A 137,165-nucleotide genomic window follows, 5' to 3' on the forward strand; every position below is an offset into this window, starting at 1 on the left:
GTTGGGTGAGTCTCCTCTAAGTCCTTAGCTAGTGTTGGAGCGGGGTATGAGGTCGAGGGTTATTCCCTTAACCAAGTACTCGGGAAGGTGCGTGGATCCTTGCGGATAGTCGGTGGGCGAACTCCACAATTGACTTGGTTAATGCATGCCAAGGTCGTGGTAAGCTCGTACCCAGCTGTGCTATACCTGACGGTGGATCTGGACTTCCAAGTGTGTAAGTGACATCATCCGAGTAAACCCGAGGGAGGATTATATCCTGTTTAGTTATGACCGAGCGGGCACTTTGGGCGTGAAAGCGGTTGGGGTGGTTTCGGTAGGATGGAATGTCACTTACACAGCTCTATTGTTATGGAGATCTCCTAGGTGTATGCGTGACGACGCAGTAGATGTTTGTTATGCATTGATATCTGTCATGAGATGCATTTACTGCATGATTATTAACATGATGAAGTGTGGTGTTTGACTTCATGTTTGATAAATGAATGATTGATTGAGATGAAAAGGTCCTTAGGGACAGGATTTGGGATGCATGTGTAATATAGATTTTATTCTGTACTTGTACTATTGATTTTTTTGAATTCTAGCTTACCCTTTTGTTTTCATGTGGTGGAACTGCGATGATCATACTTGGTATGAGAGCAGGTCAGGGATAGCTTGGAGTAGATGTGATCGTTGTGAGACGGGGAGCTGAGTCTCGTGTTTTGAGTTACCATTTTGGGTAACATTTTTTTTGTATGTGCTTGACCGGCACTAAGGAATATTTGGGATGATTGTACATATTTGGTGCTATATTTTATATACAGAAACTTAATTATTTTGATCATTATATTTAAGCCTGTATGTATGTGTTATCCAGTTTAATATTCTCTTAGTTAACTAGTTAGTGTGATTCCACTAAGTGTAAAGACCGTGGTGGGTCGTTACATTATGTATGTACTCGAGGTCATCATAATCAACTATGGTGAGATCATAATCCATTATTAAGCATGTTATTTGTCTACAGGAGAGCACCATAACTAATTATGGTAAGATTCTAATTCATTATGTGTCATGTTATTTGGGTATAAGAGATCACCTTAACGTTATATTTATATAATTATTTTCTATTTTATTATTACTATTATGGATTAATATTAATTAATAAATTATATTTATATGTTAATATCAATTATATTGCACATTATTATTAATTTATGGGTAATGCATATTAGGCTTCTGATGAATGGTCCATGATAGATTGGACTGTTTAGTAGCCCGTTGAGAGGTCCCTGGTCTCTACTGATAAGGATATAGAACTGATACCCCATTAGTCAGTTTATATGATGAAATACATTTTGTTTTCTACATTTTCATCTCCTACCAGGAAGAGAGCAGTCTTCTCTCACATTGTTATATATTAAAAAAAATTAGGAATTTTTATTGAAGGATATTTGTCCTAATGTGTAAATATTGTACGAGTATTGCAAATGTCATTTATCAAGTTCGATTCTCATTTCAAATAACATAAACTATTTTCTTCTTCATTCGAAAATGGCAACTCAGATTATATTCATCAATTGAACAAATTGTCAAAGGAGTTTTCTTTCTACATGTATTTCAAACCTTATGCAATTTTTTTTGAGCTTGTTCTATTTAGTGAACAATTTAGATTCGTTTTTCCTCATTTTTTTGATGATTATTCATTGCAATTGATTGGGGACTTTTATCTACCTTTGGATGTTGAATAAATCTGCACATTTTGAGAAAGAATTGATTGAAAAATCTGACAAATTTTTTGCCTCTTTTCGTCGCGGATATCTTCAAAACCCCAATTTCTTAGATTTAAATTTGTTTTCTTTGAATCGATTAAACCTGAAACTGATAAGGGGTTTTGGATTGCCGTGAATGGGCAATCATTTGGTCAAAAAATCGTAGTCTGTCGTTGCCTGTAATGGTGGTTTTGCGCTGAGTTTTTGTTATGAGTCGAACGACCCGTTTTCTATTTTTTAAGTGAAGGAGAAGATGAATAGTAACGCACATGCGTACCCACTCGCCGGGCCAAACACCTGGGGGCACATGAGACCCCTATTTTGGCCAGAAAATTTTTATTTTTATTTAAAAAATTTAAAAAATTAATTTTATGATTATTTGATATATTTTTTTTGTAATTTTTTTTAGATACCTATAAGTATTTGATTTTAATTATTCCAAGAATAAAACTTAATTTTATCTTAATTTTAAATATTGTACTCTTGGGATTTGGGTCTGAAATTTTTATATATATATATTTCTTGTTATCTCAGTGACATGTTAGTATGTTGTACTCTCCCTGGTAGCATATATATATATACATACATACACACACTTGAGTTAAAAAAATGACCCTTATTTGTATTAATAGTTGTTTGTTTTGTACTTATTTCATATGTTGTTCATGCATAATATAATTTTATTATATTTTGTTAAGCATGATTAATATAATTTTATATGATTGTGAGCTCACCTATCGTGGGTACAATTATATGAAATTTGTGTGAATAAAATAATTTAATTATTTCTCTAATTAATTTTATATTACATTAATGATAATTATGCCCTATCAGTATTTTGTTGTTAATGTATTTTGGTATTATGATGCAATATTTTTTTTAATTTTATCTTATGTCAATTATTTGTCAAGTACCCTATCGGTATTAGTTTTTTTTTTCTGACATAAGTTATGCGTTGCATTTTGTATTTCTTATTTATTATGGTTCAAGACCTTTAGACAGGATCATAATGAATGAGAAATTTTTTATTATAGGCATGTTTGCTTGTGTATTTAGAAACATTTAATTTTTTATTCGATAAAAATTGTGCATATTAAATGTTTCTTTGTTGTTTGGATACCCGTTTTTTTTTTGCCTATGCAATTGACTTCGATCAAAATATTGAATGGGAAAAATTTTGAGGACCGAAAATAATCTCTGGATTTATATCTGGCAATTACTAATATGGACCTTTCTTTGAGAGAGGAAAATCCTCCAGCTCTTACTTTTGAGTCCACTATTGTCCAGAGAACTTCTCATGAGAAATGGGAACACTCAAACAGGGTGTGTTTGATGGTGATGAAATATACCATGGAGAAGTCTATTCGATAAAGCATTCTAGAAAATGATAAGGCTAAGGATTTTTTGAGGTTAGTTGGTGAGAAATTTAAGACTTTTGACAAAATTCAAAAGGGTTAGTATTTGTCTCTTCTTGAGAAGATGATGAGGTTTTTCGCAAACAAACCACTTGGCAAGTGAACCAAGTTTCGAAGTAGTATTCAAATATCGTCCTCAGGGATTTGAGTGTTTAGTAATTCTTGCTCTGATGATTTAAATGAGAATGATGTTAAAATTGCAAATGGGTAAAGATGGAGTAAAACAGCACAATAAACTAAGAGTAGTAGAGACAATGGTTAAGAGACAAGGATTGGTCCAGAAGCACTTGCTAACTCATAGATCTTTTTAAAATACATGCGATTCTAATTCCATTATTTCCACGTTCATTAAGTAATCCAACAAGATTCATCAAGATTGAATCCTAAAGTCATTAAGCTCAAAACATGATTCCTCTATGTTTTGAGTTTAACACTTCGCATTAAGAACAATGACTTGAACAATGTGACTAACCAAATCAAGTCTATTCCTAGAACAAGAAATGATTAGGTGCAAGATTCAGTTCGGGTTTTCAAAAATGTTTTCCAACTGGATTCAAAAACCAAAAATCATACAACGGGTGATCAAGCCGATATAAGCATTAAGAGAAGAATCAATGCACAAATAATGAGATCAAAATGCATATATTTAAGAAGAAGAAGAGTTAGTAGTTACATCCAACCAATCATTAAGAAGTTTAGCCACACATGGCCATTACAGGATCAAAGAGTGAAAAGAAGAAATTACAAAGTAAAGGATGAAGAAATGGAGTTGATCTTCGTTCCCAAAGGATTCAGCTCCCAAATCTTTGTTCTCCCTTCGTTCTCTCCTCTTCACGTGCTTCTCCCCTGTTTTTCTCTGTAAATTTTGTGATGCCTGGTTTCTCCTCTTTTCCCTTTTTATATGAGCATCAAAACAAGGCCAAAAAGTGACTTTTATTCCCACGGTTGCAGCTGTAGATCCACGGCTATAGCTGTGGAGAGTCCTTCAGGGTGAAGAAACCTTCAAGGCTGCAACTATAGTTTCACAGCTATAGCTGTGACAACTCCTTCAATCTTAAGGAACTTCCAACGCTCAAGCGGTGAAGCCACAACTATGGCTGTGAGTCTCTGGAGTTTTTGTTGGGTCCTGGGTGCTTCCACGGCTTTAGCTGTGAGTCCACAGCTTTAGCTTCAACTCTCTGGAACTTCAAAGTGCATTTCAGATTTCCACAGCTATAGCTGCAGATCCATAGCTATAGCTCCAACTTTCTGGACCTCTATATCCTTCCCAGACTTCCACAGCTCGAGCTCCAGATCCACAGCTATGGCTGTGGATCTCTGCCTAGCCAAAAATCCTGCAAAAAATGAGGAAATTCCTTAAGATTGCTACTACTCCTCTGCTCTTATAGTATAACTTAATTCTTTAAATTAAAGGGGTGAAATAACATATATATTATCTACAATTACCCAAAAAGAGTTCCAAAAGTTGAGTGCAAACCATACATAAAAGACACTCAACAACTACCCCAACTTAATCTCTTGTTGGTCCCCAACAAGATACCAATCAAAAACCAAAAAGGTCACTTCCTACCATGAGATTTCTTTTGTATCAACAATAGGTAAACACTCAATCAATTCACCATAACAAAACAATTTCTATTCACTGAGGTGCCCACAACAACAATCATGCCCAACCACAAAAATTGCAAGGCAAATCATAGCATGAACATTACAAACCAATATCTGAACATACTCTCTCAACAATGGCTCTCCAGGGTGAGTGTTTCTCTCAATTCCAATCATCATTTCTATAAACATAAGCATTGATATCATCTCTTCAGTACTACTCTTTGAGAGAAAATTAGGGATCACAAGGACTTTTTGAAGGTTGAGGGTTGACTGAAGCTTGGTTAACAAAGGAGTGTGGTTTTTCAGATTAACAGGGTTACCTAGGGTTTAAACTCAAGAGAGTAAAATGAAAATGAACCAAACACTCCATCTTGTTCACTCTAAATATTCAACTCCATCCAGATCTCTCAGCCCAAATTCTTCCTCTAATTACACACCCTCTTTCCTTAAGATTCTTTGCCTAGATTTCAAGAGGCCCCTCTCTCTTTTAAGACTCTTTGTACAGGTGCTTGCTTATTTTTTTTTTTTTATTTATTTATTTATTTTTTTTTTTGATTTTTTTTGATTTTTTTTTATTTTTTTTGATTTTTTTGATTTTTTTTTTTGAGTTTTGAATACATGATAATGGTAGAATGAAACTAACAAGCACACTTGATTTTAAGAAGAGAAAAATGATGAAGGGGTGACTCTTCCCTTCAACTTGCATTAACTTAATTGCACCACTTTCTCTCAACTTGGCAATTCTTACCAACTACCCCAACTTAATCCCCAATTCATTTTCATTTACTCTCAAGAGTTTGGTCAGGGTGATGAGTTGGTATTTGGGAAAGGTTTAAGGTGATTTGAAGGTTAAGGCTCAAACAGGTTTTAAAGGATGGATTCAATTATGGCTGGTTGTTTGGCTCTAGGCTTAAAAAGATTTCAGTTATTCACAAGGGAATGCCTTGATCCTGTCCAAAACTTTCTCACAAGAACAATCATTCAAGACTCAAACAATGCAAACACATATGCTATGATGATGGCTCTCAAAGTATAAGTGTATATGACAGATGCACTGTTTAGTCTCTCTCACTCACCAGCTTGGCTAAATGTTCAATTACTGATTTTTCATGCCATGCTAATCAAATAACTCACAACTTCATGATCAAGAAAATTGGATGAGTACAACCTCAAAGCAAGTCTAAAAAACAAACCATTTCAAGGTGAATCAAAAGATGTGTTTTCACTTTTTGTTGATCTAAAAGTCATCTCATTTACTACCTCCCAAGAATGATTTTCAATTTTTCCCAAAAAATATCTATATATATATATATAATTATATATATATCTATTTACATTTTTTATTATTTACACTACTGCTCTTAGAGTAACTAAGGTGCAGACTCAAAACAATTAGTATCCCAAATTCAAACATTAACAATTGCACCACCAAGTATGACATTCAACCAAAACACCAGAAGTTTAAGCATTTAATCCCAAAACAAGCAAATCACCAAACAGTTTAAACAATTAACAGAAATTTAAATGACTGAAATTTAAATTGACAGAAATTTAAAATTGCATGAATTTAAAGTAAAACTCTGCTTCCTCAGAAAATGGCTCAGAAAGTGGGTGACAGTGACCCTTCATCCTCAAATCATTCTTCATTGTCCTCTCCTCCATCCATTCCTTCTTCTTCAACTTCAGCATCAGACCTCTGTCCTTGTTCACCTACATGAGGCTGCTCAGGCTCACCACCTCCTCCTGAAAAGACAGGACTGTCCCCAGGCCAAAGAATAGCATCTTGAAATTGCTCCGGTGTAGGCCAAGGATATAAGCTTCCATCGGTATTGGCCTGATTTAAAGTGTAGTGGTAAAAATAGGAGTGCAAAGCCAATTGCCCTCTATGATTAGCGGCTTGTTGAAGTTGCACATGACGAAGATGAGCCATTTCTAATTGGTGCTGCTCCTCCATGTGCTGAAAGTGTTGCACCATACAAGCCTGCATGGTAGACAAATCGAAGGGACCAGTTGGCGGAACTGGAGGTGAGGTAACTGGTGGTGGAGATTGGGAATAGGTAGGTGGTGGGCGTGATCTGCGAGATGCCCGAGGAAACTCTCGTGGGTTATAGCAGCGAGCGTTGACAAACACATGATCTATCTTCCTCATAATTGGGACCAACGGTTGAGGAATCACCACTCCTTTAGCTTTGCATAAGCCTGTAATCAATCCAGGGAAAGCTAAGGGTCTGACAGCACCAGACTTAGAAGGTTTAGAAAGGACAATAGCATGAATTTCATTTGATATTAAGGTAGCTATGTCCACATCCTTCTGTAGCAATATACAAAAAATCAACTTTGCCCTGGAAATGGTAATGTCAGAAGTGTGTGTGAGTGGGATGACATTGCTGTAGAGGACGGCCTGCCATAAACGCACAAGTGATTTCAAATCGGCTCGAAGAATGTGGGTGGGTTGGTTCTTCGTGCCTGTTTGATATTGGCTACCTGGAAGGCTCAGAGTCTCAAGCACCAAAGTAGACATCTCCTCATTCATTGCGGTCTTCATGAGCTTCCTATAATCATCTTCTTCTGGGATGGTATACTCAGTTTGCAAGAAGGTGTTGATGGCCTCTGGATCATAAGCAATGGTTTTACCTCTCACCCACGAGATTCTCTCCTTGCAATCAGGTCGGACAGGGAAGGCATTAGCATAGAACTCTCGAATGATGCTTTCATTGTATTTGTCTTCTGGCTCGCCAATCTTGGTCCAATTCCTCCTTCTATATTCAGTCATGAAATCTATTAAAGGAAGCACTTCAATCACCGGACGCTCAGCTATAATTTGACGGTTTTCCAAATCCAAAAATCTCTGTTGCTTGTATTTGGAGCGAAATCGGCTTGGAAGGAAAGTGAAATTTCTTGGTGGCTGAGGTGAAGATGGTGCTTCTTCGTCCTCAGAGGATGATACTGATGGGTTTGGGGAGGAAGTAACCACTTTCTTTCTTTTTTTATCAGCTGGGATATCATGAGTGGCTCTAGAGCTTCTGCCTAACCTCCCCCTCTTGAACGAACCATCTGAAAAGTAATATTATCACCCCCAAATTGCCAATCAAGTTAGATACAAACACAATGCTTGGAAACACAAGCCCTTGGAAGCATTGAGATATGATAAGGAATTATAATCAACATTAAGAGCCCCAAGATTGTTGCACAAAAAAAGTTAATCCTAAAACAAAATCAGCCATGTGTTCCAAGGACAAATCTTACAAGTTCAGCAACAACCAACCCACCATTCATTCATAGCAAGAATTAACACTCCACTACAATGATTTTACACATGAAGCAAGAAATGCATATTCACTCAAACAATTGATCAAGCACGTGTGGACATGAGAAAGCAAAGCAAAATGCATGTGAATTCTTTCCATGCAAGATTTACATTTCTTCACAAAATAGAACATTTCAGTGACCATCTTTTCCAAAACTCTCAGTGTGTTCAAAAATCAAAAAATTTTCTCATTCAGGCATTTCTTCGAACACAAAACAGGCAGAAAATGTGAATGCTTATGCATGTTCACGTTGAGAACTTAAACACCCAAACTCATGCAATTCCACCTTGGTATACTTCTAAATCAATCAAGGAATTCAGAAATGATAAGAGATTATGAGGAAGGTTCAAAGAGATGAAGAACTCACAACCACCTTCCATGCAACGAAGACAAAGAAGGAAAAAGATGAAGACTTTACCTTATAAGTCTAGCAAAAGGTGAAAACTTTTGATGTTGGAGTATGGAAGGATTAAAGAAAGAGAGGAACTTGATGCCTAAAGGTAGAAGCTTTGTAGAGAAAATGAAAGGGGGAAGATGAAACGTGGGGGGGAAGCTTAATGAGTTTCATGAGTGAGGGAGGAAGAGAAATAAAGAGGTGGAGAGAGAAGGGTTCAGTTTTAAAACCTTTCATTTATCATGCATTTTGAGTATCAAGGTTTCAGAATTAGTGCCAGAGACTTGGCGCTATGGCCGTGGCTCATGGCGCTTGAGCTGTGGACTTTTTGAGCTCAAGAGAAAGAGCTCCAGGGACTTAGCGTTATGGCTGTGAGTCCAGCGCTGGAGCTGTGGCATTGGAACATATCACAAACTGGACCAGAGAGTTGGCGCTATGGCCGTGGTTCTGGGGCTTGAGCGTTGAGGATTTTTGAACTCAAAAGAGAGCTCCAGAGGGTTGGCGCCATGGCCGTGAAAGCCAGCGCTGGAGCGTTGAGTGTTTGCATATATTACAACATACATCAGAGAGTTGGCGCCATGGTTGTGTGGAGCCTGGCGCTTCAGCTGTGAACTTCCAAAATGCAATTGGGCTCAAACAGAGAATTGGCGCCATGGCTCTGGAGTCTGGCGCTGCAGCTATAGAATTTTTTAGCTCAAGAGAGAGCTCCAGAGACTTGGCGCTATGGCTGTAGAACTTGACGCTTGAGCGCTGAGTCTCATTTATGCAAAGTACATGGACAGAAACTTGGGGCTTTAGCGGTGGAGCTGGCGCTTCAGCGCTGCAAGTTGAAATACACTTAGAAGTCCAACAGAGAGTTGGCGCCATGGCTATGAGCCTGGCGCTCTAGCGTTGGGACTTGGGATTTCATTTCTACATGAAAATAACTCCTTCAAGCATTCAGTTGAGACCAGATTCATTCTTAGCTCTCCCTGAACTTTTAAACTATACCATCATCCCACATTGGTACCTCTATCAACACCTTAAAACTTCATGCCCAAGTCTAAAACTGATTTGTTCATGAAATCTCAAAACATCACAAAATTCCATACTTGATATCAAGTTCAACATGTACTTAACCATCAAGCAGCAGTAGTATAACTCAGCCAAAACTCATTATAACACCACAAACAACATGGAACCAAACCTCCCTATGAACCAAGATATTTCACTCCACACTCCAAATCATTAAACTACTCACAAACTCAACACCCAAAACAATGCAGCACCACTATCAAACAACAAAATGACATCCAAAATCTTAACACACAACACAAACAAAACTTAAACTAGATCAGAAATGTTAAACACATTCCACAGCATGCAAATCATCAAGCAACATTCATTCTAAAATTAAGCAACTCTATGAAAAAAAACTGTTAACTACTCACTATTAAAGCTAAACCTAGAATCTAAACCAGAAATTAAAACAAGAACGTGCTAATTTAATGTCTTTAGCTTGACAATCCTGTTTGTTCATGGCTCCTTCAAATGTGTGCTGGTAGTGAATCTCTCAATCTCACCACCCAAATAATGCTTGAGCCTCTGACCATTAACTAACCAAGTCCTTCCAGAAGCAGGATCTTCAAGTTCAATGGCTCCTTAGGATTTGACGGATTTAATTGAGAAAGGACCTGACCACTTAGATTTGAGCTTCCCAGGGAAGAGTTTCAACCGGGAATTGAACAACAAGACTTGCTGGCCAGGTTGGAAGTTCCTATTCAGAATCTTCTTGTCATGGTATATCTTGGCTTTGTGCTTGTAGTACTTAGAAGACTCATAGGCTTGCAACCTCATTTCTTCCAATTCATGCAACTGAAGCTTTCTTTTCTCCCCTGCTGCCTTCAAATCATAATTTAAGGCCTTCAAAGCCCAAAATGCTTTGTGTTCTAGCTCCACAGGGAGATGACAAGCCTTACCATAGACAAGCTGAAATGACGAGAACCCAATAGGAGACTTGAATGCAGTCCTATAGGCCCATAGTGTGTCATCTAATTTCAAAGCCCAACCCTTCCTAGAACTGGCCACTGTTTTCTCCAGAATCCTCTTCAACTCTCTGTTGGATACCTCAGCCTGCCCATTGGTTTGAGGATGATACGGTGTGGTGACCTTGTGCCTGACATTGTAGTGCTCCAGAACTTTTTGCAATTGAGCATTGCAAAAATGAGATCCACCATCACTAATTAGTACCCTTGGTGATCCAAACCTGCAAAAAATATTTTTCTTCAAAAAATTTATGACAGTTCTAGCATCAGCTTTTTGCACGGCACTAGCCTCCACCCATTTTGAAACATAGTCTACCGCCACAAGGATGTACTCATTCCCAAAAGATGATGGAAAAGGCCCAATGAAATCAATTCCCCAACAATCAAAAACTTCCACTTCTAAGATGTTTTGCAGGGGTAACTCATGTCTCTTGGAAACTGTCCCTGTTCTTTGACACTTATCACAGGTCTTGCAATATTCATATGCATCTTTGAACAAGGTTGGCCAATAAAATCCAAATTGGAGAACCTTTGCTCCTGTTCTCTCACCATTGTAATGTCCACCATAGGGCGAGTTATGACAATGCCAGAGAATATCTCTAATCTCAGCCCCAAAGACACATCTCCTTAGCAAGCCATCAGCACCTATCTTGAACAGATATGGATCATCCCAGACATAGTAGTGAGAATCTCTAAAGAACTTCTTCTTTTGTTGCCAGTTGTACTCTTCCGGAATAACCCCTGCTGCTTTATAATTTGCCATATCAGCAAACCAAGGTCTTTCACTTACTGCAAACAACTTTTCATCTGGAAATTCTTCTAAGATTTCCTCTTCTTGACTGGTCACCTCCTCATTGACAAGTCTGGATAGGTGATCAGCAACATGGTTCTCACACCCCTTCTTATCCTTGATTTCTAAATCAAACTCTTGTAACAGGAGAATCCACCTGATCAACCTTGGCTTTGAATCTGCCTTTGTCAACAAATACTTGATAGCATCATGGTCAGTATAAACAGTGATCTTTGAACCCACAAGGTAAGAACAAAATTTTTCTAATGCATACACTATAGCAAGTAACTCCTTTTCAGTTGTTGCATAGTTAATTTGATTTTCATTCAGCACTTTACTTGCATAGTGAATATGAAAAATTTTATCCTTGCTTTGGCCCAAAGCAGCTCCTATAGCATAATCACTTGCATCACACATTAGTTCAAAATCAAGTTTCCAATCAGGAGCAGTGATTATAGGAGCTGAAACAAGCTTGCTTTTTAACAATTCAAAAGCATGTAAACAATCATCATCAAAATCAAACTTGTTATTTTTAAGAAGAAGGTTACTGAGAGGCTTAGCTATCTTGGAGAAATCTTTGATAAATCTTCTGTAGAATCTTGCATGCCCCAAGAAGCTTCTAATCCCCTTCACATTGATTGGTGGTGGCAACTTTGAGATGATATCAATCTTGGTTGGATCTACCTCTATGCCATTTTGAGAGACTTTGTGGCAAGAACAATGCCCTCTCTGACCATGAAGTGACATTTCTCCCAGTTCAGCACCAAATTAGTCTCTACACACCGCTTGAGAACAGTGTTGAGATTATTAAGGCAAACTTCAAAAGACGAGCCAAACACGGAGAAATCATCCATGAAAATTTCTATGCATTGCTCCACAAGATCAGAAAAAATTGCAAACATACAACGCTGAAAGGTAGCCGGTGCATTACACAATCCAAATGGCATCTTCCTATATGCAAATACACCAAAGGGACACGTAAACGCTGTCTTCTCTTGGTCTTCTGGATCCACAACAATCTGATTGTAACCTGAGTAACCATCCAGAAAACAATGGTAAGCTTGCCCTGCTAACCTTTCAAGCATTTGATCCATGAAAGGCAATGGGTAGTGGTCTTTTCTTGTGGCTTGGTTCAGCTTCCTGTAGTCTATACACATCCTCCACCCAGTCATAGTACGAGTGGGAATCAATTCATTCTTCTCATTATAAACCACATTCATACCTCATTTCTTAGGCACAACTTGCACAGGACTAACCCAAGCACTGTCAGAAATAGGATAAATCATACCAGCCTCAAGCAACTTGGTCACTTCTTTTCTCACCACCTCTTTCATTGTTGGATTCAAGCGTCTTTGAGGTTGGGCTACTGGTTTATAATCCTGCTCCATATGAATCTTATGCATACAATAGGAAGGACTAATCCCTTTCAAATCAGATAGGGTCCAACCAATAGCACCTTCATTGGCTTTTATAACTTGAATCAATTTATCCTCCTGTTCTTTTGAAAGCTGGCTGCTGATTATGATTGGTTTCCCACCATTTTCTTCTAAAAAGACATACTTTAACTGTGGTGGCAATTGTTTCAACTCCAGCTTCACTGTTTGATCTTTCTCCTCCTTCTTCAATTCTTCCTTTGGTTGAACATTGATTGATGAGCTTTCACCTTTGTTCAATGCATCAATCACATCCTGGACTTCCTTATCTGTAACTTTATCCAACTCTTCATCAAACATGGACAAAGCCTTCTCCAATGGTGATGAATTCTTAAAATTGCTTTGAGTTTCCAGATACACATCATCTAATACATCAATTCTGAAACAGTCTTTATTGCCCTTGGGAAACTTCATTGCTTCAAAAACATTGAAATTCACCTCTTCATCTTGAACTCTCACCTTCAGTTTTCCATCATCCATGTCTATGATAACTCTAGCTGTCTTCATGAAAGGTCTACCCAGAATCAATGGAACTTCCAAATCTTCTTCCATGTCCATGACCACAAAATGAACTGGAAACATGAACTTGTCAACCTTCATTATCATATCTTCCACTATGCCATGTGGAAGCTTAATGGATCTGTCTGCCAACTGTAAGGTCATTCTTGTAGGTCTCACTTCCACTTCTCCTATCTTCTTCAACATGGATAAAGACATCAAGTTAATACTGGCTCCAAGGTCTAAGAGTGCCTTACCCACTGATAGATTACCAACTACCTTCCCACTTCTTGTTGTTATGGCTTTACAATGCTCCTTGGGATTGGTCTATTGGTATTGGCTGAAAATGGGCCTCCAGACATGTCAGCTAATTGTTTAGCTAGCTGACCCACCTGCACCTCTAAATTCTTGATGGATGCCTCTGTATTCTTCTGGTTGTTCATAGATACCTGCATGAATTGGTTCAGAGTATCCTCTAATTTGCTGGTTCTTTCATGCAAGGATAAGCAGGCTGATGTTGTTGTTGTTGTTGTGGTGGTGGCCTATTGGATGGCACAGCTTCATTCCTCCATCCATAACCTTGGTTGTTATTGTTGTTTCTCCAACCTTGATTTCCCTGCATATAATTGTTAGTATTATAATTACTTGAGCGATCCAGGTTTGGGTCATTGGAAAGTTGTTAAAAAGGTCTTTAGATATTTGCAGGGAACCAAGGATCATATGTTGACCTATAAGAAATCTGATCAACTTTAGGTCATTAGTTATTCTGATTCTGATTTTGTTGGTTGCCTTGACGACCGAAAATCTACTTTCGATTTTGTTTTTATGATGGCAGGAGGAGCTATTTCTTGGAAGAGTATTAAACAAACTCTTACAGCTTCTTCTACCATTGAGACAGAGTATGTCGCTTGTTATAATGCTACTTTAAAAATTTGATTTCTAGCTTTTATATTGTTGAAAGTATTTCTAGGCCACTTGTGATATATTGCGACAATACTAATGCTATGCATTTCTCTCAAAACAACAAAAGTTCTACTCGCTCAAAATATTTTGATATAAAATTTCTGTTTGTTAGAGAAAAAGTTTTGGATTTTCAGACTCAAATTGAGGATACTGCTACAGAAAATATGTTAGCAGATCCACTGACTAAAGGCTTAGTTATTGGAGTTTTTCAAAATCATGTAACTCATGGGCGTGGTTAAGTTTTTTGATGTATTGGGTTAGTGGGAGTCTGAAAATTACATTTTATTATTATTATTATTATGGCTTTCATGAGATGTAAATTTATCAATGACGTCATTTTCATTACATCTCTTTTAGCATATAAAATTGCTTGGACCATTTTTGGGATCACATATTTTATTATTTTTTCATTATCCATTATTTATGAAATATAAGCATAAGGTATGCATCCCTATCGGAAACTATCTTTGTGGTTCATGTTTATATTTCTTATATTGTTAATTGATATATGTACTTGTGTTATAATTGATATATTTAATTTATTGATTAATGTTATCCAAGTGGGAGAATGTTATATTTATATATTTATTTATATAATTATTCTCTATTTTATTATTATTATGGATTAACGTTAATTAATAAATTATATTTATATGATAATATCAATTATATTGCACATTATGATTAATTTATGGGTAATGCATATTGGGCTTCTGATGAATGGTCCATGATGGGTTGGACTGTTTAGTAGCCCGTTGAGAGGTCCCTGGTCTCTACTGGTAAGGATATAGAACTGATATCCCATTAGTCAGTTTATATGATGAAATACATTTTGTCTTCTACCTTTTCATCTCTTACTAGGAAGAAAGCAGTCTTCTCTCACATTGTTCAAGATCAATAAAAATGGATCCCTAATTGATTCTGGGTATGCAATTCTTTCTAAACCTTGCTCGAACATACTATAATATTGTATCTTATATTATTCATTATTTGAGTAATCACTATGAATTTATTTCAATTAATCGATTATGATTGACGAAAAATATATTATGTGGTATGTTAAAAGTGAAGCAAAGTCACATAATAAACCCATTATGGAATTGATGTAGTCAATTATATGACAACAATAAGAATATGCCTTGAATACAAAATAACAATTGGTTGTGTCGACTAGCATAATCAATAAATTATATTAAAAAATAAAATCAAATACTATATGTCAAAATAGAGAAAGGTAAAATAGTAATTGTTTAAATTATTTATTTTTACATAAATTTTTAACTATATAAAATATAATTTAAAAAATACTAATTTCTTATCAAATCATTTTTCACTTCTCTCTCTTTTCCTTCAACATGTGAGGATGCCATGTTAGCTAAAATTAACATTGATAGTGAAAAATAATGACAAAATGACTAATTTGATTAATAAAAACACTTTAAGAGACTAAATAAAAATGAGTAAATGGTAAAATTAGTCTTTGAAATTATATGTCACTCTTAATTTAGTCTTTGATTATAATGAAATAGAAGGAAAAAAGATTCTCAAAAAACATAATTTATCACTCATTTGAGTTCCTTCGTTAAATAAACTTTGTTTTGTTAAACGAAAGTGCATACGTGACACAATATGCAAGATACAGTCAATTGTGTGTTGCAATCAATTGTGAATTTTATTTTTTCAAAAACAAGCTAATATTATGATTCGTCTGATGATACTTAAACTTACTTATAATGTGATCAAATATAATGGGTCTTGGACACCTAATTTTGATATGTGTGAAAAATAGTGTAGGCTTAACCCCAAAACTCGAGATGGTAGGTACTTAGGGTTAATTAAATAGTGTGGTTAGGTACCATTTATCATGAAAGACTAGAATATTAAAGCATGTGATTAGACAAAGGAAGACTTAACTTCTCAATTTCAAAGGTTCGTGCAACATATAAAGAATGTATTGAAGGTACATCAAGTTATGTTTTCAACAAGTATATAATTTAAATTGGTATTCTAAATTTTGACATGTTTTTGTTACATTGGATATTAGAGTCTATTTTATATATTTTAGGGCTTGATTTTTAATTACTATAAGTTTGTTAATTCTTAACAAGTTCTTATGATGTTGTTGGATTAATGTGAATGGGTGTTGGATTTATTTATCAATTGTTAATTGCATTCATGTTGTCGATAATTCATGTTGAGTGATTAATTGATTAATTTAATCATATCTCCAATTTGTTATGTGTAGAGATATATGTTTTTGTTAATTAAACATATTATGAATTAATTAATGAGTATTTACTACATTAATTTTAATTATATTTGAACTTCAATTATTATCTACTATTTTCCAATCCATTTCAATTTTATTGAGAATATTGTTATTCATGATGTTAGTAATGAATTTCAATGACTGTGCTTGTTGAATTATAATAAAAAAATTGGAGGTGAGCTTTTAGCAATTGAGTTGTTTGGCTAGCATGATACTAGTGGACTTAAAATGTAAATTTCAATTACAATTATATCTTATTAATTATATTGCTAGTGTTAAATTTACAATTAAAAAAAAGTGTTAACTTTACAGGGAAGCAAATTGCAATGCTATAAGGTTGAACTTGGGTGCACTATTATTATACCAGGTATTTAGATATAATTCCTGCAATAATTATTAAGATTTGAATTGATGACACTAATTATTATTAGTTTAATTGTTAATTACTATGTGCTTAAGTAATTGCTAATTTCATTTGAATAAATATATTGACCTTTTAGAATTAATTTATGCTTGTGAGGTAAAGCATATTCATTAAACTATTATGGAATATTTTTGAGAAAATAAAAGACTAAAATAAGGATTGGATTGAGGTGAGATGTATCTGCTTGGACATACACTTGTATAATTATATATAATCTTGTTGAATTTGTTACATCTCACTCATGAATTTAATTAGCTAATTTTGATAATGAGGAGAATATTCTAAAATTGTTATGTATCAACTACTCTAATTATATAATTGCAATTTAATTCTCAATTAATTTGATATAACAATTGCATCATGCATGCACATACACACTGAATTATAAAATTTGAATTGACACTTACATTATTGTTGCATGTTGTGGTTTAATTATTATTTTTATGTGCAAGTTTTAATTGATGTTAATTGTTCAAATTACTCAAATTAGCGTCATATATTTTTTATTTGATTTTGTATCTATTTTCTGTGAATTTCAATTGGTTTTGAGAGATAATAATCTGATTGCAAAGTGTCAATTAAATTAAATTGATGCTCAAAAGGTTTTCCTGGTGTTATTGATACTATTAAATTAATTGATGTTAATTACAATTTTAATTTATAAGTTAATTGAAATTACACAATTCTCTAAATTAAAATTGTTATTTGTGTTGCAATTCACTTCACAACACTGGAACAAGAATGGAAAACTTGTTAGTTGTTCCTTGAATTGAGTTCATATGATTCTTAATATTTGTTGCTTGAATATAGTTGCTTTTCATAAGAGCAAGTGCTTTATTTAGTTTTTATAATTATTTTTTTGAATCATTGGGCTTAAGTTGCGATTGATTTTTTTTTAATTGAATTAATATGTAATTATTATGCATCATATGACAATGAAAATAATATTGACGTGTTGAATTTTTTCCTTTGCATGTAAACTTCGATTGTGAATGACTTGAAATTAAGTTTGTCTTTGATTAAGTGCTCTCATTGGGTATGCACTCACACTCTGTTGTGTGATTTAAGTATTATTTTGGTACGTGCATAGTGCAAAGACTGGTTTTTGAAATTCTACTTGTTGCCCTTTTACCTATCACCTGAATCTATTTGGAAAACTAATTCACATAATGAAGCACCAAATGAGTAGTTAAAACATTTTGTAGAACCTAAGTTCTTATGAATGAATTCCTATTCACTTGAGCAATTTATGTTTGAAATATGTACTTAACATTTTAAGGTTGTTGAATTTTATCTTTTTTCATTGTGATAAATTTTAACATATTTATATACTTAAGATTTTAATAGTTTTGAAATTGTGTAAGTATAAAATATGTTATGAATGTTGTTAATGGTTGATGTATGGCTAGTAGGGATGCTCTTTAATGATGCATTTGCCTGTAGTCTAGGTCATGATTTTGGACAAGAGAAAATTGATTCTTATGCAATAATTGTCATGGGTTGCTACAAGTTGTTACAGTCAAAGTGGAATCGCTTGTATGAGAAATTTTTGTAATTTTGAGGAATGCTTTTAATCTTTTCATGTGATTGCCTATCTAAAGGAGATGATTGTATGTTTGGGTTAAAAGTTAAAAATGGATAGTTATTGGGAAAAACACTAGGTTAAAGGATTTCTTTGTCCAAAGGAGACAATTTTCTAAACTCGTTGTGTGCCCATGGATTAAACCATATTGACTAAGGTTGCAACCTTAGTTTGTGAATTTTGTCTAAAGGTTAATGTACTATTATATTAGCCTCAACGATAGCTTGTTTTTGTCTTATGATACATTCCAATGGATTTGTGTTTTTACTTAACTATCTATTTGTGAGATGATGTTATTAGAGAACACATTGAGTCAAGGTTTGTCTAACCAAATGGGATAGTTTTTTGAACTCATTGTGTGTTCATGGATTCACCCATCTGAGGTTTTGGCTGAGGTTGTGAGCTTAGTTTGTGCATTCTGTCCATAGGTAAATGTACTATTATATTGGCCTTATAATGTTAACTTATTTCTCTTGAAGTTATATCTTATCTTATGATATATTTGGATGCATTAATCTTTTGACTTAACTACATATTTATGGGATGAGGTTATTGGAGAACATATTATGTAAGGGATTTATTTGCCCAAAAGGGATAATTTTCTAAAGTCATTGTGTGTTCGTAGATTAACCCATATGAGATTTTGCCTGAGGTTGTGACCTTTGTGCATTCTGGCCCAAGGTGAATGTGCCATTATTGGTCATTGATACCTTATTAGCTTTTAGCAGGAGGATAATGGTTCTACAACATATACTTTGTACCTCTAAAGGAATCATATTTTGTGAAGAACAATTCTAAGGGAATATTCATGATAAAAAACATTTCTTGAAGTATCTGTGAAACTATTTGGAGATCTTTGCTTGCTCTTAAAATCAAGACTTTAGTTATTTTTGAAAGATATTTGTTTTTTACCTAGAAAAATTTTATGGTAAATGTAGTATCACGTGACTACTTTTGGGACATGCTACTTACTTCGTTTGGTTGGTGAATGACATGATGAGAACATGAGAAATATGAATTATTATGATGTGTTTGGTTAGTTGGAGTATGGGTTATGTGTGTATTTTCTTGTATTGATAAATCTTTTGATTTTGGATATCTCGTGAGATTTTTATGTAATATGTTTTCTCATTATATACTTGTCATATATGTACATGAAACATGATAATTTTTTTGAAGCTCAATATCATTAGAACCATTATGTTGGTGGTCAACACCATCTTGGAGCTAAAACATAACTTTTTTTAAGCATAGTGTCATTGGAATTTCTATGTCGATGGTCAACTTCATGTTGGAGTTAAGACATAATTCTTTTTAAGCTCGATGTCATTAGGACTGTTATGTAGGTGGTTGACACCATGTTGGAATTGAGGCATGATTATTTTTAAGTTTGGTGTCATTAAAATTGCTATGTTGGTGATCAACACTGTATTGAAGCTAAGGCATAATTATTTTCAAGTTTAGTGTCAATGGGACCATTATGTCGATGGTTGACACCATATTGAAATTAAGACATATTATTTGGAGCTCAATGTTATTAAGACCTCTATGTTGGTGGTCAACCCCATGTTGGAGCTGATACATGTTTATTTTTTAAGGCTTGGTGTCATAAGGACTATTATGCTCATAGTCAATGACACTTTGGAGTTAAGGCATGATAGTAAATAGTGTAATTTTTCTAACTTTTGGGCATTGAAGATGAATTGGGGGTTGACGGAGAAAATGATAGTGTGACTATTTGATCACATTGGCATGTCATTTTCTTGCTACACTTCACATTGATTACTAGTTGATAGAGTGAATAATATTTGTAATCATGAAAGGTGTTGCATCAATAAGGAATGTAGTTGCTACTATAGTCTGATATTTCATGGCTTTTGTTGGATGGAGTCTTAATTAGGTGTTGTATCTTGAGATCGTATATTTTGTGGCCATAGTGAGTTAGTAGTTTGAAAGTCATTTTCAAAATTATGAACTATACAATTGATTTTTCCCAAATGGGAGAATATTGGAATTTCTATAAATTATTTTGGGCTACAATCAATTGTGAATTTTATTTTGCCAAAAAATGGGCTAATATTGTGACCCATCTGATGATACTTTGACCCACTAATAAAGTGATCAAATATAATGGTCCTTGGACACCTAATTTTGATTTGCGTGAAAAATAGTGTTGGCCTAACCCCAAGACTCGTGATGGAAGGTGCCTAGGGTCAATTAAATATTGTGTCTAGGTTCCTTTTGCTATCATAATAACAAACAATTGTTTTTTTAGGTTAGTCCCATTGAAAATCTATAATATTGAAATGTGTGATCAAACAAAAAAAAAAACTTGACTTCTCATATTCAAAGGTTCATGTAATGCATAAAGAATGCATTGAAAGTACATCCAATTATGTCTTCAACAAGTAAGTGTATAATTTAAATTAGTGATCTATATGCATATAAAGTGTGATCTTCTTGGCATGTTTTTCTAACAACACATGTCACGTAAGTGTGTCACGTGGTGTATATGTACCAAGTGACATATGACTATAACAGATCATTTTAATCCTATAAATCATAACATAATATCACTTTTGTCCTTAAAATTGTAACTCAGTGTCACTTTAGTCCCTAAAATTTTAACTTGTTAGTTTATTCCCCAAATGTTATTATAATTTTATTTTAATCAAGTAATTATGACTTGAATATTTTAAAAATAAAGTGGATCATTAAATTAATATTGTAAATAAGATGATAAATATATTTAAATCATATTAAAAATATGGTATCAACCCCCAATATATAAAACACAAATGACTATATTGTGCATAGGGGTGTTCACGATTCAGGTTGGATTTGAGAAAAAATCCAATTTGAACCAATTAAGTTTAATTGGTTTGAATTGGTTGGGATTTCATAATTTTTTTTTTGCTTAACCCAAACTGAACTAATCTGATGTTGATTGGGTTGACTCGATTCAGGTCATTAGATATCTAATGAATTTTCTCAAAAAATTAAATTATTTTTTCTCTCAAAGTAAAAAGATTTTCCAACATTAATTAAATTAATATATTGTCAAAAATTAACTAAATTGATAGATTTGCAATATAGTTTCTCTTGGTTTCTTTTCTTATTTTAGTTAAAGATTTTAAATGCACTACAATAAGTGAAAATGATACTCAATATATTGTAATATAAATTTTCTTGATTTCTTAAGTATTTGAAAAAAAAATGGAAAAATCTACATGTTGTAACACAAAACGTCTTCAAAATAATCCAAAATGATACATATCAATTATTAACCAAATAAAAAATATAAATTAATTGATTTGGTTCAGCTTGGTTTGGATTTTGAATGTGTAAATTTGATACCCAAATCAATCAACATTGGGTTTAATTAGTTTGATTTGGGTTGGTATTGAACAAAAACAAATCCAAATCAATTTAATTGGTTCAGTTCAGATTGACAAGTTCATCAAATTGATCCGATCCGATGAACATCCCTAATTGTGCAATAATGTTTTTTGAAGACTTTTCTTCGGTGAGAAGATTTTTAGAGGTTCTTTTAGTTTCATATTTAATTCAATTTTTAGGAGACTATATTGAGTTACATTTTCATAGACTAAATTGACATCATATTAAAATTTCAAGGATTAAAATGATATTATGTTATAGTCATATGCCACGTGATACACTCACATGACACGTGTCACTCCATATATGTACCAAATGTCATATATTTGACCATTTACTCAAAATAAAACTTGTTAAACTTAAGGAATCAAATGAAAACCTAAAATAAAAATGAGGAGTAAACACGCAAAGATGGTAAAGGTGATTGATAAGTCCTTGAAACATTTTTTGTGCCATCTGGATCCCTAAATTTTAACTTTAATATGCAAGTTAGTCCTTCTATTATATTCAATTACTAACTTTGTTAATTTCATGAACAATCAACAATTAATTGTCTAGTTGGCACCTATTCTCTCTTCTCATCACCTAATATGGAACATAATACAAGGTTTTGGTACTTTCCAATCAGCAACAAACACTTTGTCATCTTTAAATATCTTGGTGATGTGTGCTTTAGTTAAAATAAAAGGTTATTGTTGAGTTTCGTAAGATTTTTTATAGTTAGATTTTTATGTCCTAGCCATCCTTAATTTTTTGCTTGTTTTGGCTATATGTTTATGATTATAAACCCTAAAATATTGAATTTGGAGTTTAGCAAAATGAGTCGTTGTTGAAAGATCTTAAGTAAGAATGCGTCAATGGATATTTCGGCTATGTTTAATGAATTGCCAAACTTTTATAGTAAAAGTGAGGAAGAGCTTAGTGGTAATATTGGTCCTCCCTATTATTGTGAAAATAGAGCTTTATGTAATTTGTTGCATTCTAACTCAGGGAGAGAATATGTGTCAATGTGACAATTAATTTAATAATAGAGGATACCGGAAGAACTAACTTATATAATAGAGTTAAAATAAATTTAGAGATCCAAATACCACAAAAAATCTTTCAAGAATCTATCGGCTACTGCTATCATCTTTTAGAGACCAAATTAAATGTTTACTCTTAGGGGGTATTTGGTACGCAGAATGTTTTTACATTCCTGGGACTCTTAGTTTCCCATATTTGGTAGCTATTTAAAAAAAAAGAGAGATTCCCATGAATATAGTTTCTCGAAATCATTCTTATCCCACTTTTCCATAAAAACATTCCCAAAGGGGTTAGGAATCTAACTTTCTCAAGTTAGGGGGAAAGTTTTATGTATATAAAAAGATTACTGTATTTCTTTTTTAAAACAAAAAATATATCTATCCTTTTATTTCTGTTTCTCCCTCTCACTCTCACTCCCCCTCTCTTTTCCTCTCTCCTTCTCCCTCCTCTCTTTCTATTTCTCTTTCTCGCTCTCTGTCTCTCACACTCTTACTCCCCCTCTCTTCCTCTCTCCCTCTATCTCTCCCCCCGCCCCCTCACTCTCCCCCTCCCATATCTCTATATCTCTCTTGTATCTCATTATTTTTTAATCTTGTTAATTTTAATAATATCATTAAAATTTATTTTGTTTCTGCATTTTAATGATATATGTTAACACTTTTTTGATTTTTTTATATGAATGAAATAAAATAATGTATTTTTATTATTCTCAATTATAATGTGACATTTTTTTTACTTCTGTATTTAAATAATTTTAATAAGTTTTCAACTTTTAAAAATAATTTAATATCATATTTATAATAAGATTTAAGTAAATGAATATGTATAATAAGTTTATTTTGATAAAGAATATTTTTCTAAAAAATATTTATAAACCCAAGAATATATTATTATAACTAAATATGAAAATATTTAATTCCTAAAAATCATATATAAATATTTCCAAGAACTTCTATAAATAACTAAACATATTTTAGTTATTCTTGAGAATCATAATTTTTAAGAATTGTAATTTTCAAGAATCATGATTTTTGGATATGAAAAAACTTCACTCCTACTAAACATTCTCTAAAAAGAAAAAATACCTAAAGAGTTATAATAAATTAAAAAGAGCGAAATAGAAAATAGTTCACAAACATAAAACTTCTCCACAAATCTACTCCAAAGTTTTAACCCTTAAAAATTAGGATCCACACAAATTAAACACACTTGTACACTAAAATTTTAACCCTTAGAAATTACTATCCATATTAGACACACTTGTACACTACTTTTAATCAACCAAACACCACAAAATAGTCCACTTTCTCATGATTTCTTTCTTTTCTTTCCTCTACACTACACTTATACCAAACCAAACAGAAATATAATACTTCCCCTTATTTTTCAAAATTAAAGTTATCTTGTTATTATCATATATAACAAATTTATTAATTTTAATAATAATTTCTTGAAAAGCTATGCAAATAATTTTAAAACTTTTACATTAAAATTAATCTCAATTTAATAAACGTCTATAATTTTTTTTTCTCTTCTATCATTTATTTATTTATTATTATTTCGTCTCTCTTTGATTTCCGTAATAAAGCGTACGTTTACGATAGCTGTTTTGGAAAATGGTACGAATGAAGTGTTGGTCCTTGCTAGTAAAAACAAAACCTTGGTGTTATACTAATATTCATTATATATTATTAATTCTAAAGTGGTGACATTAAAATTGTTGAAGAAATAAGAGAAATTTTTGTATTGTAATTTTCTTTACTTTATTGAAAGGGACGAAAGCAAAATGAAGGCAATGATGACGAATATCACACGCTGATATTACTGTGTGTGTTTGGCCCCAACTGGTGCTATCTTCATTCTCCAGTTTAGTCAGAAAAACAGAATAAACCAAAATAAGAAGGCTGCCTTTACATCATTCCTCTCGTTTTTTTATAAAATTAAAGCTGTTTCCAATTTCTCTATTTTTGGCGACTAAATAATTATTAACTTTTTTTTTTTTTAAGTTATCACATGAACACAAAGGTGAACAGAGTTAAGAATTTTAAGGTACTATGTAAAAAGCTTATAAATTTAAGCTTTGATACTGGTATTGTAATTTTTTCTTCTAATAAAAATATATAATAATTTCATCAAGAAGTTAAAAAAAAAGTTATTAAAAGGAATATTTATTATGTAAAAATATAACTAGTTTAATATTTACATTTTAAGTACTACCTTCATTTTTCTTATCTAGTTGTTTAGAATGCGGGGTGATTACGATTCTGGTCAATCCCATAATCAAACTTTAGGAAAAAAAATTAAATTGTCACTTAATTAAAATTTATTTATAAATAATTATTACAAAATTTAATAATTTCATCATATAATAGATGAAAATATTAAAAACTTCAAAATATTCTAATTAAATTCTAAATTGAAATTATGTAATTTTAATATTTTAAATTTAATATAATGAATTAAACATTTCAAATATCATTATAGATAGTATGGATTTAGTCTCTATTTAAAATTTAACATTTTTTTTTATTAACATGATCCTTATCGAGGGTGAATGGTGACATATAAATGGTGTGCCGTTCATAGATAGCATGACACTTGATGTGTTGAATGCATAAACATTGATATATCGTTAATGACGTGATCTATAAATTAAAAGAAATTAAAATATTAAATTTGCAGTCAAGTTATAACATATGATTCACACTTAGCTCAATATCATCATCTACCACATCATTATATTATGTCATAATTGAGGGTTAAATACAATTTTGGGTGGGAGGGGTAATGAAAACCAAAAAAATAGTATATAGTCTCAAATTTTTGAAATTACTATATGTTCGTAATCTGGTATGATTTGTATAGGACGTTATTCAACTTTTAAATTTATAAAAATAATCAATTACACCTAATTACGTATTAGTAAAAATTAATGATAAGCGTGATGATATGAGAGCACACAATAATTTAAGCTGTCTCTCACCGAACCTAACCAAAAGTAAATCAGATTTTGTTGTAAGGAAGCCATTTACTGCGAACTGTTGAAACTAAACAACAAAACACGTTTTATCTTCTTTTCTTAGGTGACCAAATGAAAGTGATTTGAACAGGAACAGGAAGTGACTGCTATACTGTCCTGCAGTTTTGATGAAATTTCAAAGCCACCAGGATGGCCAGTGATCCAAAGCATGAAAAGATGAACAACCTATGCACACAGCTAGCAGTTGCAGTGAGAAGCATTCAATGGAGCTATGGGATTTTCTGGGCACCTTCAACCACTCAAGAAAGGTACAAACACACCCATCTAAGTGTTTTCTTTGCTACCTCTTTTCCCCAACCTTCACATCTTGGCTACCTCTTGAATCCTCACACTTGGAAAAAAACTCTCTTGTCTATAGTCTATAGTAGTTTTATTTGATTTGGACAAATTTTTCTCTTGTAAAATATATATATGACGCTGAAAGTAATTTTGTCTGATTTTAACAAGATTGTCTCTGATAAAAAAAGTATATATATGATGTCATACTAAATGCATAAATAAATAAAAACCTTGAGTCCCAAATTTAGATAAGTGAAAAACTAGAGTGGAACAAAGCAATAAAGAGAAAGATGTGGTGAAGTGAAACTAAGATAATGGTTTTGTTGTGTGTGATTAATTATGTGGATGAGGAATGGATAATAGATAGGTCATGCCACATAATCTTGATACTTAACCTACCCTATTATGTTGTGGTTTTGTGTGACAGGGTGCTGGAGTGGAGGGATGGCTACTATAATGGGGACATTAAGACAAGAAAAACAGTCCAAAGCATGGAATTGGAAATGAAGGCAGATAAAATAGGGGTTCAGAGGAGTGAGCAACTGAAGGAACTGTACAAGTTTCTTCTTGCAGGTGAATCTGACCCTCAAGCCAAAAGGCCTTCTGCTGCATTAGCTCCAGAGGACCTCTCAGATTTGGAGTGGTATTACTTGGTTTGCATGTCCTTTCTTTTCACTCACAACCAAAGGTATCATACCATGTTCTCACCTTGTTGATTAAACACAAATTCTTCCAAGACAGTTCATTCATTCTCTACAAGTTAAATGTGTTCTTCAGAATTTATTTACTAAAACTCTTGATTTTCGGTATAAAAACTTGAGAAAACTCTTCTAAACTTGGATCTAGAAAGTATTTTAGAATGGTCTTGTTTACATTTTTGTGGCATTTTTGTCTTCTTTGGATTTGGTCTCTCATGATGGAAGATGCTTTTTTGTTTGGTATTCATGTAGTTTGCCTGGAAGAGCAGTGGAAATTGGTGAGACAGTGTGGCTGTGCAATGCTCAACATGCGGAAAGCAAAGTCTTCTCTCGTTCTTTGCTAGCAAAGGTTGGATTTTAGTCATGAATTTGTTTAACGTTTTTTAATTAAATGGTAGTACAAGTACAGTATATTCTATGCTTATGATCCACATGTTTAAAATCTAATGATGTATTCTACCTGTAATGGATAATGGTGAATGGTCCCATAACAGCTGTAATCAATTAGCTCCCTCAAAACTTCTAATACTACCTTCGTTTCTTTGTATAAGATAATTAAAAATAATTTATATTTAAAAAATAATAATTATTTTAATTTAAGACATTGAATTCAGTTATAATTTTATTTTAAAATTATCTTTAATACTTTTCAAACTAATTATTATTTTTTACTTAATTAACTAATGTTGGAAAACTTGCTACTCTTCTTTTTCCAATCCTAGTTAGAGAGAAAGATAGTTTATTTCATCAATCTTTAGCATTGGTTATTTTTCTTCTTAAATATTTTAATTAATTAAAAGTATTTCTTAAAATATATTACGAAAGACAATTAAAAAGTAATCTTATAAAAATGACAAAATAAAATTCTTTAACATATGAATAAAGATAATATTATTTTTTGAATAATCATATGCAAATTTGATATTATAAATTTAATTTTAATTAAAATTGAATTAAAATTAAAGTTATTTATATTTTAAAAAATGGATGAAAATAAGTTTAGATAAAATTAAGTATTATTATTATTATTTTGTGCTAAATTACATTTTTAGTGTTCTATTTTTATCAATATGCAATTTTAGTTTAAAATACAACATAGTGTCATATTTTTAAGATTAAATTGTAATTTTGATTATTTTATAATATTAAATTCATAATTTTGGTCTCTCATTTTTTAATTTCATAATTTTAATCCCTCAATTTTATAAATTCGCTTAAGTTAAATTATATTTTTAGTTTTCATTTTCATCCCATTTTAAATTTATTTTATCACTTCTGAAATAAAAATTAGAATTAAAAGTGAATTTTAATCTAAATATTATTAAATATTAATTATCATGTCATTGTTAAATTATTCTAATATTATAATTTTAATAATTAATGGACGAGTATTAAATTAGGAGACTAAAATTATGAATTTGATAAAATTAGGGGGTTAAAATTGTAAAATTAAAAATAAAAAAATCAAAATTGTGGATTTGATGCTATAGGAAGACCAGAAGTACAATTTAATTTATTTTAAAAATATAAAAATTTGATCATATCATTATAAAAATTACGTCACTCAAGTAATGATAATTCTGGATAAATATTAAAATTTAACAATTAGTAAATGTCAAATTAGTATAATCAAATTTTTATATTTTTAAAATTAAGAAGATTAAATATTTCTATTTTAAAATAAGAAATCAATATTATATATCAATAAAAATAAAAAATAAGAGTGTAATCTAATGTAAATTTTTAACTCTATTTAAAAGTTACATTTTTCTCTTCACATTTAGTTAAAAGAAAACTAATTTTAATTTGTTAAAATAATATTTTTTCTATCTTTTGTAAAATCACATTTTTTGACTTTTAGATGTGGATTTGATCTCACTCTTCAAAATCATAAAACAGTGAACTCGATCACATTCACATCCTCATTGGGCATGCAATGCAAGTGAGGGAAAGGAAACACACTCGACTCGAACTTCTGTAATAAAAAATGGATGAATTCAATAGTACTATATGTATGATGTAAACATATAAATGTTTTATTTAACATATATTACAATATTATGTATGCATGGTATCATAACAATGCTCAGCCTTTATCGCTTACCCGTGCATCATATATATATATATAGGGAGTATATCAAGTGAGAAGGAATTTATTATGAGAGATGAGAGGGTTAAAATATAACTTTTTGATTAATTTTCTGTTACTTGATTAATCAAAAAGTTATATTTTAACCCTCTCATCTCTCATAATAAATTCCTTCTCACTTGATATGCACCCTATATATATCATGATGTAGTTGCATAGTTGATGTTTTTCTTAAGTGTTATGTAAGGAAAACTGATTTTCTTTCACAACTTTTTTGATCTGGACATGGACGTTAATTGCTGTACCCAGAGTGCGTCTATTCAGGTATGACATTCTCCGTAGAGATTACAATTTTTTTTACAACCGTTTTGTATTTCTTTTTTTTCATTTTTTTTTTCATAAGAGGTATAAATAGTTACTGCATGTCTAAAATGATACTTCCAATCACAATTTTATGTCCTAGGAAGCAAAACTTTTCTATAAAACTTGGAACCGTGGTTTCGGATTTTCTATGTACATAAATGTTACAGTTCTATATAAATTTCAGAGATCATCTTGAAGATCACCTATGATTGATTAAATAATTCTAGGCTAAGGAGTGGTTACTTGCATTGTGGAGGTGGTAAGCAAGGTCATAGGTCCGACTCGTGTATGGAAAAACACGTAGTTGGAGGAAAAAGTGAACAATCAAATTCTGTAATAAAAATTAGTCATCAATGAAATTAAGTTATAAAAAAAATACACATAATTAGAAATTGAACACTTAACCATATACTTACCTAATTATCTATCAAATGTGTTAGACTTTGTTAATCTTTTCAAAAAGATGACAAGCATTAAATCGATGCACATCGTAAACTAGTAAATGAAATTAAAATAAAGTAACATTCTTATAGTTTATTAATTGTTTGTAAAGAAAAAAGATTTCTTCTTCTTTAAACTAATGCAAGGATAAACTAATTTCAAAACCAAATTGAAATGTTACTTTGTTAGAATCTTGTTGGTTCTAAAATAAGAAAGAACACAAACAAGAACACACCCTGTGCAAGAGCAAATGAAAAAAATAGAAAAAAGAAAATTCAACAAGAACGTAAAACACAAATGCATGAAAAACGCAATAGCAAATTGAAAGAGGTTGAGAGAATAAAACACAATAAATTTATGTGGTTCAACCAATTTGGCTTATATTCATGGGAGAGAACAAATTCCACTCTCTGAAAATCAGGATCAAGTCTTTACAACAGAGCAATCTCTGGCTCTTCTTAGAAACTCCTTCATCTCTCTAACCTTTCCTTCTCTTCGTATCTACTTCAAGCTCATACTTAGCACTTTACTCTTCACGCTTTGTCTCTCTGTTTTAGAACCAACAAGTGGCGTCGTCTATGGAAAGGAAGAAAGAAAAAGAAATGCTGAATCATGGGAACAACCAAGTACAATATCAAGAATTTTTCGAGGAATAATGACTTTAGGTTATGGAAGATAAAGATGGAAGCTATCTTGGTGCAACAGGGAGTTGCAGGGAGTTCTAGAAGTTTTGAAGGGTGAAGCAAAAATGTTTAGATCATTATCACAGAAAGAGAAGAACGAGATGATTGATAAGGCAAGAAGTGTTATCATCTTGTGTCTTGGTGATAAATCCCTAAGGGAAGTTACAAGAGAAAAGACGACTGTTGCCATGTGGGTCAAATTGAAATATTTATACATGATAAAGTCTTTGGCAAACCGGTTATGTTTGAGGCAACAACTTTACTCTTTCAAGATGACAAAAACAAGAGTGGTTCGAGAACAACTTGGAGATTTTAACATGATTCTTGATGACTTGGTAAACATTGAGGTGAAGCTTCAAGATAAAGATAAAGATAAAGCTTTACTCCTACTCAACTCTATAGAAATCCTTGGAACATTTCAGGGATTCTATTTTCTATGGCAAAGATCAAGCCATTACCTTGGATGAGATTCAAACCTCAATTCAAACTAAGGAGCTTCAAAATAAGAAAGAATTGGAGATAGAGGATAATGGTGAAAGCTTGAACATATCAAAGGAGAAGAGTGAGAAGAAATGACCAAAGGGAAAAAAGTCTACATCAAAATGGAAGAGTAACACAAAGTTTAAGTCTAGATGCTATATTTGTTGTAGGATTGGTCATTAAAAGAGACTATCTTGCAAAAAGGAGGCAAGGAATCCAAAAGCTCTATGGATTCTTTGGATGTCTCTATTGTTTTAGATGGTTATGAGAATGCATAAAGCGTTAGTGGCATCAACATTAGAAACACAAAGAAATTGGGTTATGGATTTTGGATGCACCTATCACATGTGTCCTGTGAAGGATTTTTTTGAGACTTTGGAACTCAAAGAAAGTGGAGTGGTGCTTCTTGGGAACAAAAAATCTTGCAAGGTGCAACGTATGGGTACTGTTCGTTTGAAAATGTTTGATAACTACGAAATTCTATTGCAAGATGTGAGGTATGTCCCTGAACTTAAGAGGAATCTTCTGTCAATAAACATGTTTGATAGTTTGGGTTATTCTACCAATATTGAACATGGTATGATGAAGATCTTTAATGATGCCTTATTAGTTGCTAAGGGAATTAAAAGGAAGGGTCTATACATTCTTGATGGTTATACTGTTATTGCTCATGCATTTATAGCAAATCAAACTCTACATGATAAAACAAAATTATGGTATTTAAAGTTTGGACATGTTAGTGAAAAAGATTTAGTGGAACTAGAAAAACAAAATCTATTGAATGGTGAAAACTGAATTAACTAGATTTTGTGATTATTTCATATTAGAAAAATCTCATAAGATTAAGTTTGAGATTGGTATGCATGATTCTAGTAGACCCTTTGAGTATGTTCGCTCAAATTTGTGGGATCCTTCAAATATGAAGACTCATGGATGGGGTTCCTATTTTCTCACCACAATTGATGATTTTTCAATAAGAGTATGAATTTATGTTTTGAAAAATAAATTTGAAAGTTGTCAATAATTTAAAGAATTACACATCATGTAGAAAATAAAATAGAAATCAAACTAAAGATTTTAAAGGTTGACAATGACCTAGAGTTTGTTTTAGAGCAATTTAATAAGTTTTGCAGGAAACATAGAATTAAAAGACATAAGACTATAACTCATAATCCTCTATAAAATGGCCTAACTAAAAGAATGAACATGACCATTTTGGAATGCATGAAGTGTATGTTGTTGGGTGCAAGTCTACCTAAGAGTTTTTGAGGTGAAGCTACAAATACTAAAATGTATTTGATAAACAAATATCTATCTTCAACTTTACATTTCAAATCACCTATTGAAAAGTGAAGTGATAAGCCAACAAACTATTCAAATTTGAAGGTTTTTGATGTTCTAGCTTTTGCTCATATCAAGAAAGGAAAACTTGAGGCTTGAATTCTGAAGTGTATCTATATTGGTTATTCAAAGGGTGTGAAGGGTTACAAGTTGTGGAAGGTGGATCCTGGTGATTCAAGATGTTTTATAAGTAGGGATGTCACATTTGATGAAATTAGAATGGGGATGATGTGCGAAAGTATGAAAAAGCAACTTAGAAACAACTAAGGAGAAAACTTAGTTTAAGGTGGAGTCTCCTATTAGTGACTCTAGAAACAGTATTACACCAACAAATGGTGTACAAGTTGGCATTGTATCATTTATTGGTTCAGACTATCAATTGACAAGAGATAGGATTAGGAGGAATATTGTACCTCCTAAGAGATTTGGGTATGCTAACTTTATTTGCTATGTTCTTATTGTGGCTAAAGAGATACAAGACTCAGAACCAAGGAATTTTAAAGAGGCTATGGAGTGTAAGAAAAAACAATATTGATTGCAAGTTGTAAATGAAGAAAAAGAGTCCTTGGATAAATATCAGACTTGGAAGCTTATGGATCTGCTTAAGAATCAAAAGGTAGTTGGATGTAAGTAGATCTTCAAGAAAAAGGAAGGTATTCCAAGTGTGGAGAAGGCAAGGCTTGTGCCAAAGGGGTTTACCCAGGTGGAAGGGATTGACTATAATGAAATATTTTCCCTGTGATAAAATACTGTTCTATAAGAATTTTGATGGAAATTGTAAATAAATATGATATAGAGTTAGAACAATTGAATGTCAAAACAACTTTTCTTCATAAGGACCTTGAGGAGGCTATCTACATGTAGCGACCAGAGGGGTTTGTAGATGATAAGTTTAAGGTCTGTCTCTTGAAAAATCACTTTATGGCTTAAAACAAAGTTTGCATTTGCAGTATAAAAAATTTAATGATTTTCTGTTAAGTTTGGGTTTTTTGAAGAGCAACTATAACAACTGTGTTTACATATTAAAAAGAGGAGAAAAAAGTTTTTTTTGTTATATATGGATGACATTCTGGTAGCAAGCTCTAGCAAGGAAGAGATTGGTATGCTCAAAGGGAAACTAAATTCTGAATTTAAGATGAAAGATCTCAATGTTGCTAAGAGGATACAAGGGATGGATATTGTAAGAAACAAGTTAGAAATGGAATTACTTTTATCTCAACATGGGTATATACAAAAGGTAATGAAGAGGTTTAGAATGCATCAATCTAAACCTGTTAACACTCCTTTGGGTCATCATACAAAGCTCTTTATCACACAAGCTCCTAGCATTGAAGAGGAAAGGAGGGAGATGTGTTCTATTCCATATGCAAGTGGAGTAGGGAGTATCATGTATGGCATGGTTTGTAATAGACCTAATTTAGCTTATGCTATTAGCATTGTTAGTCGATTTATGGCAAGTTTGGGTCAAGCTCATTAGAATGCTTTGAAGTGAGTACTAAGGTATTTGAATGGTTCTCAAAAAATTTGATTTGAGGTATAAGAAGACAGCTCAAGATGGAGAAGCTATTATGGGATATGTTGATGCAGACTTTGCAGGAAATGTGGATACTAGGAAATCTTTATCTCTGTGCGTGTTCACTTTATTTGAAATTGTTGTTAGTTAGAAAAAAAATTTACAACCTGTGGTTGCTTTGTCTACAACACAAGTAGAATACATTGTTCTTATTAAATGAGTGAAGGAAACTTTATGGTTAAAAGGGATGATTGGTGGATTGGGGATATCACAAAATTGTGTGACAGTTCATTGTGATAATCAAAGTGCTATACACCTTGCAAATCATGAAGTTTATCATGAGATGACGAAGTACATTAATACGAGGCTTCACTTTATTAGAGATGTGATTGAATATGGAGAAATTCAGATTGAGAAGATTGTATTTGAAGACAATCATGCTAATGTGTTTAAGAAACCTCTTTCGACATCCAAGTTCAAGTGCTACTTGGATCAACTTTGTTTAATGTTCCTTTTGAAGTGGGAAAGCAATACTGTTGTGGTTCTTTTTTGTAGATTTAGAGCCAAGGTAGAAAGTTGTTGATTATGACTTAAAATCTAATGTATCATTTGTATGCTTTGTAAAGTCTTTCGTCTATACAGTCTTATAGGTTTAGTTTATTTCCATTCATCTAATTAGTTCGACTATACATTCAGTCTGTCTCCATTAGTATGATGGATTTAATCTATCTCCATTAGTATGATAGATTTAGTCATTTTTTTTTATAAGATTTAGTCTTAGTGTCTTGGATCCCTATATATATCTGTTTGGGGATCATTCCTAAGTGCAACATAGAGAGAGAAGGCGTGAAGAGCAAAATGCTAAGTGTGAATATGGAGAGCTTGAAAAAGATACGAAGAGAGGAAAGGAGAACTAGTTAAAAAAATCAGGAGGTTTCTGAGAAGAGAAGAGGTTACTCTGTCATAAAAACTTGATCTTGATTTTCTGATATTGGAATCTACTCTCTTCCATAGATGTAGGCCAAATTGGTTGAACCACATAAATTTGTTGTGTTCTCTTTTCTCAATATTCTTGTTTTGTTATTGTGAATTTTTTGCATTTGCATTTTACGTTCTAGTTGAGTTTTCTTGTTTCTACGTTTTTTGTTTGTTCTAGCATAAGGTTATTCTTGTTTGCTTTCTTTCTTGTTTTAGAAACAAATCTCGTGATTGAAACACAGATATTAACATTCATAGTGTGTTAAACCTGTTTTCCAGACCGTGGTGTGTTTTCCCTATCGAGGAGGCGTTATTGAGCTAGGCACAACTGAATTGGTATCATTTGTGTTCTTCCAAAAGCTAGTTCCATTATCTTTTCAATGTTAAACCTATATGAAATTATGCAGCATTATGATATTAGTTAACACTTGTGCTATTTGTTATTATTTATAGGTTACTGAGGATCCTAATCTCATTCAACATGTCAAGGCATGCTTCCTAGAAATCTCAAAGCCAACATGCTCTGACAAATCTTCCTCTGTCCTTGATAAACCAAATGATGACAAATATCCAATATGCACCAAGGGTGATCACAGGATGTTAGACACAATGCCCTTGGAGAACCCATGTTCCCTTGAAGAAAAAATCAAATTTGATCATGACCCCATCAATGAATTACAAGATGAACACAATGAAGATTCCAACATGGATTCTCCCGATGGTTGTGAGCATCCTTACCCTATGGATGAATCCTTGGTTGAGGGCATCAATGGTGTGCCATCTCAAGTTCATTTTGTGAATGATGCCTTAGTCATTGGTGCTCCAGATTCCCTGAGTTCTTGTGATTGCATGTCTGAAGCTTCTGAGAACCAAGGCAAGGCTTCCAAGAGTGTAGGCCAAACTCAAGTGGTGCAACTTCAAGAAGATTGTTATCATCCCAAAAGAAGATCCTTGGATGCTGGAGTTGGTGAAGACTTGTGCTACATAAAAACACTTTGTGCTATTTTGGGGAATTCAGCAACATTTAAACCAAATTCATATGCTGGAAACTCAAATTACAAGTCTAGTTTTGCCAAATGGAAGAAGGGTAGAGTCACTGAAAGGAAGAGGCCAAAGTTGCACCAAAGCATGTTAAAGAAGACTTTGTTTAAGGTCCCTTTTATGCACAGAAGTTGTTCATCTCTCAAGTCACAAAAAGAGAAGGACAGATTGGAATGGACTAGTAAATTGGAAAATGGTGATGGTTTCTTGGGGAATGTTGTCACCGATAAGAAAAGAGAAAATAAAAACTTTCTGGATGTCAAATCTTTGGCTCCATCGTCTATAAGTGAGGTATTTACTTTTCATATGCCAAAATGAATGTTAACATTGGGTAAGAAAAATTACGATTTAATATGATTTTAGTCCTGAAAAATTATGATTTTACTCCTGATAAATAAGGTCATCTTTGCTTTTAGCCTCTTAAAACAATCGTTTTTTATTTAATTTTTCGTCGATGAAAATGTATATGTGGTACTTATTTCCACAAATGAGGGGCCAAAAGTATGAAGGATAAGAATCACATTTCATATTTTTTCATAAACAAGGAACTAAAAGATCATTTATTTTGGAGAGAAAAAAACGTATTTAACCTTTGAAAATTATTTCAATGAGGACAGTTTGTAAATATTCAAATATCTTGCTTAATGTGACTTGCTAAATTTGCAGATGGAGAAGATTTCAATTCTTGGGGACACAATTAAGTACTTGAAAAAGCTTGAAACAAGAGTGGAAGAGCTAGAATCTTACATGGAAGTTGCAGATCCTGAAGCAAGGACCAAAAGAAAATGCCCTGATGTTCTAGAGCAGATGTCAGATAACTATGGTGCCAGAAAGATTTGCATGGGAATGAAACCTTGGATAAACAAGAGGAAGGGTTGTGGTATTGATGAGATAGACACAGAGTTAGAGAGAATTGTTTCTGAAGATGCAAAGGCATTGGATGTGAAAGTCAATGTGAAGGAGCAGGAGGTTCTGATTGAGATGAAATGTCCCTACAGGGAATACATACTGTATGATATCATGGATACCATCAACAACCTACATTTAGATGCTCACACAGTTGAATCATCAACAAGTGATGGTGTTCTCTCATTGACACTTAAATCTAAGGTTTGTCATGCTATTTTTTTTTTCCAGCGTAATGTTTATGAATTATGACCAGTGGTGATTACATAATCCTAGCTTGAAAGGAAGAGAGGAGAAAAGTAATTTAACTTTGTGCTAGGACATCATCAAAATATTCTATTCCGTAGCAGTCATCTAGTTTGAGTAAGGTTTTACATTTTTGGTCTTCTTACTATCATCATTTCACAAATTTAGTCTCCTCATTTTCTTTTTTCGTGAATTTTATTCCTTGCTGTTTTAATCGTGTAATTTTTGCTTGTATGTAACTTAACATCTAATATTTAATAGAAATGTTGACTTGACACTTTACTACATTACCACGATTTAGTTAAATATTAGATGTTAAGTTAATAGATGAATATTCATTGTGAGTTGGCACAAATAGTTAAGGATCTAGTTCAACACTCCCTTTGCTAATTAAAATCCTTTCCACTAAATTTCTTTGGTGGAATTCTGCTAACCTTTAGTTTAGCAAGTTAAGTCCTTAGTTAAATTGGATACTAATGAGTTTTGGTTAATCATTAAGTGAACTATGGTATTTGTCATGAGAATCTCCGGCATGTCATTTCTAATTTACTATTTTATGCATAAAACAGGCTAATAGATTCGAAAGAAATAGTGAGGGATCAAATTCGAAAGAAAAAAAAAATAGAGGCTGAATTCACAAAATGACAATAGTTGGAATCCAAAAGTGCACTTTTGAGTATAAAAAAATCTTAGCTGGAAGAGATGTCTTTTTTGGTACTTATTCATTCCTTTTAGTTATTAGAGAAGTTTGAACTCTTTTAGAACCTTGCTTTCAGTTTCGAGGAGCAGCAACAGCACCAATGAGGATGATCAAAGAAGCACTCTGCAAAGTATCTGGAAATATGTGACATGCCTATTTGAATTTCACATGGTAATAGTAGTAATAGTAAATAATTTTGATTAAACAACTTTGTAACTGTAGAACATTAATTTGCTTCCTAACAAGTATGTTTGTCTTGTTGTGTGAACCTCGATTTTGGCTATTGTACGGATAAGCTGACTTGTTAGAGATACTAGAACGCCATTCTGTACTTTAATTTCCTGTAATTTTTAAATCATTTCAGCCAATCTGTTAGTATGCATCTGCATCATTTTGTTTGCTGTTACTGCCAGCAGTATAGAACTGTTTCCTTGCATTTAGAAAGTGAATGTAAAGTTTCAATGTGGTCAACATGGTACTTGAAAGTCTTTCTATAGATTTTAATTTTTTTATACAGTTTTTATAGATTTTAATTACATCCTTGTGATGTGGAACAAATGTAAAGTTTAGATTTCCAACTTGGAACTGATTCCTGGTTTGCCACTAGAATGTGTCTGCCATTTAAATATTTGTTTATAATAATAGTAAATTCATAATAATAATAATAATAGACTATTCAAACATTTCTTCACATCAACTAATTAATTCAAATGAAATGCAATTTAGATTTAAATCTTATAAATGAAAAAATGTGATTTGAAAGAAAGACTTTATTAAAAATGAAAGTTAAATTTTTATAAAAAAAAATTACTTATATTGGTTGAATATTTTGCAAATATAATTTTAAAATAGACTATGCAAACATTTGTCTCTTTGATCCATTAGGTGTGGATTTGCTTTCATATTGTGAATTACACCCTTATAATTCTTTATAGTGGCATCAATTTGTTTATTTATAATATCTGCTTACTGTATTCCTGGGGTGCAATCCTTAATTGCTATCTATAATATTATTTAACGTGTAAATCATGATTATCTTTTTTCTTTTCAAATTTCTAAATCATTGAAGATAGAAACCCTACTCAATTAATTTGCGTGCCACCTCTACTTTGAATGCCATAGTGTATATTTTAAAAGATGTTCATATCTGAATCATATGCTATATACTTATACTTTGGTCTCATCCTTTAGATACTTTCTGGATCCTTTCCATAAACCATATGATCTTATTCTATTTTCTCAACCACAAAAAAAATATAGGTAACGGCGGCATATCTCAACCTTTGGCAAGTAAGATTGGTTAATCATAAATTCACAACTACGATCTCTGTGTATGATGAAAATATTTATTATTAATTGTGTATTTTATTTGCACAGTTGGCCATCACATAAATAAACAAGTACTTTTTCCCCCTAAAAAACTGAACTTATTTATTTAGAATAGCGTATACGACCAAATGCCAAAATAACGAATTAATCATTGTGATCACACTTCCCATGAAGACACAAAACTAATGGAGGAAGAAAAAAAACACAAGTATAGTTGAAAAGAAGCAAATAAATTAAATACTTTAGGTTCCATATCATATTAATTAGTGTGATGGCCAAGGAAGAGAATTAAATAATTATAACTAATGTATGATTAATCGGTGTGGTGAAGCATGTGATATGACTAGCTACAAATCAAAATGCAATCCTGTACTTGTAAGCATTCCATCAAGAGAAAAGTTTATTAGGAAAAGGAAAAGTTACCCAAGTATGTTCATTAAAGATGCTGCATATAAACATGGTAATGATTATGAAGAGTTTATCTTGAGATCATGTAGGTGTCATTTGGAAATTGAAAAGAGAGAAAATTAATAGGGAACTTTTTATTATTATTCTTTTTACAAAGGAAACAAAAATGAAAAAAAAAACATGTAGTTATAATAAACTACGAGTTTTTTAATTAACAATTTCATCTTTTACTTTTTTTTTCTTTGGATCATTTGTCTGCATCAACTTTATCAGAAGGATAGAGCCCGTATGCAAGCTCATACAATAGAAGTCACAGTTCATTTTGGTCCTTAGGTTTATCTGTTTAGTTTTTTTTTTACTCCACAAAATGTAACTCAGTACTTCTTGGTCATGGTAAAACCCACGAAAATTTTTAAATATGCATGCTAAGGAAGGTTATCTCGTTCATTTTTGTTTATTACTTGAGTAGCATAAAAGAAGCATTTTGTGTCTATATATAAAAAAATTAGTCATTAATATAATAAGTTTTTTTGAGTAACTGTAATTGTAAGGATAATTTTTTAAGAATAGTAGAGAGAGAAAAAGTAGTTTGAGAGATGGTCCTAAAGACAAATGGTCAAAAATTGCATACAGCAAAAAGGATAATTTTTTTATATTAATAGTATAGATTAATCTAATAATTAAAATTATATGAATTAAATTGGTTTAGACTATTTTAATTAATGAGTTTGTTTTACTGTAAATCTAAACAAAATTAATTATAATGGATCAAAGTTCTCAAATATATGTTTATTTCATCTTGAACTAACCTGATAACTTGATCAATTGTTTTATAACTTTAGATAATTATATTTTAAACTTTGGTTCTGAATTTTTTTTTTTACCATGGGAATCGAACATAGTATAAAATGAGCTTTACAACATTTACACACCTTATTTAACTAATTGATTTTTTTTTTATAAAGATAGGAAAGATTACAAGGATAGTCACAATAAGAATTGAACCTAGGTCCTCATACTTCTAACTACCTCAATCTCTTCCCACCCAATCACCGGGCTAAATTTAACCAATTGATTCTTCTATTATTTTTGTTTTTTTTTTTCTTTATTCACTTTTATCTAGTTTTATTGTATGTCTTAACTTAATCATAGTAATTATATAAATTTTTTTCTATCATATTTTGAGTAGAAATTAAAAAATATATATAATATTTATGGTTTTATTGTAATCTAACAATCTGAACTAACCTAATCTTAATAGAATTGATTCAGATTAGCCAAAATAATTTCCAAAATTCTAACTAAACCGACCGAAATAAATTTGATTAATTTAGATTGATTGTATTTATCCTAAACTCAGACCATATTCCAACCGATCAATACTGCTATTAAAAGCTAACAGATAGTCCACGTAGTTGCTGGTGGGAACAAACTTACAACTAAAATCTAGCAAAATAGTTAGTGTGTGTTTCGGAAAGATCCGATAATTATATTATTTTAATAATTAATTATATAAATAATCCACCATTGTTATAATTGATTATAATTAAAATAAAATTTATTGATAATCGATTTTAAGATGTTTAGCTTCTTTCATATACAACCAAACAAACAATTAGTTTTTATGTAATAAATCAGATTAAAAAGAGAAATGAATGTGGAAAAATAATCACAAATTTCAAATTTTTAAATTTTCATTTTTCAGGAAAAAAAAAAAACTGTTCGCAAATTTAAGCTGTTGTTACAAACATACAATTTAGTTTACCATTTTTTTTTTCTCAAAAGAAAAAAAAAATTACTAAAATGTTGCATTATAAGTTTTCCAAACATGCTCTAAATACTAAATAGGGTCCTTTATTTCTACTTACTGTAGGTTTTCGATAAAATGGAGGCGATTTTAAAATGTTACCACAATATTGTCTTAGATGTATATGTATGTATATATGTTTTTAACATTACTATTATTGTTTGCTCAATAAATGCTATGCACATCCAACTAAAGAACAGAACACGTTATTTCCAGTTGGAGATTCCAACTATAAAGTTTCATACAATCAACACCCGATCAAATTTTTCTAACTCGTCTAAACCTTACACTATTTTGTTCTATATCACTAAAAAAAAAAGGGAAAATTTTCAAACATGCACATTTGAAGAGCAACAAAGTATTTCTGTCTATTTATTTTATATACCAGTTTCAAAAATAAGAGCACCATAAATGCAACTCACAGCAGCCTGATTAGATACAAGTTTTAAAGAACTTTCAATTATTTTTTAATAAAAAAAATTTTGAAAATTTTTCTAAACTTGGATCTAATCAGACTCAGATTATTATTATTTATGATGAATTGATTTTCACTTTTGTAACCATTTACAGTTGAGACTTGATCCCTGCAAAATCCTTAACTGTGTACCCCACCTTTTCAAACCTTCCTTTCTGATTGTTCTCTCTGAATTTCAGGTAATTTGAGCACACAAATGGATTGTACGTCCTCTTGTTTCCTTCTCCAACAACTTCATTTGGTGCCAGCACCACCTTCTCATCCTCAAAGCACCAAAAGAAAGCCAAGGAAAATCTATTCACAGGCTGCTTCAGAACAACTCTATGCTCAGAAGACCTTAACTTATCATTGCTCCAAGCTTGCATCATGTCCCCTATGTTCACCACTAGGGTCCCCTCAGAAGGGCTTATGTCTATCCACTTTCCTTCATGTGATCTCACTTGAAGCCCTCCTATTTCATCTTGATACAAGATTGTGATACAACTCATATCAGTGTGCATTCCAAGCCCCTCAACTTCATCCTCCAAACTTTCTGGAGCAGAATAGTTGTTTATCCTCAAGTAGCCATGACACTTGCTAAATTCAGAATCATAAAACAGCTTCTCAAAGCCATCCTCTAAGCTCATCAACACAAGCTTTAGAATTTTCTCAGATAAGTATGCCATCTTACTACAATATTCCTGGAGTGTCTCACTGTTCAAAACATAAAAAGATAAACAAGTTATGATTTGGTTAAATAAAAGTAGAAGGATAAATTAGGGTCTGTTTGGATAAATTTCTCAAAAAGTACTTCTACAAGAAAAAATAGAAAGAAAAAAAAATTAAAATAAGTTTATGCATAAGTTAAAACTAGCTTATGCACAAGATAAACATAGGATTTTGGAGAAGCTAATAGAAGAGAATTTCTACAAATTAACTTATACATAAGCTAATTTTACATTATAGAAAAGCTTATTTTATTTTTCCTTCAAATTTTTCTCTTCTATAAGTGTTTCTGAAGAATTTTATCCAAACAAATCCTTAGGCTTCCTTCATGGAATAGCAATGTGCTTATACATTACCTGAATTTGTAATTCTGTTGGTCAAAGAGGATGTCTTCAGAACTCTTGGCTGAAACATAGAAGTCTGGTCCATTAATTCTGAGGCTCTCAAAGAATGGAGAAGCAATGAAGTGAGGGGTGTAGGACTTTATAGAGGAGAAAGGACCAAGTTTAAGTTTAGCCTCAGAAGGGAGGCTGAAGAGGATTTTGGATAAATAATGCATCTGGCTGCAAAGATCTTTGGAGATTCCATGATTGATTATGTGGAAAAATCCCCAATCTTTGCAAGCTTTAGAGAGAGAGGCTAGAGAAGATGGCTGTAATGGCTGAGAAATGTCTAAAATAGGAAGCTCAACATATTCAGGCTTAGACATTATGTCTTAATTCTTAAGATGTGAAGAAGAGATATGGTATGCTGCCACCAAGGTTTTGGGATATTTAATATATATGTAGAAGTTTGGTCAGAAGCTTTAAATCAGAAGACAGGTATAAGACAGAGTATAGATAAGACAAGTCTATTATTTTTATCAATCAAGTGGAGAAGTGCCAACAAAGATATAGAGCATAAAGCTAAAGCAGAACTAACTTGTTGGTGCTTTGCGTAGAGTCATTAGGATATAAAAATAGAGTAAATAGTTCATGCTCAGATAATATAACAAGTTTTTATAATATCTTTCAATCACAAATTATAAATATGCTAAGTGTGTTGACTTTTACACTAACTATCTTAAAAGTTATATTTATCCTAATTTTCGATTAATTTACTGTATAAATTAAATCGATCTTGCATAGAAATTAAATTCTATAAAAGAGTGATTCTTGGAAATTAATGATTGGCTTAAACTGAATGATAATCTGCTAACATATGTGTCTATGACCATGACCTATTGAAAAGGCTATAAATAAAAGGCGATCTACAAAGATACCAATTCTGTCGCTAAAAGTGGATACACTTTTTCTCACCCTCTTGTGAAAGATATTACTTCACGTAGTTAGCACAAATAAAAAGATGGGTATAATTCGGATATAAAAGGGAGGGAAAAATTGCTCAAAAGAAAACAAGAATTGTGTGGCAGAAAGACTAACGCAAGATGAAGATGTTGAAGATACTTTTTTCATTATTTTTTCCCACTTCCTAATTATAATATGCCTTCAGAGTCAGCAAGACAGGCTGGTAAGGAAGCATCTCAACCACAATGAGTTTGTACATTCCGTTATGAATGGAACTCTCTTTCTTCTGTGAAAAGATTTGACTAAATACTTGGTCAAAATATGCATCTAGAATAAATGCTTAAGCAAAGAAAGCATATTTGTCAAAGTACAAACCATATAGACGCTTTTAGCGGCTCTACAATATGTCAAATTCAGATATGAATACATTAGTGTGTTCACAAGAGCTGCATGCATATGCCATGGCCTTAGGAACTATTAACAATTATGCATGGAAACATAATTCTGTACACATGATGGATGCACAGACACTAATAAAATGATGCATAAAGTTTGATGTTTTTATAGTTTTCCTAAAGAATCATCTTATAGTTTAAGTGTCTACAGATGATTTTTTTTATAATATTTGTTAAGCATGGACACTAAACAAAAAGATGCACTGTATCTACAGTTACAAACATGTCCTGGCATGTGACTCATGATAAATGTTTAACTATTATTATAAAATACACTTTATATCTAAAGGTATGGAACTAATTATGTTCATTTTCATACATTCCTACACTCATAAGTTGTGCGTCAGAGTGCTTGTGCTGATGTTTGCAGGTTCTACATTTCACTTAGGGTCGTTTTTGCTTACCAGAACCTTGTCGATTGCTAGAAACATCAAGCACATTTTGAGATACCAAATTTCTCTGCTCAAAATATACATATTTTGAGTTTTGACATGATAAAATGTAAAGCATTCATATATTTTTCTGAAGAATAATATTATAGTTTGTCTGAAATGTCAAAAGATGGATATTTTCTCAATATTTGTGCTTCCAAACCAGGCTTTTGGTTACTCAAGATTGGTGCAGAAAGACATTCTATGATTTCCAAAACCAGAAAACAATGAGACAAAGTGATTTGTAGGACTTGATATAGTATTGACTTAGGAAGAAAGATGGGTCGTTGAATGATGATGGTATTCAAACATGGTAAGATATAGAGAATCTTGGCATTAGATTGCAGTGGATTTATTATGATTACACTGTATCATTCATATCCAAAAGGGTGCTTTTGATTTGCTCTTACTATTAACGTGTTTCCTATGGATTGGATTAGACACTTTTGGATCCAATTAAATGCTTCCAGCAACCCCTCGTGGCTAAAAGTGATCCCTTGGGACAAACCCATTTAGAATTGTCTCCATTATAACAACAAAGTGGGAAATCTTTCTTGTGGAGAAAAGTATTTAATTTTAATTTGTTTAAAATTAATGTTAACTGTTAAGAATCATACACCATCAATAAAATCCTCTCTTTTTACTCTTAAAAAAATATTTTTTTGATAAAATAAACAGTTTTTTTTAATGTTTGTATATTACTTGTTTAAAAAAAAAACTATTTTTTAAGTATATCCTTCTGCTTCTTAGAGAATTGTTTATTCAAAAACACTTTTTTCAGAGTTTTTTTTTTCATTTTAAACAAACTAGCCTATTATAAGATGCTATTGCTTTTCTCAAAATGGCAAATAAAAATATTTAGTTAGTACGTTTAATGAAAAAAAAAGTTGGTAATAAGTTAACAGTATTTAGTTGCAATAATGGACTAACTTAATCTTATCGTTATCATTCGTAACACTTTTGAAGTGTGCTTTATTTAACAATTACGATGAGGTTAATCTTAGACCAACACATGTAAAAATACCCAATTGAAAAACAAAAATTAAACTCTACCATCTACAATGTTTTTTCATAGATTCAACTTTTCTAATCATACCAGAACTACAAATTCACTATCGAAGTGCTACATAAAAAAAAATGCAATTATGTTATGATGAAAAATGTAAGATAAAGTAGTAAGAATGTGTGATGTATGTCTATAAGGACTCTTTTTATTACATATAGTTACTGTTACGTCTACTAGTTGGTAAATGGTAATGAAGTATAAGATGACAAGTTCAAAAAGAAAAAAACAAATAGTAAGAACTCATGCTGGAACCCGGGTGAAAAATTTGTTCATGCATCAGGTTGACATATTGAATTAACTAATTTAACATTAGTACTAAGAGGAGTTATTACTGTTCATGTTAGTAATGGTACATTCCACAATTTATCAATACAAAAGTAAACATGATAGGTTACCACATGTAGCAGCAAGCACTACTTATTACTGGTCACCACGTACACCTGTATCAAGTAAAGCTCGACTTATATGCAGAAATTGTTCACTTTCGTTCAACTAGCATCTGATTTAAAATAGATGGAACTTTTGTGTCAGAAAAACTCGTGTAAAGAGACTGGTTCACAAAGCAAGGTAGTCAGTGTTTTAAAATCCGGACCGACCCGGCCGGTCGGACCGGTTGGACCGGGAACCGGTGGTCCAGCCGGTCCGAATCTGAAGTTGGATCGGTTATGCAGTCGACCCGTTTCAAACCGGATTGAACCGGTCAATTTTCCGGTTCAACCGGTGAACCGGTGAGTCAAACCGGTTCAACCACTTTTTTTTCTTTTTTTTTATAAATTTTTTTTAAGGGACCATAAATCACAAAAATAATAATGAAAATTGAATCTCTTAATGAAAAAGCAAGGAGTCTTATTAAATATAACAATGACTACTTGTTCTAATATATTTGTTTGCAATATATACAACTTAAATAACTTTTATAGTATATTATTAATTTTAAATTATATATTTAATAATGCAATATCTATGTAAATATTACATATATTATTTTGTGATATTAATTGCAAATATATTACATATGTACATATTATTTATATTTTTAATTTGTATTAATATACCGTTTAACATGTAATTTTTTTATGTATTTTTTTACAAAATAAAAATAAAAATAATTTTAAATAAGATAGAAAAATTGAAATTTAAAATAAGATATGAATTTATTAAAATTTATAAGTATAAAATATATTTAATATGAATATTTTTTTAATATAAATAAATAAAAATCGAGTCATGCGGTTCAACTAGTGATCCACCGGTTCAACTTTTGACCCACTGACCCAGTACCTTAACCGGTTCGATGACCGGTCCGGTTTTTAAAACTATGAAGGTAGTTTGTTCAGATGAGGTCATAAAGTTGTCTCTATTGAAGATCGAAGCCTATCTACTCATTTGTCTATCCCGTAGAAGGAGGGAAGAAAAGTTTCTAAAGGTTATACAATCTACCAAAATCATTAAATGGTGGTCCAGTAGAGCCTACTCACTACAGAGAGGTTAAATTAGAAGGTTCAAATGGTGGCTAAGCAGAACCTGCATTACATTTATGTTAGTATCACAAGTAAACATCATACCAAGTTCTTTTTTTTTTTTTTTTTTCAGAAATACTAACAACACATTCTTTAATACACTTCTTTTAACACCTTTTTTGTTATTCCTTGAAATTTATTGAAAATCATTAAAAAAAAAATTGTAAGCCACATCTCTTAATGAGTCTCACTCCTTATTTTATAGTTTCTAATAAATTTTAACCAATAGTAAAAAGTGCATTAAAAAAAGTATGAAAGAGAGTGTTTTACTAGTACTTATCTTTGCTTTTTTTTTTTGGGGGATATGGGCATCATCATCCTGAAATGAACTAAAACAGGGAATTACTATAAGATCAAAAAATTCTTACTTTTGGCCCAAAACATAGAACAATAAAAAGAAGAGAGTAAGAAAAAAGCAATTAATAAGGACCGAAGAAGAAGCAAATAGTGCTTTATTAAGCTTTGATCGAAAGAAATATTTTATGGAGAAGTCTTTTTGATCACCATATGACCTGAGTCATCTACATCAAACAGGCGTCCAACAAATTCATTCCAACTTTGTGTTCGTTTCTTTTTATGAGACAAGGAGGAACCTTGGCCACTTGATCTTCCAGAATCCTCCCCAACATCTATTTCATGAAATGTTCCATATGATGAAGGTGAATATGCTTGTGGAATATCCAAAGCAACTGCCCTCTGAAGGGCTGCATGGTACTCTTCACTGTGTTCTCGAGCTATAGATTCATGCCTCTCCATCTTCTGCTCTGCTGGAAATTCCATATGCTCATCTTTGTCTCGCATTAACTGATGCAACCAAATATAATGGTTTAAAATTTAAATGACAGACATTACTGTGTCAACCTAGATACATGAGTATGCACAGGAGTACACATAAAATACCATACATCAAGGCTTAGCCCATGTTTGGTAGGGATTAATTCTGGGCAAATATTCGATTGTTTTTCAAAAATTCTATCCGAAAGCTGACAAAAATAAGCAATTATTTCTCTAAAATAAGAGTGAACTAAATATACACTTGGTGTACAAAGAATTCAATTTACAAAAAGAATTTAATGAACTGCAGAATGCAGTCACCAGTATCTATAGAAACACACCCCATACTAACAAAAGAGATGGTGCTTACTTAAAGGTTGGGGAAGAACAAGATGGGATACTTCAAGAATGACATCACTGAAACATATACGATGTGATTTTCTAAAATTTCTTAATCAACGGATACATGTCATAATATTAGAATGCATATGGTATCATAAAAATCTAAATAGTAAATGTGACTCAGTCCTAAGCAGCATCAAAATATCTCTATAAATTAAGGTAAAAAACTTCAAATATAACTAGCAAATTTTCTTCCATTGTATGGATACTTTTCAATTTAAGCAAAAATTATAAATAAAATCACATTAAAGAGATAGAATTAAATATTTTCATTATTAATAACTAGAACTCAATTTTATTAAATAGGATTAAATTAAAAAGATAAAACTTTTAAAATTGAGGAATAAATTACAGAAATAAAGTATTTGAATAAAGATATTGCATCTTTGTTGATACAACATATCAAAAATTAAAATTTAAAAATCAAATTAAAACTAAAATTTACTAAGATAATAATAATAATATAAAATTTAATTTATATAAAACATGAAAGATATCTTCAATTTGATATAGAATATCAAGAATCAAAATTTAAAATTTAAATTGGAAATCAAACTCAAGCTCAAATTAAGCAATATTGTTTGCAAGGAATAAAAAATAAAAGGCTAAGTTGCACTGTTGATCTCCTATAATATCAAATACGCAATTTTGGTCTTCTAATTTTTAATTCCACAATTTTAGCCCATCAATTTTATAAAATCCACAATTTTGGTTCCCTTCCAAAAGTTCATCCATTGATCATTAAAATTGTAACATTGGTTATGTCTAACATTTGGTAGATGACAATAATTAATATTTAATAATATTTAGATTAAATTGAATTTTTAGTTCTTATTTTATTTTATTTTCAACTCATTTTATCACTTTTATGAGATTAAAATGAGAACTAATAATGAAATTTAGCCTAAATATTATTTGTCATGTTAGATCATGGCTAATGTTACAATTTTAATGATCAACAGATAAATATTCAACGAAGAAACCAAAATGGCAGATTTTATAAAGTTAAGGGACTAAAATTGCAAATTTGATATTATAAGAGTATCAAAAGTGTAATTTAGTCAAAAAATAAAAATAAAAAAAATAGGACTTTTAACTTTGCCTATGGCCTCACAATTGACCCCATGTAAAGGAGGAAGGTGCGCTAGGTCCTCGAAAGCTTATGTGAAACTTATTGAAACCCCAACAATGAATCACTCATGATAGATTGTGTGTTGACGTTAGGTCACTACCTAAAAGTAACATGCTACATGGCTTGAATATAATGTTAAATGAGGTAAAGTTGTTGCATCGGAGCAAATGTAGTATTAAATGAGGAAGCATTCTCACATTTATGGACAAATGTGGGCAAATAAGCAAGTCTAGGAATGTTGGTACATTGACAAGTCTTTGGAGGTGGTGGACACCATGATTCGGTGAAGGATTAACATCATGTTTCTTCAAGAAACTAAATGGATTGGAGAAAAAACTAAGGAGCTAAACATTACAGAATTTAAACTTTGGTATGTAGGGAAAGTTCGAGAAAAGAACAAAGCGAATATTATTGTGTAGAGAATGGAAGCAGGGTGAATGTAAAAGGGATTGGGGATAGCATTTTATCTTTAAAATTAATTGTTGCACGGAAGACTGTCAGTATCATCAATGTTTATGCACCACAATAAGGATCAGAAGCACTTATGGAAGAAAAGTCCCACATCTATGATCAATCACTGCATACAAAGCCAGGGTTCGGAATTGAATTAAAGTACTAGTTGCTAAGAACCATATATTTTATATATACTGCTTTGGTAGACAGCCCTGCTAATACTGAAAAAAATGCTTATTGCTTACATTGAGAGCCCATTCGGATTCTCTCTCTATCCAAATGATGGCATGGTCAGAAGTTGCATTGCAAGAAAGAACTAAATGCTCAAACCTCCCATCAACAGGTACTGCTGTCCGAACAACAGGTGGAAATCTTCCTATCCTGCAACCAGAAGAGACTATAATCCAAGTTATAGCTGCATAAAGATAATATTATGCTCATCTAATTTGATAACTCGATAATTTTAAGCATACATAAATGTGAAAAAAGGGAAAAAAAAGTTCAACATAAATACACGATTCAAACCATAAGTTGTAGTTAGGATGACTTAAATGTAGTTCTCAATAATTCATATTCCAGAAATGTGTGAGACATTAAAGGTGTCGAGGGGTACACATTGTATTGTCAGGGCATTTAGAACATTCTATTGAAAAATCATCTCTTACAAGCATTTACTGCAAAACAACAAAAAATTGTATTTCTGCAGAATGCTGTAAATACCATGTAAATATACATTTATATTATGTATTATTATCTGGGAATGAGAAAAAATTCTGGGAAAATGTATGGTCAAAGATGGTTTAATCCATAAAGTCCAGCTCCACACAATCAGAGGAAAACACCAGCACACATGTATTACTTCCCATCGAATTAACTAGCTTCTTCACATATGAGCTGGCCTTGTGTTGGAGCAGGTCCTTACAAACTGTTCCAGCTTGGCACTTGCAGGTAGTTGAAATCATAAATTCATAATATTATAATACCAAGTTGCACAAAATGACAAAAATACAGGGTTTATAGGTGACCAAAATAAAAACAAGGTAAATTTGCCTGTAGCTTTGTTACTGTGTAAACCTTCCAGGTAAAATCATATGTTGAGTGCTTACTGAATGCCTCCTGAATAGAATTCAAAGGTTATAATCAACTCCATATGACCACTTTCTTTATTGTCCTCATAATTAGTTCACTGTTTATTATGTTGGATCATGATCGAAATGAAGAGTATGTGATACATGTTTGTTAAATGCATAATTTTGCTTTACATAGTGACTACAATAAGGACTGCCCGAAATCTACTTTTAATTAGAGGGAGTTTAATAAGACGTCATAACTATGAGCTAAATATATATTCAGTGAAATTTTATTGAGAGAGCATCATACTTTACCTAAAGGGCTTTCGCTCCACAATGTGATAGAGACGACCAGGTGCATACAGACGCCTTGGATCTCTAAGCTTCTTCTCCTCCAGTGTGCAAGTATCCTTTAAGCACATTAGACACAATAGACAGGGCCAACTGCCAAGAAAGGACAGCAACCACTGTAGCTCATTTTAATGGCAAGTACTGAATTGCACTAATCCAATTCATGTGCATGAAAATTTGAAAAACTTATATTGCTTTAGCCAGTATTATGAATTCATATATTGTGCTTTACACAACAAGTCTCAAAAGCTCTTAATAAATACATTACAGGAGCAGAGAATTCACTGAGAAAATAAATATCCTAACTGGTTGCAATCATGAACAAACAAACTGATTTTTCTGCAAGAGAAGTGTTCAGCTGATGATCAATAGGTAACTAAAAAATACTCAACAAGTAAAAATGTTGAAAAAGCAGTTAGTTACTGGTAGAGGTTGAGACATGTTAAGGACTAACTTCTAAAGAGCTTAAAGCTGCTAGATTTAAGCACAAGAATGATCTCTATCTCTAAGACTCTAACATGCCCCCTTATACGCACAAGCCCTTTCAACTTGAAGCACAGGCACAGACAAAGCATAGGCCCATTATATCTTCTGAAATTCAATTTGATTATGCATTGTTCACTTTGACACCATCTCAACTTTTCTCATGAGTTTAAGCTGTTAGGTGTAGCAGGCCTGGTTTTGCATCTGTGATTTGAATGAATAGGTTTAACTTTTAATTATTCTACAACAATGGAAGAACATGTGAATCTCTTCACACTGTTAGCCCTACTGGCTTTGTAAAATTAGTCTTTGATGTTAAACATCAGGACAGTCAAAATACCCTGATGTGAAGGGAGGCAAATTTCGTTACCATAAAAGTGACTTGAAGACATCTTCTAGTGCGGCAGTTGTTCGAGGCAAAAAATCATCCTGGTTTGCCAGAGTAAAGTATATAGAGGATTAAATTAGTACAAAACTAACAAAATTGATAAATAAAAAATAATAATAGAACAAGTATCCAAGTTTTAAGAATAATTTTTATATTAATTCCCTGGAGCACACATTCATCTTGTTGAAATTTCTCAGTATTTCTTTCATCAAACATTCATCACATTCTGGTATTTTCTGGATGCACATTTTCTTTTTCTTTTCTCGTAAACAAATACGGTGTAACACATTGTATCAGTCTTCCTTCTCAAACCTTTCAACAGTCTCAATTTTATTGCATTGATCATTCAGAATCAGCATATCACATTGACAGAGTATATTCATCCTAACAATTGATACAAGTTCATCAATTGCCCAGGATGTATTTATGGAAATACACCTTCTAAATGTGAAATGAATTCTCAACACCAATTCAAGACATGACATTTGCTAGACATAGAAATATGGATGTAATGTAAAATACATCAAAACTTAAAACCAGCAATATGAGTAGACCTTCATGTTTTTACATCACCAAAAGAAGCATTTTCGCCTCACTCTATTACAGTTGTCAAATCACTTTTTTTTTCTTCTAGCGGATCCTCCCTTTTATATTACAGACAAATAAGAATCCAGAGGTTTCAGAATTCAGAACCTAAATGAAATCATTGATCAACCGAAGATTTTTTGCATATCTTGATAAACTGTGACGAACAATTTTATCCTTTTAAACATGACTATGACAAGTAAACCAGTCAAATTAAAGCATAGTACAAAGTCCATGGAAAAAGAAGATTATCCAACCTGGAGTACAACAGCATTGATCACATCTGCATATCTTACAGCCAAGTTGAGAGACATGCACCGGGGAGAAGCTATTGCAAAGCATCTTATCTTGTTTCTCTGTATCCCTAATTTGTCTCGATTATGAACCGCTAACATTGTCAACAATGCAACCACCCCAGCCCCTAGAGAATGCCCAGCAAATATTAGCATATAAGTTGGATTTTCAGCTACTAGCTCCCTGAGAATCTCATATTCTGCATCAAAAACCCAGCCTGCCGCCTTCAATAACCCGTTATGAACATATCCACCATGAAATTCTGCCTGTCCCAGCTTGTTATCAAGCAAAACTATATAATCACTTTCCTTTGCTAAATTGAGTCCACTAACAGCCAGTATGATCTCTGCATGATCATGATCAAGGTATATCATGTAGGGAGTAACACGACCTTGGTTATCGCCATAGTCCTTACGCAAGATAACCCAGTCAGGATTAATGCCATAACCTCCTTGGGGAGCCCATTGAGGGTTACGAATATCCTCCTCGTAGACGGCTAAGATTAGCCGACAAATTCGAGGCACAGGCTCAAATTCTTGAGCAGTAGCCAGGCCCCAATTTTCACTCTCATAGCCTGCAGTGTACAGACATTTTTTCCAAACCCAACGAGCACAGGCCAGACAATAAACACACTCAAGTATAGGAAGCCCGCAGATAAATGACATCAATGCCTATGTTCTAAGCATCTTCACAGATCTTACATATCAAAATTATAGTTCATAAAAAATTCGAAAAAACAAAAAAGCTAAAACCTATGCCACTAGGGTTTGATCAAGTAGTAATCAATAGACACAACTCTATGTATCATTCTTAAAATTTACACTGAAGGTATAAGAGAGACTATTACTAATTTACTACAACTCCATACATGAACAAAGATGGAATTTACATACAAATCTAAGGAAGTGAAGCCACGTGTAAATAAACTCAAAATGAAAACTTTGTGTTGAATTAGAGACTCTGAATTGTGTTCGAATATGCCCAGTTTGTGAGAGTTAGGAAAATCCGAAAAATTCAGCTTACCCCAATTGTAAACTGAAATTTATTTCCTTGAAAGGAAAATAAAGCATTGGATGGATTTGGTTGTGAAGGGAATTGAATGACTGAGATGAGATTGGAGAAAGGGAAGAAAGAAAAATGAGCGAAAGGAAAAGGAAAGAAAGAAAGAATTTAGGTGAGACTGAGAGTGAGACAAACATACCTGCCAGTCAAACAAACACACAGGTTCCTTAAGGCTGATGGGTTGGTTTTAAGAATCTACTCACCGCAATAATTTTATTCCTCCGAATTTTTTACGTAAATATTATTTTTTTTTAAAAAAATTACAACATTAACAACTGTGCAGGATTATTTACCAAGATAAAATTATTTACTGTTCAAGCTCAGAATTCGATTCCCGGAGAACCGAATTCTGAGCATTAAAATGTAATTTTTTTTGTTTTTTCAACTCAGAATTCAGTTCCCCGGGAACCGAATTCTGAGTTGGTTTTATATTTATTTTTTTTCGTGTTTGTGGGGAAATGTGGGCAGATCATGGAAGCGAACGGCCCGTTCCGAAAGCGGAACGGGCCGTTCTGCGTAAAGCAACAGAGTGACATTTCTGAAAGTGAAACGGGCCAAGAACGGGCCGTTCCAGCGTTAACAATTAACGTTGAAATAGACCCATGAAACGGCCCTTTTTAACGAAATTTTTTAGTCATTTTTTTTAATCTGGAACGGGCCGTTCTTGTTTTAGAACAGCCCGTTCCAAAATACAAATTTACACATTTTTTTACTCCGGGAACGGCCCGTTCCAGGAGCTGTTTTAACTAATGGGTTTGTGCTTTGGAACGGGCCGTTCTGGTTTTGGAACGGCCCGTTCTGGGTAAACAGTAAAAACGCAAGTTTTTCTATAAATAGGCCCTCTCCCCTTCATTTTTTTTATGCGATTTCAGCTGAGTTTGTCTCCTTTACTCCTTTCCTGTACTGCTTCTGATTCACCTTGATAGTAAGAAATTTTTTTTTTTGGTTCAATTTTCATTAACCAAATATCAAAAATATTGTTGTGGAAGCAAAATGAGCATAGGTCTGCTTTCATTGGTAGAACGGTAAGTTTAGCACTTTCGTTATTTACTTTAAATTTCAATGAACTTGTAACAAATTAATACTGATTTTGGTAATTATTGCAGGAGACTGAGAATATTATTTGTTCTTACTGTCATTCAATGTCAGAACCTCACCCTCTAATTGTTCCTATACTAGAGGAAGTTGGTTTTTCTGGGGTTGCAAAGCTCAGACATCTGAAAGTGGATCACGCATTAATCACAGCTTTGGTTGAAAGATGGAGACCTGAGACTCATACATTCCATTTTCCAACTGGAGAGTGCACCATAACACTGGAGGATGTTGCACTTCAACTTGGCTTAAGAGTTGATGGTTTACCAGTCATTGGCCCAACATTATATGACTGGGAGGAAATGTGCTCCACCTATCTCGGAATCATGCCAGTTAAAGGTGAGTTACTAATTGGCTTTATGATTAAATTAAAATGGTTAAGAGAAAATATGTTAGAATTATCAGAGGAGCCATCTCAAGAACAACTTGATGCACATTGTAGATCATATATATTAGATTTAATAGGAGGTGTTTTGATGCCTGACAAAACAGGCAATAAGGTACATCTTATGTATTTATCTTTATTAATAAATTTTAGAAGAACAAGACGATATAGTTGGGGGTCGGCTTGTTTAGCTATGTTATATAGGGAAATGTGTAGAGCTACAAATGTTAGTAGCAAAACAATGGGTGGTTGTGCATGTTTGTTACAGTCTTGGGCATGGCATCGCATGGCATATATTGCGCCTATTTCCAGGTTACCAGCAACATTCCCTCTAGTCTGTAAATGGAGCGGGGGCAGAATTTTAAACTTTCAAAATGTACCTCATAATGATGTTGTTGGATATAGATCAAGGTTTGAACAGTGAATGGTTCTAACTTGGTAAATAAACCTGCACAGTTGTTAATTGGGTAATTTTTTTTTAAAAAAAATAATATATAGGTAAAAAATTCTTATTCCTCCCATGTACCAATCCATATATTAAACACGAAATTTGATAATGTTTTTAGAATTTTTTCTAATTTTTTTGGCATAATTATTTTAAAATATATTATTAATAATTAAAAACAAATTTTTTATTACAATAAAAATTATTTATCATAAATTTAAAATATAATTTATATTTTAAAAATATTTATATATACTAATTTTAAATATATATATATATAATATTTAATATTTATTTTTATATAATTTATTATAAATTTTAATTATATTATATATAATAAACATGTTTGTAGACTACACAAGTTAAAATAATAGTATTATATGTTAAACAAGAGTGATTTTAAAACAAAATCTTTAATAATAAAAAGTTATAATTTTTTAAAAAAATTAATTTAATTTTTATTTATTACAATTAAATACTAATATATTAAAATAAATTATTAATAAATAAAAATAATGTTTTATTGTAATATAAATATTTAAAATTAGTTATTTATATAAATTTTAAATATGATTTATCATTTAAATTTAACAGTTATTTATATATGATTTATTATAAATTTTAATTATATAATAAACATTTTTATGCTGAACTAAAATACTAATAATAAATAAATAATTTAATACATTATTTGTTAATTGAATTTTTTAAGAATTTTAAATAGATTTTAAATTACGAAAAATTGTAGATAGATCCTATATGTTTTTCATATATTTGTAATTTAGTGTTTAGGTTTAGAGATTAATTTATAATTTTTGAAATTTCACATAATATTATTTATATTTCATTTTTAAGATAATTTTAGAGTATTATAATTATTATTTTATTTGTATCATATTTTAATCTTTCCTTGTTAAAATATTTTATTATTCCAAAACTCTTATGAAATGGTGCCCGGAGGATACACTTGCCTCCAAGTGGGGGTGAAAAAAATTAATTGATATTCCAAAATGGTTTTTACTTTGTAAAATATCAGGAATATATAATATTAAATTTTACTATTTTCATAATATTATTCTTAAATTATCCTTGTCATAAATGTTTAAAATATTATGAATTAAATTAAAGATGTTTTAAAGATGATATTATTAAATTAAATAGAAATAGAAATAGTTAAATTTTATTTATATTTAAGAAAAAAATATTTTTTATTGTTTATAATATAAGATAGAGGGAGTATGTCGATATCTAGTGAATGGTTAAATAGTCGTAACAGAATAAAATTATTTGTGATTTAAATTTTTATTCTTTGATGAGTCTTTGATGGTAGTTCTATTCAGGAATTATGATCTCTCCCATTTTTTTTAATGTATCAAATTTACTATAAAAATATTATTTTTTGGTCTCTTAAAATTTATTAAAAATATTATAAATTAATAGATAAGAATTATCATATTAGTTTATAATTAAAAAAATAAAGTATATATAATTAATATATAAGGTAATAAAAAATATAAATATTAATAAATAATTTATGGTGTTGAATTAGTTACATTTAAGTGTTAAAAAATATTAATCTCCTTTTAAGTCAAATTTATAGTTTTTCTTGCATATCATTAGACTCATAATCTTGTATATGGGAGGTATATATATATATATATATATATATATATATATATATATATATATATATATATATATATATATATATATATATATATATATATATATATATATATAGAGAGAGAGAGAGAGAGAGAGAGAGAGAGAGAGAAAAAGGGTTCAAACGACATCTTTGTAATTTTTACTAAGTGTTACACCGCTCAATAATTTTATATTAAATGTAAATTTTGAAAATTCAACTGTTAGATTAAAAGTTTATATCTCTTAAATCATATATATCAAATTTTATATTAATCTAAGATAATTTGATACTTCATTCTCATAAAACAAAATTGACATAATATATACATTTCAAAATATATTAAAATATGAACACTTTGATTACTCTCAAGTTATTGTTCAATTTTAACAAAATTTGATATACACATATAAAGTGATATGAGCTTTTAATCTAACGGTTGGATTTACAAAATTCACATTTAATATAAAGTTATTGAATGATATAACACTTAGTAAAAGTTACACCGATGTCGTTTGAACCTCCTTTTATATATATATATATATATATAAAGAGAGAGAGAATTACTGAGTAATGTAATACTTAATAAAATTACACTAATATAATTATATCCCTCATATATATATATATAGTGATGAAAAATAAAATTTCACATTAAAGTGTCAAGAACATTGCTACAGCCTCCAAAACATAAGACCAAACTTTCGTACGAAATATTAAAAATTTATTACTTTTTAATAAATTTATTATAAAATAATAATAATTATTTTATAATAAATTTATTAAAAAAATAATATTTTTTTAATATTTTGGACAAAATTTCAACCTCCTTTTTAGAGGATACAGCATTTTCCAACTGTCAAATATGAGTTCGTGTTCTATTACAATTTAATAATAATCGGATTATCAAGTCCGGTCTTTTTTTTCTTCTTACAACGGAGAGAATAAGATCAAAATTTAGAATTTGTACAAACTATGTTAACAGCATATTAGATAGATTTAAGTTAGGTCAAATTATATTCATTAAAAAAAAGTAAGGTCAAATTTAAGAATGACAAACTTGATATCCAACTTAAAAGTAAACTAATCAGATTTAATATTTTAATTAAAAAAATACAAAAAAAAAAAAAACAAATTGCCTGAACCAAACCCATTTATTTTGTATTAAATATTGAACCGACCTACAACTCCTAATACTTTAGAACCTCAATAAAATTCATCTATGAAACCATGGATAAAGGAAAGGCAAGCCACGTGAAGGAACTAATATCTCATCCAAATCTTTTTTCATTATTAATTTTTTGACGGACTATACTCGAAACATATGGTTGAAAAAAAATTATTCTGATTGACATGAAAAAGATTGGAAAAGATATTGGATTTCTCGCACAAGAACAGATTATGCTGTACGGCTTCGGCGCTTAACACATTTTTTTTAACATGTGATTCAATTTCATTTTTCCCTTTGGTGCACTTTTTGAAATAAATACATTGGTTTTTCCAGAGCTAAATTATTATTTTTGTCTCCTATTTTATTTTTTTGTTTTTAAATATTTATTTTGTTCCTTTGGTTTTAAAATTTAAATCAATTTCATTTTTATGAAATAATAATTTTTTTTAATCTATTTTGAGATGTAATTTAAAAAACTTATTTGATTTAAAACATAAATTTTGTCTGGTCTAGTTCTGTACCTTCTAAAGAATTAGGTTTTGCTTGGAAAGCCTTGCTGAATAGGATACCAAGTAAATGTAACTTAATTAAGCGGAAGGTTCTTAATATTTCTGCTAGTGGATGTGCTTGGTGTGGTGAAGATTTGGAGAATACCTCTCACCTATTATTCGGATGTTATTATGTCTATTCTGTATGGTTATCTATTTTTGTTTGGTTTGGTGTTTCAACAGTTTTACACAACTTCTGTCATGAAAATTTTGCTCATTTTATTGAATTTCCTAGATGCAGTGATAGAGATAGGATGAGGTGGTCTGTGATTTGGTTAGCCACAATTTGGTCTTTGTGGCTTGCTAGAAATGATGTCATTTTTAAAGACAAGGTGGTGGCAATTAAGGATTTAGTGGAATTAATCAAACTACGTAGCTGGAACTGGATTAAGACCAAAGATAAAGTCATTTTTTTACTCATTTTCAGCGTGATTTTCTTCTCCTGGTGTTTGCCTTAACTTCTGGAATAATGATTCTTTCTGATTCTGTACACATCAAGGTGTTAGTTTTGTATCTGGTTTTCTGATTACTGAATTTGTTTGATTATTAGATGACATTTTATGGTCCTAGTTTTGTAATGGTGGTAGACATTACATTCAGGTGATTACCTTTTGTATGGATTAGGTTGGATTTTGTTTAGGTGACTTTGTATTTTGTAATGGGTTGGGATACTCCTTATACTCCCATTAATTTATTTTGCTTATAAAATTTTTTTTGTCTTATTAAAGATATATTGTGAGACAGAAGTCATAAATAAAACGAAAATCTCGTAAAAATGAGTCTAATAAATAATTAAAAATAAAAATAAATCAAATATCTATTTCCTTGTTTGTGAAATTTCTTTTTCATATAATTTTCATTATATTTATGATTGTTTATTATTTGAATATTAATTGAGTTATATAGTTTTAATATATGTGAATTTAATGAGACATAATCCATGTCTCAAATAAAAAAAAAAGAATCAAAATTAAAAATAATGACTATTTTAAAAGTATTAAATTGAAATAAAATTAAAATAAATCTTAAAAATAAAAAGTCAAAAGTATAATTTAATTTTATTTATTATCTAAAAAATTTCAATTGTATGCATGTACTGTTCTTCGTAGGAAAAAAAACATTTAACCCTACTCAATTCACTCTATTTAAAAGATTGTTTTTTTTAAGTTAAGAGGTAGATACTGAAAATCAAATCAAATATAATGTCTATTTCCTAATTTCCAATAATATAGGAACATCTATATATGTCATTTGATATTATACCGGTCATTCATATAAAAATAATTAATTTATCACGCAGCAATAAAAGTAATTAGTTTTAATTAATAATGTTATAAATTTAAATCTTATTTTAAAAATATTTTTTTGAATTAAATGGTTTAAGTAAAAATTACATTTAATGAAGTTACACATAAATAAAAAAATTCCACCGATGATGATTAATTGTGTGGCGATACGTTCTTTTGATGTACACATTGTATTAGTTGTTTTGTCATTAACTTTCAAACACTTTCTCTCCTATATTTTTCTTATTCATTTTTTATTTTTTTCTCTACTTCTTTGTAAATTTATTTTTCAAACACCTTTTTTGTTATGAGTAAAATGATAGATAGAGATGACAATTTCATTATTAGTGAACAAAAAATCATGACATGTTGAAGATCGTCAAAATAAACACTATTATTCACTTAATGGTTAACTGAAGCTTAACAGTGTCTAGTTTGTAACACTATACATTTTATTAATTATAGTTACTTCTTTTGATGTTTATTTGTTGTGGTGATTTTGTTGTTTATTGTTAAAAAACTCTGAGAATTAAGGAATTCTCGTGAGTTTTAAGCATTTAGGAAACTTTTATGGACAGAAGTTTAGTTTGACCCAGAAGAAAAAATATATAAGATTTTTTAAAAGCTGAACTTATGAAGTTTAATCTTAAAAAAATCTTAAAGAAATAGTCTAAAGAGAAGAGCTCTAGAACCAAAAGTGACCTTACTTCCTTATGATTCCACGACAGATCTTTGGTTCCTTCCCCAAAACTCTTATGAGTTGTAGAGAGGTGATCTAGATCAATTGAGCTGAGGATGAGACTGTAAAAATGTTAGTGCAAAGTTGCTTAAAGCTCATTCCTTTTCTTTTTCTTCTTCTTTCTCGTTTCACTTTGACTTTGAGGTATGGAAAGTTAGAATTGAATCTTTGTTAATTGTTGATATTGTGTGTTGTTGGATTGCATTTAAATTTATGGCTATGTTGATGAATTTGGAGTATAATTCATATTTTGATGAGTTTTGGGTGTGTGAAGCATGTTGAGGTGATTTGGATGATTAGAGTCATTTGGTAGTTGCAAGTTGTTATTATGATGAGAAATGAACTGTACATGATCCATACTTATGAATTTTTGTGTCGTATGCTTGGATTTTTTGGGTTTCAGGTGGTTTTGTACAAATTCGTGAATTTGCCAAGTGTAGAATTCACCATTGCGTTGAGTGCGCCTATGTGGCATCAAGTGTGACTCAAATTAGGAGTCCTTTGTCTCACTCTCACTGGGTGTAGGATTAGTGACATCAAGCGTGAGGAGAGAGAAAAGTCTCTAACTCAGCCATGCGAGGTGTAGGTTGAATGGCATGGACATGAAGAGAGAAAAGTGTCTCTGCCTGAAATGGGGTTGGACGTGGGTTTAGCCATGCTAGTGTCTTAGGGTTTTTTTGACATCATCCCACATCGAACATGGATTGAATAGCATCACATGTGGGCGAGACAAAAAAAAATTGTCTGTCTTAATGACGTCAAGCACATGGTGAATGGTGTTGAGCGTGAGTTACTTTATGAAAACTTGTTGTTCGATTGAAAAGATGGTGAACATGTACAGGTTAGTTAAATCTATTACATGTTGTATGTTAACATATGTTGTTAGTTATTTATACATTGACATGAGATAATGTATATAGATAATTAATGATTGAAATGTTGAGGTGATGATGTTGAGAATACTTAGACTTTAGGGCATTAGGAAGTGTTGTGTTGCGTGACTTAGACTATAAGAGAGAGTATTTTTGAAAGTTGGATATTGTATTGTGGGGATATTGGTGTGGTGTTTTATGAGCCTAGTTGTTAAAAATCCTTCTTGAGTAGTTGACTCTTAAAGTGGATAGTTGAGTATCTTGTAGAACCTTAATTGATGTGGTATGTGGGTCGGATTGAAATATCCATATTGACTATAAGTGATTACAATATAGGGATTAGGTCAAATTATATTTATTACAATTTACAAGTGACCATTGATTCGTATGTGGGCAAGGTTTAGGCATGCTTGTATTAATTGACCAACAAGTAAGATACAAGATTGAGGGATTAGTTCCTAGCTAAGTACGGGAAGGATGTAATATTTGAAAGGTAGTCGGTGGGCTAATCCAATAGGAGAGTTAATGTTGTGATAGACTCATACACAAGTTGTTCTGTCTTGCCAAGAATACTACACTTCCTAATTTAAGTGATTAAATTCGAGAAATCATGTTGTTGTGGATTTTTATCCAGATTGATTATTGATCTAGCAAGTGTAAACAGATCGTATTGATTCGGTAAGGTCAAATCATTTAGACTGTTTACCTTTTATTGTAAGTGATTTCCATAAGTAAATGTGTAATGATTCATTGATTGAGGTGTTATACATATGATGTGTTATTTTTTATGTTATTCATATGTTATGTAAAATTGTATGTTGAATGGTGTGGTTGTGGTGTAAGTTGAAATGATTAAACTACTTATTTTCAAAGTTGTTTGATGCCATGTTGAGTTATTGTTGATATATTATTACGTCGTAAGTCATGGTTTGATTTACATGTTGATGTTAGTAGTATAGTTATCTTTACTTCTATATTTGTTATATTTTTATTCTTTTCAATACTATATTTATTAATAGTATAAATACATAATTTAAATCTATAATTTATAATTTTTATAATATAAGAAGATTACATCACGTTTTTAAGTCTGAACTTTCCAAGTATGATTTTACTTTCAAGTCTTATAAATATAAAAAGATATGATTGAAAAGAGAATCCTCCGAAGATGGTAAAACTATAAAATAGAGGATTAGTTAGCCGAGAAAGGTCCACGTGATTAAATTAATAATTGTAGGCTAATGCATTATACATATTGGATTTTGGTTTCGTCGAGAAAAGGACAAATAAACTTTACATTTTGGTTGGGGTAAGATCTGGTGTGGGCCACCACGTCGTAAAGTCATGCAACTGCCGACCACTTTATCCACGTTGACGCCGAATAGTCACGCACACTATGTCATCGGTGCATCACTATTGGTCCAACCCCCACGCGTCCACCTTTAGCCCCACACCGCCGCACACCGGATCTCGCACCGTCCTCCACACTCTATAACTATATATACCACAAATAGCTATATCCATTCAATAATCAAAACCGAAGAAGAAACAGAATCAATACAAAAAAAAAAAAAAAGAATCGTGTTGCTCTGTGAAAATGGAGAAGGAGGAAGGTGAGTTTCGACGAGCGAAAACGAGAAATTATCTGTTTGGATGCTGAGAGAATGAAATAACATTAGTCTGTGTTTTTTTTTTCTTCTCATTTTATTTTCTTATTCTCAGCAATTCAAACGTAATAATGAGGATTTTAGAAGCTAAGCATTTTTCTGTTTTGCGTTCTTCGTTTCATTTTTCGTTTAATGCGTTTGGATTTATGCATTTTGTTTGTTTGGTATTTGCAGCGTTCGAGTTTCTCGGTTGCGTTCCGCTTCTGCAGAGGCTTCCAAGCTCGGCTCTGAGGAAAATATCTCAGTATGTGGTTGTCAAACACTGTGGTAATTATTCCGTCTTTTCAATTTTGAATTTTAGTTGCATTTGTAGTCACATTACGATAATACGCATTGCGCGGCATTACATGAAAATGTAGTAAACTGGTTAGGTAATTGGTAGCGTTTGAACTGCAATGCTACATGATTGCAATTGTGGACAGTGTTTAGAACCATGAAATTGGAATTTATGCGATGAATTATCTGAAAATATGTTTGGAGAGTCGTTCTTATGTTTTTCATCGAGATGTTGTTCCATTCATCCTATGTATGCTAGTTAGTGGAGTCTTTGCTTAATATTTAGGATTGCAAAAATTAATTGGAAGATGCATGGATTAATGTTTTTAATTCATGATTGGTGGATTCTGGTGTAGAGCCAGGAGAGTATGTTGTTCGTGAGGGTGAACCTGGGGATGGCGTGTACTTCATATTGGATGGAGAGGTATGCTTATATATTCATGTTACAGACCTTAGAGAAACAAAAACAGACAGTCAGGTTTCATTGGACTGCTTGTGGATTTGTTTAGGGCAGTTTTGATAATACCCTGAAGGCTTGCACTGATCTTGAGGCAGATTTAATGGCATAAAATTGGAGAGAATGTCTGTTGCCACTCTTATTTGTCTATTGTAGTCATCTCAAACTGTTTTTTTTAAATGTTATCAAAGATTTTTAAGTTAAATCTGTTATTTCCCCCAAACCCCGTATTTGTCTATTGCACTGCTCGTATGCTTATATTTTCATTTTATGTTTTCACTTTTTTAGTTACAAAATTGTCACCTTGTTTTTAATCCGATTCCTATTTTCAAATGTTTTTAAGGAAAAGAGAAAACAAATGTTTTAAATGTTCCCTGTATTAATATTCGAAAACCGGGAAACAAATTGAAAATAAGGGGACAATTTTTTAATTGAAAAGTGAAAGCAGAAAATGTAAAGAGGAAATGGAAGGGGCCTTATATTGTTTTCGATTTCCACTATTTCTAATGCAAATCTTCAAAAAGAGGTGACAAAATAAATAAATAAAAAAAGGTGGAATTTTTTTTAATTATTATAAGTGAAAACAGTAAATGAAAACAGTTTTGCTAAATAAAATAGGCCTTCAACTTTTATTAAGAGAATAATCAACAAAGATAAATAAAACTCTTGACCACTTGGTCATAGAGGGTTAGATACCTTGTCATTATCGCAATAGCTTAAACTTATGGATGTGAAACCGCATGAATGGTTTTATATTTACCAGTGGCATTTCATTTGACAAATTTATGCTGAATATACAGTTTCATTGCTTGTAGGCCGAGGTTGTTGGATTTGTTAGTGCCAATGATGAAGATCGTCCAGAGTTCCAATTGAAAAGATACGACTACTTTGGTTATGGTAGTAAACTTCATTCTTATGTCTCAAATTGAACTTTATTGTTCAAGTATTTTCCTTTCCTCCCATAGGTTACTACATACTTCTCGGGTAGTTTTATGTCAATCATTATTTGGTTAATCTTAATTATTTTCTTCTGCTGCGCTGTAAGCCTGTAAGTATATCAATTAGTTAAACTTTTTCTAGCTACACTCGTTATCTTTTACTGCTCTGGAAAGCTGTGGTCTTTCTTGGACATGGTTGCTTAAAGTTAGGGAAAGGGTTAACTAGTTTTTGGTTGCTATAGTTTCTCCAGGACTTAATTTTCTGTTATATTATTTATTGACACAGAAATACGTAGGACTTTGCATCTGTAACTTCCATGTTTCTTCTCTGTTAACCTTTTTCTCTGGGTTAATTGGATATTTATTTGCCAGTTACACTTATGGTCTTGTTCAACATTCTGGTGCATAAGCTTTTGTTTTTGTCTCGAGTTATTTTCTCTCGTTGGAGTCATGAGAATGATGTCAATTTGAAAAAATTGTAGGTTTGTCAGACACAGTTCACCAGGCAGATGTTGTTGCTTTGTCTAAGGTGCCCCTTTAATTTCTTGTCTCACAGCTTTCCAATGTCAAAAGGTGCTGTGAAATGAAATGAATTATTCATTCCTGTAGTAACATTTATTGTTTGATGTGACAGCTGACATGCTTAGTGCTGCCCAACGAGCACTCAACACTGCTGCAGCCTAAGTCTATCTGGAGTGCAGAAAATTCTCTTGAAACATGCTCATCTGTGGAGAATATATTGCATTTGGAATCCATAGAGGTTCTCTCAATATATCATTTATTTGATTATTTATTTCTTCTTGTTGATGTGTTTACATATTAAGGCTTTTATGGAGTGATTGTTTGTGCAAGAAAATTAAGTTTGTTTATCTGCTTGCCTACATCTCTACTAATTTTTGACCTTCATAGATCTTTTCCTAACTTGCTTGTGCACGACTCTTGGAAAAGACATGCTAACATGCATAAAGTGAAAGTTAAGAAATTAAAAAGCAAGGAAAAGGAAAAATGATACAGCAATTTAAATATCTTTAAATAAGACTGATGTGGTTGTCCTGGTTTATTGGAGTATAGTTTTACTCTAATATGGTTCTCTTTGATGGCAGAATTTTGGTTTATTAATTGGTAATGTGGTGCATCTTTGATGGTGTGCAATAATACCTGGAATTCAGCCTTATAGAATTTTGTTATTCTCTTTTGAAGGTAGATATCTTCCAAGGAATTACCCTTCCAGATGCTCCAAGATTTGGAAAGGTGTTTGGGGGGCAGATGATTGGACAGGTATGATCATACTACTTTATCTTCCATATTAAAGCATGCTACACATGTCAGTGATACCTTATATACATATATTAATTACTAAAATGTGTAATGTGCAGGCACTGGCTGCGGCATCAAAATCTGTTGATTCTCTTAAGGTTGTTCATAGTTTGCATGCCTATTTTATTCTTGCAGGGGATTTACACAGTAAGCATACACACATAACTTTTTTAGAAATGCTCTGGATGCGACTTCCCTTTTTATTTCTTTTTACTCTTTTTCCTGATATGAGATGTTTGTCCCATTATACCTTCATAAACTATGAAACTTGAATGGTTCATTTTCTTTTTCTGATTCTGTCCATTAAACTATGTTGTAATTCGTGTGAGAAAGATTTCTCCTACTTATATATGATTTGTAGTTGGGAAAGTTAGGTCCAACACATACTTTTTGGTTGGTAGTTTAAGAAATAAGAATTATCTTCTTGGTAAATTCTACACCAGGCCCAGTTGTCATATTGCCTGTAATAGTTGTGAATAGAACAGGTAATAGTATAATCTATCAAGCCATCTGATATAATAAAAGACAAAAATTGCACAGTATTCAGAATCACTAGTAGGACAGTATCATCAATCAAGTAAGCTGAAGCAAACACAGCAGGCTATGTACAGGAGAATGCTCAACTACTGGATCACAAGAAAGGAAAAGACACAAAAGAAACAAACTGAGCAGCAGCTCCTCACAAAGGGAGAATACTCCCAAATCCCAATCATGATAACAGAAAATGCCCTCATACATACCCCCTAATAACCAGAACATGCCTCTCACGTAAAACCCCTTCTCAGTAATTGTCTTGCTTATGCAACCCCAAGACTCCAATTAACTCTTTTTGTTGAATATTTTGCTCCTCTTCACATCACATTTCAACTTCTTAAGCACACTGTCATAGTTAAGCCCAAGATCCTTAGATTTGGCTTGCGTATCAATACTCTCTATTAGAGTATTGTATACACCTGTACAGAAATGTGTGTAAGAAAGCCTAACTTCTAACTGTTGTTGGTTAGCCTTAGTGCCAGTTGCCTGTTGTTAGAGTTGCATATTTTGATTGATATTTCAAAATGTTAATGTCTTTGATTAATCAATTTAGAAAAATATTTTAAATTAATTTAGCGACTTAACAAAATTGATATTGACTGGTTTGGTCTTGCTAACTTGGTCTTTTAATATTGGGTTTCACCTTATCCTTTTAACCTAGTCTTAGAAGCTGTATTTTTTTTATTAGAAATATAATATTTTCAGAAGGTTTCTAGAGAGTTTCTCACAACTTTATCTTCCACCTCTTCTTCTGAGTTCCTGGATTTACAGTAAACTAAAATCTTGCTAGTTTTGTTGCCCCAACCATTGTTAGAAAGGGTGTTGTGATGGAATTAAATGCCCATATTTGGACAATCTATATTGACAACGACCATATAGCATCAAAGCTTTTAGAATGAGGAAGTCCAGTAATAAAGTCCATGCTAAAGTCATCCCAAATATTCTTGAGAATAGCCTATGGTAGTAATAAACTCACAGGAGCTAAGGATTGATTTATTTTTCTGGTTTTTGGGACATTCTGCTACTTATTTGGTAACTGTTGTCATCATGCCTGGCCAGTACAGCTTTGCTGCCAGTCTTCTTTAAGTGCGGTAAGCCCCCTGAATGGCCACTAAAAGATGTGGCATGGAATTTCTGACATACACCTGGAATTAATGTAGAAGTGGCTGATATCACAAGCTGACCCTTGAAAAATAACTTTTCCTGTCCCAGAGTACATCAGCCTTTTAAGCAGAAATAATTTTCTGTAGAAATGGATCTGCAATCACTTCTTGAGTTCTTGTCGAATTTTTTCTGCATCCAACCAGATTGGTCTAGTAAGAATCATCAGTTCCGCTTCTTTCATTCATGACAAAGCATCATCCCCATTATTATTCTTTCCCACCGTATACACGTCAAAATCATATCCCAATAGTTTAGTTAACCAGTCCTTCTGGTTTTGGGTTGTGATTCATTGATCCAACAGTTGGGAAGACATGATTAAAGCCATGAGCTCCTTCTCGTAAATTGATTTCAGCAAAGTATTTTTTTTTAAAGAGCCTTGCTATAATAAGTTATAGGTCTGGTCTCTGGCATAAGATTTACAATATCCCTCGTTCCTTTTCCTAAAGCATCACATTCAAAGATGAATGGTTTTTGAAAAATTAGGTGTCGCTAAAACAGGAACCATGAACAATCTTTGCTGCAATGTCTCCAAGGCTCACTGTGCATCTAACATCCAGAGAAATTCCCCTTTCTTTTAAAATATCAGCGAGTATTTTCCAGCTCTTTATGGGTTATTAGTTAAACTCCATGCGTTCATGTAAGCTATATCTTGTTATCATGAATTACAGATCCTAGGGCTCTGGTGGAGAATCTTTTGTAAGTTAGTTTTCATGTTGACTTTCCATAGTTTCTGCTAGAAAGTAGATCCTATAGTTTCTGTCCAAAGATAATTGACTTTTAAGTAAATCATGACATATACTCTTGTGGTTGATCCGATAATATCTCGTGTGAACTCCACTCCATTATATCATATCATGTTATTTATACTGCAACTTTAGTCGTATGCTTTAGCTTATAATAAACAAATTATACATAGGATAAACTTTTCTTTTCCAGTGCCAATTATATATCAAGTTCACCGTTTCCGTGATGGAAAGAGCTTTGCTACAAGGAAAGTGGATGGAATTCAAAAGGGAAAAGTCATATTCACTTTGCTGGCTTCATTTCAAGTAATCTATATTATTCTTAACTTGAAAGTACTTTTTTTAGTAATTATTTTATTTATTTAGTTGTGAATCTAGCCTTATGTTGTGCTCTCCCTCCCTCTATATTTACAATTGCTTATTTTTCTTTTCAATTGAATATAGTCTATAACAACAAATTTTAGTACTAAGTAGTTATCAGAACTTAAAATCTTAGACTTGTACCACTAGGAGTTAAAAAGATGTTCAGGAGAATGTCTGATTTGCTGCAAATAGCCCCCATATTGTTAATTACAGCAAGACAAAGGGCTTTTTGTTTAAACTTTTTTCTTAAAAAGAAGCGTTTTTTTGTAATAAATAAGCAGTTTTCTATTTTTTATTTGTTTGTTTAAACCGTTTTTTAAGAAGCAATTCCTATATACTAGTTTAAAAAAAAAATATTTTTGACAATCACTTTGTTTAGAATTTTTTTTTTTAAATTTTAAACAAACTGACCCAGAACCCAGGGCTGCAGAAGAGGGCTCCCTTCTAGAATTCTGGAATTGAAAGTGGTTATAATTATTTGGATTATGGAACAATAGATTTTTATTTATTTAACACGGTGAAAAAGAATTACCTGTATTAAAGCCACTTTATCTATTGCTTGTTGGGTAGTGTTTGCTTGTTTGGTATTTATTTTTAAAGTACAGAACTAGCTTTCTCACTTATGTGAGCTAGAACAAAAATGAATTTTGGACATCTCATGGCCTTGGAACTCCGTAGGTCTACTCATGCCTTTTCATTGTTTCCGGTCTACACAAAAGATAATACTGAGATCAAAGGAATATGATATCTCTAATATATAGCTGAGCAGTTTCTAGACTTATTTATATTACATGCACAGTGTGAATCAATTCTTGAGGTTTCGGAATTATGATCAAGCTATCTAAGGAAAATTCAGGGTATAAAATAAGGAACTGATATTCTGAGGAAACTAACATAAAATAAGGAAACATGGAAATAAAATCAGGGTAAATTCAGGATAGTATCTCAAGTTCTCAACAGATATAAAATATCAGTTTCTTGGTCACTTATGGCTGGCTGGAAGTGAACAAGGCCAAGACCCTTTGTCATAAAACTAGAGAGTAAAATAATGATATTTAAATTGATTGTCTGTTTATCTATTTATTTAAAAAAAAAAACTGCACAAAATTGAGGATTTGTGGTTTCTGGATATAATTATGAGTAAACTGTTAAATTCATATGGTGAAAGAAATTAAAGAATGGACGGATTAAAAGAATCAGGTTGCAGGAATCATTTCCACAAAAGATGTAATAACATTCAGAACTGTTATTATGAGTGCTAATTAAGAACTTCTGCAAGTTTTCAAGCTTGTGTTGGGTTAAAAAGTATTTTTTAAGGTCAAGATAAGGGGAAATAAATTAGTTCCCTTACATAAAAATGTAGATTATCTTTTTCCATGATAAGTTTCTCTTTGTCTATTTTTAATTTTTTTCATAACTGCAAAATACAATATGGTTAATGCAACTTCATGTAGGCTGTTGTCTGCATGACTGTGACATGTTCTTTTAACATATATGCTCCCCTGTTCTAGTCAAGAATTTTCTTTCTGAATTGGGAATATATTAATCAGTTACTTTTCTTAATCAACAGAAAGAAGAATCAGGGATGGACCACCAGGAAGTAGCTTTGCCATCTGTTCCGGCTCCAGATAAGGCAAGATAAAAGCTAATGTTTGTTATATTTGTTTGTTACTGTGGGTTTCTGTTCATTAATATTTTTCAATCTGTTACTTATAGCTTCTGCCGATGGAAGAGATGCGGGAGAGACGTCTTACTGACCCTCGTTTACCAATGTAAGATTTATTGAAAAGAATAACTTGATTGATGCAATATTGTTCTATATGACTATATTTATTTTCATTTTTCTGTCGTTGTATGTTGTTGTGTTTGTTTATTGTGGAACAGTCATGGGATCTTCTCTATTTATCATAATGTAGCTGTCAAGATTCTATATATAGGCTACAAATGAAAGTAATTTATGTATTTTGTCTATTGGGATCTGGGTTATACAAGAGGGGAAACCCTTGTCCTTCCCATTAATCCATCCTTGCTTCAAATTCGAACCTGGGACCTCCAAGTTGGGGTGCCTGGTCCATAATAATTGGAGTGTCTCCTTGGGGATGAAACCAAAAGAACTTTTAACCGATGGAAACTTCTTTTCTAAGTATTACTTGTCTAAGTATTTTGCTAGCTCCATTATTTGTGTACAAATAACCTCTTACATATTATATTAAGCTTCAAAATATGATTACTTATAAAGCAAAACATCATAATGGAAGGAAAAGACTACCCCTCCTTTGTACTTACTGACTGAATCATAAGTGTATGAACTATCTTGGTAAGTCTGCCTGATGATTTTCTGTACCATAATGACAAAATTCTTTGCCTCAGAACCTACCGGAACAAAGTAGCTACAACTCAATTCATCCCTTGGCCCATAGAGATACGGTTCTGTGAATATGAAATTTCAACAAATCAGACAAAATCTCCTCCCAGGTTAGCCTGATGCTCTGTCTGCAATTTTTTTTTCGCTTACTTTTATACTGACCATTTATGCAATGTACTGGTCAGTAAGATTTGGAAGGGAACATCGCCCTCCTTTCTCACCAAATCATTTTTCCAAATGTAACCTTAATGTCTGTTTTTCTAAATGCTTGATATTATCTGAACTTGTTTAAATACCATATGCAGTTTGAGATACTGGTTTAGAGCAAAGGGAAAACTTTCAGATGATCAAGCCTTGCATAGGTACATACATATCTTCTATTTACTTTAGATGTGTCTGGTTCCGAGTGTTCTAGTAGAATTAGTAATTTAATAAGAACTTTTATTGATGTGCCAAAGCCAAAGCTTGCACCCGATGGAGCCCATTGAGACTGCCTGAATGCATGTAATTCTGGAGCTACTTAAAACAATATTTTAGTCATGTTAAAACCTATGTTTTGTCCCAGAAAAACTTTTCTCCTGAGAAAGGATTAGTTGGGAGAGTTTGAAGAAATGGAGATCGGCAAAAATCTGATTGTACCATATGATATATTTTGAACCATCATTTGTGGATATAGATTGTCTTCGAGTAGCAATGTGATACTCACGTTGGCATACTTAAAACAATATGTAAATAAAATTTTCCGGAGATTGAAGAATTCAACTGGTGTTTGATTTCTCGCATTTCATTAGTTTTTCATACTTCGTGTATTGCAGGTGTGTGGTGGCATATGCCTCGGATCTTGTATTTCTTCAAGTAAGTTTGAATCCGCACCGTGAGAAGGGTTTCAGGACACGTTCTGTTAGTCTCGACCACTCGTAAGTATCTGACTTTTACTGGTTTCTTGATTAATAATTTATTTGTTAACATTAGAAAATGTAGGGAATGTGTAACAAGTTTTCAAGGAATGAATTTGCTTTCTTTCTTTTTGATAAATACTTTTTTGAATTTTTTATTATAATTTCAGTATGTGGTTTCACCGATCCTTGAGAGCAGATGACTGGGTGCTATTTGTGGTGAGTTTCATTCTTGTTTCTCATGTTTAATTTTTTGGAAATTACAGCAAAAGAATTTTTAATAAAAATATTTTCAGTTATAATCAATGAGCCAAATCAATATTCAATAATTGTTGCTCATTCATTAGATGAGGTCCTGTCTGGTTTACTATCAAAATCAATTTCGCAAGTGGTGACACATATCAATGTAAAATTTATGGTTGAGCTTAATTTAGGCACACATCTTGATCACATTCAATAATTTAAACTCAATTCTATTAAAATCTAAATAAATCAAAGAGGCATATCATTGTTTACTGTGAACGTCTTTTGTATTTATTTATTTTTGTTTTGTTATTTTGATTGGAAATTCATTTCTCTGTACAGATCTTTACTCCAAGCGCCTATAATGCACGTGCCTTTGTCACCGGCCAAATGTTCAATCAGAAGGGAGAGGTAAGCATGACCAAATTATACCAATTCGTTCTCTCTTTCCCTGCTTAGCTTTGTCTTATATTGTGCTACTCGGTTAAATATTGCAGCTTCTTGTATCATTGGTTCAAGAAGGGCTAGCTAGGAAAATTAGTCCACCAAATTCAACCATTAGATCCAAGTTGTGACATGCTGAAGAATGCACAGATTAGCACGTATCCATTTTAAAAATCCTATGTAATAACTTAATATCCAAATTATAAATGTAAATTTCAATATTTTTCTATAAAATGTATTTTTCGTTGTTATACAATGACAATAACAATATTAGAATTTTGTTAAGAAACTCATCCCACCTCTTCAAAATTTGAGGTGCATTAAATTAATTTTAATTTATAAGAAAAAAACCCAATTGATTTTTTATCTTTTTTGTCCATAATTACGTATGGAGAAGTTAAAATCCAAAACAAAATCTTATTTTCCAATCGATCTTGACTCAATTTAGCATGCATTTCTGTTTTTTTTTTTAACCCAAAATATGCTCAAAACTAAAGTTAACTAATCTCTAGTGATACTGTAATCAATTTAAAAACCTTGCATCTCCCAACAAATATCCTTTCTTACATACAAAACCTGAAAATCAAACATTTGACCAGATATCTAATGTACACTTTGTATACAACTACTTCGTAACTATCCATTTAAACGCTTAGGTCATTAGCTGATTTTACCATGCGCCTTCACAGCCTGTTAAATGGTTCTATCAAGAGTTTGATGTGTGTCATAGGTGCAGATAAAGTTAGCATATTAAAAATTTGAAAGTAGAGATAAAAATATGTGAAATCAGATCAAGACGATAAATATATAGATTAGATCTATTTTATAAAATTAAAACCTAAATTTGATCAATATTTTAGATTTTTTTTATAGAGATAACTCAATCTTTTTAAAATATGATTTAATCTATTAGCTTATTTAAAAATTTATTTTTAAATACATCACTACAATTTATTTTTTAATCTACATGATAAAATATAATTTATTTAATATAATTAAATTTTAAATTTTTAAATATATACAATGTCACAAAGAAGAAAAAAGTAAGTTATTTTTTATTAGAGGAACAATTTATGTGTTATGTACACTATATAATGAAAAAGAATAATTATATAAAAAAATTATTATATATGAGGTGATCTCAAAAATACTGGACACATATACAATGTCACAAAGAAAAAATAAATAAAAATATTTTTTATTAAAGGAATAATTTATGTATATTCAAAATTATTTTCTGTTAAAGGAAGAACATGTATATCCATATACATTAACATAGACTTATGCATGAACTATTATGATAAGAGAGACTAATCTTATTCAAAAAAAATCTAATTATTTCAATTATCTCTCAATAACCAACTTCTACTTTAAAAAATTAAAATAATTATGATAATATCCTTTCAAATTATTGGTTTAATTATAACAAAATTTAGTAATTTAAGAAGATGACCTAATTATTCAATACAATTACTTTTAATACTAAGACAATTATTTATTTATTTATATTATATAAATAATATTTTTAAAAATCTAGACTTGATTTTTTTATTTATTAAAGAGGTTAGATCAAACTAGATTTTGAAAAAACTAAATCATAAACCCCTATTTAAGATTTAATCTATTTCCATCCTTAATTGGGAGGACATTGACAGGCATGTGATTTATTTAGTGCGTCATAAAAGAATTCTCCTAGATTGCAATGCCATGTGAGCAATATGAACATAAATTTTGGGCATAATAGAGAAGAACTACAGAAAACTGTTGCGGCACAATCTATGAAAGAATATTGTGAAGATTCATATTAAGGACTACAACAGATATCCTTCAAACATGCCTCCCAAGGTGACCTAAATGCTCAGACCAGGGCATCATCAACCATCCTTTATATCGTTATATACTGCCACTTTTCACATATCAGACACGGACCAAAGATAAGCTTCTCTATCTCTAGCTTGCCTCTCATTTGCTCTCTTGAACATATCCTTTTCGAACCCTACAAGCAGCATAAGATAAGTCAATCATTTAAGAGTTTTACATTTCCATAAGAAAAGTGAAGGTAAAATCCAAGAACAAAAAGTGTGGCAAATATGAACCAACCATTACTACGATCAACACCATCCCAGTGCCGTCCTGGCCTTATTCCATACCGATTTGGAGCAGCATCTAACCCTCTTTTTAACCAGCTGTGATTTGGAATATCCTGAGGGACAACAAAACCCGATTCCTTCATCTTCTCATTTTCCCCCAAATTTGGAAGAACAGGCTCCGGATATTTTTTCTGCAAATGACAATTGACACAAGCATGTCAGAAGTGGTCAAACTTCACAATCTTTCATGTCCAGCAGTAAGAGTTGTATTGCCTTACCTTCACCAAATGTGCCATAGGATCACCCCACCTTAATCTCTCCTTCAGCATTTTGTCAAGTTCAGGATCATCTCTGAAAGTAAACAGAAGTGTAAATGCAGTATAAGATAGGGAGAAGAAAAGCAAAAAGGAACTTTTCAATAACATCACTAACATGACTAAACAATAAACATCAACATTGCGTATCAATGATGACCCAGGACACGTTCACAAAGGGATTTTCAATAAGAACATAAATCATTTATATAGTAACTTTCATGCTAGCACACAGCAAACAAAGTAATTATAAAGCACTTATAATCCTCAAACAAAACAAATCTTTTGTATGTTCAAAACAAGTGTGAAAAAAGACTAACCCTGGCAATTAAAGACATGACAATCAACAGGAAAACACAAATATATTCAAAGTGATTAAAGCACCCCAGGATATCAGTATTGGGTACATGGATACTGGATAGGGGCATGCATGTAGTATTTGATACCCTATATCATGTTTGTGCATCATAGGTTGCTACAATACTTTGAAAACAAATTTATAACAATCTAGAACCCCGATTTCTATGTCCATTATGTATACCTGGTCCGTGCAAAAGGCTTTTCCTTCTCAAGTTCTAGTTCCTTCAGCCTAGCCTCCGCTTCACGCTTTTGAGCTAAGCCCTTGCCCCACTCTATTTCCTTATCCTGAAAATCACAAAGATAGCAAAGAATTCAGCTTACCAGTTTTCACGGGAAAACATTAATGACATGAATGTGAGATGGGTTCTTGTCCTCCAGATGTAATATTAGTAGTAATAATATGTTTACATAGCAATAATAACATTATATTTTAGTTAATATACATTTGCATGGAACAAATAACTTATTGCTCTATTTTATCAGGAAAAGTTTATTCACAACTTGCACATTCTAATACCATGAATACAATTTGAACCACATCATTTCGCTTGTTCTGGCAAGTCAACAAACCTCCTAATCTATACTTAATGAAACAAACTAGGCAATTATACTTAATGAAATTAACATATGCAATGTTGCATTGCTGCCTATTACCATGTCAATCTTCACATCATTCAATATGCAGACAGTCCTCCAGAAAATTCCGCGAGTGAACAAAAACAAACTAAACAAGTATCTGTTTGACCACTCATATTACATATAAAACGAGAATTGGATCCTCACAAAGAATCATACTTTCTTTTTTTCTACACCTATATGATTTGCAGCCAAATTACATATTGGACAGGACACACAGAAAGCTACATTCAGAAACAATGCACTAGTGCTACACAGAATGATGCAGTGCACAATATACCTTGGGTTTATCTTCTACTTTTTGTTTTGATTTTAAGTATTCCTCCTTTGAAATGCGTACTCCTGCAAAATCCAGCAAAATTCAATAATTCATGTAATCACAAACAATGACATCAAATCAAATAGATTGCAAAGAAACATCAACTAAAACTTGACTTGAATTCTGACCTTTAACTTTATCACGATATACAGGTTCAGCACCGCGCCCACTGATGGAAGGGTCCATCTGTTTAAATCTGCATAAAGCAGGGTTTTATTCTATATGCAAGCTAAATCAATTGATACATTTTATTGTGAAATTCTATACGCAAGTTAAATAGGATTGATGGGAATTGGAGAAAACTGTGGCACAACGGAATACATTTACTCAGAGCAAGCTTTTCCCAGGCATACAAGTGACAATACTATCCCTAGGCCTCTACATAATGGCTTAAGATTTTAGAAGAATTGATCCCAGACATGCAACATTTTATTAGTTCTACACATCTTGATAATTGAATTTTAATATTCATAGTTAAAAGCAAAAAATACAATAATACATGCTAAAATACACTAGTTATACACAAGAAACAGTTAAAGGAAACAATGAAACTGGCACTACACAAATTTTAGTCATCAAATAACGGAATATTGTTGGACATGTGATTTTTTTCCCTACCAATAACGAAAATTTTCTGAAAATTAAACATGTCAATCCATATGTAGCTGCTGGTATTCCTTGAAAATACTCGATAACATTAGGACAAATATTATATGATTGTTGTATTTAGTTTAAGTGTTTAACCAATCCCTAAAACTAGCAGATTTGAGATTTGATTGTGTATGCTGTAGTTATAAATTCATGAGGCTAAGAAGGATTTTTATCAAGTCATTCACATCATAAAAAGTCTTATTCAAGTGTAGCCATAGTCCATAAATAGATAACAGCCATTGTTTTCTGATATGCAGTATTCCATATTACCATAACAAACAAATAGATAACTTTTGTCTAAGGCAGGTAGAACTCTCAGTATTCCATGCCATGGAAAAAACATGCTTAGAACTACAACATCATGGCATTAAGCAAGGACAATAACAAATATTCATCTGGTATAAAAGAAACCGTGCTTGGAAAGTATTATATAATAACTGAACAATCACCTTAACAGATCATCACTCTTCTTTCTGTCAATCTCGTCTGTGATATCCTTACTAGAAATTAAACCTGTTTTAGGCACATGCACAGATTCTGGATTGGGTGCCTCCTTAGTATTTTTCCTTGGTGGAGAAAGGTCAGGATCCAAAAATGGACGTGAAACAACTTTCGTTGAAGGACTAGGAGATCGATGGCGAGAAAGATCGGACACACCCGATCTTGCAAAATTCTTCTGGCTTTTCCTTGGGGGTGAAAGGTCTGTCACTGCAGATCCATGTAAAGCATCTTGAGAAGGAGAATCATGACGAGGTCGTCGCGGTGGAGAGAGATCTTGTGGTGAATGGCGATGAGAAAAACCAGCCAAGCCTGATCTTGCAACATTCTTCTGGATTTTCCTTGGGGTTGAAAGGTCTGATGTTTCAAATCCATCTTGAGAGGGAGAATTATGACGACCTCGTCTAGGTGGAGACATATCTTGCATGTCAGAAGTATCATAATCACGACGACCTCGTCGAGGTGGAGAGAAATCTTGAGGTGAACGATGACGAGAAATATCAGGCAAACCCATTCTTGCAGCATTCTTTTGGATTTTCCTTGGGGGTGAAAGGTCCGATGCCACAGATCTATGTAACACATCTTGAGAGGGAGAATCATGACGACGTCGTGGTGGTGGAGAAATGTCTTGCAAATTAGAAGTCCCGTGATCTGGTGATGGAGTGTCATTCCGACTCATAAGTCGATTTGGAGATAAATCAGCACCCTTTCTTTTAGAAGTTGAAGGATTTAATTCAGGTTCAGGTGAAGGAGTGTCATTTCGAACCCTCTGTTTACGGGGTGGAGACATATCATCATTTGATTTAATAGGATTTGCAGATGTAGATGAAAGTGAAACCCAACCACTTCCATCTTCGGATATAGCATGATAAGGACGTCTGGCCTTCAGCTGTTCAAGCCTCTTCATACGCTTCACTTCAATGTCTTCATCCACTAGTGGCTTCTCCTCATCTACATAAACCAATAAAATATGGTTATACAAAATAATAGTATAGTACAGAAATGAACAATGTTAAATTGTCTAACATGAATCAATATTTATATTTGTATCGCATACCTGATGATTTATCATTTCCTTCTTCTGCAAGGTCTACGGGTTTCTGCCACGCAGGATCTTCATCCACGACCAATAAGCCAGTTGCTGGTGGCTGACTTTTCTTCTTCTGCTTCTTCTTCTTATTTTTTTTCTTCTCTTCTTCAGTGTTACTTTCATACCTTTTCAGATAATCCTTCAACGAATTGGACCCCATTGATCAAGTCAGCATATACAATGCCCACACTTCAGCCTCTATACTTACCTATCACAATGTTTAAGTTCAATCAGGTGAAAGAATCCCTAGTAGTAAAAATGAGACTGTATGGTATTATCTATGTAACATCCAACCGTGAGAAACCCATGAACGAGGTGAACCTAAGATTCGCAAATCACTTTCTACATCAGAAGAATATAAAAACATCTTATTTATAAGTTCACTTAAACCCTTAATAAAGTTCAACAGGTGAAGAGCAGAGTTTTGCAATAACAACATAGCACTATCTAAAAATTTCAAACAAACAAGACCAAACCATGAGAAAAGTGACATAAGGGAGCTTAACTACGGGAAGAAATAAATGGTTTGTGTACTAATACAGAGAGCAGTGAAATTGTAATCAGGAAAAAAATCAACAGAAACAGAAGCAGAAATTCAGACCCAAAATCGTAATCAGAAATTGGTACCTTTGCGTAGTGAAGGGTTGAGACGTGCTCGCAACCGCGCGCAACGAAGGAGAAGATGATGATTTAGACAAAAAAAAAAAAGAATTAAAAACCAGGGTTTGGTTTTCAAACTTGAATCGCGAGGAGAGTAGAAGGATCTTTTGGGAAAAGGAAAGCCAGAAAACTAGGGCTGTGAAAACGGGTCAACCCGGCCCATTTGACTCGAATCACCTCAATTCACTTCCTGAGTGAACTAGCCCGACCCGGCCCGGCTCACCTGCGTTATTGTCTGAATTTAGCTTGTCGCTCTCGGAGGCGCGGTGGCTGGGGAGGTGCCGGCGGAGAGGCGGCTTAGGGTTTGTTTTGGCAAATAGAGAGATAATGATTGATGACGATGGGTGTCGTTGTTGGGTCTCACGGGGGTCCGTAAGTGGTCCAGTTGACTTTTCAAAATGTTAGCCTATTGCTGTATGCACGGCAAATATACTCGTACTCGCGAGTAATATCCAAACTCGTCCTGACTTTGATAGAGAATACCCAGTTTGATCGGGTATAGATACGGATATGAGTAAAATTTGATATATTAAATTGGATACGAGTATGTACTTACCCGCCCCGTACCCGTACCTGTACCCGTCCCCGTCCCCGTCTTCATTCCTATTTTTAATTTAATACTCACTTTCAATTTAATTATATTAAAAAAATTTAATATTTTTTATGTGTGATTATTTATTATAATATAATATAGAAAAATAATTTAATTATAATTATAATATAAAAAATAATAATTTAAAAATATCATATTTAAAATAAATAAAAAAAATTGACGGGTACAGGTACGAGTATACTCGATACCCGACGAGAACGGGGATAGGGATGAAAATCACATACTCGACGGGTACGGGTACGAAGACAGGAATGAATTTGACTTGCAAAAACGAGAATGGGTATCATAAAACTCATATCCGACCCGCCCTATTGTCATCCCTAAAGAGCTCACTTTCACAACAGGAAAGGGGAAGAATGTATTATATTAGGTTTAATTATTTTTGGATCTCTTTTATTTTTTATTACTAGTTAAATATTCAGGTGAGATTAGATTGTGTATAATGCATATCAAGTTTAAATTTTATTGTTGTTTTTGTGATTTTTAATTAAAAAAATATTCATACTAATATTGAAAATATAGTTTTAAAAACAGGATCGGTCATTGAACCGGTTAAGGTACTGGGTCAGTGGGTCAAAGGTTGAACCAGTGGGTCACTAGTTGAACCGCATGACTCGATTTTTATTTATTTTTATTAAAAAAATTCATATTAAATATATTTAATACTTATAAATTTTAATAAATTCATATCTTATTTTAAATTTCAATTTTTCTATCTTATTTAAAATTATTTTTATTTTTATTTTGTAAAAAAAATACATAAAAAATTACATGTTAAACGGTATATTAATACAAATTAAAAATATAAATAATATGTATATATATAATATGCTTGCAATTAAAATCACAAAATAATATATGTAATATTTACATAGATATTATATTATTAAATATATAATTTAAAATTAATAATATACTATAAAAATTATTTAAGTTGTATATATTGCAAACAAATATATTAGAACAAGTAGTCATTGTTATATTTAATAAGACTTCTTGCTTTTTATTAAGAGATTCAATTATTATTATTATTTTTGTGGTTTATGGTCCCTTAAAAAATTTATAAAAAAAAAAGTGGTTGAACCGGTTTGACCTACCGGTTCACTGGTTGAACCGGAAAATTGACCTGTTCAATCCGGTTTAAAACGGGTCGACTGCATAACCGGTCCAACTTAAGATTCGGACCGGATAGACCACCGGTTCCCGATCCAACCGGTCCGACCGGCTGGTTCGGTCCGGGTTTTAAATCACTTATTGAAAAGATATAATGTATATTTTTAATATTTATATATAAGATGGTGGTAGAACTTAATTTGAAAGACACCAATGTAACCGATATTTTGAACGATGAGAACAAGATACAGGGAGAAATTAATTTCTTACTGAGAAATTTATTTGATTTTACATTTGAATAGGAAGAATTTTTAGGAGAAAGAATATTTAAAAATGTCTAAATAGGCTACTTCTTCAGCTAGGGTTGTTGGGGTACCCTGTTTCAGTTTTCGTTGCTTCTATAACATATATAATCTATCTCTATAACATATTTATAAAGGTGATAATTTAATTTGATATACATATATTTTGTTTTAGATAATTTTATTTTTAAAATTTTAAATAATAAAAAATAATAATAATTAATTAATTTTACAAAGATAAAATTTGATTTTAAAATTTTGAAATTTGAAGATCAAATATAGTATTAATTAATCTAATAAGTATTAATAATTTTTAAATATTTTTATTAAATAAAATATAAAAACGTCTCTTCAATCTATTAATTATTATAAATCAATTAAAATTGCTGCTTTTCCACCATTTAACATTTTCAGTTATCAACACATGAATTTTCATTCTAATGGCTTCTTTATGAAATTTCATATTACGAGAAAATTGTTGAATTTTCAGTTGTCACGACTGCCGACACATGAATTTTCATTTTGTCCATAATCACCCATATAAGTACAAATACATAAACTCCAAATTATGCAAACACAACCAGGATTGTGCTAATTGTGCGGGATTCGAGTAATTTACATAAAAGTCACAAGTTCAAACTTTCATCCCATCATTTTACCAAGAAAAAATAAAAAAGAATTATGAAACATTCTTACATGTATCTTAAGAGAATAACAAAGAAAAACTAATCAATGTTTCATATCGACAAGCATTTACAACTTACTACATCGAAATCAGATAATAATCTGGGTATAGAAGAACCCAATATCACCTTATCCTCATTCCCCAAATCACCAACATCAACAATCACAGTGCTAAGCCCTTTCCCAACAATAAAAATGCTTTTGCCAACTGCAACAAGCCGGCAGGGTGGTCTTGTAAGCAATGGTGATAGCTTTCCCACAGAGGTCCACTCCCGTCTCTCCTTATGCCACATCATTAACCTAGTTCCCAAACTCTGGTCCAAAACAAAAAGCGTCCCATCAACAACAACTGCAGGACCTCTCCATCCTAAAACCATGTCAGTATCTGCGTGCTGCCACTTGCAGCTTGATGGTTCATATACAGCAGCATATATATGAGGAGTTACAGGATATCTGCAACATCGGATGTATATCTTCCCATCAACAACTACTGAATCTTCAATATCAGAAACAATATTAGGATCTCTATTAGATATCCAACAATTTGTCAAAGGGTCAAAAGTATCCCAAGAATGAAGATCACTTGCATTTGAAACTATTCCACCGATAGCATATAGTTTTTCATCCAATACTTCACAAGCAAAGTAGCACCTGAAAGTTTTTTGTAGAAGAAAACAGTGATTTCTAGGCAAAAAGTGAATTATAACACAGATAAAATTGTGTTTTAGGAAGAGAAACCTTATTTCTTAACAATGTCATAAATGTCAGGCATAAATCCCTAAGATTAGATTTGGGCGACATAATGGGTATTATAGCTCAAATTTTACTTTAAGCTCCAATTGTTTGCATGGTGCAAAGAATTATAACATATAATTAGCATTCTAAATTCAATTCCAGCTCTTATTAAAATCCAGATTTTTCTGATTTTCAATCCTTACAATACCGTTGAGCTTAACAAAGAGGTCTTTACAAATAAAAGATTATCAAAATATATAATTTTTTAAGCAACAACTTATTTTAAGTGTATTTTTATTTTAACACATTATTTTTTTCCAATTTATTTCCACAAATAAAAAAAATAATAAAAAAAAAGATAGATAGAAGGCACAAGTCATTACAACAAATTATTTGGATGTATATACATATAAAGCTCTTTCTTTCGAAGTATAATACCAAGTTTGTAGCTTTGTTTTAGTTTTCTGGTATAGAAAATCCTCAAAATTCTACCATCATCTCCTCCAACACTTACTGGCGTAGCTTGCCAAAAGAATGGACATAAGAATACTTACCTAGCAGTTGACAAGGAAGTAGCTTCAACCCAACGGTTTGAGGAAGCATCATATGAATAAACCTCATTAGTAGAATCTTGAAACCCATTACAACCACCTAATAGGAATAGCTTATTTCCCAAAGCTTCAAAACCTATGCCTTTTCTTTTTGAGATTTGAGGTGGAAGACCATCAATGAGCTTCCAATCTCTTCTTGAGCTTGGATCCAAAACATAACAGGAAATCTCATTTAATTTGTCCCTGCACAAAGCATAAATCCAGGTTTCATCAAGCTTTTGCTTTCTGCGATAAAGTTGCCACTCTTCAGTGCAAAGTAAGTCCCTCCATCTTTTTGAGACACACTTCAGGACTGAGTGGTATTTTCTAGGAACTCTTGCTAGGCACATAAGAGAAATATCATCGGGAAGGCCAGAAATAAGTGGGGAATTAGTGGCTTCTATTTCATTGACACTATTTGATGATTCTTTTCCATCATCTACAAGCTCCATTGGATGGTGCAGAGGACCTGAAAAGAAAAATGTTGGCAAAACTATTATCAGATCAAAATTTCACTTGCTCTTTCAACACATTTGTGTGTGCTTATGGTATAACAAACATCTTGTCATTATGGTCCTAAACTGAAAGAAATGTCATGGCAGACCCAACCCTCAAAAGATGAAAAGACAGACAATATCAAGTTTTGCGCGAACAACTCTGTACATTTTTAAGGGTTAACATTCATGTTAAGACGGTGCACAGATCATGTGATTTGATCTTTGATATTCACTTCAATCAGATTACAAGCCTTGCTAAAAAGACTGCAGACTGAAACAATGTGCAAGCTGACCAACGTTTAATTAACATATTAAACAATGAAACATCAGCCTCCGAAAATGCTTAATATTTCTAGCAACGAAAAACAAAAACTCCTCTTTGGAGCTACCATATGTCCATAATTTCTTCATGACAGCCCCTTAAAGAACATGAACATGTGTTGCCTTTCTTTACAAAACAGAATTTACAAAAATAAGTCCATTCCATTTTGCAGGCTTTAGTTTTTAAAACGGACAACCAGACAGTCCAAACAGGAAAAACAAACTTCTAGCAAATTATATCGAACACATTACTCTTTTAACTTCAAGCATAATGTTTTCATCCTGTTTAAGGGGCAAACGAGATCAATGCCCAGTTACATCTAAATCACGTAAGAAAAACATAAGCAGGGTTCCCAACTGCCCGCAAATCAAGCATAAGATGGAAAAACCATCAAACTACAATCATAAGCTTAGTAATCATTCTCGGCATTAAAGTCACAACTAACACAAAAAAGGATCAAAATTTACTCCTAAAATAAAACCTAGTACATTTCATTGTCTAAAACCTAACCTTGAACATTCTCCCCCAATTTTATTTCTTTTAAATAAAAAGAGCTAAACCAAATACAAACCAGAAGCAACACATTCAATTCCAGATCCAAAACCAAAAACGGGGAAGAAAAATTTCTTAACGATTGCAAACAAATTTCAAACTTGCAAGTAAATGATGAACAATTAGATCGACTATCGAAAGAGTAAAAGGGGAAAATCGATTTATTTAATTAGGTAGATGTTGCGGGAAATGGAAATGGTGAAATGAAACTGACCTGTGAACGAAATTAGGGATTCGTCTGAGAATTGCGGAAATGAAGAAAAGCTACTCCAACCAACCAGTCCACCAGATATTTATAGTATCTTCCCTAATTCCTTTTTTTTTTTTTTTTTTTTTTTTTTTCTTTCAAGAGATAATTTTTATATTTTGGCTTGGGGGTAACTGTAGGGTACGATGGATTTTGTACCATATAACCAAACCCATATAACTTATGGATACTGATAGTATTATTTAGATTAGGATATGATTAATGACTTACAGGTTTGGCAGATTGATTGAGTATCTATTTTATGGAATGATTTACTAAGATTAATAGTAAGCTATTAAACTTTAAATTATTTAAGTGTTTCAAATAAAAATTTTATCCAATTTATTATTTTTTAAATTTTATAATTTTTATATATATTTTTTACATATTTAGTCATTTAAATATTATTTAATTTATTTATATTTAAAATGAATAAAATTATTTAAATTTTAAATAATTTAAATATTATAATAATTTTTTATGTACATGATACAAAAAAAAGTTACAAATAACACTTTTAATTAAAAAAAATTATATATTAAAGATAAGTCAAAATAAACTTAGTTTTTAGGCATTAATGATAATTATTTTAGCCTTTATTTTGCTTGGACAATAGGATTTAAGTATTGATGAGTGGAAAAATTTGAATCAAACCTGATCAAAATCAACTATTTAAAAAAAAATTAATTTGTCATAACAAATTATCCGTTCAAACTCATCTATTTATCTTTTTTTCTTTCGATTTTTTTGATTTTGGATTGAGTCTCATGTTGATGCTCACCCCTATTTTGTTTTCTATTTCTATTCTTTTAAAATAATTTTCATTTTCAAATTTTTTGAAATTAAATAACATTGATTTTGATAATTTATTTTCTATTTAAAAAAGTGTTTAATTTAAGTATTGAAATATTTAAAATGTTTTTATTGTATATTTGTAAATAATTTTTAATAACAAAAAATATTTATATTAATATATTTTAATTATATAACGAGCGTATCAAGTAAAAGACGTGTCTTAATATGAAAGATGAGAACATTGAATAAATACTTTTGAGTTAAAAGTAATGGTTTCAATTATCTTTTAACTATAAACACCTATTATATGAGATAATTAATATTGTTGTTTTTATAACCATCACACAATCACTACCTAAAGCTACCGTTACCTCCACTGTCATCATTACCGTTATCAATGTCATCATTATTGTCACTGTGCTATAACTGCAATGGTATAAAAGTAATGGTGATGACAAAAGTAGTGACAATTGTCAATTACGGTAATGATGGCAACGATAACACTACCATCACCACCATCTATATCACTACTATTATTATCATTGTTGTTGACATTACCATTAGCATGTGGCACCACATGGTAGTGATAACCTATGTTGCACAGACACACAAAATGAGATTGTCGTGTCTTTGAGTTTGACACTTTTTTGGGATGAACACAACAAGGATGTTTTAGCAGACCATGTCCACACAAATTAGGATATGTCTCAATCGCGAATACGTGCAAATCAACGCGTCTCTATCTCGATGTGTGTGACTCAATCTGATATGCAAATTCGAGATAATTTTTTAAAAAAGAATAAAACTCAATAATAGCAAAAACAAAGAAGGGAGGATTTTAGATTTTTTTTAAAAGAATAAATCTTGATAAAAGCAAAAATAAAGAAGAGAGAATTTGAGATTATATATATATAAAAGAATAAATCTCAATAAAAATAGAAATAAAGAATGGAGGATTTGAGTTTCTTTTAAAGAAAAAAAATATTGATAAAAACAAAAACAATGAGGAGAATGGTTAATTTCTCCTTGCTTAACCTTCATGTAATAGAAAAAAAAAAATCTTAATAAAAATATAAACAAGGAAGGGAGGATTCAAGATTCAAAAAAAGAAAATTTTCTGTTGTGGACTATTATGTTTCTTAGTATTTTGTTTTTGAGACTTAATAAATTATTGTTATATATATTTATATATATATTTTTTTGTCATATTATTTATATTATATATTATATATATGTCTCATGTACCCTATATTTTTTTTATTTTATTGTATCTCTATGTCATATCCTTGTGTTATGTCCGAATCTGTGCTACATAGGTAACGACTATGGTGAGAATGGTGATGGCACTAGGGGTGTAAGCATGTCGAGTTGGTCTAAGTTTAGATGAATTTGTTATTCAAGTCGATCAAAATTTAATAGGTAGGGTTGGGTTAGCTGGGTGCAATTTTTTTTAAAACTCAATTCAATCTAACCTAATCACGAGCATGTTGATTATGATCAATCAGGTCAAAATCATTAAATTTATTTATTTATTAAAAAATTTAAACATTTTAAAATAGATGTAAATTATTTAATACATTGCTTTAAATATAATGTTATCAACCTATAAAATAAATAATGGTACAAACTAAATTGAAAAATAAATTTGTTTATTTGTTATATTATTATCGACTTAAAAAATTAATATTAATTAATACAAAATAAAATTTAAAATAAATATTATATTGTTATAATGCTATCAATCTTAAATCACAAAATTCATTGTTGAGTAAAAGTGACAATGAATATCATCTTAAACAAATAATCATTCAATAATAATAATAATAATGATGATGATAAATATTATTATTATTATTATTATTATTATTATTATTATTTTGACTTTTATAATGCTAGATATTTATATTATATGTAACTAAAATTTATAATAAATAATATATACAAGTAAATATTATGTTTGAATATATAAATCATAATTAAAATTTATATAAATAGATACTTTTAAATATATAAATTATATTTTAAATTTATGATAAATAATTTATATTGTAATATAATATTATTTTTATTAATTGATAATTTATTTAAAATATTTAAATTTGAGTCATAAATAATTATGATAAATAAAAATAGAATTAGTTAAGAAGTTGAAAATTTCCTTAATAACCCTCTTGTCAAAGAAAAGCCGATAAAAACATTCTTGTGCAAAATAAATATTCGTATGGTTGAGACACAATGTATCTCTATATTTATTTAAATGTGTTTAAAAATTATCAATGTTTATTGAATCAATTGATGTTATGTTTAGTGCTCAAACCTTAAAGTTTTATATTGAAGTTTTGGATTTGTAAAAATAGTTAATTTTTAATATTTTTCATTATTTAAAAGTTTAAGGATAAAATAATTCAAATATTATGTACACAAAAATGAATAATCATTTATATATATAAATGTAGATTATTATTATTTTTATTATATAACCAGATCTAGTCAAATTACGGGTTGAAATTACTAAACTTGTTATTGTATAATATTGAGTTTTGATCATGTTAGATTAAATTTAATTCGAATACTGAAAAATTCATCGATCCCAAATTCATTGGATAAATTTGTAGTTTGAATTCACAAGTTACTTACACCCTCTTACACTTCTAGGTTACACTTCTACGTTAGGTGGTATGATTGTGGTGATGGTGGTATAACTATTTTGTTTCCATTTATAAAGAGCATTAAGCCTATAAATTTTCATCTAAATGCCACCCTTTTCAAAAAGCACGCAGCAAAATAACATAGGAAAAAGGGAAATACCTTTGTATAGTATTGTTTTACATTTTTCAATTATCTTATTAGATATCAAACTCCGAAGTGCTGGTTACCAATTTAACAAAAAAGAAATCAGAGACGAAAAACAAGCTTAAAGACTATCGTGCTTCATAGACCTGACATTTGAATACCGTCTGATTAAAAAGTTATGGTGCAGTTACACAAGCAACAAAGATGACTTAATCCATAGAATATGGACCACATGCATTTTTTTAGCAGATTTCCAATATAAAACCCAATCCAAACAAAACATATAAAAAAATACAATGGAATTTATTGAATAAAAGTTAAAGCCATTACCTACACTTGAGTCTAACAATAAAACTAGCTGAATCAGAAAAGTGAGTGGAAAAGTAATAAGAACTTCTCAAACAACACCTAAAAATTTTGCTCTTAGAAAGCAATAACTAAGTCTCTATCAATTATCTCACAATAAGAGCTTATTAGGTCAAATAGGAACAATCGATAGGTCGTGCACCCTTGCTCCTCCAATGAAGTTATATCGACATCTCTCACGATCATCCAAGTTAGTAACTTCAAGAACTTGAAGGTTAGGACACTTCGCAGGAAGTTCCTTTATCAAAGAGTCATCCTTTTTAAGAAAAAGTCGTAGCTCAACTAAATTCTTAAACAATGGAAGATCAAGAGGAAAAGGGTTAATGTCATCCCTACAATATTTCAAAGAGAGAAACTCAACACTACATACTCTTTGGAGAATCTCAGAAACAGTCTCCTTCATATCATGATACATTGTTATATAAACCTTGGTTTTCTTGATATTTCGCCAACCACGAATCTTCATATAGTTTGAGATAAAATCATAATCACATTGCATGACAATGTCATATAAATGGTTGCGATCAATGCATCGAGTATATCGAGAGTTACGCACAATGGTGAACTCTTTGAGATAATACCTCAGGTAAAACCGTTCCAGTTTCAAGGTGGCAATTGTGGTGCAATGAAACAAGGGAGCCCAGTTGAGGAACCTATCATCGGACGTGCATAAGGAGATATGCACTTGTTCAACTTTTCTTGCTACCACTTTAGAGATCCATTCTTCCACATAATTTGAGCAACAATCATGATCGCTATTGCATTTGAGTTGAAAGCTTGTGATCTTTTCTGTTCTACGTAGAGCTAAAAACACGTTGACACTCTTGTAGTGTTTCATGATTGGTTTGGCGCACCCAATGTGAAGAGATGGAAGCATGGTCCACACAAATCTCCACCTTGTAGATAACAATGATGTAGCTATGGCTTCCTTGAGCGTAAGGAAAGAAAGGATGAGACACAGAACATCATCTGGTAATGCACTAATTTTATCCTCTTCTGATTTTCTCTCAATCATCATTGTTACTACCTTGATCAAATGTAGAGTTTGTGTGCAATTAATATTTGTCCATATACCCAGATGAAGAATCAATATGGAAGATAATGAGCATAGGAAGAGATTTATCTCCTCTAATGTGAAGGAATTTAAGATAAACTATCCTAATAATTCTGATTAAAATTAAATTTACGATTGATAATATGATAAAATCAAATATATATAATAAAATCTAAATTTAAATATAATATTTATCATCAATTTTTTAATCAACAACTATTATTACACTTTATCTTTAAAATAAAATCTCTCCAATTCTTATATCTATTTGAATTTATAATGATGATCAATTTTTAGTAATATTCATTGACATATTCTAAAAATTAAAAATTATAATTCTTTTTTATTTTGTTAATCTTAAAACCTAACCTTTAACATTCTCTCCCAATTTTATTTTATTTTTAAATAAAAAGAGCTAAACCAAATACAAACAGAAGCAACACATTCAATTCCAGATCCAAAACCGAAAAAGGGGAAGAAAAATTTCTTAACGATTGCAAACAAATTTCAAACTTGCAAGTAAATGATGAACAATTAGATCGACTATCGAAAGAGTAAAAGGGGAAAATGGAATTATTTAATTAGGTAGATGTTGCGGGAAATGGAAATGGTGAAAGGAAACTGACCTGTGACGAAATTAGGGATTCGTCTGAGAATTGCGGAAATGAAGAAAAGCTACTCCAACCAACCAGTGCACCAGATATTTATAGTATCTTCCCTAATTCCTCTTTTTTTTTTTTTTTTTTTTTTTTTTTTTTTTTTTCTTTCAAGAGATAATTTTTATATTTTGGCTTGGGGGTACTGTAGGGTACGTGGATTTTGTACCATATAACCAAACCCAGAAATTTTTACTTAAATAATATTTTTTTTAAAAAAAATTACAAAAATATCAACTGTGCAGGTTTATTTACCAATGTAGAACTGTTTACTGTTCATGTTCAGAATTCGGTTTCCGGGGAACCAAATTCTGAGCTTCAAAATCTTATTTTTTTTGTTTTTTCAACTCAGAATTCGATTCCCGGGAACCGAATTCTCAGTTACTTAAATTTTTTTTTTCTGTGTTTCTGGCCCATTTTGGGCAAATTTTGGAAGTGGAACGGCCCGTTCCGAAAGCAGAACGGGCCGTTCTGCTTAAAAACACAGGCCTTTTTTACGGCCATGCAACGGCCCATTCCGGAGGACGTTTTCAGGAAGTAGACCTTGGTTTGGAACGGGCCGTTCTGGTTTTGGAACGGCCCGTTCTGGGCAAACAGTAAAAAAAAGATTAAATTTTTTATTTTTTTTAAAAATAAAAATAATAAAATTAACATAAAAATTATAATAATATCAATTAATCAGGATTCATGAAATAATATTTAATATTAATGTTTAGAAGTTAAGAAACATTTAATATCAGCTATAAATATCTGGCGTTTAAAACGTACAATTATCCCTGAACTATAGGGAATATATTCTCTCCGACTATAATTATCGGATAAAATTTTAACTATTCAATCAATTTTATTAAAATAATATATTTAGACAATCACTTAAGATAATATCTTGCGTTTAAAACGTACAATTATCCCTGAACTATAGGGAATATATTCTCTCCGACTATAATTATCGGATAAAATTTTAATTATTCAATCAATTTTATTAAAATAATATATTTAGACAATCACATAAGATAATATCTTGCGTTTAAAACGTACAATTATCCCTGAACTATAAGGAATATATTCTCTCCGACTATAATTATCGGATAAAATTTTAACTATTCAATCAATTTTATTAAAATAATATATTTAGACAATCACTTAAGATAATATCTTGCGTTTAAAACGTATAATTATCCCTAAACTATAGGGAATATATTCTCTCCGACTATAATTATCGGATAAAATTTTAACTATTCAATCAATTTTATTAAAATAATATATTTAAACAATCACTTAAGATAATATCTTGCGTTTAAAACGTACAATTATCCCTGAACTATAGGGAATATATTTTTTCCGACAATATAATTATCGGATAAAATTTTAACTATTCAATCAATTTTATTAAATTAATATATTTAAACAATCACTTAAGATAATATCTTGCGCTTAAAACGTACAATTATCCCTGAACTATAGGGAATATATTCTCTCCAACAATATAATTATCGGATAAAATTTTAACTGTTCAATCAATTTTATTAAAATAATATATTTTGTTATAAATTAAATTTAAAAAATTAAGGGTCAAATTATCACATTTCACTATCAAATTGAATCCTGATTAATTGATATTATTATAATTTTTGTTAACTTTATTATTATTATTTTTAAATAAAAAATAAAAAATTTAATCTTTTTTTACTGTTTGCTCAGAACGGGCCGTTCCAAAACCAGAACGGCCCGTTTCAAACCAAGGTTTACTTCCTGAAAACGTCCTCCGGAACGGGCCGTTTCATGGCCGTTCCAGATTCAAAAACATGTTAAAATTTTGCCTCTGGAACAGGCCGTTCTGGGCCCGTTTTAAATTAAAAAAAAGGTCTCTGTGTCTTTAAGCAGAACGGCCCGTTCTGCTTTCGGAACGGGCCGTTCCACTTCCAAAATTTGCCCAAAATGGGTCAGAAACACGAAATTTTTTTTTTTAAAGTAACTCAGAATTCGGTTCCAAAAAAAATAAGATTTTGAAGCTCAGAATTCGGTTCCCCGGGAATCGAATTCTGAGCATGAACAGTAAACAGTTCTACATTGGTAAATAAACCTGCACAGTTGATACTTTTGTAATTTTAAAAAAAAATATTATTTAAGTAAAAATTTTACCAAACCCATATAACTTACGGATAGTATTATTTAGATTCGGATATGATTAAATGACTTACAGGTTTGGCAGATTGATTGAGTCTCTATTTTATGGAATGATTTTCTAGGATTAATAGTAAGCTATTAAACTTTAAATTATTTAAGTGTGTCAAATAAAAATTTTATTCAATTTATTATTTTTAAAATTTTTTAATTTTTATATCATTTTTTTTATACATATTTAGTCATTTAAATATTATTTAATTTATTTAGATTTAAAATGAATAAAATTATTTAAATTTTAAATAATTTAAATATTATAATAATTTTTTATGTACATGATACAAAAAAGTTACAAATAACACTTTTAATTAAAAAAAATTATATATTAAAGATAAGTCAAAATAAACTTAGTTTTTAGGCATTAATGATAATTATTTTAGCCTTTATTTTGCTTGGACAATAGGATTTTAGGTATTGATGAGTGGAAAAATTTGAATCAAACCTGATCAAAATCAACTATTTAAAAAAAATTAATTTGTCATAACAAATTATCCGTTCAAACTCATCCATTTATCTCTTTTTTCTTTCGATTTTTTTGATTTTGGATTGAGTCTCATGTTGATGTTTACCCCTATTTTGTTTTCTATTTCTATTCTTTTAAAATAATTTTCATTTTCAAATTTTTTGAAATTAAATAACATTCATTTTGATAATTTATTTTCTATTTAAAAAAGTGTTTAATTTAAGTATTGAAATATTTAAAATATTTTTATTGTATATTTGTAAATAATTTTTAATAACAAAAAATATTTATATTAATATATTTTAATTATATAACGAGCGTATCAAGTAAAAGACGCGTCTTAATATGGAAGATGAGAACATTGAATAAAAACTTTTGAGTTAAAAGTAATGGTTTCAATTATCTTTTAACTATAAACACCTATTATATGAGATAATTAATATTGTTGTTTTTATAACCATCACACAATCACTACCTAAAGCTATGTTACCTCCACTGTCATCATTACCGTTATCAATGTCATCATTATTGTCATTGTGCTATAACTGTAATGGTATAAAAGTAGTGATGATGACAAAAGTAGTGACAATTGTCAATGACGGTAATGATGGCAACGATAACACTACCATCACCACCATCTATATCACTACTATTATTATCATTATTGTCGACATTACCATTAGCATGTGGCACCACATGGTAGTGATGACCTATGTTGCACAGACACACAAAATGAGATTGTCGTGTCTATAAGTTTGACACTTTTTTGGGACGAACACAACAAGGATGTTTCAGCAGACCATGTCCACACAAATTAGGATATGTCTCAATCGCGAATATGTGCAAATCAACGCGTCTCTATCTCGATATGCGTGACTCAATTGTCTTATAGTATTGTTTTATATTTTTCAATTATCTTATTAGATATCAAACTCCGAAGTGCTGGTTACCAATTTAACAAAAAAGAAATCAGAGACGAAAAAAAGCTTAAAGGCTATCGTGTTGCATAGACCTGACATTTGAATACCTTCTGATTAAAAAGTTATGGTGCAGTTACACAAGCAACAAAGATGACTTAATCCATAGAATATGGACCACATGCATTTTTTTAGCAGATTTCCAATATAAAACCCAATCCAAACAAAACATTAAAAAAAATACAATGGAATTTATTGAATAAAAGTTAAAGCCATTACCTACACTGGAGTCTAACAATAAAACTAGCTGAATCAGAAAAGTGAATGGAAAAGTAATAAGAACTTCTCAAACAACACCTAAAGTTTTTGCTCTTAGAAAGCAATAACTTAGTCTCTACCAATTATCTCACAATAAGAGCTCTTTAGGTCAAATAGGAACAATCGTGCACCCTTGCTCCTCCAATGAAGTTATCGACATCTCTCACGATCATCCAAGTTAGTAACTTCAAGAACTTGAAGGTTAGGACACTTCGCAGGAAGTTCCTTTATCAAAGAGTCATCCTTTTTAAGAAAAAGTCGTAGCTCAACTAAATTCTTAAACAACGGAAGATCAAGAGGAAAAGGGTTAATGTCATTCCTACAATATTTCAAAGAGAGAAACTTAACACTACATACTCCTTGGAGAATCTCAGAAACAGTCTCCTTCATATCATGATACATTGTTATATAAACCTTGGTTTTCTTGATTTTTCGCCAACCACGAATCTTCATAGAGTTTGAGATAAAAGCATAATCATATTGCATGACATTGTCATATAAATGGTTGCGATCAATGAATCGAATATATCGAGAGTTATGCACAATGGTGAACTCTTTGAGATAAGACCTCAGGTAAAACTGTTCGAGTTTCAAGGTGGCAATTGTGGTGCAATGAAACAAGGGATCCCAGTTGAGGAACCTATCATCGGACGTGCATAAGGAGATATGCACTTGTTCAACTTTTCTTGCTACCACTTTAGAGATCCATTCTTCCACATAATTTGAGCAACAATCATGATCGCTATTGCATTTGAGTTGAAAGCTTGTGATCTTTTCTGTTCTAAGTAGAGCTAATTAAAAACACGTTGACACTCTTGTAGTGTTTCATGATTGGTTTGGCGCACCCAATGTGAAGAGATGGAAGCATGGTCCACACAAATCTCCACCTTGTACACAACAATGATGTTGCTATGGCTTCCTTGAGCGTAAGGAAAGAAAGGATGAGACACAGAACATCATCTGGTAATGCACTAATTTTATCCTCTTCCGATTTTCTCTCGATCATCATTGTTACTACCTTGATCAAATGTAGGATTTGTGTGCAATTAATATTTTTCCATACCCCGGATGAAGAGTCAATATGGAAGATAATGAGCATAGGAAGAGATTTATCTCCTCTAATGTGAAGGAATTTAAGATAAACTATCCTATTAATTTTGATTAAAAATTTACGATTGATAATCTGATAAAATCAAATATATATAATAAAATCTAAAATTAATTATAATATTTATAGTTAGTTTTTTAATCAACAACTATTATCACACTTTATCTTTTAAAATAAAATCTTTCCATTACGTGATGATTGAATTCTTATATCCATTTGAATTAATAATGATGATCAATTTTTAGTAATATTTATTGATTTATTGATATATTCTAAAAATTAAAAATTATAATTCTTTTTTATTTTATTAATCTTAAAATTTGATTTCATTCTAAAATAAAATATAATTGGTTTATATCGAAGAAAAATCCATACATAAAACAAAAATATTTTATTTTAACAATTCATTATTTACATAATTAATTTGTGAAACAACTAATTAAATCTCTTTGTTCTTAGTAAGATCCATGATCGAATTTGACTTCTTTCATATTTTATATCTTTTTATACGAATTTGCATTATGATAAACAATTCATAATTTTACTGAAAGTTTTTAAAGAGATTAATAATTAATTCTGACTTTACATAAAATCGTATCTTATCTTAAATTAAACTTTATCTTAATAATTTAAACCTTTGCATCTAAAAAAATATATATACCAGATTACGTCAAATATTTCTATTATTTATTACATAAATGTGAATTAAGTAATAGTAAACATAAAAATTTGACGGAATGAGCATCATTATAATATGTAATATATACACACACAAAAATGTAAAAGCATATATAATATAATATATAAGAACAAAAATAACAAGTGAATTAATTTAATATATATAGAGAGGAGAGATTTACTTACTTTAAAAGTAATTAGTCTTACTCTACTCAATAACTTATATATTTAATCGTTGAATTAAAATTTTTTAATTTATAAATTAAGTCTGCAAAATTTTTAAAAAATTTAAAATTATTTTATATTTTGTTTCATTAGATTAAGTCAATGTATAAAATATTTTCATCATGATAGTAAATTAGTAATTTAGCATTATTGAATTAATAAATGATATTATTTTATATCATAAATTAGTAATTAAAATTTATTATTATTATTATTATTATTATTATTTTATCTATTATTTAGTATTTAGTATATATTATATAAGAAATATTTTACGAGGGAGACGGGTGTTACCTATTTATTTATTCTAAATCCTATCAATATTCTAGCCTATATTTATTTATCTAAATATTTATTTTATATAATTAAATTTATAATAAATTATATATACAAATAAATATTATATACCAGGTAAATGAATTATATTTAATATATATATATATATATATATATATATATATATATATGTAAACATATAAAATTATATTTTACATTTATAATAAATGATTTATATTGTAAAATAAAAACAACCCCTATATATTAATGAGAATTTCTATCTTGTGTGATAGGGTTTTAAAAGTTTTTATTCAATGAGAAGATTTGTATGAATTTCTTTAAAATTATTATTTAATTTAGTTTTTATTCATCAACCCTTATATATATATTGAACACCATCTTTATTTTGCAAGATAGTACTTTTAGGAGCTTTTATTTGATGACATAATTTTTAGAATTTTTTTTAATTTCTTATCTAATTTAGTTTTCACATATCATAATTATTTATGAATTAAATTTTAATATCTAAAATAAATTATCAGAAAATAAAAAAATATTATATTATAATATAAATTATTTATCATAAATCTAAAATATAATTTATAAATTTTACTTAAAAATATAATTTATTAGTGTAAAAATATTTGTAGGAACTTATTTTTTGAACAAGAAGTTTTTTTTTTAAATTAACTTCTTATTTAATCTAATTTTTATTTATGAATTATTTTGACATTCTTAAAATAAATTATCAATCAATAAAAATAATCTCGTGTTACAATAGAAACTATTTATCAAAAAATTTATATGTTAAAGAATATCTTATGTAAATTTTAAATACAAGTTATATATTTAAACATAATATTTATTTGTATATATAATGTATTATAAATTTTAGTCATATATAATAAATATTTAATTTGTACATTTAGATTAAAATATTAATAGATAAGATGTTAATTTTTAAAAATTCTTTCGTTAAAAAAATTATTAAAAATACTATCGTATAAATAATTATTTGTATTTAATATATAAAAATAAATTATTTCATAAAAATATATTATACTATTTAATTATGGTAACAAATTTTTTTTATAACAAGTATATATTTTAATCAAATCAATCAGTCAAACTATATCTTAGTTTCTTTTAATGAGCAAAAATGATGGATAACAAATTGACACTATCAAACAAGATATAAGATCTGTTTTTGATTTTTTTTTTATACTTTTAATCTATTTTAATTTATATTTATCATATATATTTTTTAAAATTTAATTAATTTAATATTTAAAATACAGTATTTACAATTAAAAATAAATTTTAAATATTTTTGTATTTATTAAATGAGTAAATTTTTATTTTGATCTTTGTGAAATTTTTCCCTTTATTTTTCACTTCTATAAAATCCAGAATTATTTTTTTTTCATAAATAGAACTATTTTTAAGAACTAAAAATAGTGATTTTAAATTTAGAGTAATAAAAATAAAAAAAAATTACAAGATCATCAAAGTCAAAACTTAATCATTTTTCAAAGAAATAAAATATTTTATAAAAATATAAAAACTAAAATTAAATCCAATTCATCTCATAAAAACTAAATATGTATTTAAATTTTAAAAAATATCATATGATGATATAATATAAATTAGTATTTATAGTAATAGTATTTATAGTAATAGTATTTATAGTAATATAAACGTGTGTACTGGAAAATAGAAACACCCTGTATATTTTGTATAATATTGTTTGAAGAATATAAGTGCCTGATTACAATTAAAACAGCAAACAATTGCAATCAAGAAACAAGGTTTCAATACATAATTGAAAATGAGAAACTAATGATAACTGTCAATCACGACCCGATCACCGCTGTTGAAGCTCACACAACCTGAATCAATATCAGAAAGAAGTAAGAAGAATCGATACTGAAGAATCAGATTAGGAAGAATTATGCAGCAGAATTTTCAGAGAGAAACATACCACACACATGCCTTTTCCCTAGTGCACGTAGTCCTGAAGAAATACATTCTCTCTCTTACTCCTCATGCTTTTCCTACGTCCATTTCCTTGTTGATCATTTGCCACGTGGTCTTGTGGTGTAACTAACTTTTTCTCCTCACTCCGCTCAGCATTTCGTAAGCTCACATTTTTTTTGCACGTTACACTAACAATAGAAAATTGAGTACCTTAAAAAAAAATAGAAAACTCAGGGGAAACAGAAGCAAAAAGAGCATATATCAAGAATCATTGCTCTTACTAAACTATAACTTATAGCCTCTTGAAGTCCTAAAGCACTTTCTAAATGTGGTTATTTTATTACAAATAGGAACAGTTAATTGGTCGTGCTTCCTTCCTCCACCATTAGCATAATACCGACATCTCTTACAATCATCCATGATGTTAACTTCAATCATTCGAAGGTTAGGACACTTGGCGGGATTTTCAATTTGTAAGGACACATTGTCCTTAAGAAAAAGCTTTAACGTGATCAAATTCTTAAACAGTGGAAAATCAAGATTAGAAGGATCGTCCATCTCATTCCTAAAATAAGTGAAAGTTAAAAACTCAACGTTACGTAGACGTTGGAGAATCTTATGAACAACTCTCTGCTCATGAGCCCTATACACTGTCAGATAAACCTTGGCTTTCACTATGTTTACTTCACGACCTTCGAAATAGTCAGAGATAAAATCATAACGAGGCTCACTTTGTATAACAAGGGTGTAAAGGGTGTTGAGTTTGGAGAGTTGAATAACTTGAGAGTTGCGCATAATCTTATATTCATTGAAATGATGCTCAAAGAGAAACAGTTCAAGAGCTGGAGATCCAGAGATAAGGTTGTTAATTTGGCCCTTGGGAAAGTAACTCTTAACGTTTAGGCACAAAGTCTTGAGATTAGGGAGATGAATAACAGAAGGAATATGGAAATTAAAGATTCCCTTGAACTTCATCGTGACAATTGTGGTGCATGTGAAGAAGGGTGCGATCTGGAGCATCCTTGTATTGTAGGTGTACAAGCAGATATTCACATGTTCAACTTTTCTGGCTGCAGCTTCAGAAATCCATTCTTCCACGTTACGTGAGCAAGAGCAACTATTATAATATGGATGCTTCTTGCATTTGACACGAAGACTTGTGACTTTTTGTGTTCTGCGTAGAGCCAAGAACGCATTGAGTGTCTTGTAGTGATTCATGATTGGTAAGGGGCACTCAATGTGAAGAGATGGAACCATGGTCCACACAAATCTCCATCTTGTGGACAACAAAGAGGTGGCAATGGCTTCCTTGGTTGGAATGAAGGAAAGAATGTGACATAGAACATCATCTGATAGCTCGCTAATTCTATCCTCCACTTCTGGTTTTTTCTTAACTGTCATGGCCTCCATGAAGTTTAGGGTTTAGGGTTTTTGTGCAATCAATTGCTTCTATCGATGAGGAAGGCAATGATTATATATGGAAGGAGCTAGAAAGGGCGAGTTTGAAGAACGGTTATATTGGATAAAACTATTTAAAAATTGAATATTGAGATGTGATCACAATAATTGATTTAGAAATCAAGATATATTCATGGATATAATCTATTTTTTTTTTTTGACTATTCAAAATCAAAATTGAGATGCGATAACGATTTTACACTAAAGAATGCATTCACATATTATATTATAAATTTAATTAAATTATGCTTAAAATCATGTCAAAATATATTCATATCCAATTTTGTGTATAATATTCAAATTCTTGTTATTAGGTTGATTTTGGTGATTAAACCATGCCAAAATATAAAACTAGAAAAAAATAAAAGAATAACTAAAATTAAAATAGTTTGTAAATTATTTAAATTTTATGATAAATATTTTTTTAAAACCAAATAAATACATATACCAATGTGAATCAAGTCCTGTTTTTATATAAAACTAGTATTTTACTATTTTATCATATGCAATATATAAGATAATTATTAATTTTATATAATTAAAATTTATAATAAATAAATATTCTAATTATATATTTTGTGTTACTAAAATTTTAATTTGTGCAATGCGAAAAATAATCATTTATTTTATATAATTAAAAATTTATGATAATTACATATTTTATTACTATATGTTGTGTTATAATTATTGAAATTTATAACAAATAAATGGTTTTAAAATATAGATTATATTTACATTTATGATATAAAATTTGTATTGTGATAAAAAAAAATTATGTTTAACTATTGATAATCTTTTCTAAAAAAGATATATATTGAAATAATTATAAAGATGATATATTCAAAGGAAAAAGTGGTTAAAATCATTTTATATATAAATAAAATTTATAATAACTAAATATTTTATTTTATTTTTGGTAGAAATGGAAAGTTCAAAAAGAAAGGATAGTACGAAAAGCCAAGATAGGCCACGACAAGCCAACTACGTGATACCCATGCTGTCCAACGTGAGCTGTTCAATAACTTCATTAGGCGGTGACGGCCACGTGAAGTCTCCTCCGCTACATGTTTTCTTCGCAAGTATATCTGCTACCTTATTTGCTTCTCTGTTGATGCAGTTAATTTTAGTATTACAGGTCCTTCTCCGAAGATGGTTGATCTCATCAATAACCTCCAAATGAGAATGTCTAAGGTTATTTCCTTCGATTATACACTTCATGGCTTCACGGCAATCAGTTTCGCAAATTATGTTTCTCCAACCTTTATTCCAGTAGATCTCTAGCCAAGTTTAATGACATATAATTTAGCTAGAATATGGTCCCCTCTTCCCATGTTTTTAGAGAATCCAAAAAGCCATTTTCCATTGCGATCCTGAATAGATCCGCCAATCGTCATAACACTAGATGAAGGATTGAAGCTGCCATCCACATTAACCTTAACGAACTGGTCGGCTGGGGGTTGCCATTGATTATTTTCATCACTGTCCCATTGTGATTTCTTCATAAAACTTAGGTCTGCCATGGTTGTATAAACATGGCGGATCACTTTATTAATATCCCACTTTTCTTCATCAAATATGTGATTGTTCCTCCATCTCCAAGCCCACCACATAGTAGTGATGATTTTAACAGTATTTTTATGTTTTAGGATATTTGTGACCCAGGTGAGGATATTGTCTGTCATCCATATATAAATTCTTTTCTAGCAGCTCCAATTTATTCCACAGTTCCTTTGATTTGGGGCAATCCCGGAGGGCGTGGATAACATCCTTGGTGGTTGCAGAGCAACGGGGGCAAGATTCCAAGATAGACAGGTGGCTAGCCTTCCTCTTACTATTTGTCGGTATTGCATTGTTAAGAATAGACCAACAAAACACTCTTAATTTCTTCGTAATTTGAAGTTGCCAAATTTGCTTCCAAATGGGGTGAAGGTAAAATTCAAGGTCACCTTGAAGCCAATTATAAGCTGAAGAGGTTGTGTATTCTCCAGAAATTGTCTTGCTCCATCTGAATGTGTCTTTGTCCCACTGGTGTTGGGGGGACTTTAACTCTAAGGATCTTTTGTTCAATGTCTTTGGTAATATTTGTGTGTAAGGTTAGAAGGTTCCATTTGTTGTTCACCCAGATGTCAGCCAGACTGAGTTGGGTGTCAGAAATATGCACAAAAGGGACTTTAGTGCAGAGTGGCCCATCTCCAAGCCAATCCTCGTAAAAGACAGAAGATCTACCCAAACCAAGTTTCGGTTCAAAGCCATATTTGAGAACCTCCACTGCCTTCTTAATACTTTTCCAAACGTAAGATGGACATTTGATGGTCAGAGGGGTCAATATGGAATTTGATTTCAGATATTTATGCTTCAAAAATTTTACCCAAGGAGTTTCAGGATTCATGATATATTTCCATATTTGCTTCCCTAGTAAAGCAATATTCATATTTCTGGCTTCCCTAATGCCAAGCCCACCATGAGCCTTCGATTTCGTAACTTGAGACCAGTTAACAAAATTCCAACTACGGGAAGTGCCATCTTTAGACCAAATAAATCTGCGACAGAGTTGATTGAGATGGTCACAAGTTCTTTGTGGTAGCCAATATGCTTGCATAGTATACACTAGGATAGATGTTATGACTGACTTTGCCAGGCAAATCCTTCCAGCTCTATTCAAAAGTTTTCTTTTCCAGGAGGCAATTCTGCTCCTAACTTTGTTGGTGACATGCTCAAAGTCCTTATTTGTAGCTCTACCACTGATAAGGATATGGCCTAAATACTTTCCCACAGAGTTGGCTTTCTTTATCCCCAGTAGGTTCTCAAGCTCCTCAAGTCTTGAGTTAATTATCTTCTTCGAGCAAACAAACTTGGATTTTTGTTGGTTTATCTTGAGACCCGAGGCTCTACAAAAATCCTCTAGGGTCCTCTCCATAACTCTGGCTTGGTCTTCCGTAGCTTCGCCAAATAGTAAGAGGTCGTCAGCAAACATTAAATGTGAAAGAGGAGGGCCACCACAAGAAATGTGAGCAGGTTTCCAACTATTGTTTTCCACTAGCTCATTGATTTTCAAAGCAAGTCTTTCCATGCATAGAACGAACAGGTAAGGGGAGAGAGGGTCCCCTTGCCTAAGCCCTCTAGAAGGAGTGAAGCCTTCCAAAGATGAACCATTCCAAAGGATCTTTAGGTATGAACCAGTAACACCTCACATGATGAGTTGAATGGTACGCTCAGGGAACCCGAATAGATTAAGCGTTTCGTGGAGGAAACTCCAACTCACTCTGTCATACGCTTTTTCGAGGTCTATCTTTACCATGATCATTCCTTTGCGAGATTTATCATTATGAATATTATGTACAGCCTCCTGTGCCAAGATGAGGTTGTCCGATGTACCTCTTCCAGGGATGAAACTGCTTTGATATGGACCAATAATGGTTGAGAGGTAGGGTCTAATTCTGTCCACTAGAACTTTGGTGATTACCTTGTATGCTACATTGCATAGGCTTATGGGTCTGAAGTCCTTGAAATGCATGGGATTGTTTGATTTAGGGATTAACACAATGTTTGTGTCAAGAAGTCTTTGATTCGCTCGCCCTTAGGAGAAAGCATTTTGGACCAGATTATGAAGATCTCTCCCAACAATTTGCCAATACTTCTTGTAGAAGAAGGCTTGGAAACCGTCGAGACCTGGGGCTTTCAGAGGGCTCATGTTGACGATCACCTGTTTAACCTCGTCATATGTCACCGGGCTGAGTAATCTATAATAGGCTTCCTCATTTAGTTGTGGACACCGTTGAACCTGAAACAATGTCTGGCAACATGCAATATTGTTAGTAAATAGTTCAATAAAATACTCTTTAGCATTCCTTCTCAAGGTGTCTGGGTCAGTGTTCCAGGTTCCGTCATTTAAATAAAGGCCATGGATCTTGTTTCTTTTTCTCCTAACCAAAGTTTGGGTATGGAAGAACTTCGTATTCCTGTCACCAAATCTAACCCACTGTTCTCTAGACTTTTGGAACCAGATATACTCTTCTTGTAAGAGGATGTCATTATATTCATCTTGGAGAGCTTTCTCGAGTTGGTTGACATCAGAAGAGTCGTGTTTTTCAAGGGCTTTGTGTACACCATTTAGTCTAGCTATGATTCTACTCTTACGCTTGAAAACGTTGCCGAAGATTTCCTTGTTGAATATCAAAGAATCTTCTTTCACTTGGTTAAGACTAAGGCATAAATTTGGAGACTTTTTCTCCCAAGCCTTTTTGATCACTTGGTTATAATCCTTGTGTGAGGTCCAAGCAGCCTGGAATCTAAATGGCCTATCGCGGTGATTGTCCTTAATACCTCCACTCCTGACAAGGATCGGGCAATGGTCAGAATAGACACGACAAATTGCTTCCGCGTAAGCCTCGGGGAAGGCAACACGCCATGCACTATCGGCCAAAGCACGGTCTAACCTCTTTGCCATCCTTGTACCCTTATTGACCCTTATCCATGTGAATTTAGTTCCTGAACAACCTATGTTCATAAGTTGGCAGGTATCAATAACATTAGTTAGCCTAGCAGCCATATGTGGGACGAAGTTGCCACCTCTGACTTCATCAGCATTTGTGATCTCATTAAAATCCCCGATGACGAGCCAAGGGAGGGTAATCATCTTTCTGATATTAATGATGTGATTCCAAGCTTCTTGTCTTAAGTGACTGTGGGGATTGGCATACACTGCAGAGCAAACCCAATGAGAGGATCTCTTGGAAATTTGGAAGGTTATGGCTTGGTCAAAAACACTGAGTTCCTTTGTGGTGAAGTCCCGGTTCTTAGGTGCAACAACCCAAATGCCACCTGCTCGACCTATAGTCTCAATAATGTGAAGAGGTTCAAAGTCAACAGAGTTCCAAAACCTGGAAGTTGTAGCAAACTTGCAATGATTTTCCAAGAGAATAATGATAGAAGGTTTATAAAGCTTAATTAATTCACGAATTCTTCTATGCGCTTTAGCATTTGCTGCACCTCTAATATTCCAAGATAGGATGTTAAAATCATTGAAATAGTTCATGGAGTAAGCTAAACAAGTAATAAACAAATAAATCTAATGCGATATAGTGTCTTTCTCCTCCAAATAGGAGTCCAGTTCTTGTGCAAAGGATACGTCCATATTGGGTTTAGAAGGAGATCCGTTGGAGACAGTGTCCGAGCTTAGGGGACTATCAAACTCTTCCATCTTTCCTCTTTCGTCATCCATGCGTAGGAGATATCTAGGACCTCCCAATGTAGGATATCCAGGCTAGACTTCACCATGTCTCTCGAACTTGGGACTTCCCGAGACTTGGATATAACCTTATCCCTCGACACCATATTGGAGTCAATGGAAAAGGTACTTCCTCTACGGGGGGGTTTTCTGTTGAAATATCATCCATCATGTGTTCTCCCACTCCTTTGTACTTGTCATTCTCTTCATGCATGTTCATGGGAATGGTTGTATTTTCATTCTTCTTGGCTTCCGGTTTCTCATTTAGATCTATTATCTTGGTTGTGCAGTCCCTAGCATAGTGTCCATAGCAACCACAGTGAGTACAAAGAATGTGGAGTCCCTCATATTCCACTTTGTACCAATGATCATTTAAGTTAAACTTTCCAACAACAGGGATGTCCAGGTCAATCTCTACGCAAACACGAGCAAATCTCCCTCTGTTCATATTCAGAGTGTTCGTATCGACTTTAATGGGATTACCAATAGCTGAAGCGATGGTGAGGAGTACACTTTCATTATAGAAGACCATTCCAAGGCCTGGGAACCTGACCCATACGAGTGTCTTGTTCACTTTTGCTTCCAAGGCTGAAAATTCCGGATCCCATTGTCAAACGGTTAGGTAGTGGTCAAAAATCATCCAAGGCCCTTCATGCATCACTTTCTCTCTATCTGCATTCACATCAAAGTTAACCAAGAAAAAACCATTAGATATATCAATTAAATCAAAGTCGCCCTCAAGTTTCCAAGAATTCCGCAATTTGTCTTTCATCGTTAAAAAACCAATATTCTTGCCCAGCAGTTTGATGATTAGACACTTTCTCCATGGTTTGCATAAGTCTTCATATCTTTCCGCAGAGATTTTGAACTTAGGTAGTAATCTGTTGCCACCTTCTAACTCGAGTTGCATTACTCCCTCTTTCAACAAGTTACAAACTTCTGGTGGCTGGGAAGCCATCCCCAATAATTTTTCTTTGAAAGTTGCAGACTTTGGTGGTCCGGCGGAGGCCATGTTTTCCGGTTGCCCAAAAGGCAACCCAGCATGACTGGTGGTCATACACCCGATTTCACTTTACGTTCTTGTCCCAATTCTTGGAGCCGTCTTTATCTCATTCAATGTAAGTGAACATATAACTAAATATTTTATTATTGTATATTGTGTTATAATTGAAATTTATAATAAATAAATAAGCTTTTTTAAACATATAAATATATAAATGATATATCATTTATGTTTTGATAGAAAAATATGTTTAACTATTTACAATCTTTCGGGAAAAAAAAATATTGAAATCTACACTATATATAAAGTGAATACCTCATTTGGTTTCCATATTTTTTAGACATTTATATCATTCTATTATATTTAACTTTATTCCGTCATCATATATCTTAAGAATAAAATAGAAAAATATGCATAAAAAATTAAATGTTCATTCTATCAATAATAATTATCAGCCTATTTATTGAAAAATATATTTTTTTAAATATATTTACAAAATGGACCCCCTCAAAATTATTTATCAAACTAGAATCATTCACTGTGCAGGTTCAGAATTCGATCTCCGGGAAAATGAATTCTTACCTATTACAGTGGCGCCGAAGAGTGGTTTGTAGTTGTCGGAATTCGGTTTCCTGGGAGCCAAAGTCCGAGCAACCCTTTTATTTGTTTTACATTTTTAATAAATTGATATTTTGTAAAAATAAGACTTTAAAGTTTTTAAAAAATTAAAAATAAATGTAATATTTAAATAAAATTAGTTTATTAATATTTAAAAAAATTAGTTAATTTATAAATTTAATAAATTATAAATCTAATAAGTTATAATGTTAATAAATAATAATTTTAATAAGTTATATTTTTATATGTGTGTGTGTTTAAAAATATTAATTATATACAATTAAAATATCTTTATAATAACTAAATTTAATAAATTAATATGTATTAAAATTATTAATTATATTTACAATGAAAATTACATTTATCAGACTTAAAATTCATTACAACAATAACGATCAATGGTGACGGAAACTAAATGCATGACCAATATTTCGACATGTCTTCCTAATGTGACCCATACGTTAGTAGTACACTAATCCTAACCATTACCTTAACCCTAACCCTATAGTTACCCTAATACATCTCAAAAATATTTGTATGGCTTTAAAAAAGTTTGCCCTTAACTGATAAAAATTGAACCCTAAACCCTAACCAACATACCATTTTTGAGACGATATTTTATGTTAATTTTTTTTTTGAGATTTTTTTTCAAACCAACTTATTTCAATAGTTTTAATATCAATGAATTCAATAGTACGAGTTTTAGAAGTCCAAAATATTTGTAAGGCTTCAAAGCATTAATTCCGTATGGGTCCCACCTCTGTCAATGATATATAAGGATATCGGTCACGCCTTCAAAGCACTGATTCCCTATGAGGCCCACATCTCAGGTGCAAGTTACAAGAGTAGAGCATTAATTCCATGTGGGTCCCACATCTGCCAACGATAAGGATATGTCAGTCACGCTTTTAGATAATAATGAAGGCACTCTTGAAGTTAGATGAAAAACACATAGAAGGAGGGGTTGAATATGTGTATGTGTGTGAACAAAGGAATTTTTAAAATCATTTTCGCAAGGGAGTCATTCTTCGTCCAGCAAAAATATTATTTTGAACGCTTAACATTTGTTATGCAGATTTTGCGTCTGAAAGTTTATCATCTTCACAAGGAAAAAGATTCTTAAACAAAAATCTTTCTTTAAGATAATAAGTTAAACAGGTGTGGTAGATAGTTATAATGGACAATAAGCATTGGACGAAGTTTTTAGTATATTAAATCAACTGAGTAAAAGTGCGTCTGAAACATTAAAACATAGTGCAAGTATTTTTATACTGGTTCACTTAAACTGAGCTACGTCCAGTCTCCTTCAAATAAAGGGTTCCACTAGATGTTCAATGAAGTACAAGTATTACTTGTTCAGCCTCTTCAGGCTCGCAGTGAGAATTATAGACCACCCAAATCACGACCACTCCTGGTCGGCCAACTTCACTCATTGGTCCAAGTATTTTTTAATCAGCCTTTTCAGGCTAACAGTGAGTATTATAGACCACCCAGGTCACGATCCACTCCTGGTCCCAAGTATTCTCAACAAATCTTAGTTCGTCAACTTCACTTGCTGACGCTAATATTCTTTAATCAGCCACTTTTAGCTCTTAGTGAGTATTCTCGACCACCTTCTGGCCTGCTAACTTCACCATTAGCGCCAATATTCTTTGTTCAGCCACTTCTGATTCTTAGTGATTATTGTCGACCAACTCCTGGCCCGCTAGCTTCACCACTAGCGCTAGTATTTTTTGTTCAGCCACTTCTGGCTTGCAGTGAGTATTTTTTGACAAGCCTCTCTAAGCTTTACAAGTATTCTTTCCCTAGCCTCTTCAGGCTTTACAAATGGTAACTAAATAGGTTTGGTTTGAGTGTTTGGTTTACTCTCACAGAGAGGATACAAATAATGTTTACACTCACTAAGGTATGCAATGACTGAGTGTGTGGTTTACTCTCACAAAGAGAATACATATATTTCTACACTCACTAAGGTTTATGTTCCTAACTTGGAACTCCTTAGTCTGCAGAGATAAATACACTATGGTACATTTGACTTTGTATGTTCTATCTATGGTTTCGTTGCTTCATGGGATTGATATCACTTTTTGCTTGTCTACCCCAAAAGCTAACCTTTCAAGGTTTGAAGTAGTGATATATATATATATTGTCTTGTAGAATTTTCCTATTGCAAGTTTCTATTGAAGCAGATATAGTCGTTCATGACTAGTTTGATCTTTCATTCAATGCTTAAGATCTTGCATTAAATGTTTCTTCCTGTTTGTAGACATTGCGTGAAGTCTTCTTTACCTTGTTAGTAGTTGTGTCTAAGTTTAGCAGAGACCTAGGAACCTTTTGTCCTTTTTCATAGTTATAGAGCGTTGTCCTTATCTGACAAAGTAATGTACTTTTTCTAACACATGCATGTTTTTGTTTCTGCGCTTGATTTTCTCTTGTTTTTCTTCTTTTATTTCTTGCGCATTCATTTCGAGAGCTTTTAATTATATGATCGTAGGCGATGCCTGAGTTTTCTTGAGAGACTTGATTTCTTAATTTCTCGTTTACGGGCCTCATGGGCCCCGTGAATGTAGGGATTTCCTTAACCGTTATCATTTTGAAAATATTTGGTGGACGCGAGGATTATAGATAAGATCTTGGTCAAGATTCTCCATTCCGAGGGACTGATCGGGCTTTGGCCGAATGGGTAGACCGAGTGATCTGGAGAGAGGGGGTCGGCCGAGGTCGTGGTTGGCCTATCACTATGGAGAGGGTAAGGTCAGATCCCGATCAGGATCACAACCCGTTGAGGGAAAGAATTCAGAAAATAGCCGAGACAGTATACTCATCGGAGCTCGACCGAGAGACTCAGTCAGAAATAAGCCGAGACGGTACAAAAATATTTTTAAAAATTAATATAAAATATGTTTTTTGTAATACTTATAGTAAACTAGTAGGATTGAAACACTTCGTGCCTTTATTAAAAATAAAATAAAAAACAAAAATAGTCTAATTGTGTGTTATAATTAGCCTATTAGTTTCAAGTTCTTAAATTTGATAAAAAAATTTATAATCTTTTTTAAAATAGATGGGTACAATGGTCAATAAAATATGGAAATCAAGATGGTTACTAAAAAAGACATCCCCTTTATATATTAGTATAGTAATATAGTAATTTTTTAAAATAGAAGGGTACAATGGTTAACAAAATATGGAGATCAATGTGGTTACTAAAAAGGGTATCCCCTTTATATATTAGTATAAATAATCCAAATATTAATTAAAAATCATTTTTATATTAAAATAGAGCTCATATAAAATAGATAAATAATATAAAATATATTTATCTCTTTTAGTAAAAATAACATACATTTATATAAAAAATAGAACTCATATCTACAAACTAAATAATATTAAAAATTCTTTTAATAATTAAAATATTAAAATAAATACTAACATATTATTAATATAATTTTATGAAAATCAGAGTGTTACATTAATAGTAGAAATCCTAAATATAATCATATAGAAATTTTACAAGGAAAAGCTTACAAATGGAGAAGTTGAGTATATAATTAATTCAATTGAAAACTTAAACAATTATAGTTTGATAATACAAGTTTCCAAACCACTCACTTATTTTAGGTTCTGTTAAGAAAAAAAGTTTGATCATGTACTATTAATTAACTAATATAATAAAAAAAATTCTAAAATAACCTAGAAAGTATAGAAAAAAAGAGTTTATTAATGTTCACAAATGGGATTCACATAGTACAATTACACTACAACCCTATAATAAATAATTTAGATAGAGATGACACGTGAAAACTCTAACGTCTCACCAAAATTCATAGACACCAAAGAGGAAATTAGCCATAAATGGGGTGAATCCTTCTCTGAAGGTCACTCTTAATTTCTTATAGAGCCTCAATCAAGAATGATGAATGTAGGAAAAAATATATTGAAAAATTAAAGTTAAAATCAAGATAAAATATATTTTGGACATTCCTATTTAATTATAGGCGAAAATTAGGGAGACACGCTAGCACTATTATGCACTTTGTAACACTCCAAATTTCATAATTTATAATAATAATATTTTAAAAATTATTTTAATATTTTAAATGTGTTTATTAAAGGATTTTGATATTATTTAACTACTTATATGAGCACTATTTTATTATAAAGCATGATTTTTAACTAGTATTTTGGTTATTTAATATAAAACATATTTTTATGAAAATGTATTTTATTTAGAGTTAAGCATGTATTATTTTGTATTAAAAAAAGTGTATTTTTATTATTTTAATTATTTTATGAGAAGGGAATGAAGGACGTAGTGATCTTTCGTTAAATATTATTATTATTAATTATTATTATTATTATTTTTAAGAAAGGGGGTTATCAGGAGAGCAAACCAGTTTCATGCATCTCACTTCTTTCTTCTTTTCCTTTTTACGCTCTAAAGAACAAGAAGAGCCCCAAGAAGAGGACCAACTTAATTTCGCATGTGCTTCGTCTTCTACTCATCAAGGTAAAGGGGAGTGAGAAACCTCACTCAAGAGTGTGGAAATAATTGTTGGGTAGTCAGATTGGTCCCCAATCCCTTGCCTGATGCATGCATATAGGAACAAACACTTTATAAAAGTTTTTTATTTTGCTTTCTAATTGTTTTGTTGCATTCCTTGTGTGATTCTAACTGTGAATATGTGTTCAATTTCAAAAATAGATAAGTTTTGATATAAATTTGAGTGCTCTGTGAGTTCCTACAAAAACCCAATGAGAAACAGACAAATTTTAAATATTTTCTGTTTTGACTTCTGAGTATTCTATTGTGTTTCTTGATAAATGTTGAGCATGAATATGGTTTAATTTTGAAATTTGATTTGTTTGATAGCAAGATTGACCCCCAATTCTTTGGCTGCCCATGGAAACAGGTACTTTATGAATGTTTTCAATTTTACTTTTTAATTGTTCTGTTGCGCTCCTTATATGATTTTGAGTATAAATATATGTTTAATTTTGAAATTGGATATATTTGATAGCAAGATTGGCCCCCAATCCTTTGCCTACTTATGGAAATAGACACCTTATGAATGTTTTCTATTTTGGTTTTTGACTATTTTGTTGCGTTCCTCGTATGATTCTAAGTATGAATATGTGTTTAATTATGAAAATAGATAAGTTTGATAGCAGGATTGGCTCTCAATCCTTTTCCTGACTATGAAAATATACACTTTATGAATGTTTTCTATTTTGCTTTTTGACTATTCTGTTGCATTCCTTGTATGATTCTGAGTATGAATATGGTTTAATTTTAAAAATAGGTAAGATTTGATATGAATTAGAGTGCTTTATGGGTTACGATGAGAAACCCTATAAGGAACAATTAAGGACATGATCTTTTGATGAAAACCATTATGTGCGTGACCTTATGGGATATGAAGATGTGAAATGTGACAAGTGATATAAGATATGATGAGACATGATAAGTGAAATGTTGAGTCAATGAAATAGTGAATGTGTGACATGCATCATGTGCATATATGACTCCAAGTGTGCCGCTTAGGCCGCATGCCAATGATGAAATGAGCTATTCTAGGTGTGCCGCTTAGGCCGCATGCCAGTGATGTATTGAGTTATTCTAGGTGTACCTTGGGTCACCAGTGATGTATTGAGATATTTTAATTAGGTGTGCCGCTTAGGCTGCATGCTAGAGGTGTATTGAGCTATTTTAGGTGTACCTTGGGTCATCAGTGATGTATCTATGAATGAACGTGCCCTAAGTATGTTGTTGTATGCAACTTCCGTATGGCACCACATGCATGCATTTATGAGTTGAGTCCATGACATTATTGCATGATAAGTGAATGTGCATCTATTATAATATATTTATAACTTGAGAGTTTGTTTGGTTATGTGTAACTTGTGTAGTACTTGTTATGAAGGTGTGTGTTGCCTAACATTTATTTCTACATCCGAACCAGAGTGAGATGTTTCTCACTCTCTTGGTGCTCTATGTGTATTTTTTATTGTGTTGCAAGTGATCATCAACATGAAGATGTTGGTGATGAGGTTTAAGTCTCATTGTGGGGTGTGTTCTAATAGGACATGTGACATCAGGGCTTAGTTAAGATTCACTTAGAATGTTACTCTTGTTAAATTGCTTAGAATAAGACCTTGATTTTATTCTTTTGTAATTTTTGCATTAAACTATGATTTATGATTTATGAATGTGAGCTCTTTACCCTTATGAGGTTAGATACTTGGATTTTATTTATGAATGTATTTATTTATCTCTATTTATTGTATAATTATGTATGTAGGGTAGAGGGTGTCACACACTTTCAGCATAGATGTGTATTGATAAGTGCTCAAATTGCATATTTTTATGCTTAATTTGGCACTCTTTTTGGGAGAGATGTAAGTAATTTTGGTTGTATTTGACCCTCCAAATAGATGAACTAAGATTAATCTAAGGAGTTACAAGAGTGTAGTTTCTTTGGCTGAAAATATTTCCTTTTTGTGTAGGTTTTGATGAAGTTGGAAATCCAAGGCTATAGCCCCAAAGCCAAAGCTGCAGCCATGAATCCTGAACCAAAAAGAAGTGTTCCAGAGAGTTAAGGCTATAGCTCCAGAGCCAAAGCTGCAGCCTCGAAACAAAGAGGTGTTCCAGAGAGTTGAAGCTTTAGCCATGAAACCAGAGCTCCAGCCTTGGAACATTTTGGGCAGTCCAAAAATTCAGAGCTACAGCCTCCAATCCAGAGCTGCAACCTTGGGTTAAAAATCCCAACTTTCCCTTGGACAGAACGTATTTTAGGGCACGAAAAGAAGGAAAAATGGGGAATCGAAACATAACGAAAAAAAGAAAAATAGAGAGAAAGAGCACCCAGGGGAAGAGGAGAGTTTGAAGATTAGGTTTGAAGATTGGCTTGCTTGGGAACGAGGACCCATCTTCATTTCTTCTCTTCTATTGTGTAATCTCATCTTTTTATTTGCTATGGCCCTCACCATGAGTGGCTAGTTTCTCTTGGGTTGGATTCAATGTAACTACTAACTCTATTTCTTCTTAGATCTATATGATATTCAGTTCTATTACTTGTGTTTGATTCTTCTCTTAATGCTTAATCCGGTTTGATCACCCGTTTTATGATATTAGGTTTTTGAACCTTGTTGGGAAACATTTTCAAAACCCTGAACTGAATCATTCACCTAATAATCTCTTGTTCTAGGAATAGACTTAATTTTGTTAGCCATTTTGGTTCAAGTTATTGTCTTAATGCAAGGTGTTAATCTTAAATCATAGAGGAATCATGTTTAGGGTTAATCACCTTAGGACTCAATTTTGAGGAATCTGGTTGAGCTAATTATTGAACATGGAAGTGATAGAAGTGGAGTCATATTTATCTGATGAAGAGTAAAAGAGTTAGAAAGTACATTTGAATCCAATCTTTTTCTCATATAAGGTTTTCGGTTACATTCATACTTTTACTTTTAATTGATTTATTATAAACTTAAATCAATATTTCATTCATGTTCTCTGTAAACAAGAAAGGAAATTACTAGTATTCCCAAATCCCTGAGGACGATATCAAATTGCTACAACGAAGCTTGGTCCGCTTGCCAAGAGTGAAAAATCCTTCACCATGTATCTTCAGCATAAGGGTGTAACACCCAAGTTTTTATATTAATAATGATACTATTTTCATAATTAATTGAATTGGTTTTAATAAATGTTTTCAATATTATTGATATATATATATATATATATATATATATATATATATATATATATAGACGAGGGTTCAAACGACATCAGTGTAACTTTTACTAAGTGTTACACCACTCAATAACTTTATATTAATTGTGAATTTTGTAAAACAACTATTAGATTGAAAATTCATATCACTTTATATGTGTATATCAAATTTTGTTAAAATTGAACAATTTAAAGATGATCAAAGTGTTCATATTTTAGTATATTTTGAAATGATTATATTACGTCAATTTTGTTTTATAAGAATGAAATATCAAATCATCTTGAATTAATATAAAATTTTGTATATATGATCTAAGTGATATGAACTTTCAATTTAACGGTTGGATTTACAAAATTCGCATTTAATATAAATTATTGAGCGGTGTAACACTTAGTAATAGTTACATCGATGTCGTTTGAACCCTCCTCATATATATATATATATATATATTACTAAATAATTGTTTTATATATTTTTATAATTGAGGGAATGGAAGTGAACCATAGTTAAATTATTTTATTTAAGAGTTAAGTGTGAGTCAAAAGTTAAGAGAGGGAGTTATGTCAGTTTTCATTTTTACATTTCTCATATTTTCCCTTCTCTTACACCTGTGCTCTGAAAATTTGGCAAGACCAAAGTTCGTGAGAGATCACTCTAAAGATCTATTTCTTTCATCTAGAATCCAGCAAGGAAAGGGGGAGTGAGTAGTCTTACTCTAGGTTTGGGACATAAGTTGGGTAGATAAATTGACCTGCAATCTTCTTTATGTTACATGTGTTGTGTGAAGGGAAAAATCTTAAATTAGGTGTTATCTTGTGTTTATGTCTTCAATATGATTCTTCGGTACTCTAATTAATATTATTAACATATATGTATGCTTAATTTCGTGTATTAAACTAATATTGTGGATTTTTGATTGATCGTGTGTTCTTGAGGAATCCTAGAGAACAAATATTTTAATTGTATGAGTAATGTAAAACTCTGAAATTTTTACTAATATAATTATTTAATTATTATTTATTTTATATTTATTAAGATTATTTTCTTATAATTATTTTAATTAATTAAATGGATCTTATAAAATATTGAAGAGACTTTAACAATAATGAATATTTTAATTAAATAATAAATATTTGTAAATATTATTTTATACTACAAAAAAAAGTCAATTTAGCCACCGAAATTAGCGACCGATTTTTTTCCGTCGCTAATAGCGACATAATTAGCGACCGAATCTAATTTAGTTACAAATTTTATTTAGCGACTGAATTAGCGACCGATTTTTTTAGTGGCCAATAAGCGGTCGCTAAAATAATAAGTATTGGTTAAAATAGCGACGGAACGATTTCGGTCGCTAAAAGAATAAAATATTATTATTTATAATAATTTTAGCGACCAAATTATAAATCGGTCGCTAAAAAATAAAAAAATATTATTTATAATAATTTTAGCGACCAAATTAAAATCGGTCGCTAAAAAAATAAAAAAATATTATTATTTATAATAACTTTAGCGACCGATTTTAAATCGGTCGCTAAAGTTATTATAAATAATAATATTTTTTTATTTTTTTAGCGACCAATTTTAATTTGGTCGCTAAAATAATAAAAAAAATTATTATTTATAATAATTTTAGCGACCAAATTAAAATCGGTCGCTAAAAAAATTAAAAAATATTATTATTTATCAATCTCATCATATTTAATAAAATCATCTATGATTGCATGATTACTTTATGTTATAGTTACATGTATTTTCTTTTCATGAGTTTTATCATTTTGTAAAGGATGGAATCATTATTCTGTGAAGAGATTAACTGGAATCATTATTCTGGCATTGCATGTATTGATATTAGATATCACCTACTAATTTTTATTTAAATTTTTTTTCTGCTTTAGAAAAATGTGTACAGTTTGGTGATATTAACTGGAAATGGATGCATCAAATGCAAATTGTTTAACTTTTAACGAAAATAAATTAAAGAATCATGGCTTTGCTGGATTACATTTTTATTAGATCTGATTCTTGCTAGTGTATGGGGATAACAACCTTTATTATGTGATTAAACTTCTCTTGCAAAATTAATTGTAATTGCAGATTTTATTTGTTAGATTATACTTGGGTTGTTAGATAATTGGTTGCTATGATAATCTTGTTATTAACCAGTTTTGAAGTGACACTTGTATAAGGACTATTGTAACTGTGATTGTTTCTTACTACAAATTCTACATTTGAAGTGCTGTTATATTTTTATATATTCATCATTTCTAGCCGAGTTATTTGTTTGAATTACTCTAGTAGCTTAACATAGTATATTCTAGATTTTAGTATATATTAATGTTATTCTTTGTTTTCATCTTTCTCTTTTTAGTTGTGTTTGTTATTGTGATTTTTGTCATGTACAGGGTGCTTCTGCATTAATTGCCTTCCTGGTCTTTGCGGTGTTTCATGAGGTGTGTGGTTCATCTCTGTTCCTCTCTCCCCAATTGTCCTCTCTCCCTTTTGGTAGTTTTTTATAATGTCATTGAGTAAACGTTTATAAAGTTGAATTTAATCTTTATTTTGCAAAACTAATTTTAATTAAAAGTTGGTTTGAAGTGAAATAGTTTATGGTTAGATGTCTCTATTGAAAAGTAAATGACATGCAAAAAAATAGGGCATTTGTTCACCACATAAGCATCAATGTTTTATTTTTATTTCATTTGAACTTCAAACCCACTTTCACGTATGAAAATCAAACATCATAAAAAAGTGGAAAACATGATTATGGGGGTTGGGCAATGCATAACCAAGTTCCACAGACCACAACATCTATATTGGCTAATCATGGTTGGGGAGAAATTTGCATCTATGAAGCACGTACATTTCTCTTATAGTGAGGTGTCAGACAGAGTGTTGGATGTGTTTTTGATAGACACGTCAGTCACTCTTCATTAGGTATTTAATTAAAAAAATACTTTTCGGTTGGCTTGGATAGTTGGAGCTTGCATATCCATTTGGAATACGAACAAGCAAGTGACATGATTGAATCTGTGTGATAATGTACACAAAGCATGGGTAATAATAACAAAGAATAATTGACTAATTACCATAATTATGTAAATCCTACAATTTCCTAATTTCCATAATTAAGGATATCTAGCAATATTCAATAATTGGCTTTAACCAGAATATAAGATATCTACAATATCTAATGGTCCCTCGAGCTAGAGCATATAAAGTATATTCACTGAGCTAGTTTCAAATCTTACGACACTTTCAGATTAACTCTCTTATGCCAGGGCCTACTTTACCAACTACCACTATGGATAACCCCCAGACACCATGTTGAGGACGAGCAGCATGATCATGTTGATGATACACCAAAAGATTGTTGATTGTATGTGTATTTCTCTTTTATGATATCATATACTTGTTTTAGTTTTTATTATTAGTTAAATGTTATATACTCCTTTTGGATGTTTTTAGTTAGTTGTGTATTTGATGACTTATTTTAGATGTTTTATATTAATTGTGGTTTAGAAAACTTTATTTGATTTTTACTATTAGTTATTAGTTAAATGTCATTTTTTTAATTCTTTTTATTAGTTGTGATTTTGTAGATTGTATCATATATTATATATTTTAATTACTTTTATTATGATATTAGGACTATATATGCATTATCAACTTTAGTGTTATTGTTTCATTGTTAAACAGGTTCAAAATGAAAATGAAAATAAAATATATAGTGTTTAAGGTATAAAATTAGCGATCATGTCTAAAAATAAAGTAAGCCTAGCGACCGAAAAAAATCAGTTTTTTTTTTTCAAAAATAAAATTATGTTTAGCGACCGATTTAGCGACCGAAAAGAAAATTAATTTTTTATTATAATAAAATTTAGCGACCGATTTAGAGACCGAATTGAAAATTATTTTTAAAAATAATAAAATTTAGCGACCGATTTAGCGACCGAATTAGTAATTATTTTTAAAAAATAAAAAATAAAAAAATACACTTAGTGACCGATTTAGCGACCGAAATGAAAATTATTTTTTAAAATAATAAAATTTAGTGACCGATTTAGCGACCGAAATTAAAAATAATTTTTTATTTTAAAAATTATTAGCGACCGACTTAGCGATGGAAAGGAAAATCATTATTTAAAAATTTAAAAATAAATAACACATTTAGCGACCTTTTTTTCGGTCGCTAATTTGATCCCCATATACTATGGCGACCATAATCGTAGTGACCAATTAGCGACCGAAAAATTCGGTCGCTAATTAGCGACCACCAGTATTTCCGTCGCTAAACAACTTTGCGACCATGGTTTTTGCAACTACTTCAAATCGGTCGCTAATTCGATCGCTAAAGTAAATAGCAACCGATTTAAGTAATTTAGCGACCGATTTTTGTGGTCACTAAAATCCTTTTTTTTTGTAGTTATAATATTTATCCAAAAAAATATGTGTTTTATGTGTGTGTGCAGGGGCAGATCTTTTAAGGGACCCGGGGGAGCCACGACTCCCCCAAAATTTTCTAAAATCTAATATATATTTTAATGTTATATTTATATATTATTAATTGTAATAAAATTAAAAGTCTGAATCTATTCTCTCTCTCCTGGTTAACTTCTCAAAGAAGCCTCCAAAGCTGAAAGCGAAAGTTGGAAAGCCTTTTCCTTGAATCAAGAATTCTCTTTTAATCACTCACTCACATCCATGGCTTTCTAGTTCTTCTCCCCTCCTAACATTATGAACTAGCCAACTAGGACTTCTCTTCTCTCCGATGCCTTCGCCCTTCACACTGGTATTTTTTTACCATTTTTCACTTATTATTTTTCTTCTCTTATTGTTTCTTCGCCACTGTGTTTTTTGTTTCCCCTTTTTCTCATTTAGCTATGGTCTTTGTGTTTATCATTCCTTATGATGTGCAAATGAAATCATATAGGCAGTGGCGAAAAATAGAGAAAAAAGACTTTTAGGTTACGTTGCAAATTTGAATTTGCATTGGATTTTTTGGTAGACTAAATAAAAGTTCATTTCCCCTTTATGGTTATTTTATAAAATGATTAGTGAATGATAATACTTTTCTTGGATTTTATTATTATGCATGTTTATTTTGAGTAGAAAAATGAGAAATTTTATTATTTTTAATTAATAAAAAAATTAATTTATATATAAAAAATTAATTTGGTACCTCCATATTTTTTATTCAAGTTCCGTCATTGTATGTGTGTGTTTTAATTAAATTTTATTATGTGAGGAAAGAGTTTTGTAACTGGGGTTAAAATATTTAACTATTGGGTTAAGAGGGAGTTGAGTTTTAAAAATGAAAATTTTTAAATAGTTGTATTTTTTAAATAGTTGTATTTTATGTTTCTAATTCTTTCTTATAATGAATTTAAGCTCTAAAGACTTGGAAGAATCAAAGCTTGTAGGAGAACATCTCGGAGATCCACGTCCATCTTTTAGTATTCATCGAGGTAAGGGAGAGTGAGTAACTTTGCTCTAGGTGTAGATGTATGTTGGGTAGTGAGATTGATCTTAGATCTCTTCTTTATTGTCTTTATTGTATGTGCTATGTGTGAGGGGTTTTCCCAGATATGCCTTTATCTTTTCTGCCTCTTCTTATGTGTTATAATTGATGTCCATTGTATGTATATGATTTAATTTTCGAGTTAAACCTATAATTGCAGGATTTTGGATTACGTGTAATTCTTGTAGGAAAATCTTATTTATAGAGCCATGTGAGAATCGATGTTAACTATATAAGTATGTGAAATTGATAATATATTGGAGTAGTATTAAACTTTAGTCATGAATTTTACCAATTAGTTTGAAGTTTTGGGTTTGTATTGTGCAACTTTTGCATAGTATGTAGGTCTCTTTTGAATTGATATCACATCAGGCATCAAATTAATAGCCCATGTCAAGCGTCATTTGATGCTTTTCTTGTGATATTTGGTGTTGGGTGTGACCTCAATCACGCTGAGCATAGGTCTGACAAAGAGGTTGTGATTGACTTCTCTGTATTGGGTGCAATAACCACTGCACCGGACATGGTACTATTAGAATTAGGTTTTGTGATCTTCATAAAAAAAATTGTATCCCTAATGTCATCTTTCAAATGTGTTTGGAATCACCTAAAAAGAAGGTTTAGAACTCAAGTTATGATTAAATTAGTGAGCAAATGTCAGATTGTCAGATTTAAGCTAAAACATTATGATTTGGTATTTTTTAAAAAATAATAGATGCCATAATTAGCACTTGAGGTCAACATAGAAGTTTTAGATAATTGTCTTAGCTTTATAATAAAATTAATATCAACTTGATAACATATGCATAACTCTATGTATGGTGTTTGGACTACATGAGGTCTTAAAAAATTAAGTTGTGGAAAGGTAGTTTGTGAAATGAGGAATGACTTTACCCTTTAAGTGATTTATGTTACAAATGGTTTGAGGTATCTATATCAATGTTTAGGAAATATAAATCATGGGATAAAACAAGTGTAAATAAGTTATGATGTGAGTTAGTTGTTATGATTTAAGGTATTTTTGACGATAACGATGTCTAAGGACTTAATGTGTGATATTGATGAGATTGGAAAACTAGTTAAGTTATTAATTTAAAATGCTTAGTAATGTTGATCTCTTAGTAACTATGGTTAATGTCTTAATGTATGATTAGAAAATTTTATAATGATTCTATCTTGAGGTGTATCAAATGATGTTGCGCAATTGTTATGTTTGAACTTTCAATATGTGTAATTATTGTACTAATTGATGTTGATAACTAGTTATGGTATGTGAGTATGTTGTTGACACAATTTTGAGCTATGTAGGAATTGATTGATGTAACATCCCAAATTTTATACAATATTAATAAATAAATAAAAAAGGTTCTTTTTATTTTATGTATTTTAAATATTTATGGGATTATTAAAGAGATTTTTTTTATATAATTAAAAATAATAAAATAATAAGTCTGGGCTCAGAACGGGCCATTCCAAAAAGTGGAACCGGCCGTTCCAAATTTCTAAAAAGGCTTGTGTTTGTTGGCCCGGAACGGGCCGTTCCAAAAGTGGAACGGGCCGTTCCAAATTTGTAAAATGGCCCATTTTGATTTCTTCAGAACGGGCCGTTCCAAAATTTAAAAAAAATGCCTACAAATCTATGTTAGAAACGGGCCGTTCCAATAATGGTCAATTAGTGTAAATTGGAACCCCAGAACAGGCCGTTCTAATTTTAGAACGGGCCGTTCTGCTTTTTGAAAACGGGCCGTTTCGATATTAGAACGGGCCGTTCCAGTTGAGAATTTTATGTATATTTGAAGGTTCCAGAACGGGCCGTTCCGAAATCAGTACGGGCCGTTCCGGGGACCCCAGAATGCCTATAAATAGGAGGCATGGGAGGGTGAAAAATTGTCACGAAAAAGGGTGAAAAATTTTAGAGAGAGAGAGAGAGAGGGAAAGAAAGAGGGAATCCAAATGAGGTGGTTCTGCTCAAATTTTAGCTCCTACTTATCCAGGTAAGGGGGAGGAGAACCTTATCTCTTTAAAATTTTATATACTACTATGTTTATTTATTTATGTTATTTTATTTAGTGGGTGTCCCTAACCTCATTTATTTGCTTAACCTTTGATTATTTTTGTCTATAATAATTATTAAGGTGTTCATATTTTTGTTTCATTATTTTATAATGATTGTCATTTTTATTTATATTATTGGTACTATTAATATATTCTTTTTACGTAAATATATTTATTGTAAATATATTTATAATTAACTATGATATAGTTTTGTTAAAGTCTCTTCGACTCATATTGTTATTATTTCTTCACGTATTTATGAAGATAAATATTGTTTTATGGCCATAGAAGATAAAGTTTGAATTATTTGGAGCTGGAAGTTTGACCTTGGGGATTTAAATGAGTAAGAAATGAAGGTGAAATATCCTATTGTTGGTTAAGGTGAAATATCCTTTTATTGGTTGATATTATAATGATGCTCATTTATCCTGACTAGTCACTACAAGTATAATTCAAATTTTATTGTATCATGAAAATCTAATATATGATTTGTATATATATATATATATATATGTTTAATATTGATTATAAATAATTCGGTTTATTCTTTTGAATTATTGTATTTATTGGATATTGTTCTTACTCCTCTCTTTTCTTTGTTTTTAAAATTAAATATATTATAAAAGATGGATCTACTTGGGATTCCAGAGCATTTTGCAGTGATTATAGGTGTTGTCTTTCTTGGAAGAAATTGGAATGTGGAGGCTATTTGATGAATCTATTATAATTGTTATTGTAAATTTATTTCTATTATCAATGTAAAGTTTGTAATAGAAGTGAAAGAAAGAAATATTGTGTATAATAATACATTATTATAAATACTTTAGAACGATATGTTATGTATTAAATTCACAAAATATTCTGTTTCTTTATTTTTATCCATAAAAAAATATTGTTAACGATATATTTGCGAAAATATTATATAAGAAATATATAATTATTATTATATAAATTGGGCGTTAAAATCGGGTGTTACAATTGATATGTTATAATATTGATACAATTGACGCGCGTGTACAGATCTTGTGAGGGTCATATGTACGTGAGATATTTCTCACTCCCCATTTTTTGTGTTTGTTTTGTGTGAAATGTTGATGCATGTGAGATTCAACATTGTTGATCTGTGTGACTCTAAAACAGAATTAAGTAAAAGCAGTTTCTCAACTAACTCTTTATTATTGTTAGTTGGTTATTGGATTCTCTTGTATTCTATATATGTTTTTCCTTTCTTATTTTTCTCTCTTGTATGTAATATAAATACAAGTGAGTGGAAAGGGGTTAAGAGAAAAAAAAGGGTGAAAGTTACAAGGAGTGGTAGAACAAGAAAAGGGTTCTTGTGAGACTTGTGACTTGTATTGCTTGAGAATCATAGAAAATTGTTGCTGCTCTTCCCGTGGATGTAGGCCTCAAGGCTGAACCACGTAAAGCTTGGTGTTATTCTTTCTTTGTCCCTCATCTTTAATTTCTGCATTTTATAAACATTCTTGCATCTATGTGCATATGTGTGCATTAGTATTTTGTGGTTCTTGTATGTTTTAATCTTCTTGTTAGGTGTTATAAGCTGAAGGACCAACAAGTGGCGCCGTCTGTGGGGAACAACACCATCAAGAATGGGAAATACAAAGTATGACATAGAGAAGTTTTCTGGCGAGAATGATTTCGGGCTTTGGAGGATCAAGATGGAAGCAATCTTGATTCAACAAGGGTGTGCAGAAGCTATAAAAGGAGAAGAAAAAATGTCAAGTTCTTTAACTCAGAAGGAGAAAACAAACATGATTGAGAAGGCTAGGAGTGCTATAATTCTATGTGTAGGTGACAAGGCTCTCAGGGAGGTTGCTAGAGAGAAAACTGTTGCAGCTATGTGGCTCAAGCTGGAGTCTTTGTACATGACAAAGTCATTAGCACACAGATTATGTTTGAAACAAAGATTGTACTCATTCAAGATGACAGAAACAAAATCAATTGTGGATCAATTAGCTGAGTTCAACAAGATCTTGGATGATTTGGAAAATATAGAAGTACAGCTGGAAGATGAAGACAAGGCTCTACTCCTTTTGAACTCACTACCAAGGAATTATGAACACTTCAAGGATGCCATTCTTTATGGCAAAGAACAGGACATTACTCTGGATGAAGTGCAAACTTCAATTAGGACAAAAGAGTTGCAAAGACAACAAGATAACAAGACAGATGATAATGGGGAGAGTTTGAATGTGTCAAGAGGCAGAAGTGAGAAAAAGGGACAAAGTCAGAAAGGAAAGAAAGCTAGATCAAAATCTAAAATTGGTGACAGGTCAAAATTCAAGTGCTTCTACTGTCACAAGGTTGGTCATTTCAAGAAGAACTGTCCTGAGAGGAATAGGGACCAAAAATCATCAGCTGATTCTGCTGACATAGCTGCAATATCTGATGGCTATGAGAGTGTTGATGTTCTTGTAGTCACAACTTCACAGACACAAAAAGACTGGGTTATGGACTCAGGGTGTTCTTATCACATGTGTCCCAAGAAAGACTATTTTGAAACCTTGAAGCTTAAGGAAGGAGGGACAGTGTTGCTTGGAGATGATCATCCATGTCAGGTGCAAGGAATTGGCACAATCAGGCTTAAAATGTTTGACAACAGAGAATACATCCTTAAAGATGTGAAGTATGTGCCTGATCTCAAGAGAAATCTTATATCTATAAGCATGTTTAATAGTTTAGGTTATGCTACTAAAACTCAACATGGTGTACTTAAAATTTTGAATGGATCTCTTGTGATTGCTAAAGGTAACAAAGATAAGAATAATGGCTTGTTTGTCTTAGATGGATCTACTGTTATGGCTCATGCATCTATAGTTAGAAATGATATTGATAAAACAAAACTATGGCATTTAAGGCTAGGACATGTAAGTGAGAGAGGCCTAATTGAACTAGAAAAACAGATTTTGCTCAAGGGTGATAAGCTTGATAAGTTAGAATTCTGTGAACATTGTGTGTTAGGTAAGTCTCACAGGGTAAAGTTTGGAACTGGTATACATGTTTCTAGCAGGCCTTTTGAGTATGTTCATGCTGATTTGTGGGGACCTTCTAGAGTTAAAACTCTAGGTGGAGGTTCTTATTTTTTCACTATCATTGATGACTTTACTAGAAGAGTGTGGTTGTATGTACTAAAAGATAAAACTGAAACATATAAAAAATTCAGGGATTGGTATACTCTGATCCAAAACCAACTTGAAACCAAGTTAAAAGTATTAAGGACTGACAATGGCCTGGAGTTTCTTTCAGAGCAGTTTGCTGAGTTTTGCAGGAACCAGGGGATTAAAAGACATAGAACAGTCCCTCATACACCTCAACAAAATGGGCTTGCTGAGAGGATGAATAGAACTATCTTGGAAAGGGTTAGATGCATGCTTCTTGGTTCAGGATTGTCAAAGAAATTCTGGGGTGAAGCTGCTACCACTGCTGCATATCTCATAAATAGGTGTCCTTCCTCTGCATTGAACAATAAAACTCCTATGGAAGCTTGGCATGGAAAACCTGTAGATTACTCTAATCTGAGAGTGTTTGGATCTCTAGCTTATGCTCATGTGAAAGAGGGTAAGTTAGAACCAAGAGCTGTGAAATGTGTTTTCATAGGATATCTAGATGGAGTGAAAGGCTACAAGCCATGGAAGTTGGAAAAAGGTGGAGGAAAATGCATAATCAGTAGGGATGTTACCTTTGATGAGACCAAATTGGGAATACTTGAAGAACAACAAATGGAAGAGAGCTCTAGTAAAGATCATGTTCAGTTTGAGGTGGAGTCTTCCACACACTCTTCAGAAATAAATCAAACTGAAAATTCTGAAGAAATCACTGATGGAGCTTGAAGTTCAGGTGAAGTTGCTAGAAATCAGGATATATCAAGTTATCAATTGGTAAGAGATAGAGCAAGGAGAGTTCCTAAACCTTCTAGCAGATATGGTTATGCTGACCTTATTTGCTATGCTCTTAATACTGCAAATGAAGTGCAAGGATTTGAACCAAAGACTTATAAGGAGGCTATGGAAAGCAGTGAAGCACAAGATTGGATGAAGGTTGTACATGAAGAGATGAAATCTCTACAAAAGAATTTGACTTGGAAGCTTGTTAGTTTGCCAACAGGGAAAAAGGTCATAAGCTGCAAATGGATCTTCAAGAGGAAAGATGGCATTCCAGGAGTTGAAGCACCAAGGTTCAAGGCAAGACTTGTTGCCCGGGGATTTACTCAGGTTGAAGGTGTAGACTACAATGAGATTTTCTCACCTGTAGTGAAGCATTGTTCTATAAGGATTCTGCTTAGCATTGTAAACCAGTTTGACTTGGAGTTGGAACAAATGGATGTCAAAACTGCTTTTCTGCATGGAGACCTTGAAGAAACCATTTATATGCAACAACCAGAAGGTTTCTCTGAAGAAGAAAACAAAGTCTGCTTGCTTAAAAAAACCTTATATGGTCTGAAACAAAGTCCTAGGATGTGGTATAAGAGGTTCGATGATTTTTTGATGAAGTTGGGTTTCTATAGATGCAGGTATGACAGCTGTGTATATGTTCTTAAAAGAAAGAAGGAATATGTGTTATATCTACTCCTATATGTAGATGATATTCTTCTTGCAAGTCCTAGTAAGGAAGAGATAGAAAATTTCAAATCTAAGCTCAATTCTGAGTTTGAAATGAAGGATCTTGGCCCTGCCAAGAGGATTTTGGGAATGGACATCATTAGAAACAGAAATGAAGGAGAATTGTTCCTATCACAAGAAAATTATTTGAAGAAAGTAGTTGAGAGGTTTAGAATGCATCAATCTAAACCTGTCAATACACCTCTTGGATCTCTATCAAAACTGTCTATTTCTCAGGTTCCTAAAACTGAGGAAGAAAGGATCAAGATGGAGTCTGTTCCCTATGCTAGTGGGGTTGGTAGTGTCATGTATGGCATGGTATGCTGCAGACCAGATTTGGCTTATGCAATTAGTTTGGTTAGCAGGTTTATGGCAAATCCTGGTCAACTTCATTGGAATGCATTGAAATGGTTGTTTAGATATCTCAATGGGACTTTGGGATGTGGTTTGAGATTTAAAAGAAGTCATACAGAAGGAGATGCTGTGATTGGATATGTTGATGCTGATTTTGCAGGATGTCTTGATACAAGAAAGTCATTAACAGGTTATGTGTTCACTATGTTTGGTTCTGCAGTAACTTGGAAAGCTAACCTACAATCAGTGGTTTCTTTGTCAACAACTGAAGCTGAGTATATTGCCCTTACTGAAGGAGCCAAGGAAGGTTCATGGTTAAAAGGATTGATTGGTGATCTAGGTATAAATCAGTCTAGAGTTACCATAAATTGTGATAGCCAAAGTGCTATTCACTTAGCCAATCACCATACTTATCATGAAAGGACCAAACATATAGACATTAGATATCATTTCATCAGAGATATGATTGAAACAAGAAAGATTCAAGTTCTAAAGATTGCCACTGAAGACAACCCAGCTGATATGCTAACAAAGTCACTTCCTAGAGCTAAGTTCAAGCATTGCTTGGACTTGATCAATTTTTCAAGTTGATTGAAGCATGAATGTGAAGAGCAGAGCAGTTCTGGAGGTTCAAGGGTTCTTCTTCTTATTTGTTTTAAGAGTCAAGGTGGAGATTTGTTGATTTGTGTGACTCTAAAACAGAATTAAGTAAAAACAGTTTCTCAACTAACTCTTTATTATTGTTAGTTGGTTATTGGATTCTCTTGTATTCTATATATGTTTTTCCTTTCTTATTTTTCTCTCTTGTATGTAATATAAATACAAGTGAGTGGAAAGGGGTTAAGAGAAAAAAAGGGTGAAAGTTACAAGGAGTGGTAGAACAAGAAAATGGTTCTTGTGAGACTTATGACTTGTATTGCTTGAGAATCATAGAAAATTGTTGCTGCTCTTCCCGTGGATGTAGGCCTCAAGGCTGAATCACGTAAAGCTTGGTGTTATTCTTTCTTTATCCCTCATCTTTAATTTCTGCATTTTATAAACATTCTTGCATCTATGTGCATATGTGTGCATTAGTATTTTGTGGTTCTTGTATGTTTTAATCTTCTTGTTAGGTGTTATAAGCTGAAGGACCAACAAACATGATGTCGACGATGTTGAAGACAAGGCTTAAACATTGTCTTGGATTCATATTCTGATAAAATGTGATATTGAGACTTAGTCAGGACTTTCATTATGTTATATGTTCATGTTTTAGGATAACTCTTAGTTTCACTATTATTTATCAAGTAGGCATTGTTGGTATTTTATGTCAGTTAGTATGTAATGTGATATTTTCTTGTTGAACTAATGTGATATTTTCTTGTTGAACTTGTGTTATTTCTATAATTATGAATTTCTTTCTACTCAATTTTTAAATGTTGTGTTTTATATGTTTTGTATGGTAAAAAGTGTCACACAAAGTGTGTTTCATGTGAAGCACAATCATGCATCTCAATAAGCATGTTCATGCATTTCAATATATATGTGTATCTTTAAAATCAAAGCGTACTTCAAATGAAGCATGATTGTGTATATATAAGCAATCATGCATCTCAAAACCCAAGTGCTTCATTTTAACACGGTTATGCTTCAGGCATGCATGGATGTGCGTAACATTTCAACTCATTTTTTCATCCTTTTGGCCTCTATTAGCACCAATTTTCTCTGTTGGGTCTTCTCACCTATTTCTTACACACTGAATCACAAGGAGTCAAGTTTTTCTAACAATATAATCATAAACAAATCAAAACAACAATCAAGATCAGCATGATTAAATGTTGCAAATTAAGGATTTAACAAAAGTGAAGTATTTATAAAATAAAGAATTATTCTCTTTTATATATTAGAGTGATTATTCTTGCTTGTCCAATTGATTTTTAAAGTATAAGAGATTTATCAAATGCAGTTCAGCAGGATGAAGTTAACCTCTTCCTAAAATAAGAGTATTCAAATAAAAACAATAATGTAAATAGGGACGTTTACAAAGAGAATCTATTTATAAAACCAAGCCAACATGCAGAGAACACAAATAATCAAAAAAAAAAAAAAAATACAAAAACAACATATATTATAATTGTAAATTTATAATGTTATTACTCTTACAAGACTGAATTATACTTTTCCATACACACAAGATACATATAACAAGAAGAAGATATACATACATAGAATCGTAGATAGTAATAGTTGTATATTAAGCATCAGAGGATTCAGACCAAGTAATTTGCAATCCACCCCATTGGTCTTGAGGCACGCCCAAGGCTTCCCACACAGCCTTGGATGCATCAACAATGTTGTTAGCACAAGGAGGTTGATAATCATGGTCTGCATCACAACCCATTGTTGAGTCACACTCATCAACCACCATGGCCTCCACACTCCTGCCATTGCCATTTATGGTGATCTTCTTGTGACACCTGCTCTTGTGGTTGAACCATCCAGTAGAGAGTGCAACTATTGGTTTGTCATCAGAATGATACTGGTTGTCACATGCTGAAGGCCCACCTCCATCTCCACCCTTTTCAAAGCTGTTAAGGGTTAGATATGCCTTTGTGTGACTACTCACTTGTGGAGAACATTTGTATATTGGGTACATTTTGCCTGTTTCACAACAATCAGAATCATTCTCTTTGTTGCATTGTCCTGGAGGGGCCTTTTTTCCTTTGATTCTTCCACTTGGACGACATTGTTGTGCTTCAGAATACATACAATTTATTAATAGGAAAAAAAGTAGTACAAAAGAGAATGCTTTTGTACACATACTCTTCATTTTGTCTATGCTCCTTAGTTTGTACCTTTTGTTGTTCTTCTACAATTTTGAGTGCTTTGTTGATGCATGAATGGGGATTTTAAAGGGTATATATAGAAATTTTCTCTTCAAGTAAATCATTCAGCTGAGATAATTAACATGCATATTGTAGTTGTTCTCCTATACTACAGGACTATTTGGTGGTCAAAGAATGAGTTTACCACAGCACCGTGCATGTAAAAACCAAAATGACATGTACAAGTACAACATTTAGTGGTTGATTTTTCTAAGGCACGTTGTTGAACTGGTTTCGTGAATTGCAGGTTTCAGTATATTGACAACTACATACTTATTAGTTCTTTTTGTTTTTATTACATTCTTTTAAATATGATTCATTTTATACAGGTAGGGACGATCAAAACTATGGTCAAAGCCCTTAAATGGAAACAGATATTCCAATTCCGAGTAATTTTACGAGATTATTGATTAAGCTTTTAATAATTAAAGAATAACATTTCTTCCATTTCACAATAGTTATACAACTTTAACACACATGTTCATCAACCAATTTGATTTAGATTTGAAATAAATTAAAATCTGAACCAATCAATTTTGATTGGTTTGATTTTGATCAGATTTATAAATAAAAAATTACAATCCAAACTAAATTAAATCAAATTAATCAATGGGATTGATTTTCTTAAAAAATAAATGGTAGATGTTTATTTTTTTAAAATATATTTTTTTATCACAAAATTTAAATAAAAAAATATTATTAAAAGAGTGTAAATAGCATTCAAACATAAATAAAAAAAAGTAATGTAAGAAATATGAAATTAAAGTATTCTAACATTTAAAATTAAAATAGTCCTTTAAACATAATTAAATTGTCTAAATTATAATTATTATCCAAGTAACCTTCATGTTTTTTTTTCTCAACTTGAATGTCAACATGTGCAAATTAATAATATATTAAGAAAAAATAAATGTTATAAATTTTTTATTATTAAGTCTAATGGTTGGACTAAGATGAAGTAAATAATGACACTGAAAATAACTAGAAAGTAACAAAATCAAATGGCTAAGGCTGTGTAGCATGTGTCTAGATATGAATTGAATGGTAACTAGCTAGTAAATGAGTAGGGTAACTAATAAAATAATAATTTTATAAAATATATTAATATCATTAAATAAAAATATCATAAAAGAACTACTATATATGTCAATCTTATTATTTTATATATAATTGTAGTACTGTTAGAGTGTTAATGTGGTATAATAATATTGCACTTACATGTTACTAATTAATAAAATCAAAATGTTATAAAATAATATTAAGCTAATAATTATAATAATAAAATAAAATATTACTAATAATCTTAATTAGTTCAATTCTTAAGTCATTGTATTTGTAAAATGTAAATTCGTGCTCTAAATCAATTAAGATTATATTAATTGGTTTGGATCAAATTTAATCCAATAAAAATAAATGAATTTAATTGATTTGCTTCGAATTGATTATTGATTTTATTAGATTACTTGAACCAACAAATACCTCCTAAAAATTTTAACATTTAAAAATATTTTAAAATGAATGATATTCGCTCATTCTTGATGTAATATTGATTTTTTTTCCCCTTATTTGTCATTAATAAATTATTCAACTTCCAATTTTCAAAATAAAGCATTTAATTTATTGAGATGATGGACTATATATTTTAGTAAAATTACATAAAAAATAATTAAAAAAAATAACATTTTCTCTAGTCCTTATTATAGGATTCAAAATTTCAAGTTAGTTTAGTCATTTTTTATAAGACCTAATTTATTATATTCCAAGCATTAATTTATTTTAAAAAATACTTTTATTAAATACATTTATTTAATAAGTTAAAAAAAGTACGTAGAATTTGTTTAAGTGGATTACAAATAGTCCTTTTTTTTTCTTAGAGTGCAAATTTTTTGAAAACATATATTAGATGTATTATTAATTTAGGGATAGTTTTGAAAAATAAAAAAATTCAAGACATATTAATTGACCTTAGTCACTAAAACTATCTTTTCTTAATCTTATTATATTAATTATTATTTTTAATTTTTATATAAAATCTTTCAATTATTGTAAGAAGAAGGGAAGGGACTTGTTGTTATGCTAATGCATGAAAAATTAATATAATCCGTTCTAGTGCAACACAACCAGTTTTGTTTTACATCATTAATTAGTATGCGTACAGAATAATATGGTTTTTAAATTATGTTTTGTGTTTCTTGGGATAATAAAGATCAAATAAGTGATATAAACAAGTCATTTATTTGTAGAACTTAAAGCCAAAGTTAATTTCTAGAACTCTGTCACCTAAATAATCCCAAACATATTGAGAAAATATATTTAGTATTACAATACACATGACAGAGTTTCTGTTGACTAAAAAATTGAGTTAGGTTGCATGCATACAATATTCACTTCAAGATAAATTTCCACCTGCCGTTTCCGCAACTTCATTATTATCCCTTTGCTGCCCTATCCCCAACTTTACTATATCTTGTGTCTTTGTTATGACCAAAATGTGATTTTTGAAGTCACGACTAGTGTGGGATCAAAGTCGATTATTTTTACTAGAATTTTTTTAAAAAAATATATTTATTTTGTGAGATCAAAATAATTTATATTTTTATATTTTATTTAATAAAAAGGTTTAAAAATTACAAATCCTTACTGAATCAATTGATGTTATGTTTGTTCAAATTTATTTTTTTTTTGGTTCGTCCCTGGAGTATCCACCGCCAACAGCATGTTTGTTCAAACTTTAAAGTTTTAAGTTTGAATTTTATATTTATAAAAATAGTTAAATTTTAATATTATTTTTTATTATTTAACAATTTAAAAATAAAATTATTTAAAAACTTGTATATCAAATTAACTCATCATTATATATGTTATAGATAAAACTAGTGTGAAAATCTAAGTTATTGTGGGTTGGAATAAATGATTTGCTGTGAGGTTGACATTTCTTGTAACCATTAAAATTTTATTTAGGTGAGCATATTTACTCGGGTCTTGAGTGAAATTGAACAGTACTAAGTTTTGATCAATCACCAAGTAAATAGTGATCCATGTCAATAGTTTCTTGTTGATAGTCTTGAGAGTGTCATCATTTATTTAATATTTTTAGTATAAAAAAATCAAATTTTTTCTCAAATTTATTTTAAGAGGAATCAAATTCAATTTCTTACAACTTATATTTTATTGAAGTTAATATTAGTTGTCAACAAAATTGATAAATATTTCTTATTAATTTCATGGTTAAAAAATAATAAAAATGTTTTGTTATAACTTTTTTTTTTCGGGCTTTTATATGTGGATTCAAAAGCATATATAGTAATTGCTTGAAAGATATAGCAAGTTGATTTTACTCTTTTTTTAAAGTTTATTTTAAAGGGAGTAAATTGAAAAATTAATTCTAAATTCTGACAAATTTCTCTAGAGAAGCTTTTTTTAATATGACTATTACGTGGCACATCCATGTAGATGCCACATTATACAAGATATCCACGTATCTCTATTGTACACTAATCACTTAGTATTTCAATTTTAACATCAAGAACTAAAATTGTTAATTAAAAATTAAACCAAAGAATAAAAGTAGTCATAAAATTTGATTTTCTTTTTCTTTTTTTTTTTTACAAAAGTCATAAAACTTTGATAAGAACTAAAAAAAAAACCTTATATAAAAAATTGTTTATTATTTTCTAGATCTAAGTTTTTAGATAAAATGTCTATTTTTTTTCTTTTAAGTTATACTTTTTTTATATAGTTTTTCCTATTTATATTTTCTTAAAAACCCTATTTTTATATTTTTCTAAATAATTAATTAATCCAATGACTTGACCGTTCTCTCTCTTGCTCTTACTATTGGTTCCTACGGTGGAAAACATTTTCAATTATTCAAGAGCATGTACTTATTTAGTTATTTTACTAAAATCATGATAACTAACATGCATATTTTTCTTCTTCTTCAAATTTAGAGTAAATGACATTAACATCTCATAGTTTCATAAAATTTCATAAACATCTTACTTTGACTTACTCATCCAATAATTTTTCTTAATTATCTAAAAGTATTATTCTGACATCTTTAGATATTATATTAACTTATCTTATCATGTAAAAATTATTACATTGTAACTTCTTATAAGAGAGATTATTGTAAAAGTTAAAAATATAAGGTATAAATGTAATTTTATGAAAACTTAGGAGTTTTCAATGTAATTTACTTAATTTTATATTTACAAAATTCCTAAGAAAAGTGTAATGATAGAAAAGTTAATTGTTAAAGGGATAATGTTCTCCACGAGTAAAAAATGTTGTATGACATCTATATTGTTACTTGAACCTCCCTAAATACGTTTTCAATTCTTCTAAAAAGAGGAAATTTTATTTTTAGCTTTTTTATCCCTCAAAATATATAAACTTATCGTTTTTGTCCTTAATAACATGTGACATTCATTAATTATTTTTTATATTCAATTAAAAGTTAAGCGATGATTTCAAGTTAGTATGTCACACTTTTTCAATCCTTTTTAGATTTATTTTTTTTTATTTAACACAAGTGTTTTTAAGCATTTTTATTAATGAAAAGTTTTTTAAATATTTTTAAAATCTGTTATCGATTTTAATTTTTTATTTATGGTATTTATTTATAAATTTAAATTTATTATATTTTATAATAAATGATCAATAATTAAAAAAAAATATATTTTATTACAATATAAATTATTTTCTATAAATATAAATACAATTGATACGTTCAAAAATATTTATTTATATAAAATTTAAATTTAAATAATCATATATTAAATTATAATATTTATTTTTACAATTAATTATAAATTTTATTTATATATAATACATTTTTAACATTTACCATATACATACTAAAATATTAATTATTATAAGTTATATTAATATATAAAAACATAATTAATAAAGTATTTATATATTCTTTACGCATTAGAACCACCACTACACATTCTGTTTATGGTTAATTAGTTTTTTGACAGCAAATGGTTAATTAGTTAATAGTTATAATTATCACATATGTGCTTGCAAGTACTTGTACAGTCGTACGTATTTACTTTTATTTTTTTTATCAATCAAATGTACCTATGAAATAATATTTTTTAAAATTCTCAAAGGAAAAAAAACATTATTTTATTATTAGTTAATTGTTCAGTATCAAAAGTTGTCTGGGTGGTGTAGTTGGTTATCACGCTAGTCTCACACACTAGAGGTCCCCGGTTCGAACCCGGGCTCAGACAATTGTTAAATGTTTTTTTGTCATATTTTATTTTTTTAATGCCTTTGAGGATTTCCAACACAATATTATTAATGTCAAAATACTACTAATACATTCAACAATGACAGATTTCTACCAACAGAAATGTTTCTGATTATCCACAGAAAAAAAGTGAGATGAATGAAGTCAAATACAATATAAACTAGTAAACACAGTTCCAAATTCAAATTCTTTCCTTTTACAAAATCTGCCCCCTCCCCCAGTTTTTCTATTTTCAGCATTTCATTACCTTCAATTAGTAATTTATAGGTTCAACAAATGACTCATCCCTATTATAATTAGTAATTTATGTTTTCTCCATGTTTTGAAGCATTTCTCTCGCATAAATCAATGATAAAAGTAACACATTTTGTATAAACTCCTTAAATTCTCTTTAAATAATTAATTTAGATTTTATGTCTCCCACCTAAATCAAAGATAAAAGAAAATTATGCATAAACTCCTAATTTTCTTTAAAATAATTAATTTCTTCTGATTTAGCTAATTTATTTGAGTTTTTATCTAATTAAATTTAAATTCTCTTCAAATAAATTAATTTAAATTTAACTAAATTATAAAAATTCAAATTCATTTAATGGATTTTGAAATTATCTACGTGAGTTAC

General features: G+C 31.2%; 11 protein-coding genes, 2 long non-coding RNA genes, 1 other non-coding gene and 1 pseudogene across 16 annotated transcripts; 6 read left to right on the top strand and 9 right to left on the bottom strand.

Annotated features, from left to right (window-relative positions):
• Positions 1–9,988: 9,988 nt before the first annotated feature.
• On the bottom strand, positions 9,989–13,437 carry LOC145955964 (uncharacterized; annotated as a pseudogene).
• Positions 13,438–25,885: 12,448 nt separating this feature from the next.
• On the top strand, positions 25,886–38,085 carry LOC109791575 (transcription factor EGL1). Its single transcript, XM_020350906.3, has 8 exons — positions 25,886–26,169; positions 26,628–26,888; positions 27,151–27,247; positions 29,297–29,311; positions 35,066–35,122; positions 35,240–36,118; positions 36,494–36,937; positions 37,756–38,085. Exons 1-8 carry the CDS (start codon positions 26,051–26,053, stop codon positions 37,825–37,827), a joined length of 1,944 nt encoding a protein of 647 aa, XP_020206495.1. The 5' UTR covers positions 25,886–26,050; the 3' UTR covers positions 37,828–38,085.
• Positions 38,086–41,730: 3,645 nt separating this feature from the next.
• On the bottom strand, positions 41,731–46,207 carry LOC109800560 (gibberellin 20-oxidase-like protein). The gene is made up of 2 exons (XM_020361343.3): positions 42,760–46,207; positions 41,731–42,391 (listed from the first exon to the last, which is right to left on the bottom strand). The coding sequence occupies exons 1-2, from the start codon at positions 43,110–43,112 to the stop codon at positions 41,788–41,790; spliced, it is 957 nt and encodes a 318-aa protein (XP_020216932.2). The 5' UTR covers positions 43,113–46,207; the 3' UTR covers positions 41,731–41,787.
• On the top strand, positions 46,072–47,230 carry LOC145955445 (uncharacterized). The gene is made up of 2 exons (XR_014432075.1): positions 46,072–46,208; positions 46,966–47,230. It is a non-coding gene; the product is annotated as an uncharacterized LOC145955445 (long non-coding RNA).
• Positions 47,231–47,598: 368 nt separating this feature from the next.
• LOC109796404 (uncharacterized) lies at positions 47,599–54,325 on the bottom strand. The gene is made up of 5 exons (XM_020356081.3): positions 53,057–54,325; positions 52,197–52,255; positions 51,308–51,436; positions 50,168–50,303; positions 47,599–47,965 (listed from the first exon to the last, which is right to left on the bottom strand). Exons 1-5 carry the CDS (start codon positions 53,756–53,758, stop codon positions 47,642–47,644), a joined length of 1,350 nt encoding a protein of 449 aa, XP_020211670.1. The 5' UTR covers positions 53,759–54,325; the 3' UTR covers positions 47,599–47,641.
• An 823-nt stretch (positions 54,326–55,148) lies between these two features.
• Positions 55,149–60,042, top strand: LOC145955965 (protein MAINTENANCE OF MERISTEMS-like). Its single transcript, XM_083071515.1, has 5 exons — positions 55,149–55,172; positions 55,262–55,747; positions 55,901–56,043; positions 59,674–59,842; positions 59,989–60,042. The coding sequence occupies exons 1-5, from the start codon at positions 55,149–55,151 to the stop codon at positions 60,040–60,042; spliced, it is 876 nt and encodes a 291-aa protein (XP_082927641.1).
• A 3,708-nt stretch (positions 60,043–63,750) lies between these two features.
• On the top strand, positions 63,751–74,108 carry LOC109797737 (acyl-CoA hydrolase 2). Of its 2 annotated transcripts, XM_020357864.3 has the most exons (17): positions 63,752–63,948; positions 64,177–64,269; positions 64,635–64,702; positions 65,551–65,632; positions 66,156–66,202; positions 66,308–66,433; positions 66,874–66,951; positions 67,050–67,137; positions 69,625–69,737; positions 71,365–71,427; positions 71,511–71,566; positions 72,165–72,269; positions 72,465–72,521; positions 72,975–73,076; positions 73,226–73,274; positions 73,641–73,709; positions 73,796–74,108. In XM_020357864.3, exons 1-17 carry the CDS (start codon positions 63,933–63,935, stop codon positions 73,871–73,873), a joined length of 1,290 nt encoding a protein of 429 aa, XP_020213453.2. In that variant the 5' UTR covers positions 63,752–63,932; the 3' UTR covers positions 73,874–74,108. The 2 variants fall into 2 exon arrangements, with proteins under 2 accessions (XP_020213460.1, XP_020213453.2); XM_020357871.3 differs by lacking the exon at positions 64,635–64,702 and having other exon boundaries at positions 63,751–63,948.
• Positions 74,109–75,452: 1,344 nt separating this feature from the next.
• On the bottom strand, positions 75,453–80,741 carry LOC109798826 (pre-mRNA-splicing factor of RES complex protein). Its single transcript, XM_020359229.3, has 9 exons — positions 80,328–80,741; positions 79,668–79,908; positions 78,562–79,561; positions 77,590–77,657; positions 77,423–77,484; positions 76,688–76,791; positions 76,111–76,183; positions 75,843–76,023; positions 75,453–75,738 (listed from the first exon to the last, which is right to left on the bottom strand). Exons 2-9 carry the CDS (start codon positions 79,858–79,860, stop codon positions 75,653–75,655), a joined length of 1,767 nt encoding a protein of 588 aa, XP_020214818.1. The 5' UTR covers positions 79,861–79,908; positions 80,328–80,741; the 3' UTR covers positions 75,453–75,652.
• Positions 80,742–83,021: 2,280 nt separating this feature from the next.
• Positions 83,022–86,129, bottom strand: SKIP4 (SKP1 interacting partner 4). Its single transcript, XM_020356331.3, has 3 exons — positions 85,983–86,129; positions 84,362–84,866; positions 83,022–83,723 (listed from the first exon to the last, which is right to left on the bottom strand). The coding sequence occupies exons 2-3, from the start codon at positions 84,847–84,849 to the stop codon at positions 83,126–83,128; spliced, it is 1,086 nt and encodes a 361-aa protein (XP_020211920.1). The 5' UTR covers positions 84,850–84,866; positions 85,983–86,129; the 3' UTR covers positions 83,022–83,125.
• Positions 86,130–89,887: 3,758 nt separating this feature from the next.
• On the bottom strand, positions 89,888–91,802 carry LOC114916049 (F-box/FBD/LRR-repeat protein At5g22700). Of its 2 annotated transcripts, none has more exons than XM_083070203.1 (2): positions 91,650–91,802; positions 89,888–90,992 (listed from the first exon to the last, which is right to left on the bottom strand). In XM_083070203.1, exon 2 carries the CDS (start codon positions 90,985–90,987, stop codon positions 90,082–90,084), a length of 906 nt encoding a protein of 301 aa, XP_082926329.1. In that variant the 5' UTR covers positions 90,988–90,992; positions 91,650–91,802; the 3' UTR covers positions 89,888–90,081. The 2 variants fall into 2 exon arrangements, with proteins under 2 accessions (XP_082926329.1, XP_082926328.1); XM_083070202.1 differs by having other exon boundaries at positions 89,888–90,996; positions 91,650–91,801.
• Positions 91,803–94,857: 3,055 nt separating this feature from the next.
• On the bottom strand, positions 94,858–96,570 carry LOC145955966 (F-box/LRR-repeat protein At5g02910-like). The gene is made up of 3 exons (XM_083071516.1): positions 96,407–96,570; positions 95,729–96,201; positions 94,858–95,036 (listed from the first exon to the last, which is right to left on the bottom strand). The coding sequence occupies exons 1-3, from the start codon at positions 96,568–96,570 to the stop codon at positions 94,858–94,860; spliced, it is 816 nt and encodes a 271-aa protein (XP_082927642.1).
• Positions 96,571–99,578: 3,008 nt separating this feature from the next.
• Positions 99,579–102,037, bottom strand: LOC109802571 (FBD-associated F-box protein At5g60610). Its single transcript, XM_083072098.1, has one exon. It carries the CDS (start codon positions 101,233–101,235, stop codon positions 100,111–100,113), a length of 1,125 nt encoding a protein of 374 aa, XP_082928224.1. The 5' UTR covers positions 101,236–102,037; the 3' UTR covers positions 99,579–100,110.
• A 15,541-nt stretch (positions 102,038–117,578) lies between these two features.
• On the top strand, positions 117,579–119,409 carry LOC145956494 (uncharacterized). The gene is made up of 2 exons (XR_014432757.1): positions 117,579–118,320; positions 119,149–119,409. It is a non-coding gene; the product is annotated as an uncharacterized LOC145956494 (long non-coding RNA).
• Positions 119,410–130,557: 11,148 nt separating this feature from the next.
• On the bottom strand, positions 130,558–131,825 carry LOC114914890 (kiwellin-1). Its single transcript, XM_029271966.2, has one exon. It carries the CDS (start codon positions 131,223–131,225, stop codon positions 130,650–130,652), a length of 576 nt encoding a protein of 191 aa, XP_029127799.1. The 5' UTR covers positions 131,226–131,825; the 3' UTR covers positions 130,558–130,649.
• A 4,624-nt stretch (positions 131,826–136,449) lies between these two features.
• On the top strand, positions 136,450–136,523 carry TRNAV-CAC (transfer RNA valine (anticodon CAC)). The gene has a single exon. It is a non-coding gene; the product is annotated as a tRNA-Val (tRNA).
• The last annotated feature ends 642 nt before the right edge of the window (positions 136,524–137,165 follow it).

This window comes from Cajanus cajan, chromosome 3, assembly GCF_000230855.2.
Source record: "Cajanus cajan strain Asha chromosome 3, NIPB_CcT2T_4, whole genome shotgun sequence".
In the NCBI taxonomy this organism is placed as follows: domain Eukaryota; kingdom Viridiplantae; phylum Streptophyta; class Magnoliopsida; order Fabales; family Fabaceae; genus Cajanus; species Cajanus cajan.

What these genes read in the sequence shown, in the direction of transcription:
- LOC114914890 (XM_029271966.2), bottom strand. Translation starts at nt 131,225, where the DNA reads ATGAAGAGTATGTGTACAAAAGCATTCTCTTTTGTACTACTTTTTTTC.
- LOC145955966 (XM_083071516.1), bottom strand. Translation starts at nt 96,570, where the DNA reads ATGATGATCGAGAGAAAATCGGAAGAGGATAAAATTAGTGCATTACCA. An exon ending in CTTCCATCTCTTCACATTGG is followed by an intron (nt 96,202 to 96,406) that starts GTGCGCCAAACC and finishes GTCCGATGATAG; the next exon opens with GTTCCTCAACTGGGATCCCT. An exon ending in AGTTACTAACTTGGATGATC is followed by an intron (nt 95,037 to 95,728) that starts GTGAGAGATGTC and finishes TGTGCAACATAG; the next exon opens with GTCATCACTACCATGTGGTG.
- LOC109800560 (XM_020361343.3), bottom strand. Translation starts at nt 43,112, where the DNA reads ATGTCTAAGCCTGAATATGTTGAGCTTCCTATTTTAGACATTTCTCAG. An exon ending in CAACAGAATTACAAATTCAG is followed by an intron (nt 42,392 to 42,759) that starts GTAATGTATAAG and finishes TGTTTTGAACAG; the next exon opens with TGAGACACTCCAGGAATATT.
- LOC109802571 (XM_083072098.1), bottom strand. Translation starts at nt 101,235, where the DNA reads ATGGAGGCCATGACAGTTAAGAAAAAACCAGAAGTGGAGGATAGAATT.
- LOC109797737 (XM_020357864.3), top strand. An exon ending in ATACGACTACTTTGGTTATG is followed by an intron (nt 65,633 to 66,155) that starts GTAGTAAACTTC and finishes AAAAAATTGTAG; the next exon opens with GTTTGTCAGACACAGTTCAC. An exon ending in TGCATTTGGAATCCATAGAG is followed by an intron (nt 66,434 to 66,873) that starts GTTCTCTCAATA and finishes TCTCTTTTGAAG; the next exon opens with GTAGATATCTTCCAAGGAAT.
- LOC114916049 (XM_083070203.1), bottom strand. Translation starts at nt 90,987, where the DNA reads ATGATGATTGAGAGAAAATCAGAAGAGGATAAAATTAGTGCATTACCA.
- LOC109796404 (XM_020356081.3), bottom strand. Translation starts at nt 53,758, where the DNA reads ATGTCATTTATCTGCGGGCTTCCTATACTTGAGTGTGTTTATTGTCTG. An exon ending in GTGGAGCGAAAGCCCTTTAG is followed by an intron (nt 50,304 to 51,307) that starts GTAAAGTATGAT and finishes TTCTGGTTGCAG; the next exon opens with GATAGGAAGATTTCCACCTG. An exon ending in AATCCGAATGGGCTCTCAAT is followed by an intron (nt 47,966 to 50,167) that starts GTAAGCAATAAG and finishes TGGTTGCATCAG; the next exon opens with TTAATGCGAGACAAAGATGA.
- LOC109791575 (XM_020350906.3), top strand. Translation starts at nt 26,051, where the DNA reads ATGGCCAGTGATCCAAAGCATGAAAAGATGAACAACCTATGCACACAG. An exon ending in CTTTTCACTCACAACCAAAG is followed by an intron (nt 26,889 to 27,150) that starts GTATCATACCAT and finishes GTATTCATGTAG; the next exon opens with TTTGCCTGGAAGAGCAGTGG. An exon ending in AGCTAGGCACAACTGAATTG is followed by an intron (nt 35,123 to 35,239) that starts GTATCATTTGTG and finishes TATTATTTATAG; the next exon opens with GTTACTGAGGATCCTAATCT.
- LOC145955965 (XM_083071515.1), top strand. Translation starts at nt 55,149, where the DNA reads ATGAGCATAGGTCTGCTTTCATTG. An exon ending in CTGACAAAACAGGCAATAAG is followed by an intron (nt 55,748 to 55,900) that starts GTACATCTTATG and finishes TGTTTGTTACAG; the next exon opens with TCTTGGGCATGGCATCGCAT. An exon ending in GTTGTTGGATATAGATCAAG is followed by an intron (nt 56,044 to 59,673) that starts GTTTGAACAGTG and finishes TGAATTTCCTAG; the next exon opens with ATGCAGTGATAGAGATAGGA.
- LOC109798826 (XM_020359229.3), bottom strand. Translation starts at nt 79,860, where the DNA reads ATGGGGTCCAATTCGTTGAAGGATTATCTGAAAAGGTATGAAAGTAAC. An exon ending in AAGTAGAAGATAAACCCAAG is followed by an intron (nt 76,792 to 77,422) that starts GTATATTGTGCA and finishes TGTGATTTTCAG; the next exon opens with GATAAGGAAATAGAGTGGGG. An exon ending in TGGTGTTGATCGTAGTAATG is followed by an intron (nt 75,739 to 75,842) that starts GTTGGTTCATAT and finishes TGCTGCTTGTAG; the next exon opens with GGTTCGAAAAGGATATGTTC.
- SKIP4 (XM_020356331.3), bottom strand. Translation starts at nt 84,849, where the DNA reads ATGGAGCTTGTAGATGATGGAAAAGAATCATCAAATAGTGTCAATGAA. An exon ending in ACTTCCTTGTCAACTGCTAG is followed by an intron (nt 83,724 to 84,361) that starts GTAAGTATTCTT and finishes AAAAACTTTCAG; the next exon opens with GTGCTACTTTGCTTGTGAAG.